This window comes from Amblyomma americanum, chromosome 7 (assembly GCF_052857255.1).
Source record: "Amblyomma americanum isolate KBUSLIRL-KWMA chromosome 7, ASM5285725v1, whole genome shotgun sequence".
In the NCBI taxonomy this organism is placed as follows: Eukaryota; Metazoa; Arthropoda; class Arachnida; order Ixodida; family Ixodidae; genus Amblyomma; species Amblyomma americanum.
The window spans coordinates 94,330,612-94,470,681 of record NC_135503.1 but is presented as its reverse complement, the minus strand read 5'-3'; the positions used below and the strand labels follow the sequence as shown (position 1 = coordinate 94,470,681).

The 140,070-nt window shown below is 46.6% G+C and overlaps 1 protein-coding gene, 1 long non-coding RNA gene and 1 pseudogene across 5 annotated transcripts; all 3 read left to right on the top strand.

The window, feature by feature from the left end:
• Positions 1-19,704: 19,704 nt before the first annotated feature.
• LOC144099415 (uncharacterized) lies at positions 19,705-81,599 on the top strand. 3 transcript variants are annotated; one of them, XM_077632706.1, is made up of 10 exons: positions 19,705-19,746; positions 36,700-36,895; positions 38,791-38,992; positions 39,974-40,077; positions 41,313-41,512; positions 50,307-50,475; positions 57,284-57,559; positions 71,713-71,857; positions 74,349-74,621; positions 81,420-81,599. In XM_077632706.1, exons 2-10 carry the CDS (start codon positions 36,773-36,775, stop codon positions 81,545-81,547), a joined length of 1,620 nt encoding a protein of 539 aa, XP_077488832.1. In that variant the 5' UTR covers positions 19,705-19,746; positions 36,700-36,772; the 3' UTR covers positions 81,548-81,599. The 3 variants fall into 3 exon arrangements, with proteins under 3 accessions (XP_077488832.1, XP_077488831.1, XP_077488830.1); XM_077632705.1 differs by having other exon boundaries at positions 19,720-19,822; XM_077632704.1 differs by lacking the exon at positions 19,705-19,746 and adding an exon at positions 34,731-34,999.
• A 13,476-nt stretch (positions 81,600-95,075) lies between these two features.
• LOC144097952 (uncharacterized) lies at positions 95,076-103,285 on the top strand. Its single transcript, XR_013307118.1, has 3 exons — positions 95,076-95,293; positions 96,238-96,394; positions 103,258-103,285. It is a non-coding gene; the product is annotated as an uncharacterized LOC144097952 (long non-coding RNA).
• Positions 103,286-108,794: 5,509 nt separating this feature from the next.
• LOC144097344 (disintegrin and metalloproteinase domain-containing protein 10-like) lies at positions 108,795-137,213 on the top strand (annotated as a pseudogene). Its single transcript, XR_013306985.1, has 12 exons — positions 108,795-108,912; positions 110,168-110,391; positions 116,792-117,013; positions 121,809-121,961; positions 123,904-124,096; positions 126,563-126,744; positions 127,354-127,531; positions 129,329-129,488; positions 130,596-130,693; positions 132,045-132,198; positions 135,661-135,896; positions 136,423-137,213. The product of XR_013306985.1 is annotated as a disintegrin and metalloproteinase domain-containing protein 10-like (transcript).
• The last annotated feature ends 2,857 nt before the right edge of the window (positions 137,214-140,070 follow it).

The window sequence follows — 140,070 nt, the reverse complement described above, 5'->3', positions numbered from 1 at the left end:
CCCTCCCTCACCCCTTTCGCATCACAGCTTTCGATCTTTTGACCTCTGTTCCCCTCCATGCGTATTTAATGACGCTAGCTGCAGCACCACTCACTCCTGAAGAAGGAACCGGGCCGGCTCCGAAACATCGGGTTTAAAATTAAAGTTTTTGGTTGGAGGTGTGTAGAGTTTATAATAAGTCGCGCAGGGAGAACGAGGCCGAAAACCAGACCCGCTAAACACTGCCAACGCAGCTAAAAAATTGCATCCTGAAATGACCTGTCAGCGTGGCATCCTGTGCTAGGTTCGCATTAACTACGCAGCTGTTATGAAAACGTAGCCAGCTGGAAGTGTCACATAGGTCGCACTGCGAGGGCCCAGAAATCGCAGCCGAGGCAGAGCATCCTGCTCCGAACGCAGCAAATTTACGGCAAGCGAGAGCCACTACAGCGGATGGAACATCGGTGACGGTGCCCGTAAACGCTTTGCACGAAAAGATCCTCCACTTGGCGCCAGAACATTTCTGACACCATACCGCAATCGTCGAGGCCCCCTAAAAATAAAGCGAAGTCCGAACACACTCATGCGTGGCAGCAGAATTTGAAGATAATGCAAAAATTAAAATAGCAAATTGTGGTCCAGCTTCAGCCGTTAATCAGCATTTCTACAGGTGTAACCACCTTTTGGCTTTTTTACACTTGCAAAAGGCCGAAAATTGCGATACAAGAACTGGCCATCGCAAGCTTTTTGCACATGTAGCTGATTGTGAAGGCAAAATCGCGCAAAAATCCCTGAGGTTGGGCAGCGCCGACGTTCGTTTTCAAGTGCTGATAACCAAGACTTTCCGAACTGGAGACCTGCTCAGAGAGCACGGTTCTATGAAGACGCCTGCGCCAACCTTGGTTAGTTCTTTGGCCATTAAGGACGCTCGGATACCCTTTCCGTCTGCTTTGATTATGATCTTGATCGGCTAGTTTGAGCGTGAAATTAAAGTACATTTACTTTGCCTTGTTTGTCCTGCCAGAATCAACAACGAAAATGGCCATGATTAGTTCTTCCGGTGTGAGATAGAAAAAACCCTCTTCATTCTTGACTCCTTTCTTTTCCTCAGCACCACCGTGGTGAGCGTAGATAAGTGGATGATGATTAGGTGACAAATGATAAGAATGTCATATGACACAAATGGTATTGGATGTGATTTCTACTTACAGGCATATATTAGCGCCATACTGCCACTATTGTTTCCACCCTATAGCGGCGAAAGCAATGAACTAAAACATGTGCGCTGCAGCAGTGCTATCTGTGAAACTCTGTACATCAGTCAGTCTTGCTGATAACAGAGACCATTTGTGCTTGGATATGAAGAGTTTATTTTTTGCGAGGAAACATTGACCTGTTTCGCAACGAATTTTTCTCAGCAACACAATGTTGCATGAAGAAGTGTAGTGACACACCTAAGCTCCATCTAAGGTCAATGCAAGAGTGCCCTTTAGGCAAAAGTCAGAGTGCAAAGCATACACATGTCGTAGTCAACGAATCAAAGCTTTTCATTCGCAGCCAGCCGTCTGATTTTTTTTTTCTCTGCGCAGTGTCTGAGCACACAACTAAAACATCGGCGTGACCTGAAAATACCATAAAATCAATTTTTACTGCAAACCAACATTCCCCTCTAACAACCTTAGCAAAGCGCCCGTCGTGGCCGTATGCAAACTACAGCTTTACTGCAGTTTACTACAACACTGTCGCGGTTCACTAGAGGCTACCAGTGACGCATATGCGAGGGTAGCAGAATTAACCCGATAGACATTGCACATCGTGCCCAGAGTAAGAAAACACACACAGTTAGTGATCACCGTCCAGCTGTTCCTGAAATTCCCATTACCACAGGCGTAAATCTCTAGGAATGTGCTTGCAGCAGGACGGACGTAGAGTTCATGGATCCCTTTGACATTACACGACTCAAACCTTATAAGCGAGAGGACCCAAGGTAAACGTTCAGACGAGCTTTCTATGTCTACCATAAAATGACACGTACCCACGAGAATGATATGGCCAAGGTATGATGATAAATTCCAAGCAAAATGGTTCTCGAGATTTTGAGAAAGTAAGGCAATAATTGCAATATGAGAAATAAAAAACGCTTCATAAAACGGTTTTATGGAGGTTTATACAAAGATTATAGCGCTTAAACATGGGAGGAGATACGGAATAATTTAACTGCGCATCTGAATTTCCAGCGAACACTCTTTTATCTCATCTTTATTGTTTCCACCTTGCCGCAGCATCCAGCTCTACGCAACTACTTCTGTTGTTACTCTAGAACACGTAAACAATATGGATACCAATGGCCACTTAATAAGTGACTTAATTCCTTGGACACAGGTACCCTGCCCTCCATCGTCGGCAGTTGCCTAGTGCACCTCTTGCACAACCGATATCGATACAGGCGCAGGATTCCAAGAAAATTAATATAGAACTGATCAACCACATTCAACCACGACAAACCCCGATCAACCACGACGCATGTATCTGCACTGGCCGGGAGACGAACACTATTTCGGAAGGTCCTATTACCTGCAAACCACTTTCCTAGGGTGTGGTGAAATGAAACACCATATGATGATGATAAACCTTTATTTGCCATCAGAATGGAGGCCCCCTACTCCCTATCTCCGGCACGCAGGCCGAGGGGCAGGCGCCGGGACCTCCGCGACTAGAGACAGGCAAGGAGCTTCTGACTCCTCGCGGCAGCTATCGCCAGATGGACCACTTTCTTCTGCACGACGGGGTCCGTGCTTTGCAGAAGGGTTTCCCAGGCCTCTCTACTGTCTATGTTCTCTCGGAACCCTGGAGAATCCGCACATTCCCAAATCACATGGTCGAGGGTCCCCCTCTCCCCACACTTCCTACACTTGTCATCAATATCCTCATCTTTTAAGACTTGTGATGCCCACACTGGGTGTATGAAATTTTTTGCCTGTAGTCTCCTCCAAGCCGTAGCCTCTGTGTTAGTGACCTCTTTGTCCGGGGGAGGAAAGAGTCTCCTGTTTAGTTTGTAATTTTCCACTATTTCTGTGTAATTTATCAGTCTCTCGTCCAGTTCCTTGCTATCGGGCGGTCCTGCCGCGGCTCGGAAGTAGAGATCTCGAGCCAGGGCGTTTGCCGCCTCGTTTCCTGGAACTGCCTCGTGGGCTGATGTCCAAACGAGACTAATATTTCTATTTATTCTGCGTCCCTCTAGGATTCGCAGTGCTTCCTGAGTTATTCTGCCTCGGGCATAATTTTGGATAGCAGTCTTGCTATCGCTAATTATGTATTGTGCCTCCATTCCCACGCAAGCGAGCGCTATTGCAACTTCTTCAGCTGACTCTGGATTTCGACTGCGTATGGTTGCGGAGGAGACAGCTGTACCCCGGCCACTAACGACCGTTGCCACCGCTGCTCCCAGTTTCCCGCTAGCCGCATCCGTGCAGGCCACTGCTTTCTCATTCATTTCGCCGAAGCGTTTGGTGAGCGCCTCAGCCCTCTTTCCCCTCCTTGCTTTGTTAAATGTAGGGTGCATGTTTCTGGGTAAAGGATCTACCCTGATCTTTTCTCTGATGTCCCTTGGGATGTCCCGCTTTACTAGAATACCCCTGTCCGTCTGGAGTCCTACCATGCTTAGAATCGTCCTTCCTGCGTTTGATTGGCTTAATCTGTCGTGCTGCGCCGTTCTCGTGGCTTCAGCAATCTCTCTCCATGTATTGTGAATACCCATGTCTAGGAGTCTTTCAGTGTAGGTGCTTATGGGCAGGCCTAGGGCCCGTTTGTAGCATCCCCTTATGATCGTGTCTAGTTTATCCCGTTCTGAGGCGCGGATCTTCATGTAGGGTGTAGCATAGCTTATCCGGCTGATAACGTATGCTTGCACCAACTTGATCAAGCTTTTCTCTCTGAGCCCTCGTCCTTTGAGTGCTATTCTTCTAAATATCCCTATGGCTTGCGCCGCATATCCCTCGAGCTTCTTCAGGGTTTCCCCGTTGTATCCGTCGCTCTGAATGTGCAGTCCTAATATTCTAATCCTATCCACCATCGGCACGGGTTGTCCTCCGACCGTGATGTTGAAGTTGTTACTCTGTTTGAGTCTCAAGTGCCTAGGATTATACACCAGAAGCGCGGATTTCTCTGGTGAGCACGCTAGCCCTCTATTCGCTGCGTAGTTTACCACTACGTCCGCTGCCTCCTGTAGTTTATGCTCTATTTTGGCATCCCTGCCTTGATTGATCCAGATGTTTACGTCATCAGCATACATACTAAAGTGTATGTCGCCAATCTTTTTGAGCTTTTCAGTGAGACCTCTCATAGCAAGGTTAAAGAGAAGCGGGGATAAGACCGATCCTTGCGGGGTGCCCCTACTCCCTAGCGTAATTACCCCCGACTCTATGTCTTGATATCTGATTTTTTCTGTTCTATTTGTCAGAAAGTCCTTTATATAGTTATACGTTTTTTGTCCTGCTCCTATCGCTTGGAGTTCCTCTAGGATCGCCTCGTGCTTTACATTGTCGAAAGCTTTTTTGAGGTCCAGCCCAAGAATTACTTTTGCATCCCTAGAACTGGAGTCTATGATGTCATGATTCAGTCGTAACATTACATCCTGAGTGCTTAGCTTTGGTCTGAATCCGACCATCTCATCAGGCCATAAGCTTTTATCCTCCATGTAGCGAGTTAATCTCGTTTGAACTACATGTTCCATCAACTTTCCTACGCATGAGGTTAGGGATATTGGCCGGAGGTTCTCCAGCTTGGGTGGCTTGCCCGGATTGAGGATTAAAATTATGCTGGCCTCTTTCCATTGTTTGGGTAACTTTCCTTTTTCCCATACTTGTTGCATGTATTTTGTGAGAGCAATGATGGACTCGTCATCTAAATTTCTAACTATGTTATTTGTTATACCATCCGGCCCTGGGGCGGACTTTGTTTTAAGTCTGATTAACTCCGCTCTAACCTCCGCCTCCGTTATGGGTGCGTCGAGCTCCTCTCTTACTACACCTTTATAAGCCGGCAAGTCAGAGCAAGTTATATTTCCTATATAGGTCTGTTCTATTTCCTTTATGAAATCCTTGTCTTCCCCCTGATAGGCATATCTAGTTTTCTTTAGCTTAATGTTCGTTTGAGTTTTCGATTGAGTTGGGTCTAACAGGTGGCGTAGGATATTCCCCGTTTTGGCTAGACTCATTCCTTTCTTCATATCATCGCATACGCCGCACCAATTATGTTCACATAGCTGCATGGCGTACCTCTCGATTTCTTTATTGTGTCTAGCTATCCTCCTTTTCAGGTTCCGGTTCCACCTTGGTTTTTTAAGCCTGCGTTTTAACCCGCGTTTTGCCTCCCACATGTGGAGTAGCTTGCTGTCGGCTATCGCTGGGGCGTCCAGTCCTTCTAAAGTTACTGTTGCCTTAGCTACATGCTTTTTAAGCTTGCTCGTCCAGCTTTCTATGTCAGTAATGTCTTCCGCCGGGATACCTTCTCGCATCTCCCTAAACCTTTCCCATTTCGTGATCTTCGCTTGCTGAGAGCGATCTTCCGAAAGTCCTGTTTCCAGGGTAGTTGCTATTATGTAATGGTCGCTTCCTAAGTCCGGCTCTGTATTCTCCCACCTAATCGCAGGTGCGTTTTTGGAGAGCGTCAGATCAGGAGATGTGTCTGCCATTACGCTATTTCCTTTCCTTGTCGGGCAGCCAGAGTCTGTGTGCAGCGTGAGGCCTAGCTCTTGGATGTCCTCCCACAGCTGTCTGCCTTTGCTATGCTTTTTCTTGTAGCCCCATTCTTCATGGTGCGCATTAAAATCTCCAACTATAACAAGGGGATTCCTACCTGCAGCCTTCAAAGCTGCACGAAAGAGGGCCCTGAACCTTACTTTTTGTTGTCTTGGCCTCGAGTAGATGTTTAGTAGGAAGAGGCTGGGCTCCTGTTTCCTACCCGTAATCATCTCCACTAAGACTCCTATCGTTTTCGAGTGAATTTCGTGTTCTATTGTCGCAATGTTTCTTTTTACCAACGTTGTTACATGCGATTTTTCCCCCCGATCGCTATGAAAGGTTTGATATCCCGGGAGTGTTATCTTTTTGCCAGTTTCTTGCAACGCTATTGCTAGCGGCTTCTCCTGCAGGGTTTCTATGTACTGTTGCACCAGCGCTCGCTTGCGTTGGAACCCTCGGCAATTCCATTGCCAGATTATGGATTTCTGTTTAGTGCGTCTGGCCATGTTGTAATTGAGTTAATGCTTCCTCACATGCGGCCTGGCGCTCTTCATAGGTCCTCTGTCTTTCCACCAGAGTTGTTATATCGGCTCTCTGGGCCGCAAGTTCTGCCATCATACTCTCGAATCTCTGGTGCATGTTCTGGAATTGCAGCGACACCTGCGTCATGAATTCGCGTAGTTCTGTTCGAATTGCCGCCATCTCGGCTCTATGGGCTTCCCCTTCCTTCTTTAGTACCACCCATATGTCCGTTTCTTCATCCCCCCCTTTACGTTTAAGTGGGGGCCTCCTAGGTGGGTCTGTTACTTCTATAGCCTCACTCGTATCGTTTTGCGCTCTGGGTGCCGATGGGACAACCTGTTGGACCATTTGTTTCGCTTGCTCAGGTTGTGTGAGGGGAGGGGGAGCAACGCTCTGCTTCCCTTTTGTCTCATGCAACATCTGTGTAAGATTGTTTACGAGTTTTTGTAGTTGGTCTATTCTCTTTTTAAGTTGCTCTATCTCCTTATCTTTATCATCTTTGGCCTGGGACTGCCCCCCTGCAAAGCTTACTTGTTTCGAGTCCTTGCTCGGATCTCTGCTCTGGTCTCTCTTCTTGCCCCAGGGGTTATTTGGGTTCCTAGATCTCGATCTCCTGGGTTCCTTCGAGGGAGCCTCTCCGGAATCCGCTTGCCTCTCGCCCAGCCTTTGGAAGCTGTCGTCCCTGCGGCGGTCCTTGCTCTTTGTTGCCTCATGCTCCTGCTGCTGCTTTCGCTGCTCCTTGATTTTCTTCTTTTCCCACGTTCTTTCTTTGACTATGAACGGAGTTCTATATATTTCTTTGCATCTCTTGTCTCCGAGTAGGTGCTCCTTGCCACAGAGCTGACATTTTATCTGGCACTGATGTCCATCCTGAGGGTTTTCTTCCCCGCAGCCTCTACATCTCTTGTTCTCGGGGGCCGGGCAGACGTCTTGCCTGTGTCCCATGCGGCCGCATGCATAGCAGACCTCGTACTTTTTTTTGTAAAGTACGCATCTGGTTGGCGCCGCTGAGAGGAATACCCGCCATGGAACCTCCTTGCTTTTGAACTGTATGAGTACCGCTTTTGAGTCCTTTCCCAATCTTCTCACCCCTAGAACCGGGGGGTTCATATTTCCAAAGAGTTTTAGTCTCCTCATAATCTCCTCTTCCGACCAGAAAGTGGGGGCGTCGTATATAACACCTCTCCCGCAGTCTTCTGGTACTGCCATATATGCGTTGACGCTTATAGCTTCTTTCCCCACGATGATTTCACGCACTGCCATGTAGCGGTTTCTTTTCCCTTCATCTCCCGTTGCGATGAGCACGGACTGTTGTTTTAAGTTGAAGGAGATAATGTCTCCAGCTCCAGCCCTGCTGATTGCATCAGCCAGGTAGGTGCCGCCGAACTTCATCAGACTTTCCAGGCCTCCTTGCGGTCTCATAATAACTTTCTCGTAGTCGCTTGGAATTTTCATTCGTTGCCTCTCCACCGATTTTTCGGCGAGCTCCTTTCCTGCACGCGTCTCCTCCTTGCGTCGCTGTTCCGGCGCTGCCATGTGGCCGCCGGTTTCAGTCTCTTCCGGTATTATCTTTCCGTTTTTCTTGGCTTTGAACCATTGTCCAGGTATCTTCATCTCCTCAGGATCAATTTCAATCCCCTCTATGACCTCCATGTCTGTTGGAGTCGCCCCGGAGGGCCGTCGAGGGGGTCCGGTCTTTGTTCTCGCTCCTAGGCCTCGTTAGGCTTAGCGGCTCCCTCGGCTCTCGGCACTTGTGCGGCTCTTAAGATGGAAAAATTCCGCTCCCACCTTGATAAGTTCGGCCAGGCCGGCGCTCGGTAGACTCTTGTCGATGATTCCAGCTTGTTTTGTGCGCATCCAGGACCCTGGGTGCGGCGCAGCACCCCGTATTCGACGGAGCTCAGCGGACGCACGTCCGCTCACCTCAACAGCCGGCGGAGGAATCACCATAGCCTCGATTATCTACGTAGTGCACAGATAACGAACACGGTCACGCGGACTGGGACAATCATCTCGCGCGAGCCTTTGAAGCAAACACTTGTGTTGCATAAACAAACTTCTGCTGGAACGAGGCCTCAAGGCATTGTGCAGAGTGAACTCCCAACACCGGACCTCGCATGCAAATCGTGCACTCCTCACATAACGCTGGCTCCTCGATGACACCGCCGACAGCTGGCCTCACCATCACCCCCTGAAGGTAGTTAAGGGGCTTCTAGCGGGCGAAACAAAGGTAAGCGCTACTTCGGCCACCTATGTCAGTTAGCATCACGTTACCAAGTCGGAGTGAGGTGTGGTTAGATAGGGGTACCCAGCCTGTGGGTCAGAAAATATTCACAAATTTAAGGGACCGTAAATCAGTCAGGTGTGTGCATGCATGCGTCTTTCAAAGCTGTTCTATACAGGCGAACAAAAAACTATTTCGCTCTAAAGAATCGCGTCCGCCTTCCAGACTGACGATATGGTGCCGAATTCATTTTCCAGATGAGATGTCCCGGCTGAGTGCAGAGTAGCAGAGACGTAGGCGCTGTGGAGAGCCGAAGGCGAGGACGAAATTAAAGGCACCATTCTAAGAAATGGCTGTATGTCGTGGTTCCTCTTTACATAGTTTCTAATACAGGAATGTATTTAAGGGCTACATTTCTCCCATGCTTCCAACCCGAATTTTTTACCTCTGGCTCTCGTCCGCCTGTTGAACGCAATCCCCCAGGGCCTCCATAAGTGCGCAAGGGGCGGCTTAAATGATGTTGGAAAGTTCTTGTCTTTACTTTCGTGTAAATGATAGTTCACAGGATTCACAATTAGATCGGGCACATCTACGCCGAGCTTTAAATTATGCCCTGTGTATAAAAGCGCCAGGTGAACAGCATTTCAGATTGTCTTATTGCTAGCAAGCCACTCGCTCTGCGAAATCTTGCAATGTAATAGTAGAGCCTCGATTAGCTCCGTAGTGCCCAGATAACGAATGCGGCGACATTCCGAAGGCAGATATACAAGCCATCCCAAAAAAAGATTGTTGTAACACCAGGCAGCGGCTGTCCGCAGGAGCTTTTAGGGCGTGCGCGAAGGCAGTGTGCGCTCTAAGGCCCTCCATAAATAGATGTGCCATGAGTACTTCAGGTGGTCCCGCGTGTGAGCGAGGTGGGCGCGTGCCAGTTACGTCGGAACCAAGCATCGCATGCGCATTCACCCGAGTAAAGGCCTAACTGAGAGGGAGGAGCGGCTTCTACTCCGTCTCTATACCAACACTCTGCTGGGCCCGGCAGCACTAAAACATTTTCACCCTTCCTTCACTGGCAGTTGTCCGCACTGTGCGGAGAAGTGTTCGGACATCTACCACGTGGTGTGTGCCTGCCCATCCAACCCAGCTATTCCCCCTCACCCCAACCCCACTCGGGAGGACTGAGAGGCGACCTTGCTCGGCTGCTATCACCTGTAGGCCCAAAAGGTCTTGGTCGAGAGCTCCCGCGCAGCGGCCGACGTTGTGAGTGTCGCGTACTAGGGACCCCACCTAGTATTTGCAAGGGTCCGACTCTTAAGGAGCGTCTCATGCGTACCTCCATAAACTTCTCTTTTGAGAGCAATAAAAGATTTTCACCACCACCACCACTGGCGGGCGCGAAAGTCACTATTACCCGGCGCTCGAGATGGAACGTTCATTTTGACTCGCTTACAAAAATTTCACGCTATGCGTTTCCATTACCTTACACATAGACTTCGACAGCAGCGAAACCTTCCAAAAGTATTGCCACCGATCGCCGACAACAGCATCATCCTCGGAAGATTCATGCTAGATCTTTACCACAAAGATCAGAGAAAGCAAGAACGCCTTCGGGAAGCAGAATCACGGGTCAGCAGGGATGTATTCCTGCAATGGGGTAGCCTAGGCGTAGCACGATGTACACTCCTGCATTTTTTCTTTGGATTGGAATGCCTTCCCACAATGTAATTGAGCATTGCAGGATACGAGGTCAATAACATTTGCATGAAGGAACGGCTTCCAGTTGTTTTACTTACTTTCGTATTATATTTTCAGACAATAAATGTTTACACTTCTCTAGTACTTCTCTATCATCCGTGTTCTGCTCCATTGCTACCTGCTCTTCGTACTTGTCCAACATCGCGAGGCTAAAATAGAGCAAGCTTAGTAGCCTGCACTTGAAGAAGCATTTCATGAAGCAGTTTCTTACAGAACTGGCTGTTTGCATCGACAACAAGAAAATCGGCTGAACCTCCGCAAGACCCTGAAAAAGCCATCACAGGAAGCTGATGAATGTCAACAGTGCACAGAAGAGTATTTTGAGATGGTATTTTAACCGCGGGAACTCGACCTCCACGCTTCGTGCATTCCTAGAAACTTCAAATTATTATCACTGTGCAGCAGATTTCTTTTGAAATCAGAATAAACATCCTGGCTCCAGTCTTTCTTTTTCAGCTCACAACCCATGGCAATCAACTTGACTACGAAGGCTGAAACTACGCTCGAACAGCTTTTTAGCCAATCGAGTGGCGGTTTGCAGCACTTGCGCTGGCGGGAAAATACGCGGAGTGATCTTCGAAAATGTGCATGTTGCTGGCCGGACAATTTTCCTTGGGAGCAGATGGTCGGATGCGGCAGCATACGGGGAGAAAACGTAGTCCACTTTCTTCGTGACCTTTATTTGATTGATATATTTTATGAACCAGAGATACGCGACAGTTTAATTACATTATTGCTTACGTCATGACAAAAACAGTAATCAAATTAACTTTTGGTGTCTTCACCAGTCATAGTATTTTTATTCGCCATCGCATGTTAAGTGTTGTGTCGCGCTAAAGCGAATAGTCACGCGTTGTGTTATTTCTACGGCGCTTAATGTGCGGCCATGTTGTCTGTGAATGCAACTATTTATTCGTGGAAACGCACAAAAGCAAAATAAAAGTGAAAACAATTTTTTCCTGAACGATATTCAGCTTCCTTCAAATAATTTGGACACAGGAAGCGTCAGTGAAATCGCTCCTTTAAAGAAACTGGTGAGATGAGGACCCGAACCTTATATTTTATACAGCAGTATCTGGTTTCTTCTTCATTTAAAGATACAATAAGAGAAATATGAATGTTGTCCACGTTTCATGATGGGGTTTCCGCAGTTTTTCTGTTTCTCGCGTCTAACTGTCGAGTGGATGCATTCACCGTATCAGGCAGACCCCTCCTCTCAATTAGCGGTGCACTGTTTTGAGAAAAGTTCGGAGCATGTCCGGGCGCCGCAGCTGGCGATGAACTGAGCGTCCGGTTGCGACAGGCACCGCTTGCACTGCGTGCGCATGGCTTAGCAGAGCGTCATTCTCTCACTTCTCGCTTCTGTACCATTGGCAATCCGTTGATTTTGCCAGCTTTTTCGTCGACAAGGCCCAGCACGGTTTGGCGCAGCAACGTTCTTACCCATGTGGCATTCTCGGCGAGGAAACCAAAGACAAAACGCAGGTTTCCAGCGGGCGCATCCAGAGTGCTGGTAAGTGCTGGCATCTCTCTCACAGTGAGTCACAGAAAACAAGAACGAATGCATTGGTTTGCAGCAACGGCCGCGAAATTGCGTGCATAAGAACCGCCTTTCTTAAATTCTATTTTTATTACCTGCAGTAAGCCCACTGAAAACAATCTTGCATTGTTGCCGAGCAAGAAGCGCATTTTGCTTTCTATTATTACTCAGGCGTGATGTTGCGAAATTTCTGAAAGCATTGAGAAGGAGCTCTTCTTTAAATTTTTGCACCTAGAAGAGGAAATATTTGGCACATCTCGGTTGCAGTCAGTTAAGGTCGGTTTTGAGCAGCCTTAATCTAACTCGTAGTTTAAGAGGTGGCTGCATTACGGGATTTATAGGATATGTTTTTGAAAAACGTGCACAGTCGTTTGAAAACGTTCACTTGTTTTTTTTTTGTTTTATTTATTAATTATTAGAATTTGTGAGTGCAAGAAAATACCTATTAATTTTGGCGCTGACTTGAACCTGGAAGTGCTCCTGGATAGCAGTGTAAAATTAAAATTTTAAGCACTGTTCTTGTCCCAAAACACTCATTCCTGCCAGAATAATATAACAACAGTGGCACGAGTCACTACACAGTCAGCGACACCTTTAGATGTGTTTTTGAATAACTTTTATTGGGGTTGTGCTTCGATAGAGGTTGTGCGTTAATTCACAGTGTCAGCAGCCACAGTGTCAGAAGCCACAGTGTCAGCAGCCTATAGTTGTGTCAGTGAATCAGCCTATAAATATAACAAAGCCACCACGTTCCGTATTCTCTTACCGAGTTATCCTGCAACGCTGAACATTTACAGGCCGGGTAACCACAGTCAACTGGAAGGATGTGTTCGCAGCAAGTGATGCGATTGCAGCATATGTGAAATTCTTGCGGAAATTTTCTGAATTTTTTGCATGTTTCTCCGGGAAGAAGTATACAACATATAAAAAAAGGTCGCAACCCTGGACAACTTATTAATTGTTATGCTTTATCCAGAAACGAGATCAATTATATGACATTCATGCGTACTAAATCCCCGAAAACCCTCAAAGCACTGAAGACATGATGAAATTTTGTTGCGAAATACTTTCGTGCTGAAAAAAGACAGCATTATATAAACCTGTATAAATAGACACCACTTCAAGCCCCGTGGTAGCCGTGTGCGGGACGCATTCGCGGATGCGCTGTTTGTTTTACTCAACCATCCAGATTCAGCCAACGTGGACTGTGCGCTATGCTCGCAGTCCAACATATGCTCCGGACCTTACGTGGTGGTCAGGACCCGGGACTCGATCGTGGCACCTGGAGCCAGACTGCTGGGGTAGTGAGCACCATTCTGTCATCATCGGTCTCCATCCATCAAGGGCCCGACGATTACGCCGTAGGTGTTCTGTGGTCAATTCGGACACGTTTCGTACCACCGTCGACGATCTCTCTCTCTCTATGCAATCACCTACACTACTTGTGGACAGCATACAAACTGCGCTGAATAAGGCTACTGCTGTCATCTGGACGAACGTGAATCGCCCGGCACCGAATGTGGGTCTGCTTATCCTATGGGCTGCTCGCCGAGAAGCGGAGATGGCAGCTTCCCGAGACCAGACTTCTGCGCAAGCACGGACAAGGTTGAACCACCTTACTGCCAAGGCTAGCAGATATGAACGCGAACTCTTGCGACAGCAGTGGCATGCGTGGTGTTAGCAGTTCTCGACAAAGTCATCGAATGCTGCTCTCTGGCGAACGTTCCGTGCAATGGAACGTGGTTTTCGTCGTCCTGACGCTGCTGCCACAGCATGCTTTGCAGCTAAATTAGCTCCAGATGATTTGGCCAGAGAGGCAGCGCAGAAGTTTTTCCCCAGTTATGATCTGTTGCCGCCAAGGGTCACAGGAGCCCCCTTGGATGCCTTTCCAGCATATGTCGATAAGCTCCCATCTACAGCCAACGCCGAGGGAACTGCAAGCCCATTTTCAATGCCCGAGTTGCTGCATCAAAAGATGAGGCCCGTCAGAAGACTGCGCCCGGTCCGGACTCCATTCCGTACGAGGTTAACAAGAACTTAATTTCGGCTGTACTGGCTCAGCTCCTCTCCACCGTTAACAATGCATGGATATAAGGCGTCGTACAAGAAACTTGAAAACTGGCTATTGTGATCCCCATTCCAAATCCGGGGAAGCCGCCTACAGACCACGGAAATTTCCGGCCTCTATCGCTTAAGCTAACATTGTGCAAGCTTACCGAAAAAATGCTTGCCACTCGACTGTCGTGGTGGCTTGAGCACCATGGTTTCTACCATCCCGAACAAATTAGCTTTCGTACGTCCATAGGTACAGAAGATGCACTGGCTGTCTTGGCGTCGGCAGTTCTGGCCTCAACTCGCAGCCACAATGTACGTACTGTACTGGCCATGGACGTTGAAAAGGTCAACGATAATATCAGTCATTCTGCCATCCTGGAATCGCTTGACATGCTACATTTCCCCGTTCGAGTGCGCAATTTTGTTAAGTCTTTCCTTGAAGAAAGACACTTTGCCATACACCTCAGCGGTGAGGCTGCCAGATCATTTGTGCCTCTCGCGGCGTCTCCAAGGGATCGTTGTGATCGCCAACAATAATTAATACTGCTTTCATTCCCCTTGCTTGGCGCTTACATGATGTCTCTGAGATTAAGTTCTTATTGTTTGCTGATGACATAACGGTGTGGCGCACTCACAACGACCTGATGATTCCAGCAGCAGCCCTAAAATCAGCTATAGATATTACGTCGACTTATGCTTCCTCGATTGCTCTTCAGCTTTCAGCGAGCAAAACCACTTTCATGTCAGTCGCCAACCGCTGGGGGCGCCGCAAACTCGCTGCAACACCCATTCGTCTCCATCTATCCGGAACTCCAGTTCAAGAAAGTTTCACCGTAAAAATCTCTGGCTTCACAATACACAAGTCAGGAACAGGTACTGCTTGGCTTTCTCTGGCTAAAAAGCAAGCAATTCAGGCATTCGGTCTGATTAGACGCATTGCGCCTAAAAGAGGCGGAGCCCGCTCTCATGTTGCACGACAGTTGGTGCGGGCGGTTGTGCAACAGCGCCTCGTTTACCAAGCCCAATTCGAGCATTTGCCGAGGGTTCAACGGCATCGTCTAGAAGCTGTTAATCGAGAGGCAATGAGAGCCATTGCTTGCCTTCCCCGCTTTACCCCGATCGTGGCGCTCCAAGAACATGCGCAGCTGAATACACTAGATGAGCTGATGCAGCAACGACGCGATGCTCGCCGCCTAAAGTCAAACCTTACACACACAACGTGTGCACTCTGGGCATATGCTTCATCGTCCTTCATTCTAGAGCCGCCCCTGCCAGTTCTTCCTTCCTGGCGTTCTGTGCAGCTAAGCGACAACAAACCAATTGATCTACGTCGGCCATCATCTACCCGCGCGGCATCGTCGTTTCGCGACCGAATTACAAAGCAAGACACCAATCTGCCACATGGCTCCATCGTTATGTACGTTGACGCAAGCATCCAGGCCTGCGAAACAACAACGGCAGTTTACTGTCCATGCAAGCCTGCCCTGAACAAAACGTAAAGGTTTCGCCTCTCAGAACCTCCTCCCTCATTCTGTGCGATGCTTGCGGTTCAAGAGGCACTTTACTCTGTGGCCGCCGTTCCCATGCTACCTACGGCCCGCATTGTCATTCGCACCGACGCCCTTCACGTCACACGCCAACTACTACGCGTCAGTTGCACCCCAGAAATCTGCCAAGACATCCATCGTCTAGTGACACGCATCCCGCAGCAAATCCGTACTGAGTGGGTCGCGCGTGACCTCCTGAGCGCACAAAGCCGCGCAGATTCTGCGACCCGCCTTTCGACCCCAACCTCGTCTTTGTCTCGAGTCTTCACTCTGGATGACACCACCCTCCTTTTAACAAGAAAGGAACACCTCCGGCGCCGCACACGCGCTCTAATCCCTCCGTGTGCGGTAACCCTCCCCCGTGGTCTTACCCGTGCAGAGGAGGTTGCGCTTCGGATCATACGGGTCGGGTTGCCCTAAATCCAGCCGTGACAAGCAAGTGGCCGCATTTGAAAGATCTATATCACCGCCCCGAGTGTCCAGTCTGCAAGATCAGAGACTCTGAGGCGGATATCCACCAACTGTTCTGGGTTTGCTCGGCGCTGAAGCCGACGAGAATTCGGCACCTGGCTGCGGTGGGTCTCTCACCGGACAATGCGGATTCCTATATTGCCTGGCCACAAGGTCCATATCATCGTTAACTTCTTGATTTCTTTCGATCAGCCAGCGTTTTTCATTTATTTAAGCATGTTCCTCATCTCTCATGTCATCACCTTTATGCCCTGAGGCAATAAACATCGTTTGGAAAAAAAATATTGAAAGTACTTAACGTTGCAACTATAACTGCAACAGATAGAGTAAGTAAAATAACAGAAGATGGAACAGGGTTACAAGGTATTGAGCTATCCAACGCCTTTAAAAGCATTTTTCTGTCACATGGCACTGTTAACGAACACGGCCCTGGTTTAACGCGTATGAATGACCCAAAGGAACAAACAATATTTTTAGAACCAATCTCATAAAGTTCAGTTTTAATAGATTTTTGGTAATTCATACAGCCAAGCAACTAATGCTGGGTACGTTTAGATAGCGCCTGTAAATCACGTAATAAATGTAATAGCGCCTTGCCTTGCTGTATGTTCAATGGATGCTTGATGACTGGAATCTTCCCGCGCGCCATGCAAGCAACGCAGGTAACAGTTATTTTTAAGAAAGGCGAAAAGAACGATATATCAAATTTGGAAGCGCCTATCCTCATTTACTGACTGTCATAGCCTTATATGTTCCACCCAAATAAGGTTTCGAAAGAACAAGTCGACAGAGCTGGCACCTTTTCGCTCAAAAAAAAAATTTACTCTGGAGAATTTCAAACACAAAAACATGGAGCTTGGACTTTTTCCAAACTTTTCAAAAGCGTATGATCTTATAATTAACAGAATTCCCCTTAAAACCTTGATCATTATGGCATAAGGTGAAAAGCGCAAGAAATAATCACGTCTAAACTGACATATATCCCTGTTTGTATTAATCAGAGGACAAAAGTCTGCAGCGCAATCAGTAAAAACGGGTGTTCCGCAGCTTAGTATTCTGGGTCCGTTTCTGTTTATCCCGTATAAAAATGAAACAGTACGTTTTGATGAAGCTGCCCAATATATGATCTATGCACATGACAATATTTTATTTTTTAGAAAACTCATGAGAAAATTCAGGTAATCAAGCCAGTAGCACGCTTCTAAAATAAATATTTGGGCTCACAATATTAGCTTAGCACTTAACCATCAAAAAACAAAAGCTGTTCTATTTCACCTCCGTCACAGGCCGATCCAATTGCCGCAAATTGTCGTAAACAATACAAGTACTGAAATAGCACAAAAGTTAAATCAGTAGATGCCTACTTTCAGAAAATATGACATGGGATGAACACGTAAAATATATCGTTAATTAACTGTCTAGAACTATTTCCACCATGCGGCGTCACTGTTATCATTTCCCTACTTAAGTTACATACTTTTAGATAACTGTTTATTTTCCTCGACATTAAGCTATGCCTCTTAAGTATGTTCCACAACAACAGCAACCAACGTTAGCAAACTGTTAATATTGCAGAAACGGGTCTTGCCTCTGCTCTCTAATGTTCCTTATCGTTCCCATGCGGCACACCTAGTTAAAAAGAACACTATTGTTCCTATTACATATCTATACCGTTACAAAGTAATCCGCCTTTATAAACATAGAATATCAAAACAAATAATTTTTTCACTAAGCATGCAGATTGAGACCGGAAGTGGGCAGAGTGGGTGAGGGAACAAACACGGCTTAATGACATCCTAGTCGAAATCAAGAGAAAGAAATAGGCTTGGGCAGGGCATGTAATGCGAAGGCAAGATAACCGCTGGTGATTAAGGGTAACGGAGTGGATTCCAAGAGAAAGTAAGCGTAGCAGGGGGCGGGAGAAGGTTAGGTGGGCGGATGAGATTAAGAAGTTTGCAGGCAAAGGGTGAATGCAGCTGGCAAAGGATAGGGTTAATTGGAGAGACATGGGAGAGGCCTTTGCCCTGCAGTGGGTGTAGTAAGGCTGATGATGATGATGATGATGATGGCCCATACCGTACATTATTTGGAACCCTGGAACGTCACTAAATGCGCAACAAACTACCGGAAAGAGATGTTAAAAAATTCATTGCCGACTATTTTAAACCACCCTTTTGAGGCAAGAAATACTGACATATCCACCATTTCATTAGAGAAATTGCGTGTCATGTTTGTATAATATTCTTCTCTGTTTTCTTTCCTTTCCTGGCTTTTTGCTTGCATTGTTGATGCAATCCGAGCCAACGGTTGTACATATAGGCGTATCGCTGTGCTGCTCTGCAAGCTGGAAGGTCAGAACTCCTGCAGCTGTTTTTACAGCTTTTTACCTGCCTTCCTCGCATGATTCCTTTTTGTTGCCGAATAAATTGCAATTTCAAAAATAGACAGTGTCGAGGACGTTACCTTAGTTATAAGGCGCAGGTGATTGGAGAATAGTATATTTACTGAATTATTCTAGAGACAGCATGCTTCTAAGATTGTAACAAAAAGAAAACCACATGCTGCTGGCTGGAGCACGGGAATAGTTACTCTGGAAAACTTTTCCAGCCTTATATTATCTATTTATCAAGCCATGTTACCTTGCCTAAGTATTGAAGTGTTTGCCTGCTCCAAATCCAACCATAGTGGTTATTGTGATAGTTTCCTTCGTGCAGCTTATCTCAAATACGGTCATAATTTAAAGCGGCTACTGCAGAGAGAGCCCGCACTCGCTACTTTTGGAAGCAAGACTGAAAAGGAAAAGGCGCTCTCTGCTGACCTCGGGTACGTTTGCCAAGAAAAGATTTCTTCAATGTAACTGCACGTGAGGTCTTCGTAACCAAAGGGCCAAGAAGCGGCGCGACGATAAGGCTGTCGGAGTGAGGTTTTTTCTGTTTATAGGCGCTACTATATGTACATCGTCAATAGAGTGTTCATGCGGTTAATATTCAGACGAATTAAAGGGCTGCTGATATAACAATGCGAAGCATTCTGCAAAAATATTTGACTGCTGCGTATTGTTTACTTGAATGACATTAAGTTTAAGGTATTAGATAGAATTCCTTCCCTTGATTTAGAGCGCGAAAACACAGTATGCCATATTAAAATAATCTTATTGGAATGAGCCGATTCGGGAGATTCGGCTGCACTGTTTTATTCACCATAAAAATAATTTACTGCAGTGATAATTTTTAAATCTAAACAAGATCGACAAGTTTTACGCTGTACTGCGAAAGGCCCCGCTTTCCTGTTCTTCGGTAATGTCTAAAATCCGCAATAAAGTCTAATACCAAGAGACTACACGTGAGCCTGGACTACCACAGGGATTGCAACCGGTGCACCCTCACATCCGTGGTGCTGGCCACGAGGGTGGAGCTGGCGACATTATGACGCATGACAGTCGGCATCCTCCGAGAAACTCATCCCTAACAGCGTTCGCTCGAATAATAAATGACGTAATCGTAGCAATGCCCTTCAGTATGTGTTTTGGAGTTACGTGTTAGAATACGTCCTGCTGTTCATATAGCAACGCGTTTTTATAGTGCGTGTACGCCAACGGGCGCACTGTACACATCGGGTTGAGCGGCAATTACGAGCTGGGACGCAAGTAAAACTAGCGAATTCGAGCTGTTGTCAGCGCTCAGTGCTGACGTGTCAGTAAATGGGAGTACGATGCTCCCTGTCACTTAACGTTTCCTGCTCACTCGATTTCATCCTGAGTAAAAATTTGTGCTTAGCGTTTTATTTCCGTCCTATGCTGCCGGCCGAGTGCTTCCGCTGCGGCATGCCGATGGAGGCTGACGAAAAATTGTATTGTTCTTTATTGGCACAGGTCACATCACTATGCTATAGCCACTGCAGGGACCTAAAAGAAAGGTTTGTTTTGCTTACCATACCTAGAGTGTTGCGCAGACCAGCACCACCGCACCTCTGAGACGTCCTAGTGCCAAGGGTAAGTAAAACGAGCAGAGAGATTCGGCTCTATACTTTCAGTTAAAAAGGTGACCTTAGGTCTCTTCTAAATTGTGAGGCTAATTATTTTTCCCAAGAGGACTAAGGGGAATGCGCCGATCGCTTCTTAGGCGAAAGAAACACTGGGAGGGCCTGGCCTTGAGAAATATCCTTTCGTAAAAAAACTTTACTTCTTACTCCTTCGAATGGGTGCTCATCAATCAATCAATCAATCAATCAATCAATCAACCAATCAATCAATCAATCAATCAATCAATCAGTCAGTCAGTCAGTCAGTCAGTCAGTCAGTCATGTGTTTTATTTTCATCATAAATGACGGCTGGCGCAAGCAAAAAGTGAAAACTATTTCCACTTGAAACAGCCTGAGCCTCCTGTACACAGAGCTTGAGCGTGAGGGGACACGTGTACAAAAATAAAGAACACGGATATGATTTACCTGCGAAATAAAAGCACAAAACATTCGGCACCAAAGAAGTACATAGTCTTAATCTTCTATGCACAAATGAGCCATCAAGAAACATGTTAATCACGTCAGTCACTAATTCACAAATGTTTGCGAAAAAGAAGGGCGGCTAGTGATAGAATGCTGTCTCAGTCAGAAGCAACACAAATGACGTTGCAGTCGTAAACACACCATCACGAATGTCTTGCAGACTGCAGATGTTAATACAAAGATTAATCCAAAGTAGTTAATTTCATAGTAGTGGAAAGTTAAGGCGCAGCATTTGATGACGATATTTAGTGCGTGAGAACGAGATGCACGAAAACTCATGACTTCGAAGAGCGCATATTGCATCATTTGCTTTTAGAGCGCATGCATATAAAAGGTATCGTGAATATGGTGATTGTACTTTTTATACCTTATGTGTCAATAATATTCGTATAACATGGGATTATTGACGATGTTCAAGCGAGTAAACAAGTCATGTGTGAGCTCGGTACTCTATATTTGCAACAAAACGAATCGCTTTCGTTTTCATTCGAAATCCAATGTGAACATTTTTCTCCATGGCACTACCCCAGACCAAAAAGCAATAACAGAGTTAGGGAAAGAACAGCGCTTTGCAGATTCAGCGTTCTATTGGCGCTGGTAAAAAGAAGCGAAATTTTGCAAGAACATTCTTGCATTTTAAGAGTTTTGATAAAACATTGCCAATTTCAGCGTACCATCTCAAATGTTTCTGAAAAATAAGTCCTAGTGCTTTAACGGAATCTTAAAAAGGCTTATAATAGAATTCCGCATCCATAAACCGAAGTTTTAAGGAATAAATTGTGGCCTAGGGTGAAATATGACTGCTTTCGTCTTTTGTGTATTTGAGATTACAAATTTTCCTCAATCCAAGACTCAGTTTATCTAGTGTCCTAATAAATACAGGAGTTGTTGAACCAGAAGTGTTATCTTTAGTAAACATACTAGTATCGTTAATGTATATTATGATTCCCGTATGTTCTCCATTTTCGAATATCATTTATATACAAAAGAAACAATAGCGGACATAATATGCCACCCAGAGGAACACCGATTTAATATTCAAAAAAGATTAGGCCTATTATTTTATCATTACATATTGAAGACAATGATGCAAATATGACCTTATAACAGACTGAGGTGTGCCACGGGTCCCTACAATTTCTAATTATCCTAATAAGAACTGGTGATTGTGGCAGGCGAAAACCTTAAAATTATCTATAAATTTTTCGTGACATGTCGTTCATCTTCAAAGGCACCTAAAATAATTATTTTTGTACCAACAAAGGAGTTTCTCTGGACTTTCACTCCAAAAGACAGTATTGGTATGAAGGTTGTAAGAGAAATTTAGTGCGCAATTTCTTAAACTTTTTAAAAACTTCAAAAAAAAACTGGTATGATAGAGATGGGCCTATAATTAGACATATTATTTACTGCGCACTTTGTGAAAGCACAATTACTTTGGATATCCGCATTAATTTTGAAAACTTGCCAGAAATTAAGGCAGTGTTATACAGTATGTGTTGGCAAATGCAGGAGCTACGAGGCTATTAACAGTTTCACCGGGCCTATTTGAATGCCATCAATAATGCAAGCATTACTGTTTTTGAAACAGGTAAAAATGCTCCTAATTTTGTGTTCTTCAGTTGGTTAAAAAATACTTTCAGTATTACGTCTCATATCCAGCCCCATAGTATCACATGATGGCACGTTACCGACGATATCCTCCAAAAAGTAATGGAATATTTCTGCCAATTCTGATCTTTGTATGTGGTGCCCTTCATAAATTTGTCGGAGCCAAGGTGAGGAAAAACCAGCTCCGACAGCATTGAGGAAGGAAGGAAGGAAGGCCTCAGACGTTGCTGGCACATACCCACTACGGGGGACCTGCCAAGACACAGGCGGTTAATTACTGGATACAGGAAAGTTTTGACAGGAAAAGGAGTGGTAATGATATGTAGGCTGAGAGATTGGAAGAGGGAAGGAAAGGGGTCTGAGGTTCGAGCTGTTTATTTGCGCTGCTCGCGCTGAGGCGCCAAGCCCAACTTCATCTTTCTTGTCCGGCGCCGCGTGCCATGGCCTGCGAGCAGAGCGCAGCGCGAAGGGCGCTACAGGGCTACTAACGGGAGTGGTCCAAAAATTGCTATGTGAACGTGGGAAAACCGTGCGTCAGGCGGCTGAAAAGGAGAGGCAGGCGTAATGGTATGCCGGTTAACTTTGACGCGCTGGTATTGAAGGCAGGTTCGTGCCCAGTGGCGAACGTCGGCATTGATGCGTGGCCAAAGCAAACGAGATGTGATCAGCTTCTGCGTAGCACGAATACCAGGGTGGCTCAGGCAGTGCAGTTTTTCAAAAATGGTGCGACGGAAAGCCAAAGGTACGTAGGGGCGCGAGACGCCAGTGGACGTCTCGCACTTAATGAACTGGGAGGAAGATGGCAGTGGACATTCGGCGAAGGACAGGGACGTGGACGAGGAGTGAAGACGTTCCATCTCTGGATCACTGCGCTGTGCAGCCGCTAGCTCCTTCATGTCCACTGGCGATTCGGACGCCATGGCACTAACAAGGAAAAGCGCAGCAGCAGCAACATTCTCCAGGCCATGGACGTCACGCAGATCCACTGTAAACTCCGAGATAAAACACAGTTGGCGGATCTCGCGTGCAGTGTAGGTGCTGTGGTTCCTTTGGAAGGCAAAAGTCAAGGGCTTGTGGTCCGTGATGACGAGAAAGTCTCGGCCTTCTAGGAAGTGGCGAAAGTACTTGATGGCGAGGTACACAGCGAGAAATTCTTGACCGAAGGTGCTGTATTTAGTCTCAGGTGGCTTCAGCTTTTGGGAGAAAAAAGCGAGAGGCTGCCAACTAGAGATGTGCTGCTCGGGAACTGGGCCGACGGCAATGCTCGAGGCTTCGGTGACGAGGCGCAGTGGACAATAAGGAACTGGATGTATGAGCCAAGTGGCGTCTGCAAGCGCCTTCTTGGCAGCAGCAAATGCAGCTGCAGCGTCATCAGTACACTCAAGTGGCGCAGCAGAGTATTTTTTGTAGCCAAAAGATCGGTAAAAGTCTTCAGGAAAGAGGCGCACTTCGGAAGAAAGCGGCGATGAATGTTCAGGAGGCTCAAGAATTCTCCGAGCTTTTTGAGTGACGTGGGGGCGGGAAAATCTTGAATGGGTTTGACTTTGCTGTTGAGAGGCCGAATGCTCTGTAGGATGACAAGGTGGCCGAGGAACTCTATTGTAGCTACGCCAAAGAGGTACTTCATCAGGTTGATGAGGAAAAGGGCGCGCAGATGAGCTTCGTGCTCAGTACCAGATGAACTTGCTACGAGGAGATCATCGATGTCAATGAACACGAAGTCGAGGCCAAGCGTAACCTCCTTGTTAGCTCGTTGAAAAGTATGTGTGGCGCTGCGCAAGCCAAAAGGCATCCGCACGGGCTGAAAGAGGCCGAACGGTGTGGTAATGGCCGTCTTCGGAATATCAGCGGGCTCTACAGGAATTTAATGATGTCTTCACTAAGTCATTTTTAGAGAAGATCGTGCACCCAGCTATATTTGATGTGAAGTCCTGTATGTGAGGAAGTGGACAGCGTTCTCAGGCCGCGATAATCTCCGCATGGTCTCCAATCGCCCGGATCTTTCTTTAATTGGCACCATGTGAAGTGGCGATGCCCAGTTGCTGGAGGAAGGGCGTACTATGCCGAGTTCCAGCATGTGTTGGAGCTCGGGGCGAGCTATAGCGAGGCGTTCTCCCGACAAACGCCTAGGGCGAGCAAACAGCGGAGGTCCCGAAGTCACAATGTGGTGAGTGATCGAATGCTTCACCACTGACTCTAAGCTGACTTGTGCTCGCGTGTCGACCAGGAAACGAGTGCCAGTAATCTTGTCCGAGACGCAAAAGAGGCGGCATGCCTGCCCACCAGCACCACTGGCCGCCGTCAGTGGCCTGTCCCAGCGTTTCCCGACCAGGATCACGGGTGTGTGCACTTCGGAATAGGGTGGTACCAGCATACAGCCGAGGGCGAGGTGGCTGGCCGCGCGTCGGATGGTTGGGATTCCGGGGTGCGGCGGCGAGGCCTGAACCTCTGCGGAGAACGGCACGGCAAAGGCGCAAGGACATCGAGACGCCTGGCAAGAGCATCAAGTCGATATTCTATGTAGCTGCAGCGGTCTTGTGTTTAAAGTCAAATACATCTAAGTCTTGCCACCATCGCATAAAGGAAAGTGTCGATTATTAGGTGGAAAGACTGATTAACAGCGGATATCCAGGTGACGTGATCGGAAGAGCCAGCGAGAAAGTTATTCGCCGTGTAAAGGGCCAGGGAAAAACGAAAAAAAGAAGAACACAGCAAACCCGTGGTAGTACTGTATGTGCACTCCCCCGCAGTGGGTATGTGCCAGCATTGTTTGAGGCCAACAACAACAACCGTATGTGCAAAGAATTTCAAACAGGATTAAGAAAGTTGCTGGAAGGTATGGCATTCCTGTCATCTTTTCGTCTCCCAAAAACTGTCAACGTTATGCCCTGCAGTTAAACTAAGGTCGAGCGGGGCGCAAAGAAAAGAAAATGAGTATGTGCTGTCAGACATATATCACCGTACGTTTCCCCACCGTACGTTTCCACCGGCGGTTTCCCCATTGTGCCCTTTTTGTGCCGGACCTGAGACAATAGATCACTTCCTGCTGTTCTGCCGCCGCTTCTCTCATTTGAGGTAGCGTCTGTTGCAAATTCCACTTCATCAACTGGGCTTCCCTGTGTCCTCTGTGGTTGCTCTTTCCATTGGCGCTTCTTTGCTTGGACGAAGCAACAGGAATGTGCGCTCGGCTGTGCAAAATTTCCTTCAAGAAACGCAGCGACTCCCATTCTAATTTCTTTTTGCCGCCCTCAAGCAGTACGACATTGAAACATTATAGGCGTTGTATACTATTATGCACATTAAGCTATTGTCCCGTCTTCGACCTCGAAGTTAACAGGACCTCTGCCCTTGCGTCTTCCAATCTATCAGCCTACATGCTATTACCACTCCTTTTCCCGTCAAAACTTTCCTGTATCCAGCAAATAAAGGCCTGTGTCTTGGCCACTCCACGCAATGGGTATGTGCCAGCATTGTTTCAGGCCTAGCTACCTACCTATCACCGTACGTGACGATCAAAGTGGGCACAGTGTACAAAATCCCCATGTCTTGCGGAAAAGTGCACATAGGTCAGAGTGGTCGATGTTTGAATGTGTGGCTGATGGAGCATGCCGGAGATTTGGAAAAAGGTAACACTTCAAGCAATATGGTTCTTCTTTGTCCTGACTGCAGCAAGCGCTAGAAGAAATGCTCTCCCCTTTTTTCCAAAACTTGTGTTCTTTTTCGTCACCGAGATCTTGTAACGCGGGTGATAGTTGAAGCCTATCATATCGCGGAAACGGGGCATACATGTGTTAGTGGCCCTCCAGTTGGCTTGTCTGGTGGAGAGATGTTTTTTGAAAGCGAGATTGAAAACCGCGTGCTAACCTTTTCCTGCACATCGGTCGGCATGTGGCGTGCGATTCTCTGGGTTCGTTTTGGTTTTTGTTGTATATATAGAAGCCTCTGAATAAAAATTCTTGTAGTTGTGAGTGAGCGCTGCGTCCCTTCTGTGTCGTTTTTTGTTAGTGCATGGATTTTTCATAATAAACGTATACCAACTAGCTCGCTTTTCTGCCCTTTTGCAACTAACCTGTAGAACCGTGAGCCCTTTCCTGTCTTGTAATTTTGACCTATCTAACCCAGCAGTAATTTCGTCGCTAATCGCCGTATGCATGTGCAAGGCTCGCACCCTCTCCTGGTATGCAAGTTACGGCCGGTGCCCTGTGGACGTTGCTGGTGCTTGTGGGTTCGTGGAACCTTCAAGGGGCCACACTAGAAGGTTAACAAAGATGCTGCGTTGCGAGTGATGGCGCCAGGCAAGATTCTTTAAAGATCACTCAAAACTTGTGTGCGGCCTCCAGGGAGATGGTCGCATGTTCCGCGAATGGTCCACGACGACCAACAGGAAGACAGAGTACCTATGGTATTTGGCAAGACCCAGGCTTCCTGAGCATGGACAGGAATACTCCACGAAAGAAGGCAACATCATCGTTTTAGGGGACAAGCCTGTTTCAGCGAAACACTGGAAGGTTTTACAGTTTGGACCGAAGTTTGGTTTTGAGCCGGTTCTTCATCCCGCGGAGAAGCTCGCTCTCTCAAAGCCCCTGTATGGGCGCGTCTCCAGCGGCTTTCGTTCTAGATGCGCGGACGAATGCCTATTGGTGCTGCAGAGGACCGAAGAAAAGCAGCGGAAGCGCGGGAGCACCGAGAAGCTGGTTGAATATATGCTGGAACATGGCCTGCGGCTGCTGGTTGCTGACTAGGATGGAGCGTTCGTCGTCATATCAACCGGCACGTTCAAGGAAAAGGCAAGTGGGGTGGTTGACAACAATTTTGAAGAAGTGCAATTCAGAGCGAACGCAGTGAAGAAGCAGGCAGTGACACTTCTTGAGAGCCACAACCTTCTACGTCTAGCGTCTTCTGGGAAGGAAGCCTCGGCAACTCATCTGGAAGTTTTCTTCAGCGTGAAGACGCATAAGGAAGGCATGCCCTTTCGTTGCATTGTTTCGAAGAAGAACTCGTGGCAGGATATCGCCTCAAAGTATTTACAGAACAATTTAGGATCTCTGAAGATAGATGACCAATACAGTATCAAGAACTCACAAGCCTTGGTCAAGTACCTGACGGATGAAAACCCTGGGCAGTGCCATTTCCTCAGCATAGATGTGGAGGACCTGTACTATTCGATATCGCACAACATGTTAATGATGCATCCATTCATGCATCACTGGTGACAATGATGAATAGGTGTTTATTGAAAGGTGCGGTGTGTCTCTGGAATCCTTCCAAGAACTTCTGTCTTTCTATCTGAAGTGTACAGTAATTGGTTATTGTGACCGTTTGTTCGTGCAGCGCGCGGCGGTGTGCACTGGGCTTAGGGTGGCTCCTGCTCTTAGTAGCATGTTCTTGGGCTTTGTTGACAAGAAGGTAGATATGAATTCAGCTGGCTGTTTTGGAAGGCCTTTCGTTATGTTGATGACTACTTAATCATCGCCGACAACTGTGACTGCTTCGTAAACAGCATAATAGACATAGCGAAATTGTTTAAGGATAGCGGTATGGCCTTAAGTTCACGCTAGAGGTTCCAAATGAAGGAGAGTTGCAGTTTATAGACCTCCGAATGATTAAGAACCAGCACCATCTCTGTTGGAGTAACCGTCCGCGTTCCGCGAAAGGTTTGTTAAATTTGGCGTCAACACACTCGAGGCTCATCAGGGATGAAATCGCGGTCTCGTGTTTAAAGTCAGCTGCATCAAAGTCTTGCCACCATCGCATCAAGTAAAGTGTCGATTATCAGGTGGGAAGACTGATTAACAGAGGATATCCAGGTCACGTGATCGGCAGAGCCAGAAAAATGTTTATTCGCTGGGTAAAGGGATAGGCAAAATACGACAAAAAGAACACAGCAAACCCGTGGTAGTATGGTATGTGCATCGACTCTCACACAGAATTATGAAAGTTGACGGCAGGTATGGCATTCGTGTCATGTTTTCGGCTCCCAAAAAACTGTCAGCGTTATGCCCTGCGGTTCAAGCTAAGGTTGAGTGGGGTGCAAAGAAAAGAAAAGGAGGATGTGTTTTCAGACATATATATCACCGTACGTCGCGTGCAAAGTGGGCACAGTGTACAAAATCACCATGTCGTGCGGAATAGTGTACATATAGCAGAACTTTTTGCTGGGCTAGTTGGTTCATTCTCAGCTCACTCAAAAACAGTTAAACGAGCCATAGCCACATCCGGATTAGTATCTGCACTAACAAAATCATGCGAGCATTGCATGCAAGAGAGCTTCCAACTGCAGACCGCACGGTTACTGCAGGCAGGTTTTCCGCAGACTGTGATTTCGGCAGTGACTGAAACTCTGCTTCAAAAGGTTAAAGGCAAGGAGAAGAACGTTACTCAGGAAAGCAATAGGAGGGTGAGGCCAGCCGTTATCCCGTATTCCCACCAGGTAGCACATAATTTGAAAAAGGTTGCGAATAAATATGAGATTCCCGTAGTCTTTTCTGCCCCTTGCAAGCTAGCTACGTTGTGTCACAGGATAAATAACGAAAAGCCGAGACAGCAAACCTGTGGCGTAAAGCATGCCAATATGTTCGTCAGGTGTAGGGTAGAGGTGATTTACCAGATACCGCTTACATGCGACAAAGTTTATATTGGACAAACTGAAAGGTGTTTGAACGAACGTTTAAGGGAACATGAGCGCTCACTTGAAAAAGGCAATGGCTCTAATCTAGCGCTTCATTGCAAGGAGTGTAAATGCATGCCTCGTTTACGGGAAACTGTAGTTCTTGATAGGAGTAGAGACAGTGTAGCCCGGGAATTGAAGGAAGCTTTCTTTATAAAAAGAAAGGGCTTGGAATGTGTCAGTGACGCGTCTAAATCCTTGTACGGAAGTGAACTTGCCTTTTTGGAACAACATTGCTAAAATTTTTATTGTTAACTACGCGTGTTTCAATCGTTGAGTGTCACTGTTGCATCGCTTTTTTGTTAAGGTCTGTGAATTTTTTTAGCCTTACGTTGCTACATTCTGTCAATTTTTATTCTTTCCACAATTCCATTTCTTCAGTTTTTATCGGGTTTATCCTTATTATCTGCTATGGATGTTTTATCGGTTTTTATGGCTAGATCTTTACACCTTGTGACATTAACTGTTTAAGTCAACATGTAGTTTTTTTTGGTTACCATCCCTTTGAGTTTCTGCGGACTTTTAGCCTTTTCACCCTGTTGTGGTTTTATCGCTTTTATGGCTCTTTACACCATGTGACATTAACTGTGTATAGTCATTGAGTGTAGTTTCCTTTTTGTTACCACCCCTTTTGAGATTCGGTTCACTGTTGGCTTTATCACCTTGTTTTGTTTTTATCGCTTTTTGGCTCTTTGCATCATGTGACGTTGACTGCATCTGACTATCTTTGCCACTGCCTTCCTATATATTGCGCGAGTTTCGCTCAATAAATTCAGTTGTCAGTCAGCGCTCTTTCCTGTCACTTCCTCGTTTCGCCTTCCGGCTTCTTCTTTAGCGCTGTTTTCACTATTGTCAGTGTACATATAGGCCCGAATGGTCAATATTTGAATGTGCGGCTGATGAAGCATGCCGGAGATTTAGAAAAAGGTAACATTTCAAACAATATGGTTCTTCATTGTCGTGACTGCAGAAAGCGCAAGAAGAAATGTTATTCCCTTTTTTCCAAAACGTGTGTTCTTTTTCGTCACCGAGATCGTGTAACGCAGGAGATTGTTGCAGCCTATCATATCGCGGAAACGGAGCATACATGCGTTAGTGACCCTTGAGTTGGCTTGTATGGCGCAGCGACAAGTTTTCTGACAGGGCGTTTATCTTTTCCTGCACATCGGTCGGCATGTGGCGTGAGATTACTATGGATTTGTTTTGGTTTTGTTGTATGTATAGAAGCCTCTGAATAAACAATCTTGTAGTTGCAAGAAAGCGCTGCGTTCCTTCTGTGTCGTTGTCTGTTAGCTATTAGGTTTTTCATAATAAACGGCGAGCGCAGTTCACTTTAAGATCGAAAACAGCTTTGTTTGAGCAGGCGAGCGTTTAACGACATCAGTGATAAAATCTCCGTCAAGAATTGCTTTCAAACTTTTGTTCATGGATTCCAGGATATTGTGGAGGCAGAGCAAGAAATTATTTAATTTAGATTCAGGGTAACGTTAAATTACACAGCGCATGCAATCATAAGATGCCTGTTAATGGCTGCGGACTCGTATGTTGCTAAGAATTCCGAGAATGGTATTCGTTTTCTCAGCACCCATTACTTGTACTAGGAGTAGCGTTTCTTATCCTCAATACTGATGTCTAATATATTATGTAGTTAGGTATGTGCTATATTTGGAGAATTACAAACACAAGTATAAGATTACGTCTTTTATATTAGTAGTTGATTGAAAAGAGCTTCGACTCTTATTTGAATACACAGATGGAGACGAATATCGAGGGGCTATGACTACCCGGGCAGCCATAGACAGCATGGAGTTTCTGTTTCGCTTCCAACCTTTGACGAAGATTAGAGCTGGTGACACACCATCGTCTGGGCTCTGTGTTTCGACCTGCATAGGAATGGAGTTTTTGCGTGGTAGAATTTCGCACAACAAAGTATTTTTACATAACCCAGTAAAATTTCTATGCCTTTTTTTAGGAGTAGAAATATTTAATATATAAATATTATTAAGGTGCCTAATCCCGCATCATTCTTTCTGCGCTTATTGACGTGTTTTGCAATTGTGAAAACATTATGGCGTTATAGGAAACAATAACTGAGCTTCACTATGCGACCACTATAGTCGAACCAATGTTCATTCATAAACCAAGTTACTTTTGCCAACATTGGTATGGGAAGTTATACTTCAAGAAGGGAGAATCAATATATGTACAAAGCGAGGTAGCCGAATGGGCGAAGGGCTGGGCATGCAATGCGAATAAAGAATAATCACTGGTCCTTAAGGGTAAAGGAGTAGATTTCATGATGGGGCGGAAGAAGGTCAGGTGGGCGGATGATATTAAGAAGTTTGCGGGGATATAGTTTCCGCAGCTGGCAAGGGACAGGGCTAATTGCAGAAACATGGGAGAGGCATTTGCCCTGCAGTGGGCGTAGTCAGGCTGATGATGCTGATGGATGTAGGCAAGACGTTTGGAAATTTATAAAAATACGTTTCGTCTAACCAGTGGAGTTTAAGCAAATATAAATGTCATGGCTGAACTCTCCGAGCCTTGTTAACAAGACGAGTCTCAAAAAGATTAATATTGCGTCGAAAGGAAGTTTTTTTTTTTGCAGAGGCCAGCTTAAATACGCATTAAAATACTCATTATAAATAACATTTCTAAGTATTTCGGAAAACATTCTACTCAAATTGATGGGGCTACAGTTGTAAGTTTTCGTTTTACATCACTCACATCAGTGAGACTGACATCGACACTCTCATACGCAAATTTTTTCTCGGAGGCAACATTTTAAGACATTTCTAATAATGTTTAAGGAATGGACACACTTTTAATGTCGAAAAATACCGCACATTAGGCCTTGCTACTACCGACAGCAATGCGTTGGTTTCTATCATATAGGACGCGGCGTCTTTCTTAAAATCTTGCTTACATTTAGCTGCGACATCCCGTATAAGTAGCTAGCAGTGCGAAGTACGGGTTTAAAACCAAACCATTCTTCTTAAGGCATATTAAAGTCTTCCGCAAATATAACGTGTTCTGTCTAGGAGTCTCTTCATGAAGCGATAAAATGGGTGCGCACTAGTAAAACAAGGAGATCTGCAAAAAGAACAAATGGCTAATGATGTGTACGCACACTGCAGTATACGCACACTGCAGCAGGCAGTTTGAGACAGCTGGCAATTTACATTAGGACGTTAGTTCCTAAGAATGAAGCTTTACCTAGACGCCATTGCTGCGTACGTTGCAAGCCGTGCTGCGCGTTGTATGCAAGGCAGAAAATATTTCGCAATCGCCTATGTTGCCTTCCAGCCACGACTTTCTTCCAGTAACCAAACGTGCATTCTTCCTATGCAACTCTAAAAGATACTTGGCAGGTTGGGTTATTAGGCTGCGGTAACCACTCTCTTGTTTCTAAGAAGCTTCGGACTATCTCCTGTGTAGATTAAATACTATGTTCTACGTGTCGCTTTTACAACGGAAAGTTATTGTAAACGCTTTTCGTTATAGTAAACCTCAATATGTTATAAATGTTTATGGCCGCTGTGAAGTTCGCTAGAAGCTTACTTCACTCTCAGTCATGTTTTATGTTAAAACATTTTGGCTATGATTTGGGCCTTCTTTCTGATTCTCACATTACAATATTTTCTTTGCTTGATTTTGCTCGTCTATTGATGAAAATTGGTACCGTGAAAGATTTTAAAAGCGTTATCTCTTATCACGTTTCGAGATTTCGTGGGGTCTGCTAGCACCCTCAGATCACAGCGCCATCTGTGGCAGCAACTACTCATCACGTTTCGAAATTTCGTGGGGTCTTCTACCATCCTGAGATCACATCGCCATTTCTGGCAGTAACTAGAAAGCAGCACATATCGCATTGAGGCTTGCGGTGCCATATACAGTAGCATTGTAGAAAAAACCAGTGTACCAATGACGACGTCACTGTCCAATATGGTGGATAGAGGTGCAACTATGCGAGTATGACGTCAGGAGACAAAATGGCGGCGAAGTTTCGGTTGCTCGAATCGGAAATGGCGGCCATTAAAATTGGTTGTGTCCTCCCATCTCTTTCCCCCGTGACCAAAAAATGTCCTATAATGGGTACGAAAACTGTCTCGTCAGAGGATCGCAAAGTCCGCAGACATTCTTCTTCTTCTGTTGTTGCCAGGAAAAATGAAAAGGAAAGTGCACAGGCCTGCCCACTGGCTCAAGCTGAGTCACAATCGCTACCACGTGCTGAAAGTAGGAGACTTCATTCGATCCGCTATATATATACCCCGACAACAAGAGGCACCCATCTGGGGACAGTTGTGTACTCAATTCGGTAGAGAAATGAAACCCTATGGGTTATAATATAGAAATAAAACCACAATTAAATAATAGGTAAACACTGTATACATGCAATTACTAATTGAAGCGTTACCTTATTGCTCCGCAAGCCGAATTCATGGCCCCCCTACACCCCCGAAACAAAGAAAATTCCGTTTGGGACATAACATGAGGGGGTGTAACTCGACAACGGGTAGTCGTAATTTCTCAGATAGAAGGCGCTAGGTGTCGATCGCTCCGCTAGGCGGCGTGCATGTAAGCGTAGCCGAGCATGGTGGTAATCCACCCCGTTTCAAAGGGTATTACATTCTGTTTCTTCTTCTCCTTCTTATTCTTAAGGCATGGCACATACCCACATGGGGAAATTGGCCAAGGTGTAATGGCATAAACCAGGAAATTTCCATAGTTTCTTCAACGTCTTCCAGACGGTGGCTCCCTTAAAGCTTTTTTAGCTTCGTAATCGTAATAACGCGCATATTCCTGCATTATCTCTTCGACCAACGGAATCTAATTGTACACCCCGACAGTCCACAAGATATTAAGATGCACGAATAAGCGTTTATTACGCATCTTATTACTGTGACGGGATAGCTCCTAGCTTTCTTCGAGACAAAACTAAATATAAACTAAATAAGATTTAGAGATACACAGGTAACTAATTGGTATATGACTAAATATTTTCCATCACCTATAACGTAAAATTTAGGGATTTCAGGATTGCGTTAATGATTTTGCTTTCTACAATGCCTGTCGGGCTCCTTCGCTCCAAGCCCTATGATGCTCTGGCAGGCCGAATATTTGTGCAGTGTTTTATATTTGTTGCTAAACAAAATGTTATTTTTAAAAAAGCGTACAGTGCAAAGAAGTTCATTCTGAACGTTTTTCTGAAACCTATACCCTCTGTCATATTGTTGTGCAAAAAGCTTTTTTTTTTACTCAGTTTGAGCTTAGTAAGCAACAGACTAACATTTACATCATGATTCCCGCAACACTGCATCAGCTTTTTTAATGTTAAATAAATTTATTCGAATATTCTTCGCTTTGAATGCAAACTTAGGCATTTTTGCCTTTCTCGAGGTTTTTATTGTGACTTTGCTTTTCTTTAAAAATAAATAATTCTATGGTTAAAAGTCGCATCTTGTTCCTGGCTTAATGCCCTAGTCAGCGTGCTTTTTCGAAAGCTGCGGCGACAAAAAGCAAGCTATAAACTCTCAGAGCAAAAAGAGTTATCGTTACGTCTGCACTGCTCCTGCGATTCATTTTCTTTGTGTGGGACACCGTAAAAGATCAGAAGTGTTTTTCAAGATCGATCCAGCAAATCACCGTAAGATACCTGTTGTGACGCGCACATGAAAGTTTTGTGAACTCAGCAGCCGCCTTACATCGGTGTTTAACGAGAGCACAGAAGAAACTTTATCCTAGAACACCTTGACGTATGGGCAGGTTTGTACATTTATCTTCATGCTTCTCTTGTTCGCGCCGATTGGAACAAAGTTCGCCTATTATCTCGGGCTCAGCGTTAAAAAAAAGTAGTTTTGAGCTTGTGTTCAGTTTTTATTATATTCGTAGTGAATGAACAGGAAGCCTGCATAAATTCAGTGCAAGCTGAATCAAACTGAGCGCGCCGGCACCTAAGAGCTGATTTTCCTCCTCTGCACAGATGGGCTCTGGGTTTCACTCTTTGTCGTCAGCAGGCAAAAAAAAATTCTGAAAAAAACAAGGGTTTAAGTGTGCTCTGAACAGATCTCGCATACGTCGTACGGATGGCCTAAAAACATTTCAAGTAAGGGATGCAATAACGTTTGGCGGCAGTAACATCACGCGAGCGTAAAGTGGAAATGTCAGAGCCAGGTACAGGTGTTGTGGCTCCAGCAGCTGCTGGCGTAGATCGCACACGCGCCGTGAAACGAAGCGTCGACCCAAAAAGCGAAGGCCGCAGGAAAGGCTTAATGCGTAGAGACGACACCGTCCAGAGGCCGTCTCGCTGGCATTACAGTAGCGTCGAATGAGGCCTTCTCTTGCAGCCCGCGAGGAAGCACGACACGTAAACGCCCAGCAGCGATGTAAGCGACAGATCAGTTTCATACAATTATTAGTTTTAATAATATTTTCGTTACAAACAAAAAAAGCCACTGTACTGAGTCTCATGCATGGTTGATAAAGATCGTGGAAAGAGACACGCACAAACACCCAGCACAAAGAACACGAGACGCCGGCTTTGGGGATTCTTCGTTCGTTTTTTTTTCTTTTTATGCGCTTTTATATTCATGCATTATAACCATCTTGCCATATTTTCTGCCCTTCTTAGTAATTATTCTATTAAGGAGCATATTATCGGGTGTATAATTTGATGCTACTGTTACCTAATGTCCGTAGCCTCATTTGATAGCAGTATGCCATCATATTAGGCCATTGTGTTTCCTTTGTCTGTGAGCAGTGGATATGCTCGCTCTTTGTTTTGTGTGGACAGATGATACGCTATTTAGTCTCTGCCAGCAGCCGTGGTCTCTTTTGACTGCAAGTAGATCGCGGCATCCGACACTTGGTATGCTCGGAAAAAACAATTTGACACTGCTTGCGGTCTTACGTAGACGTACGAGTGGTTTGAGGGATCAGTAAAGCGCCCCTGCTTGTGTGTAGGAGTGACGTATCCGCGACTTCCAACCAGAGGGAAAACATTTTTTTTTTCAATTTTAGTTTATCAAGCTACGGACTGGAGCGGAATGCTCAGGACGTAATTTATGACAGAATAGTGGGCGCAGAGAAGCGAATGCGGAAAGACGGGATAAGAAAAAGTAAAAATACAAACCTGCCTTACAAAAACTCGCCTAAAATTTCTATAATTTTAATAAATAAATTTCCACAATGCGTATGGGTTCCTCAACGAGCCCCTCACCTTGCTGTTGTTCTCTGTTAAAAGTACCGCGTGAGCACCCTTTCTGGCTGTATTCATGGCACAGCTCACCACACAGCTGCTTCGGGACAATGGCGGTGGAACACGGCTTACCACGTCCGCTGCCATGGCTGGGCGTACCGCGGCTGCACACTGTCATAGTTAGGCTTTATGTAGTATGAATAAGTTCGGAGTCAGCCAGGAGGGGACACAGCCTGCGCTTTGGATGTTTGTGAGCTCTCAACAGAAACGAGTAAAGAAGGGAGTAAGCTGTCCTCTAGCGTATACTCTCTTTTATGAAAGGTAGTATAAGCTAGAGGACAGCTTACTTTATTTTTCTGCCACATAGGCGTATTCTTCTTTAAAGTGTAGAGCACTGCAGACACCAAGGGGAGTTTTAAGTGGACTAGCATCGCACAGTAAACGGGCGGTTTATTCCTGCGTTGCTCTCCTTTCGGAACGAGGGTGCGGCTGCCGGGAATTACCTGGCGACCTTAGGCTCATTTTGGTCAATGGCTTCTAATAGTAGAATAGTCGAATACTGATTACTCATTGGTGGCGTTGAAACTTCAGCGCCATTTACACCTCAAACTGGGCTCGTGTGCGCTGCCTCTTCACAAGTGCATGCGCCGGGAGATTTTATCAACGTTTGGTGAAATTTGACGCCTTTTAGACAGAATACTAGGCATAGGCATGAAATGCTTAAGCCAGCATGTCGCACCCACTGACGTGTCTATGCAGCAACTAAGTAACATAATTCCTTGGTATGTTCAAAAAGAGAAGGAATCACTCGTCCATCTCCGCTAAAATTTGTTTTGTCACTTACAAGCTTATTATGTATTTCAAATATGAATTCACCATTTCTGACAGAAAACCAAGCATACAGCCGTAGTTCCCCGAACGAAACTTGGCTGACACTGCACGAAGACGCTCTTCAGCTGAGATGAGGGCCAAGATAAAAGACCGTGTCGTGTACTCACCCTTTCCCACGATCGAAATACCTTGCTGCTCGTTCTACCAAGCTGCCAAGGAGGCGCTCCTCAAGGATCCGGATAAGCCGGCACTGGTGGGTGTTTTCTTGCAGCATTAAAATATAAAACTTGAAAGCACCAAAAATAAACGGGCACTCAGAGAGAAAGGTGTTTCATTTATTCCATACAAAAACGCGTTTTAATGCCAACTATGATACTGTCTTTGACAACGGAGCTATGGCCAGAAAATCTCCAGAAATAAAATACAAACATCGCCTTCGCTTAACTTTCTTTTCAACAGAACCGCGATTAGGTCAACGCCAATTTGCCATCGCGGATGTTTGAGGATAGGCAATGGCGCTTTTCACTTTCTAGCTTTAATTGCAGTCTCGTTTTTGGTCATGCGTTAAAAGCTCAAACTATTACAAGTCAGCAAAAAAATGGCAGTGGCTCAGCTCGGCTATGCCAGGATATACGTAGTGAGAGGTACGTTTCCCTGGCTGAGCTGCTTGTGGTCACTGCATGTTTAGCAATGAGATACATTGGGTATAGACATATTTTATTCATTTTTCTTCACAGAGACGAAGACTGCCGGATGATCAGTGAAATAGCATGCAGCGGTCTCAATTTTGTCGATACAGTATTTCGATTTGGTAGAGCCTCTTTAGTATACAAGCTCTATAATAGTTCCTCATTGTGTAGTCTGGACGTGAGGGTCAGAAGCTAAATTAAAGTCAATTTTTTCTTTCTTACACTGACGAAGAGATGTAGTCGAGGGCTCGACGTCATACCGTCTGGTCGGGAATCATAGCTTGATGAGATTCACTGGTCACCGACCAAGGTCAAACACAAATAATGACGTTTCGGGAGCGCTACGGCTCCCTTGTCCACAAAGACCAACCAGCTGGACGTCCCGGGCTTTTTGTAGCGGTTAGTATCGTTCTTAGACATTTCGCGTAGATAGGAAGCAATGTGCCATCATTCTTATTTATTGTGTTGGACTTAGTGTGGATGTTTAGTGGCTCGAGATTTCGGTGGGCTGATACATTCTTTTCCGCTGTCAATATATCTGTTCCATCCCAGTTAATTTCATGACCACTCTTTTGCGCATGCTCCGCGATTGAGTTCCTTGTCACTTTTCTTTTTCGTACATCGTACTGATGTTCTTTCAGGCGTCTCATGAAATCTCTCGTTTTGCTTATGTAAACTGATGAACAGTCGGCGCAGGCGATTTTGTAAACCACGCCGGGAGACTTGGCACGAGGGAGCTGGTATTTCACGTTTACAAACTCATTTCTTATCTTGCCTGTTGGGACATGCGCAACATGTACGCCGTGCTTTCGGAACGTCCGCGCCAGCGCCTCGCTGATCCCTGATACATACGGGATAAGGTCTCGTTTCAGTTTCGGTCCGTTAGCACTTTCGTTTTCCCTGGCAGTAGGCTTTTTCGATGGAGCCACTCTCTGCGTGTTCCGAATGAAGGAAAGCGGGTAGCCGTTTCTTTTCAAGTCATTTTCCACTGTCTTTATTTCGTGATTTAGGGCGGCGTTGAATAGAGATGCAACCACTGACCACTTATGACTGACAGCGTCCGCTGGATTGAAATCTAGGTACCTTCCAGAATTCGTCGGTTTCCTGTAGACGCGAAAACTAAGACCTGTCCGAGTACGGGTTGCCACGGTGTCGAGGACCGCAAGGCAGCCGTCGGTCTCTTCCACAACAGTAAAGTTGATTGAGGGCTCAATGGCGTTGAGGTGATCAAGGAAAGTTAACGTGTGCTTTCGGTCTATGACGCAGAAGCAGTCGTCCACATACCTCAGAAATACTTTTGGTCGTGGTTGGAAGGTGGCCAAAGCTTTGCTTTCGATCGCTTCCATAGCCTTGTTAGCCGCTGTTACCGAGATGGCTGCCCTCATTGCTGTGTCAAATGTCTGTTGGTAGAAGCTGCCGCTGCAAGCAGTACAGTGCTAGTAGTACAAATCCAATGCAGGCTGATGGCGCCGTCCTGGTAACGCGCAGAGAGCTCCTCGTGCGCATGCAGCGCTACGCAGCGGGATTCCAGAAGCACGGCCTCGGACCTGAACACAGAGTATGCGTCCACGTCGAAAACGGTGTCGATAACTTTGCTGCCATGTGGGGCTGCGTTTTCGCAGGGGCAAGTGTCGTCCTGGCGAGAGCATCGCTCACTGAACGTAAGTAGAGAGCATGAACAAAATAAAGAGCCCACTTTTTTCTTCTCACTTTGTGCGCAATGCCGCACTAGTAATCATGCAGTGAATGTCGAAGTGTAACAATAACCTTTTAACAAGCTAATTACTTACCAAAATACGTACCAAAATCACCTCATTCTTTTGGAGTTTTTGTCAGAAAGTACTGTTGCCAGGCTTAAAACAGAAAAAAAGGTCAACCCGCGTTGCGGGAACGATTACCGCACTCTAGTATTGATAATTGTAGCTAACTCGATTCACGACAAGATAGTGGGAGCGACGCAGCATCTGAACGGATGAGTGTGACTCGTCATATTGGTAGAAAGTTCTCTTGACAGTTTCGGCTCGGGGTTGGCGGTTAATGGGTTAAGAAGTAATCATATCTAGGTTATTTTAAGCCTTCACCTGGCAACTTCTTGCGTTCAGCTGGTTGCAAACACATGCCGACTATATATACCACTTTGTGTCGCGGTGCGTAACATGTAATTTTTGGTGCCGCATTATCGAGAATTAACAAGAATTTCAATTTTAATGCATTGCCAATACAAAACGTATGGGCACTGTGACTGAGAACAAAAAATACTGTGGGACGATAAAAAGACCGAAAAAGAAAATGTCCCTGCCCGTACCACTAAGTATAACAGGCTTTGTGACTGAGAACAGCCCGCGCCTCCCCGTCGACTGGTTTGAATCCAGTGAAAACTGTAGCGAATTTCTGTAACTTAAATTTTACTGAATTAACCGCCAGTCACCTGAATCCTGTAGGCGGCACCTCTTCTTAATGTGAAGAGGCGGAGATGTAAAAATTGACTAAATTCCTCAAGTTAAATCCTGGACAAACTAAGGCACGTAACTTAAAGGCCAGTTCTACTTTCAAGCCGGCGTCGTCGGAAGCGTGTTAGGCACTGCATGAGTACGAGCAACAAGCTAGTCATTACTTCATTCTTGCTGTCTGTCGATGTCAAGGTGAATTGTGCTACCAGCTCCGCGACAGCGAGAGCACCCATGTTCTGACAGAGCCAGCTTTAGTAGTGAAGACTGCTCAGGCGGCGGCGTCCCTACAAATCAAGGTGAGATAGAATTTTCAGCTCACACTCGAGTGTTCTATTAAATAATGACTCTTTAAAATTGTTAATGTATGCCAGCGTAAAATTAACCTGTGTTTTACTCGAAAGAAGCGCTGGTTTCTGCTTGCAGATATCTACAGTAGTCGTGCAAAAAAGCACACGCGTCTCCAATTTTAGCATGTTTCTTATTAGTGACGTGCACAGAAGTGCCGAGATTTGATGAAGAACGGTAATCTGATCAATACTCTGAACTGATCACTGAAAGGCTGTGCATCAAGCAGAAATTATTGGCTCTCATTTGCTTGAGGTTGATGAGAACTATTCATTCCCTCCTTGTTATGTTCCGAGAAGTTCCTCTCTGATTTTTCTATCCTCGTCGCCAGTGTTGTATCGGGAGTTGTGTTGCCGTTGAGCACAAAGAACCCAGGCGCTTGAGCCCATACTTTGTCGTCGTCGCCTGGTGCCAAGGATGCCACCTCGTGGAATATTACAGGCTTCCCAGTAATTCATTAGGGTCATCCGTCCAAAACAGTGCTTCAACACTCTCATCGTTGACGCGGCCAGCAATTACTGCTGCCTTGGAAAGTTTGATTTAGGGACAACGCGTAGGACATTTCTTCCTTTAACAGGAAATATATTTAGAGCGGCAAATTCAAAAGGTTCAGTGAACAAATCTCAAAGGGTTTACTTATTGCCCGTTTCAAATTATGATTTATATGCTTTTCCTGCGCTAGGATATGACGCGCTACTTCGTCGATAACATGACAGTTATCTTTCTGTAAAGTACCGCATTTTTAAAAGACGATCCGTTGCGACCGCGCTTGGAATTTTCTTTCATTGATGCTGTGGAAAGCTGGTGATCGCGCTGTATTCTAGAGACCTGAATCTGAGTGATGTGAGATGGGGGTGAGGCCAAACTTACAGTTTGCTTAAATGACTGTTACATTCCTAGTTTTTCATGACGCTGAACATCCTTTTATTCTTCCCGGAAAGCCAGCCGCATAACTTCACAAGACTAAAGACCTTGCGCAATAGTATTTTGTTGCTTATCAGTATCCAACCATGGCCCGAGATCCACAAGACCAAAACAAGACAAACTGTTCAGAACGAATTCTATGCAGTTTTTTTCTGTCGGTAAGGTTAAGGATCTTGAAGAAGTGCCAGAAGTGTAGTGTGCATTGGCACGACAGAATTTTCGCTGTTTTAGAGCGACCAAGTTTATTTCATTCCATGTGCAGGGGTTCTTCTCTATGGGTCCGGCGGACGGGTTCGTGTCGATGGCTGAGTTCAGGGACCTCGATGCCTCCTTCACTGAGGTTCCCATCCAGGACCCCAGAGAGTGCGTGCTCGCTATATGCTACACATCGGGCACCACGGGCCTTCCCAAGGGTGCCGTCACCACACACCATGGCTTCTTGGCCAACATGGCCACTGCGGGGTGAGTGCGTCATACCTTTGAGTATTGTGGGCTAAAGAACAATGACTACCACAACAAATTGAGCGGCGGTAGAAACCAGCTGAGAAATTACAAAAAAGAGATAACTGGTTGATTGCAAGTCGGTGTAATACACATTCATACATCAAAACGTCTGGCGAAAGCACGCAGAACACTGAATAATGAGGGAGTAAGGGAGGTAGGAGTCACCAGTTTCGACAATCTGAATTGAGATAAAGCATTAAAATATCTGCGTGCGTGTAAAATACAGTTGAGCACAAAGAAAGACACCGCAGCCATGCATTTCAATGTTACTATTAGCAGCATTTGGAAAATAAATATGGTGCTGTGCGATGTCAGTGCACGTTAAAGATGCCCAGGTGGTCGAAATTAGTCCGGAGGCCTCTACAACGGCGTCTATTTCTTCCTTTCTTCTTTCAGTCTCTCCTTTATTCCTTCCCTTGCGGGACAGTTTAGGTGTCTACCAAGATGTAAGACAGGCACTGCGCTATTTCCCCAACAGCCAATTTTCTATTTATATGTTACGGACTACATTGACAAGGTACAAGCTCTACTCGCCGACAGGACACAGATACACGCGTGAAAGTCCGCCCATTTCGTCCAACTTGTCTCGAGCCAGACCACTGAGGATGAAGAGAGCTTGGTCACTTTTAACGTGGTTTTGTCATTCGCCAATGTTCCGCTCTTCCTGGCAGTGTCTATTCGTAGCAGTGTACTACAGAACGGCCCGACCGTGAATGAGCGAACATCAATGAGCATGGAAGATGTATGGCCCCTCTGTGACTTCTGTGTGCACTGTGCCTCTTTCACTTTTCAATGACAGTTTCTGAACACACAGTACGAACTTGTATGTGACAGTGGATGCCAGTCACGAGAAGCTAAAGTAACTCTTTAGTCCATCGAGAGACCGGTGCCTTGCGCCTTCATTCCCTAGGAAAAGTTGTTCCTACGTTACGGAGACGATTGCTTCTGGGTCACAAATGTTCTCAGACTGAAAACTTTCAGTCCCATCTATTTTGTAGTGACCCATTCATGCATTGTATCGCTGAACACGAACAGCAAAGCAGCTCTCCTTTTATCGATGTTCGACTCACTACACACGAAAAAGCTTGCGTTTCTTGGTATGCAAAAACCTACCTCTCACGGGACGTTACCTGTAATTCTTATTCAGTCATCCACAGAAGGCATTTGTCGTATCAGCAGTATTGGAGATAGCACACGCCATCTGTCACTTTCCTAAAGAAAGAAGAAGCGAAAAGAACCGAGTTATCATTGACCTCTAAAGAAATGAGTAGCCCAGCTCTTCCATTCTCACTCTTCATTTGAAAACAGAAAACAAGCAACACAAATATTCAACGTCTGTCCCAAGCACACGCCCTGGATTAAGTACAAAGTGCCAGTGAAAGCTTGTCTCGTATTCTCGGAAAGGACGATATGCAAACAACACAATCCGACCTCAACCACCAGGCACCTCCTTTCTCGAACAAAAGATCATCGTCCTAAAGAAAAGGCTTAAGGCGTGGGAATAAAAATCACCTGATTGGAATGATCAGTGCCGTACGCTGGCAAAAACAAAGAATTCCCCGAAAGAGAGAAGCAGCACCAAGCTGTTGATGCAAAATGAACAGCGGTCAAAGCATGGTGGTCGAAAACAGAGAGGCACGTGAGAGGAGATTCACTCTGACGGATCCACAGTGCTGAAGACTAAGGCGTACACGCGCAGGAGGCTCATTCTTTAATGAACTAACATTCACCTAACGCGGGGGAAAGTTAACTGCTCCCTCGAAACACTTCTACATGAATGGTATGAGCCGGCGGCTAAGCGAGGGCTTAAGATCGAAGCTGCAACACGGCCGCACTCCATACTGATGCAGGAACCTTATAGATTCCGAAATGTGGCGTTAACTCAATTCAGGTCAGCGATCTTTTCACTCTTACATTTGCCTTTCCAACCGCAGAGCCCCCTGGCGAATATTTTTTTTGACCCCATGCTATATGAAATGACCTTAGTAATAATTTTAAAAATAAAGTGTATGTAGATAAATGCGACAGATCTGGTTCATACAAAAAATTTGTTTACTTTGCTACTGCGGTAAAAAGGGACAGCAAAAGGTGATGTGCGCGTCGATGTAAGACCCTCATTAAAGTCACGTTCAAGTTGAGCGCTCCTTGCTGCATACTGTGAGGCCTTCCCCAGAGAGCACAGATCTTGTACACAAATTTTGTGACTCCCTTGGGGCTGCAACCTATCTTGCAACAATGCGGACAAGAGATACCTGTCTATTTTACTGCCAGTGCTGTACCAGTGACCCTTCAACCAAAAAACTGGGGTCGTGTCTCTCGAAAAAGTGGAATTTTTCTTTCTGTGAATCCGAACTGATGAAGCCTCAATCCCCCAGAGCGCCACACTTCTCTACTACCTAGCACTACCCTCCATATGCGACTCTTACCCCAGCCCACCTACCACCGCCACCCGGCAGGCCTTCGTCCATTAGTAGCCCTAGCAGCGGAAGGAAAAAGTGACGGCGAAATTGAATTCAAAGAGGCCGTGAAAAACCCAGCTGCTCTCCAGAAGCTCCACCGACCAGCACCTCTTCACTTTGCCGTCCCCCAATCTCGCCACTCCGGCTCCATCCAGGCTAAATCCAACTGTTGCGGCAGCTTTATCGCATAAGGTTTCATAATTTTGCTGCATACATTTATCAATGATTATGAAATGTTAACAACAAAAAATGTAATAACGATTTCCTGATCTTTGAATAAATATTTACTCTACAACTAAGCGAGTTTCGCTAAACTGATATATTAATTCATCAACAGCATTTATTCGCAAAATCTGCTCGTGCACAACTGCAATCAACACAGACCAAGGCGAAACAAGGGCCCCACATGTGGCCACAAGGCCCACAGCAAAGCCGCAACAAGGGCCCACTGTAGTGCAATACAGCAAACCGACTGCATGCAATTCATGCACATGTGACGGGTACCATAGCTTCAAGCTTATATATCAACTGGAAAAGGCAGTTCCGTGAATATGAATAATATGCCTAGTTTTCGAAGCAGCCATTGGGTGGTTCATGCACTAAGCAGCTGACAGCCTCATATATGCAGGTCCGAAGTTTTGCTAGCTTAAAAATATCATTACTGAACGAACAATGAAAAAAATTCCGAGAGAGTCTTATCAATATATTTCTGATCTTGCTTAGAAGTTATGATCTGAACAAGAAATTAATGGTTAGAGCACACGACTACCACAATGAGCAGCTTCAAATATAAACTTAAATGTACATAAACGAATATTTAGAATAAAATATATACCATTAGTTATACCAGCATGTAACTTAACTAGAACCTACTCAACAATCAAATAAGAATATTTCAGTGCTCGGTGCTACATCCGCTGCTACGACGATAATTGGATGGATACACACGATAATAACGGAGGTGCGCAATAAACAGACATTACTAAACTCACTAATGGCTTTTGAGGCTTCCTGTTCGTCTTGTAAAGCAACGCCGCATACGTCACTGCCATAGCGGTTGATTTTGTTTATGGAGTGTTAACGTCGCAAAGTGGCTCTGGCTATGAGGGACGAAAGAAACTCTTTTGTTCCCGCATCCTCCGGAATTTTCGGTGCCACAATGTCAAAGGACGGTCGTGCCTAAGCTCGTCACTCTGCTAGCTTGTAACTGGGATGCCTTTCTCCCTCGAATTTTGCCCGGTTGCTCATTCTTTGGTTTTTCGTTCCCATATAATTTCTGGTCGAAGTTTCTTTTAGCTTTTGATTTTGTTCTATGTTCGCTGTAAGACACGCAAAGAGTAGATTTCACGGACAGCAAAAAATGCTTTTATGAGTCTTGGAAGGAAGACAACATCCTGTCATTAAAGTTGAGTGTATCACTTCTCAAGACACGCAAACCGCAAGAAAAAAAAATCTTCTTTTCCAGCTGTTTCATTTTTTTCGTTTCAACCCCGAGACATGGCTCACCCCAATTTTTCTATGAAATTCATGTGGCGGGAGAGGGGGGGGGGGGCGGCAGTCATTACTCCGGTAACAGGTCTTGAACTTGACGGCGACTATCAGTAACCATGAGTAGTTCCTACATTTCCTGGAGCTGACAAAGGCTGGAATTTGATCCTCATCGTTGGTCGGAAACAGATTTATTGTGGAAACTAATCTTTTCATTTATTTCGTAACCGACAAGTCGCGTTACTCGAAGGGAAACTTAGAAGCAAATGTTAGCTGCTTGTGGACGATACAGACAAAAGAAGGCAGGTAAATATATTTTAAAAGCGACTGACAGAGAAGTTTCACGAAATGGACTGCTCAGTCAGCCCAGACAGCGTTTAATTGCAATATCCTTCACGTAGCTTGGTAGATTTGATTACGAATTAGCCAAGTGCTATTTGATGCAGTTTAGAAATCAGTCATTATGTTGTACTTGGGAGGAAAACATTTATACTAAACCAAGAATCCTCCTATATTTCTTCGGACCACATCTGAAGTCCCACCCATTTCACATCCTGTGTAGCCACAGCCTCAGACCTTGCAAAAACACTCTCATCTTCCCAAGCGGCCAAAATGCTTGCTGTCTTCACAGGTGCACGATATGATAAGTCAGATTTACCGACAAGCCATTACGAAACCTGCTTCGATACTCCGAGAAGCCTTTTACCGACACGTTATTGTAACAGAAAATTCGTTATTGTAACAGAAAGCATTCCGAGTACGAACAATCAATCTAGTTCACGCTGATACCGAAAAGAGAAACCCGTCACAGCAGCAGCAAGCGTTCAACCCCACGTAAATAAAAAGTGTGCGATTCAGCCCTGAAAGCCATGAAACCAATGCCCCTTGGTTTGAACAACGCCGCAAAAAAATTTTGTGAATGAGCTATACACGGTCCCGAGCACCTTATTACTGCATTCGTAGAAGGCATTCGCCCACGCCGTGTTAAACTAACTAAAGGAGGACGAAGGGCTGTCTTCTATACCTTGCACGGAGTTATCTGTTCCGGTCGCCATTACACACCAACATGCCTTTCAAAAGCATTCCTTTACGACAGTATCACATACGGTCGCGTCTGAAAAACAAATTATCAATCGACACTTTTAATGTGAGGTCCTAGAAGCGCTGCAAAAATCTTTTTATTGTGTATTCCAGATATGAATGACTTGTAAACAGCATGGAAATAATGTGCCAGGCCACATGGCACTTTCGATTGGGCGGTTTTTCAGAGATGAAAATATTCGTATTCTCCCTCAGCCCCCATATTAAATTGACGTGACTCCTTGTGACTACTTTCTCTTCCTCAGACAAAGTACATCTGCAGGGGCATCTCCTTAAAGTGGAATACTTCATGGGGTATCATGAAAGAGGCTCTTACCGACAAGCTTAGGGGTGTTCTGGTATAGGCGTTCCAGCAATGCATTGAAGAAAGGTTAATACGTCTCATGCACTGTACCGCCTACCACGGAGAATTTTTCGAAGAACATAAAGCTGACTGCCAGTTTGTTCATAAAAAACAATGCACAAGAAGAAAGTTTTATTTTTTAGTTACAGACGTCATGCCTCTAGCGTTTTTTGCGCTAACCTGCCATTAGGCGAGCCTTGCTCGTACACGTGATTGGAGAGGCCGCATCTGGTTTCGCAGTTAAAAATGAATATGAACTACCTGGAAATTAGAGAACAGAACTAGCCAATGCGCAGAGTGTTCATCTTTAGGAACAGAAACATTCGGTCATCGTCCAAATATTACGTTGTGTTGGGGAAGTTGGAACTGATTCATATTATGGACCAGCGGAAAACGGACGACAGACCTAGGAAAGAGCCCGTGTCTTCTTGTCTTTCCTACATCCGTTGTACGTTTTGCGCTGGTCCACAATATAGTTGTTACGATGATCCCGGGCGGCGGCACCGCCGCTCTAGTAGTGAACGAGACGGTCGTGCCATGCAGAAGACACCAGGTTTATTCACACTCGTGAATATAAAGGAAAGTCAAGGGGAGAGTTCATGGGTTCCAGCAATAGTCAAAATATTGTAAGAAAAAACTCACTCAAGATCATTGTAATTCATAGGGCAGAGTATGCGGTAGCACTAGCGTTAGTCACTGACAATGACGCACGGAATGACCCAATGCGTAAATCGCTGCGCTACGCGGCGTGCTCTTTTCCACTCGCCTGATACAATCTAGGAATCATGTTGTGCAGTGTGTGTCGTTGATTATCGGTCTCTCTCTCTCTCCTCCCCTGCCCTCTCCCTAAGCCTCTCTCATTTCACCCTTCCTCGTCCTCGTGCCTTTTGTTCTCTAATTTGCTCACTTTTCCCGAGGATTCACAGGCCGGACTGCAACGACACACACACTTCGCTCTAATTAGAATTATATTTCCAGACAATTAAAATAAAATATCACCCATGTTTCTGCTTTGAGATTGATAGCAGGTACTGCGAGGGTAAAGTTCCTAAACTTTTACGTAATGAAGAGTATGTTTTGAGGAAGCCCGAGTATTTAAACGGAAAGAACGATCGCAACCGGCGCGATGGCTTTGTTTGTGTTTCGGTCTTCTGCTTGGCTTAAGTTAGTACGTCGAATACAATTCATTCAATGCGGGCCCTCAAAGGCGTGTCAGTGTGGGCCAGATGCCTCCACGGTCAGATTGAAGGCGTGGCCTTCCATTTTAACAATTATAGATAATAGGATTGCTAATAGATTTCGAAATATAACAAAAAATGGATGTCATTTAGCTCTGGATAAAGCTGGAGAGACGCGATAGCTACATCTGGTGGAGTGGAACTCGCGCAGTCGAATTTTTTTTTTGAAGCTATGTTTATTGCCTCAGGGCTTAAAAAGTATGAAATGATAGATGAGTAAGATGTCTAAATAAATGAAAAAAGGTGGGCTGATCTGATGAAATCAAGAAGTGAACGATGATATGGACCTTGTGGCCAGGCAATATAGGAATCCGGATTGTCCGGTGAGAGACCCACTGCCGCCAGGTGCCGAATTCTCGTCGGCTTCAGCGCCGGGCAGTCCCACAACAGTTGGTGGATATCCGCCTCAAAGTCTCTGATCTGCAGACTGGACACCCGGGGCGGGGATATAAATCTGAAATGAGTTAGGGCAACCCCGACCCGTATCCTCCGAAGCGCAACCTCCTCTGCACGGGTCAGACCACGGGGGAGGGTTGCCGCACACGGAGGGACTAGAGCACGTGTGCTGCGCCGGAGGTGTTTCTTTCTTGTTAAAAGGAGGGTGGTGTCATCCAGAGTGAGGACTCAAGGCAAAGACGAGGTTGGGGTCGAAAGGCGAGTCGCAGAATCTGCGCTGCTTTGTGCGCTCAGGAGGTCACGCGCGACCCACTCAGTACGGATTTGCTGCGGGATGCGTGCCGCTAGACGATGGATGTCTTGGCAGATTTCTGGGGTGCGACTAACTCGTCGTAGTGGGCATGTGACATGAAGGGCGTAATGACAATGCGGGCTGTAGGTAGCATAGGAACGGCGGCCACAGAGCAAAGTGCCTCTTGAACCGCAAGCATCTCCTCACTGAAGGAGAAAGGAGGTTCTGAGAGGCGAAACCTTGACATCTTGTTCAGAGCAGGCTTGCAAGGACAGTAATCTGCCGTTGTTGTTTCGCAGGCCTGAATGCTTGTGTCAACGTACATAACGTTGGAGCCATGCGGCAGATTGGCGTCTTGCTCTGTAATGCGGTAGCGAAACGACGATGCCGCGCGGGTAGGTGATGGCCGACGTAGATCAGTTGGTTTGTTGTCGCTTAGCTGAACAAAACGGCAGGGAGGAGAAACTGGTGGGGGCGGCTGTAGAATGAAGTGCGATGAAGCATATGGCCTGAGTGCACACATTGTGTGTGTAAGGTTTGACTTTAGGCGGCGAGCATCATGTCGTTGCTGCACCAGCTCATCTAGTGTATTCAGCTGCGCATGTTCTTGGAGCGCCACGATCGGGGTAATGCGGGGAAGGCTAGTGATGACCCTCATTGCCTCTCGATTAACAGTTTCTAGACGATCCCATTGAGCCCTCGTCCAATGCTGGAATTAGGCTTGGTAAATGAGGCGCGATTGCAACCGCCCCCACCAACTGTCGTGCAACATGAGAGCGGGCTCCGCCTGTTTTTGGAGCAATGAGTTTAATCAGACCCAACAACTGAATTGCTTGCTTTTAAGCCAGAGAAAGCCAAGCACTACCTGTTCCTGACTCGTGTATTGTCAAGCCCAAGATTTTTACGGTCGAACTTTCTTGAATTGGAGTTCCGGATAGATGGAGATGAATTGGTGTTGCGGCGAGTCGAATTGCAGAGTCAGTCTTTCGCCGCACCGGTTCTCTGGGCGTTCCTTCTTCATCTTCGTGCCACTTGACACGGCGCATGCGCAGAGCTGTTGCTGCTGTGGCGCGCCGCGCCGCCGGCAGCAGCAGCTGCTGTTCCGCACCACGTGACCAACCACGTGACCAACGGCGCCGCCACGGAGCTCAATTGGTGAATGGTCGAAGGGGTGACGTAGTGTAGCTGACGCTACAAAATGAAATTAAACGCATTATTTACTCATTGGTAAATAGCGTTTTAGACAGCCTAAAAACATATCATAAGTGTCTTCATTCCTCGATGCTTAGCGCGCTTATTTCAAGACTTCTATTTCAGAATGTTCCGCATTTGCATTGTACCTCTGTATTGTTAGCCAGCACTCGCTTTTACGACACGTTCTACGCTTCTCCCGCACATCTGCATTTTTCATTAACCCCTTCCTGTTTTTTTGCAGGTATTGCTTTACGTGGGACGAGAGCGACGTGGTGCTCTACGCGACTCCTGTCATGCATGGTTCGGGCTTCTTCTGCGTCACTATTGGCGTTCTTTTGGGGGCTACTGCTGTGGTGACTTCACTCGGCGCCAGACTAGAACGAGTCAGTGACCTCATCACAAAGTATAAGGTACTGTGTCAAACTTGGCGTTTTTTTGTATCATGCGGAACTTGATTTTTTATTTTTTTTTCGTCAAGTGCACTGATGTTACACTGGTGCGTTACTCTAGAATAGTAGCTTATTAGTGCTTCAATATTTGGCATGTATTCAGTTTGCTTTCCTGTGTTCTCTTTTGCCTCAAACTTTGCATTTCAGCTTATATGTCACTTTAATTTTGTAAGACAATCGTCAACTGTAAGGTTAAACAACCGGAAGCGACCCATCGGTTATGAGAAAGACCGTAGCTGAGAGGTCCGGATTAATTTAGACCACCTCAGCTTCCTTAACATACGCTGTCATCGCACAGCAAATTACCATTTTGTGTATTTCGCCTCCATCAAATTAACGCTTCCGTGAGTTGGATCGAATCTCCTAATTGATGATGAGTAGCCCATTGCCGATCCCACTGAGCCATCGCGGTTGGTCGGTTCCATTTTTTTATTTTCAGCAGTCAATGCTGCAACCTGACTACACGCCACTATATCAAATGAAACTTCACAATATCAGAGATAAAGTCAGCAATAAATTGCAATAAGGAAAGCCGTCAGACAGGGAGACGCCATCTCAGCAATGCTATATACCGCCTGTTTAGAGGAGGCAATTGCAGGCCTGGGTTGGGAACTGTTAGGGACAAGATTTAATGCAGAATACATTAGAAATCTGCAATTCCTGATGACATTGCATTGCTATGTCAATCACGAGATGAACTACAAAGCATGATCAATGCCTTAGACAGGCATATTAAATATTAATAAACAGAAAACCAAACTAATGCTCAAAAGTTTGGGAAGGAAGCAGCAGTTTACAATTAGCGGCGAGTTGTTGGAAGTGGTAAATGAATACGCGTACTTAAGCCAGGTAATGACCGCTGATCCGGATTACGAGAGCGAAATAACCAGAAGAATAAGGGGTGGACCACATTTGGCAGTTTTTCCAAGATAAAGAATGGAAATTTGCCAATATCCGTCAAGGTGAAAGTGAGCAATAGCTCTATCTTATCGGTACTGATCTATGGGGCAGATATGTGCAGGCTAAGGAAAAGGGTTCAGCTTAAGTAAAGGACAACGCAGTGAGTTACAGAAAGAAAAAAGGACTGTGGTTTAGCTCTGGTTAAACCTGGAGTGACGCAAGAGCTACATCTGCCTGGCTACGCTCAGGTTCGGCTTGAAAGTGAAGACACAGTGGTTCTGCACAAATAGTAGTCACGTTACGGCTTGAACCACGTCACCAGCCACGGCGCCGCCTTGGAGCATAAGGGGTGCCACAGAGCTCAAGGGGTACGGTGGCCACGCTGAAGGCTCGAAGAGGTGGCGTAGTGTAGCCATCACTACAAATACAATAAATGTAATGTGGACAGACAGGAATAGGGCAGACTGGGTCAGGGAACAAATGTGGGTTCATGCCATTGTAGTCAAAATCAAGAGCAAGAAATGGGCTTGGGCAGGTAATGTGTGGCGAAGGCAAGGTAACGGACTTGGTTCCAAGAGAAGGCAAGCGTAGTAGGAAGCCACAGAAAGTTAGGTGGGCGTATGAGATTAAGTAGTCTGCGGGGATAGGTTGGTCGCGGCTGGTGCAGGACCAGGTAAATTGGAGAAATAGGGGCTAGACCTTTGCCCTGCAAGAGGCGTAGTCAGGCTCACGATGATGACAATGAATTAAATGCAAGGATAATCTTTTCATCAATGCCCCTATAATTATCCTAATTGAAAGCATAGAAAACAAATGACTTTTTATTTTTGGTATTATGCATTAATTACATATCGGTATGATCAAAGACCTCAATTGTTATGCTTCCTTGATGAAGATGGGGAGTGTTCGGCAGCAGGAAATCGGTCTGAGTGGCCCATCTGTAGTGAACAGCGTTGGCGCGTCGGAGCGCTTGGGGCTTGAGATTATTACCTGCGAGCAAAAATACCTCGGCTATGCAAAGTGTTATGCAGTGAGAAGGCAGGCTGCCTTCTTGGGGGGGTAGGAAAGCGAGAGGCTGTGGCAATTCGTAATTTTCTCCGCAATCAATGCCAAAACTTACGAAAGGGGCGCAGTCACCCTCCTGACATGCATCGATGCTTAATTCCTGCGCCATTTTTTTTACCTTTTAGCGCCAATGGACAATGTTTGCAGTGCAGCCGAATATAAATCGCTAAATAACAACTTCAGGGTCGCTTAAGCTCCACCTTAAAGGGGCTCTGAAACATCATCCGAGGAGAGCACATCAACTCGCTCAACCACTACACGGTGTTACCATGAAAACCTGAGCCAAATAAAGCACTTCTACTTGCAGCAGAGGACCCACAATAAAGCGCTAAAGTTGGCGAGCCCTCCCCGGCCACTTTTTCCTGCCCGCACCCTCCTCCGTCACTCGCATCTACGTATACATGTTGAGAGATGGCTATTCGTTAGATTTGTTCATACGTCGGGCAGCTACCGCGGCCGCGGCCAATAATGCGCGAAGCTCCGGCGGGTGAGGAAGCTCCGCTCCCAGAGGTGGGGCCGGCGGAGGACCGGTGACCTCCTAGCGTGCAAAAAGTGACGAGAGGAGAGAGAAAGCCGCGAAGCCGCTGAAATTCAAATTTTGACTACAGATAATTCAGCTTCCAGAGAGCGCATTAAACAAATTCTCGCTGGACATTATTCGTGAAGCGGCGCGCTTCAACATCCCCGGCATACCGCAACTTTATTAGTGCCCCTTTCAGAGATCATTTAAGGATAAAACGGGATAGCATATTGGCTCCCTAAAGACGCGTGCGGTTCTCTTTGTGCATCTATTTGCCTATACATTCTTCCTCTCTTTCTGTCTCTGTGTCTTCCTGCGTTCGTTTCCTTGCGCCATTCAACTTTACTGTGAGACCCAAGTTGCTCTCTCTGAGCAACCTCTCGCGACAAGTCAGTAATTCAACTGCCACCTGCCACGGTAGGCAGGTTGTGATGAAGTCTCAAGATCAAGTCACCTATGCGGTAAGAAAGCTATCAGTCAGATTTTCTGCGGAAAGAGAACCTTAAATCCAGCGCGTCAAAGTACGCTCCTCGGTTTGGGTCACAGAGCGGCTTGTTGCGTATTTATGCTGTGCGGACGCAATAACTGGGTCACGCGGTGGTACAGCTAAGGTCTCGATTTCTATCTGCTGACGGTTCAAAGATGCTGCCTTGGCTTGTGGCTCACTAGTGGGTCACGCCGCACCCAAGTCATTTTAAGGCTGGCCCATCGGTGGGCAGCAATGCACACCGATTATGGCTCCGTTAATCACTGCTGCCATGAGAGTTCTATGAATGTCGTTGTTCCAATAACAGTAATAACAATAATTTATGCCATTATTCTACACATCAGCAGGTAGAACTCTCTCCTGCCTGATACTGTACCAGCATTCTTTGTTAGGCTCCTAAATTAATTGTCATCTTTGTTATTAAAAATATGCATCTCTCCAACAAATTCGTGGCTAAGGCAAGATTTATTCTGATGTTGCGCACCTGGAAGAGAGTTGCCACAAGTATATAATAAATTTTTCGCACCGTTTAATTTGTCGATACTGCTGCTTTTGCTAACGCAAATGACAGTGTGGGATAAACTCAGTGAGATGCAACAAAATGGTAATGCAAAGCATTGTTCTAAATATTTTTTAGCACATTATTAAGGGACGATTTCAATAGAAAATGTTGCCATGAGCCAATTAAAAAGTATCATATATCAGCTTTGAATAACATTAAACATTCTTCATGCAACGTTTTCGAACAGATAAGGTAATTCATATTTTATGGTTTCAGAAGTATACCCACAGTTGAGCACATGAAATCTGCTTCATTACGTGCACAAAATTGCTGCGCATTTCCAGCGCATCTATGTTTTACAAAATACACTACCGCAAGGGCTAAGCGCCAATGGCGGCCGGGTGCAAAGGCTAATGTTATGCGTTTAGAATCCTGACTCCTGCGCTCCCATTTTGGTAGAGCAGAAATGCAGATACGAACACATTTATAATGTGGGTATTTAAAATGCAACAAAAGCTAAAAGACAGGTTATTTGAGATATCCTTAATATAGAAACAGAACAGCAAACACTACAAAAACACTGCTTCCAGGTGCGCTTTTGCATGCAGTGGAATCAACATTAATTTTTACAGATTTAATAAAATTAGTTGTTGCGTTAGATGCTGCGAGGTAGTACGTGAAATAATTCATGCACATAATTCAAGCGGCAATATTATTATTATTATTAAGGACTACCTAAAATGACATGATTACTGTCATTGTCAAGCAGCTAAATGATATCAACATATTAATGAACTTATTAGTCACTGCGGCAAGTCTGAATGCATATATTGGAAACTTCGATATGGTTCAATTTCTAGACTACTCCAGTTGGCAGAAACGTGGAGCACACGTATTTCGAGATAATCACCCCAAATGTTTCTAATGGTATCGGGTAATTACGCTTGATGGTAGCTGCAGTCGACGCGAAACTCCTCTCTAATGTGACGAAGCTGGCGCATCGGGCGGTTCTTTGATTATGGCAGCCGATACTGAAAAGGAAACAGCTTCGAGCTTTGCCGATCGCTCTACGCCGTCGGCAGACGATGCTCCACCCCACGCCGGGAGGAGTTCCGGGCTGATCGCTACCGCCTTGCATGTGCAATTACGCGGATAGAGCTGAAAGGTTGCAAGGGAATATCTCTGAACACAATAGTGCTAGGAGAATTTTATGAAATTGAATGGTAGAGCATTATAATCGTTTCGAATCTTCCATTGTGCACATACCACCCTATTGCACTAGATAAAACGTTCACAATCGATTTTATTTCGCTATGTGCCTGACGATACCAATTATTATTTCATTTATTGTCCGCCTGACCACTAAGGTATGCGCAGATATGAGATTCATTTACCTATCAGCGCCTAATGGTTATCAGTATGTGAAGCGCAATATTAGTCACCCTGTAATGATACTAGTAAACGTCTGGTTGACAGTCCATCCACACTTATAGCGGTTTGTGAGAAGAATTCGTAACAGGTCATAAACAACAGGTTTAAGGTTTAGAGAGAGAGCTTGAGTAGGAACCGCTTACGGGCATTTTTGTTGATACCTCTTCTAAGCCCAACAATATATAGTGTTCCTTCAGGTACGTTACTGCGAATCCTTGATCTGGCATATTTCCTAATGAGAACCAGTAAACCAGAAAATGATAATTTTTACGCATCGCCTAAAAACTGTGGGAAAAGCTTTTGTACTGCAATACCTTCTTGAAGCATAAGTAAATATATGACCCACATATTTACAAATAATGCCAGGTCTGGAAAGAGAGGTCCATTCTTTTATGAGAGTGAATGAACGTTTTGTGCAACGAAATTATTTTGTGGATTATAGTGTGCTTCCCTCAAAACCTGCTATTGAAAGTGATCGCTATCCTGCTAAATAGCGAAGGCTATCGATGAAATAATTTTAGATATTCCTATAAAGGCTTTGAATGTGATCTGTTGCTTTCATTATTTTCCTTGCTGCAGTATACGTACACAGTAACAGTTAAATTAAAATAGCAACCAAAAGAAAACAGCAAAAAATATTCCATAGACGGGCTTGTTTATGCTAGTAAGCTGATTTCACGGCATCTATTCGTACACACTTATAAAAAAAAACTGCCGTTTTGTTAATTTGCGGTCTCGCTTTGAGAAGCAGAGTTTTTATTCAGAAGCTGGGATAATAAGTATGCAATCCTTTATGCACGGTTCAAATTCACACAAATATACCGATATTGCGCGGCTAGAAAAGATATCCTTAATATCGCTAGAGATCGCGTTCGACCATACGTAATTAGATTAACACGAGAGGTGGAAACAGTGTAGCCGCCGTGGTTTCTGCGCGGTCATAATGCTTTGCTGCTGACCGGAAAAACGTTGTTTTGATCCTGAGTTCGGCGGTCGCATTTCTATGGAGGCGAAATCGTAGAGTCTCGAATACTGTGTAAAATCAGTGTACTTAAAGAACTTCATGTGGTCGAAATAATCTCGAGCCCTCCACTACGGCGTGCCTCAGCTTGAAGGGCTTCGGGACGTGAAACCCTGTAAAAGCAAAACAAAGCAACAAGTGGCGTTGACAAACGAAGTTTGTTGCAAAGGGCACCATAACCATCATGGTCTCTGCTGAAGGTTATAGCACTCCTGTCACGTCTTCGCACTGATGCGCACGGTCTGCTCGCGCACTCTACACATGAAAACACGTGTACTGTCTTATCAGGCAGATACAAAGCCTCTTCAGATTAAACGGGGAGACAAGATATCAAGTGCAGGTAGCGGAACGTTCACGGCTTCAGCACTTACAACTCCTCAAAGGAAGATACGAGTGAAAATGGTTGCTTCTTGAAGTGCTGAAGCGTCTCGAATTACGCTTGTGTTTCCCGAGACGATAAAAGTATCACCCCCACGCTCCAACCAAAACTTAGTTTAGTCACTATTTTATCTAGTCACCAAATGCTACCTTCTACTTTTGGTCTAATCTAACGCAAAACAATAATAAAAACAATTACGGCCAATCAAAATATAGTTTTGTTTATTCAGCAGTCTTTATAGACAATCTTCACGGTTCCAACACTAAATTTATCAATTTTCTGTTTTCAGGCAAGCGGCGCGCTCTATATATATCAAAGGAGATGTAGAAAATGCTTAAAAACAACAATAACATTAATAACTTTCTTTTCCAACAACCGAGCATGTATTGTTTAACATGCAATTCATATACCACTTTGTTGCAAACTATGTTTTATTTCAGCTTACACTGCTCCTTCAACTGCAGGTGACAGCCCTGGCGTTTCTGCCCTTTCACTTGAGATCGCTTGCGGCCGAAATGCAGAAGAATGGCAACCGACTCGCAGGCATCCGTCGCATCTGTGTCGGAGGCGGAGAGTTCACGGAGGCTGACCGAAAGGCAGTGCAGGCAGCTTTTGGTGACGTCGAGAGCGTAGCGAATCTGTACGCTATGACCGAGTCCATGGGCATCCTTTGCTCGCCCTCCAACTACGTAGCTTCAGGCAGCGACGTCGGCTTTCCAGCACCTCGTTCCCAAATCAAGGTACAGGAACGAGACAAATGCAAAAGTTTGCGGTCTCTTCTGAATGCGTTTTTGATTTGCCTCTCTTCTCTGCTGAAGGTGAGTGGACGAAGCAACAATATTTTATCGGTATAACTTCTCCCCAAATACATACGCTTTCCTCCGCTCACAATCCCTTGTTAGTGGACGAAAGAATACTTGCGGCTGGAGGTCACAAGTATTCTCTAATCCCGATAATGTATAAAACTATTTGTAAAATATAAAAAACACTCATGGCCTGCAAAAATGACTGTTACTGAGAGTGCCATTGGGGTCATTGCGGGACGCCGAGGTAGGGGTGCGTATTACGACCAGTGCGGAGACCGTCGATGGCGTGGAGTACCGGCGAAGAAGGCCCGGGTCATCTCATCCTCAGCCAGGTTCTTGGCTTGTGGCCCGGTCAGCCCGGCCCTGAACACTCCCTCCTCAGTAGGTGTGGAGCAAGCTAGGGGAGAAAATAAGTGCGCGGTTGATTGGTTGGAAGCACAGGTGGGTCCCCCGGAGGTGTTAGGTCATGGTGCCGACGGCCGGAGGGCCGATAGGCTGACGACCTAAGTCTTTACTGGCCGGATCACACCCCACATACTTCCAATGTCAAAAACCGCGAAAAGCACTCGACGGCAAGTAGCTGGCAGGTCTGAAACCAACCCTCAAAGTCGTGGAGAAGCCCGAGGTAGCTGACCCCGGATTAGGTTTTCCTCTATCCGGCGGTCGGAGTCCGTTGCATTTGTGGGTGGTTGGGCATCCCATTAGCGGGGCAGCACCATTGGGCACTCTTGACGCTCTCCCTGTCCGGGCCAGGCAGGCCAGTAATAGAGTCGAGACAAGTGAAGGATCAGAGCAAAAACTCGCTGTCCCACCCCAATTCCCAAAACCCATTCATCCAACCCCTTCCGCTACGTTCCAGGGGATATCAGAGGAGTCTCCCCGGGCCCACTCCCCCGGCTGTGGTTCGCTGCGTAGCTTTATACCCCCTCCCTCATTTTTTTCTTTTTCCCCATCTATGGGTCGCAAAAGTATACGATTGCCTTCGGGCCTTTTCATTTATTTCAATATTGGATTAAGCCTTTTGTACGTCAGTGATGCAGGCAAGGGCTTATTATTTTTCATTCTTTTTAGGTTGCCCCAACCTAACAAATGTTACTGTGAGTGTCGTTTTGATGCTTTGAATATTCTTAGCAGAGGAAAAGATTACAACTCTTCAAGACAGGCAACTGATACCTTAATTTTCAGGAATATGCCGAGTAACTTATACTGAGAGCCGGTTTTGGCGACTGCAAAACTTACGAAGTTATGCGCGAAGTAATCCAAAGTAATCCACAATGCGGTGACACCGCTGTTATGTAAAAAATAAATTTTTTTTCAATAGAACCACCAGCCTCTAAGGCCATCTGTGAGGCCTGAATTTTTATTTAAACCTTGCAGTTTTTTTTTCGAGATATACTTCAGTTCGACGCGGCGCGCTTCTGTTCCCAGCATTCAGCGCGCAGCTGAGGGAATGGGGAACGAGCCGATCTGTCAGTAGCCGGCTTCCGCTATTTTTGAAATTTTGTGTCTGCCTTGGCCAGTGCTCCTAAAGTAAGGATTCGTTGCTCTGGCATCGCAGCATATCCCGTGCTCCATGTCTTTGCTACCCCCTTGACTCTACTGTGCGCGGCAGGGTGCGTCAAAGGTACAAACGCCACAAGGTCCGCTTTTCAGCAATATATTCTGACACTTACAAAACCTACGAAACTACCAGCGTCATCTGAAGGGAGAATAATACTTCTCGTACACTCTTCTGAGATATTTAAGTTGGCGGTGCCCTTTCCCTCTACACGGCTCAAAAGTAGACCGTGTGACCCGGTAACTTCTCACGTACCACGTACACATATCTTCACGGCTATGATTTAGAAATGTATGATTCGTGTTAATTTTAAGTGTCCATTCTGATCCCAAAGGACTCACGTGAAGGATATACTCGGTCTGCGCTGTCTGCTCAACCTCTGTTGCATGGCAAATATTTTTTACACATTTCGAAGTCAGGCCTGAAGTTTTTCCGTTTTCTAGAAATGGCGTTGCTAACCACACATTCTTTTTGTTTCGGTAATGTCGCCGTTCATGAGTGCTAATTATTGGAGACATTTCCCAAGTGCGCTCGTAAAAGTATTAAATTCCTCCGCTTGTATGATCTCAGAAAAAACCCGTCATCTATCACGGTCTGTTGCCCCTTTTCTTGATGCTAATTTGTTTGCCATCGCAAATTAACTTGCGGAGTTTTTAAGCATGCAAGATGTTACGAAATAAGGATGCGGCTACGTTTCTTTACTGATTTTCTTGTTTTCCCCAAGTCGACCATTCCGACTAGCAAGTGCGCGTGCCTGCCGAGTGCGAAGCGTAAAAGGATTATTATTTCCCGTGTGTAACTAACGTATTTAGTTCGCTGCAAGTAAACCTTAATGTTTTAATTTGATATAACCCATCATCTTCTGTGTATATTGTTAATTTGGCAGCAATCGTCAGTGAAAGCTACGCTTATTTTTAGGAAGTCTTACGTATGCACGGTTGCTTTTGTGTACACATTTTAACAGTGGCTACATCAACTTTTGTTTGTTTGAGATTATTTTTTTTTTCAAAATTTTCGCTTACATATGTAGCCGGAGGCTGATAATTAGGTGCCTCACCCGCACAATTAGTGTATATGAAGTGGAGGCAAAGTAAAACCAACCGGCGGTAAAGTAAATCGGTCCTGTGCCGAAAAGAAAAAATCCAAAATATTAGGTACGAACTTGGTTGGCGTGTAATTGGTTAAAATAGAAAATAAAGACGGCAAAAAAAATAGTTAGTCTCCAGCCCAGAAAGCAGGCTTAACTTCTCATGTGGTTGTATAACACAAATTCGTCTTTTCATGTCCTCTCTGCTACTTTTTAATTGAGGGCTGAAGAGTAGTTTCTGGCGAAGGGAGCATAGAAAATACTCTTCCTGATAGCCAGATCTCCCTGGTATCCGAGTGAATGGTGATATGATACTTATTAGATGAGCCGTTCTTTTCAAGGAAAAATATAGCAGTTGTGTGTAGTATATATGGCCTGTAGGCTTAACGCCTCTGGAGCGTAGGAAACGAGACCACTGCTACGAGCCGACACCAGAACAGAACTGCCAGCCGTGGCTGCACGAGCCACGACCAGGTGCCGTCTTTATTCTCTTCGCAGGGTGGCGCGCGCTAGGCGGGTTGTCGGCGCCGCCCAAGAGAGGGTGCTACAGGGCCCCCTGCCTAGACTGGAAGTCTAAACAGACGGAGGGCCGGCGATGGCACTCGAGCACTAGGTCAGGCGGCGCTGGGAGTCGTTCCAGGGTGGTCTCCATGTAAGCCGGTTTAAGGCGGTCTAGACTGACGGTCTCTTCGCGGCCGTTTTGGAGGATGGTGGCGGTTTTCGGGGTGCGGCGGAGAACGCGGAAAGGTCCGTCGTAAGCCGGTGTGAGTGGAGCTCGGACGTCGTCGCGGCGCACAAAAACGTGGGTCGAAGTGGCCAGGTCGGGGTGTACGAAAATGGTATGGTGGCGGGACGGACGTGGGGGAGTAGGTCGGAGGTCTTTAACGCAGTCCAGCGGGCGTTGGAGGAATTCTTGGGGCTGGGCTGGAAGCTGCTGGGATGTAAGTCGCCTGGAAGACGCAAAGCACTACCATACACGAGTTCTGCAGCTGAGCACTGTAAGTCTTCTCGGATGACGGCCCTTAGACCAAGCATCGCAAGGGGCAAGGAGTCGACCCAGGAGGGGCAATTGAGGCGGGCAGCGAGGGCGGCCTGCAATTGGCGGTGAAGGCGTTCCACCATGCCGTTAGCACACGGGTGATATGCAGTGGTACGGCAATGCCTGGCGCCGAGAATATTATTAAGGGAAGCAAACAGGGAGGACTCAAACAGGCGTCCACGGTCGGTTGTCACAGTGCCAGGACAACAAAATCGAGATACCCACGCAGAAATGAAGGCGCGCGAAACAGTCTCTGCGGTGATGTCAGGAATAGGGACTGCCTCCGGCCAGCGAGTGAAGCGGTCGACTATGGTCAAGATATAGCGGTAGCCTCGAGAGATGGGTAGAGGGCCCACGATGTCGCGATGAACATGGTCGAAACGACGGCCAGGGGGCAGAAAGGCTTGGGAAGGTGTCTTGGTATGTCGACAGATCATGGTCGACTGACAGAGTAGGCACCGGCGCGTCCAAGCACGCACATAGCGTTGATTCCGGGCCAAACATAGCGCTGGGTGAGAAGGCGCTGAGTAGCCCGAATGCCTGGATGGCATATGTCATGGAGAGAATGGAAGATAGGGTGACGTAGTGCAGCCGGAACAAAAGGGCGAGGAAAGTCCGTTGAAACATCGCACCACAAGGGCTCAGGCGAGCAAGGATGGGGCACAAGCCGTAATCGGAGAGAACAAGGCGAGGCGAGAAAAGCGGCGAGCTCATCGTCATTCTGCGGGGCAGAAGAAAATGTGGTCCAGTCGACGGTGGAAGATGGAGCGTCTACCGCGACTATACGAGAGAGGGCGTCAGCGGCGGTGTTGGCGGCACCTTTCACATGTCGGATGTCGGTAGTAAACTCCGAGATATAAGCGAGCTGACGGAGTTCACGTGACACCAGCTTCGATGAGTAGGTCCGGAACACACATGCCAGCGGTTTATGATCGGTTAGCACGTGAAACTTGCATCCTTCTACAAAATGCCGAAAGTGCTGGATAGCGGAGTAGATGGCTAGGAGCTCTCGACCGAAGACGCTGCAGCGGGTCTCAGCAGGAAGTAGCTTCCGAGAGTAAAAAGACAATGGTCTCCACTCGGAGTTAATGTACTGCTGTAAGACGGCTCCGATGGCCACGCTGGAGGCATCCACCATCAATCTCGTAGAGGCGTCGTTGCGCGGATGGACTAGAAGCACGGCGTTAGCGACTGCTTGCTTCGCGGCAGTTAAGGGAGCCTAGGCTTCCGATGACCAAGAGATTGCGGAGAAAGGGCCAGCGGTTGACCGGAGGAGGTCGGTGAGCGGGCGAAGTAGCTCTGCACTGTGCGGGATAAAGCGGCGGGAGAAATTCATCAGCCCCAGGAATTGTCACAGGAGGCGCAGGGTTGTGGGCAGGGGAAAATTCTCGATGGTCTGGACGTGGGACGCGAGAGGGCGGATACCCTCTGAGGATATGTGATGACAAAAAACTCGAGCTCAGAAGCACCGAAAACACACTTGGAGGCATTCACAAACAGGCCGTAGTGCTGTAGACGCTTGAACAAAGCACGTAGGTCTTGCTCATGATCATGAGGTGTAGGGCTGGCGATGAGGACATCGTCAAGGTACGCGAATACACTCGGTAGGCCCCGCGTGACCTCAGCCATGAACCGCTGGAAGGTTTGAGTCGAATTGCGTAGTCCAAAAGGCATCCGGACGTACTCAAACAAACCAAAGGGCGTCGTGATGGCGGTCTTAGGTATGTCGGTGGGTTCAATGGGAATTTGGTGATGCGCCTTAACCAGGTCAACTTTGCTAAAAATGGCGCAGCCGGCGAGGCGCGATGTAAAGTCCTGGATGTGGGGCAGCGGATAGCTGTCGTGGACAGTGTTGGCATTCAACGCCCGTTAGTCGCCGCAGGGACGCCAGTCACCGGGATCACGCTTGGGCACTAGATGCAGCGGAGGCGCCCACGCGCTGGACGACGGGCGTATAATGCCGAGCTCCAGCATGTGGTCAAACTCACGTTTGGCGATAGCTAGACGGTCTCCAAAGAAGCGGCGCGGTCGAGCATCTGCGGGTGGACCACGGGTGACGATGTGGTGTCTCACAGTATGTTTAGGCACCTGAGTGAGGTTGCATGGCTTAGTGAGCTCCGGAAAATCCACCAACACTTTTTCGAACTGAGAGGAAGGTATCAGCGTGCGAATGCCCATGGGAGCAAGGTCGGACGAAACTCCCGAGATGAAGAGATGAGTCAGACCGTCGGGAAGGCGACGATGCCGCACGCTGACGTCTAAGTCGAAGCAGGAGAGGAAGTCTGAGCCGATGATCGGGTGAACCACGTCTGCGATGACGAAGACCCATCGAAAAGTGCGGCGTTGGCTGAAGTCGAGGGTGATAGATCGTAGCCCATACGTGGGTATAGACGAGGCGTTGGCAGCACGGAGCGACAATACTGATGGCTTGGAACGATCTGCCTTAGTCGGTGGAACCACTCTGATTTCCGCGCCCGTGTCGATAAGAAACCGGGTGCGGGAGAACTTGTCAGTGACCATGAACAGGCGGCTCGAATGACTGGGGGAACCACACGCTGCCGTAAATGATCCCGGCGGGCGTTTCCCGGCCACGAACAGGGCGGTGTACACTTTGTGGCCCGGTGGCGAAAACGCCTGTGGTACCAGCAGAGAGATGTAGGGCTGGGACTCTGAGCTTGACGTGAGCGCGAAAGAGGGCGATGATCAAGACGAGATGGACGGGTCTCCAGAGGTCGGCTCCGGAGTGCGGCGACTGAGGCGGCAAGCTCCTCGAGACGGGCCTCACGGCGCGAAATCGCTGGGTCTCTTGGCGGCAAAACAGCAGTGACGGACGGGGAGGTGGCCTTATGAACGTTATCTGCGAGCTCAGCCAGTCGGTCGAGGGTGACGTCACCGGCCGCCGCAAGGATGAGGCGGAGGGGTTGGGGAAGGCGTTGGAGAAAAAGCTCTCGAAGCAACGCTGAGTGGTTGGGGATGTCGCGCTCCCCGAGAAGCTGTTGCATGCGGCGCAGAAGCTGGGAGGGGCGCCGGTCGCCAAGGTCTTCCCCGGTAAGGAGCTGCTGGAGGCGGGTGCGGTCCGACGGCATAAATCTCTCCAGCACCTTGGGTTTCAGGTGCTGATATGGTGTAGCACCCATGGGGGCGGAGAGAACGTCGGAGAGCTCACCGGCAACGTCAGGAGGCAGGCTTGAGGCAACATGGTAGTAGCGCGTCGTCTCCGACGTGATGAGGGCTAGGCAAAATTGCGCCTCAACCTGGTGGAACCAAACTTGCGGGTTCTGGGGCCAGAAAGGTGGAAGGCGAACCTGCAGCGACGAGACGTCCTGCGGACGCGAATCCTGCTGCGTGGATGTTGTGGGATCGGTCATTGCTCGTCCTTGGTCACCAATGTAGGCTTAACACCTCAGGAGCGAAGGAAACGAGACCATTGCTACGAGCCGACACCAGAACAGAACTGCCAGCCGTGGCTGCACGAGCCACGACCAGGTGCCGTCTTTATTCTTTTCGCAGGGTGGCGCGCGCTAGCCGGGCTGTCGGCGCCGCCCAAGAGAGGGTGCTACAGGCCCAAGGGTGTTGGTTGCAAATAGAATTCGGGGCAGATTAATATAGTTGCTCCAGCCCTCTGAGATTCTTGGATTGTTGGTAGTTTGGTCACTTAGTATGCCGCATAAAGAATTTTCGAATTGCCAATATTCTCAGTTATCCTGGCGCGTCGAAGAACAGGTTTGTAGGGAACATATTATTTGTAACAGAACTGGAAGAACCGGCAGTCGAAATGCGAAGAAATGCACGCTTGCATGCAATAACTACATGCTAAACGCCTGTAATGTCCAAATGCGTCTTCCGAAATGCTCACTCGATCATTTATTTCTAAGGCACGGCTGCTTGCTTATGCTAGCAATCAAACCTGTGCTCAAATGACTTCCCGGAACTGAAGAAGCAGTTTTTTCAAAAAGACAAAAGATGTTTGCGGCCACTGAACAAGCCAGCAAAGAGGTCGGTTTTATTCACAGATTTAACAGTATTCTTTTGTTCGTACTGCCAGTCCTGAAGTGTTAATTATTGGTGTCTTTCCTTTTTGTTACTTATATGTATTGGGTTGTGCTGCGCTACCAGCGCGCATTTCTCACATTCATAGTACCGATTTGAGGAGATGAGCTTACGATTTTCTTAATTCTTACCCAAAATATGTGTTGCTTTATTACTGACCTTAACGCTGTAATATTGAAGCAGCAATCCTGAGCGCTGTATAAGTTAGAACCTATTTCAGGGTGCATTTGAAATTAGAGAGATATTGTAGACTTAATTACCCTCTAAAATCGCAAATGTCTAATGAATGTCAAGACGTGACGGAAAGCAATAAAAAATTCGCACAATTCGCCAAAATCAGCCACCAAGCCGTGAGCACTATCTTCTTAAAATGTACCCATTGACCCCTACGTACCCTGCCGTGCCAGTAGAAACTGCGCATCCAAATCAACGAATGTTCCTTCTGTTAACCTCCAGTTGACCCAAGAAGTTTCGCAGCCAAAACAACGTGGCTCGTCTCTGCGGGGAGAGGGAGAGGTTTCAACAGAAGCGCTAGATCAGAACTGCATTAGAAAACACATGACCGTTGGTGGCAACGCATTTGGGCGTTCCAGATATTTGGCTTCATTTTTATAACAGGCCAGATTGCATGTGTGTCTTCATATGGTCCTTGTCTAGTCTTTGTGCCGAATTCGTCCAATTATCCACCATAAACTAGCCCGGTAACATGCTCACTTGAAGAGCTTGGTTTCGCGTCACCTTTGGCCTTATGGTCTTGTGGTTCTCTAACGTAGCCAAACTGGCCTTTCCGCTTAAATTGTGCAGATAAACTCTACCAGAAACGAGCAAAAGTCAATATAATCAGTAAAAATCAATACGCACATTAGAAACAATGATTGCGCAATATTTTTGAAATAAACATCACTTTAATGACGATTCCTATTGAAGAAGCAATAAGCAAAGATGTCGAGCTATTACGACGCTACCGCTGGAAACTGTGCCGCGCAGAGAACTGGAAGCACCTTTTACATACAAGTTGCAATCGGTTGACGCATCCCATGAACCACACACACGCAGATACTGATAACTCGGATCGATGGAATTACTCAAACCAAGAAAGAGCGAAGCCACTTGTGTACGCGTTAATACTGTGCACGCCGCACAAGAGCTCAAGTTAACTCTACAAGCCCGGAAATAAGCCTCATCAGAGGCGGCAGTACGCGATGGCTGTGGGTTTCTCCTGAGACCATATCAGCGTACGGGATGAAAATAAAATTGAGAGGACAATCACGATTTCTGATGCTAGACAGCTGCTCTTGCAGTTGTATTTTTGAAGGCAAAAGCATTTCTTGGCTCATGAGTGGCGTGGACGGGAGTTATAGACAGAGGCTGTCCGCAAAAGTTTCCGCACAAACTCTCAATCATAAATCGCATGGTACTTAAATAAATTGTAACATTTGATCAAGCAACAGTTGATAAGCAACATATATGTAATGATAGTAGTGGTAGTCAGTAAATAGTAAAAATAGTGAAAGATAGTGATAATGATACTGCTGATAGTGATAGTGCTATAGATAGAGAGTGATGGTAGTGATACAGAAGGAAGGAAAAGAACTTTAATGGAATAGGAGATGTGTAGTGATAGGAATAACGATAGCTACTGATAGTGATAGTACAGAGTTAGTGATAGTGATGATGACAGCGATAGCTATAGTTGGTATAGTGATGAAGATGATAGTGGCGACGACAGTTTGCGAAAGTGACAGTTGGTGATATCGATGATCATGATAGCGATGATGATAGCGATAGTTATAGTCAGTCATAGCTATGATGATGACAGTGGTGATGTTAGTGTCGATCATAGTAATGATGTTGGTAGCGAAAGCAAAGAACGTGGTTGGTCATGATAACAATGATGATAGCGACAGCAAATACCACACGTGTGTTAGAAGTTACTTGCTCAATTGAGAGCCTTAGCAGCAAAAAAAATGCGGTTCGAGTTCCATGAACGTCGTGGTTTCGACTCCCACGAAGGTCTGGAATGCGAGCCCGCGAAGGTCGTTTGGACGATGCGATAGCCATGAACGTCGACATAGTTTGCTCGTCTCGGACAAGGACGTGACAATTGCCACGGACGTCGACGTCGACGCCAGAGCAGAGCATCCTTACGCTCCGGGTGCTGCAAAAGTAGACAGAAAAATGTCAAACACGGCGGCAGTCGGCGAGTACCAGACTGGGGCATTCACTGTCTTCTCAGCTGCGTGCTTCGCACTGGAAGCAGACGGTCATTGCCTCTAACGGAGGGGGCCTGCGAGAAAAAATAAAACTTGTCTGTTGTTGGCAATCAGATCGCCGAACCGTGGGTAGTGTCTCGCGTTTTAGGGGTATGGAGTAGGGAATATTGGTTTCCTGTTTAGATAACATAGCAGGTTTTTCTGAATTAACATATAAATCGCCCGTCCTTAAGCATCGTAACGTTTCATACCGGTGAAGAATTAAATAAGATTATAACGGCTGTGGCTGAAATCTTCATTTTAGAGGTAATTACAGCGAAGATTATACAGAAGTTTTTTTACGTGACGCGGATTACAGACCAGTGCGTATCTAAGCTTCCAAATTACGCGTTATAACCAGTCGTCCGTTTTTACAGCTCTTATTCCTCGTGCGCACGAAATGATATTATTAAGTTGCCATATAGCACCCCCCCCCCCCCCGAGGTAGTATAAAATATATAAGAGCTGGGTGATTCCCTTACGCTTACTGTTCCTGCGGTGTTGCTTGCGAAAGCAGGTTTACCATCAGTAACGGTGACGGACGCGGCCTCGTAGACGGGGCGTCGGTCCCGGACACGCATGTATTCGCGAACTGGATTAGTGTTCCGGTTTCATGAGACTGACTGAAATTCCGGATGCAAATTGGGAACTTAGAATCAGAAAGGAAAAATTCAAACTTGAAGGTGGAAATTATTTCTCCTCAGTTTTCTCTGTGTTGATACTTTCAAGAGTGCACAATGACGATTGTCTTGAAATGCCTAAGAGGTTCGGTAGTGTTCGTGGTCGCGTAAAAGCTATGTCAAGGTTTCTTCAAGTGATTTAAAAGAGCCAGCCTTTAAGACACTTTGATATTAGACGTGTGCCACTGCCATCGTGTCTGCTCTCTCTTTGTCCTCGATCTGCTGTCTCCGTGACGCCTTGTTTCTGAGCCGCTCTCTTCAAATACTTTGTGCGCGATGACTTGTGCTATACACCACGAAATGCGTGAACCAATCGAACTCTGAGCTTCCCTGTGCCCATTTTACAGAAGCATGTAGAATATGCGCGCCTATTTCTGTAGGCTCAAATAAAATAGTGCACCCATCTGTCTTCTTGCTCACATGCTGGGTGTTCGTCCCATTCCTTTCTATTTCTCAGTAATGCTATCTGTAGCAAGGAGGTAATAAAGTAACAATTAGTATATTGTGATCACTACATGTTTTCCCCGGTAATCGTAGTGTTGAGAAGTGATTGTTCTGCTTATATTTCTTCAACACTTTTTAAACTGCAGTAAACAGGAGACCCGAAGAACTGCTACAAGCGTGTTCCCATCGTTATGTCGATTCATTCCGGCATAATATGTCCTCCAAAGCAATTCACTCCCTCTTTACAGGAGGAATTCCGAGTTCGGGATTGGGAATAGTTGGGGATAAAAGTTAAATGGAGAATACCTGAACAATCTGCGATTCGCTGATGACATTGCCTTGCTGAGTCACTCAGGAGGTGAACTGCAAATGATCAGTGAGTTAGACATGCAGAGACAAACAGTGGGTCTAAAAATTAATAAGCAGCGAACCAAAAGTCATTCTCAGCAGTCTAGCAAGGAAACAGCAGTTCACATTTGGCTGCGAGGTGTTGGAAATGGTTAAGGAACACGTCTACTTAGGGCAGGTAGTGACAGCTGATCCAGATCGTGAGAGGAAAATAACTAGAAGCATAAGAATGGGGTGGAGCGTATATGGAAGGTTGTCTGAGATCATGGGTAGCAGTTTACGAATATCCTTCAAGTGAACAGTGTACTACAGCTGTATATTACAGGTACTCACCTACTGGACAGAAACGTGGAGGCTGACAAAAAGGGTTCAGCTTAAGTTAAGGACAACGTAGTGAGCTACGAAAAAAAAATGATAGGTGTAGCTTTAAGGGACCGGAAACGGGCAGAGTGGGTGAGAGAACAAACGCGGGTTAATAACATCCCAGTCGAAATCAAGAGAAAAATAGGCTTGGGCATGGCATGCAAAGCCATGGCAAGATAACGCTGGTCCTTGAGGGTAATGGAGTGGATTCCAAGAGAAGGCAAGCGTAGCAGGGAGTGGCAGAAGGTTAGGTGGGCGGATGAGATTAAGAAGTTTGTGGGAATGCGGTTGCCGCCGCTGGCAAAGAAAAGGGTTAACTAGAGATATATGAGATAAGCCTTTGCTCTGCAGTGGGTGTAGTCAGGCTGATAATGATAATGAATGTGCCCGGAAAGTTTAGTTATCTCAACTGACTATGAACTTGCAGTTCCGCTGAATATTTTATGCACACACTTGTTAAAGTAGTAAAATTAATTATGTAGTTTTGTGAAACCCAAACAAACGTCCGCGGCGCATTAGGTTATGCCCGAAAGGGTAGTGGATAGAGCCAGGTGGTGTTTAAATGTCATTTCGGAAGCGCTCAAATTAGGATTGAACTCAGAGGGGCTGATATAGGCTAGGGCTGTATATAGAACCAAATAATAGATTCTCCCTTAAACATTTGTCTTGTCACTGTAACTAGGCGGATAAAGAAATTATTGGGGCACTTTAGCAATTCTCATAACACGTAAATGCTAGAGCATTACTTGTTGCTGAGTTAAGTTTTGGCGAAATGCTGCTGAGTTAAGTGCTGCTGTGTTTTGTTTCCGAGAGAATGCTGCTGCTTATGAGGTCGCCGCAACGCAAAGCGACAAACTGGCCATATTGTGATGTTTCAGCTTAATTTTATTTGCGGAGTTTTCATCAAAGTAGTGCTTCAATAACATTGAAATGAGTGTTCTGTTTTGATGACACCACTCTTCAGCACAATGATACCACTTAGCCGAGCGGTGACTAGTTTTCTGAGCGGGGTCGTAGGTAAACGCCACCTCACACTCTGAGCGGATGCCGTGGTCGTCGTCTGACGGGTACCTGAAGCGCGTTGAATCTTAGTCGTGCTCGTTCGTCGTCTCCGACGACGGCGTCTACGCGTCCAAGTTGATAGAGATTGTCAACAGTAGCATGGTCTCGTGACCGATGTATTATGTCGATGCGGACCTTACTTCGTTGACTGTGCTTGGCCTGTTTTCCAACGCCAAGTGGATTCCGGTGCATTGCGAACTGGTGACTGCATCTGTTCGAGAGGCGAGTCATAAGGTGAGATCAGCACGCATCGTGTTAATAAATGTTGACGTTGAACGTCCTGATTGAGGTCATCGACCAAGAGCATGGACAAGCCGCAGCGTAGAGCCGAATGCAGATTCCTGTTCACGACAGCTGCCACGTCCATTTGAAGCAGATTTGGCGCCACGTATACGTACACAACCAGTCCCGTCCCGACGAATTCCTCTGCGTACATTTCTCCGTCTGCAACGAAGCAATCGCGGAGCTCGGCGAGTCGTGGTTTAGACCCTGGTTTGGCGTACATGCTGACGCTGGCGGCAACATGGCCAACGCCAATGCCAAAGGCCTCAGTGAACGCCGGCGGCATATTGCTCGATGACAGGCGACGACGTCATTCGCGTGCCGCGTTTTCACCTGTCGTGCCTGCCACAAATTTCTGACGACGGTGGAGCTTTTGAGCAATGAGCCAAGTAATGCCAGAGATGTTCTCGCTTTAGAAACAGGGAAGTTAGAAGCTGCAGCAAAGTTATATCACCTGGTGGTACTTTAGTTTGAAACGGCGCCAGGAAATAATTTAGAACTACAAATATCACGTCTTCGGTTTGTTTCCCGCAAGGCTGTCACATCGGTAATTTTTCTGAGATGCTTGTTTCATCGCCAATGCGGGCACATTGTTGTAGCGCTGGGTTTAAAGAAACAAAAAGAAACCGGACCTCTTTAAGTTAAAAAACAATCTGCTTTCTTCATGTTACTTCTTTGTAGTTGCCTATTGTAGCTTTTCTCTCCTCTTTGTCAAAATATTTTATCAAATGTTCATGGACGAAGCATTAGGCTACAGAAGGCAAGAATAGCTTCACATTTGATTCAAAACGAATGAAAGCAGTCCTTAAAAATTGTACGCATAGATGAAAAGTTATTTTTACTGCTTGCCAACAAAACTATTCGTGCTAGTAGTACTACACAGGTTACCTTGCAATCCCACTCTTAATTGACTTTTTCGCAGGTTGTTGACATGGTGACACGACAAAAACTGGGCCCGTACGAGACAGGCGAGGTATGCTTTCGCACACCAACCGTGATCAAGGAATACTACAAGAGACCGAAGGAGACTGCCGAGTTCTTTGAGGAGGACGGCTGGTGCAAGTCAGGTGCGGTCCGAATCTTTGCGGGAAGGTGATTCATGCCTGCATCTTGGCGGATAGGGAATCATGGCCATGGAGATCAGTTGGAACGATGCATAGGAAATGAGTTTGCATTTCTCTTTCTCTCGCTAATCTTTTTCAGTTCTCTTTCTGATTCATTTCTGATTCTTTCCCCGCTGTGGTTCCCTTCCATTTCTCATTCTATTATTTTTCTACCATTATTCCATTTCACTTCTCCTATTCATTTCGCTGAGTTATTCTTAGTCCGCCGTCTCCCTCGTCTTCATTACAAATGGAGTGTAGGGAGAGGGGAACCACTGGCAAGAACAAAGAAACCACCTTGAAGAACATCTCCCACCTACCAACCGTGGTAGGTGGAGAGAGCACACAGACGCTGACGCCGCCGCCAGCGCCGGAAACTTTTCGCCTTCGTTGCTCACTTAATGCTGTCGAATTAACCGAAGTGCAAAACTGCGTCATCTTGGTCGGCGTAGCGAGAAGTTAAGTTCTGGTTCCGAAAGACTTCATGCGCTTCGCTAAGAACTCAATCGACTTTACAAATGAAGAAAGCGCAGTGTTTGCAGCATATACGAGGCCTATTATTACCAAGCATAGGAATCTACAGGGTACTTCACTTTAACCTCATAAAACGCAACAAAATATGGACCGAAAAAACAAATAAAATTACTTAAAAGGTGAGTGTCATTTGTGGTAGATGTCAGTAATTTCGAGAGCTCTGTTAATCAGTCAGCGCTAGTCAGAAAAAACCGAAGGACGAAGCAAAAAAAATGGCCCTCTAATTAAGCCTTCAAACCAATGGCACCGGAATGCTATCACTAAATAACACCCGACCCTATTACACCGACGACTAGCACTGGACGCTCGAAGTGCATCCGCTCCCTCGAATAGTTGCCAAAGAGGCTGCTATTTGCAGGCAGAATAGAAATTCTCACTTCCCAATTTTGTAGCGAAAGCTACATTGGCGACGAACTTGCGATTTCGCTGTGGCACTCCTGAGGAGGAGGCACAGAGCCGTTGCCTAGCAACGGCTGCAGCTGGCGGACGCCGCGCGCCCTCTAGCATGCCGTCAAACCGCGCGCCTCGCCGCGGAGCCGCCCTTGCCCGCCCTATCCCGCCCTTACGCGCTTAACCGCTAACCAACGTATTCGGTGGCGCTATCTATGGAAGCCACTGAAGGCCACGCACACTCACTGAATGAAAAAAAAAAGCCTGTGTCGAGGCTGGGAATCGAACCAGGGCCTTTGGGGTTTGAGGCGAAGACGCTTCCACTCCGCCATCACGGCTCTTTTTTTTTCTTTACTGTATGGAAATTGTGCCGAAAATAAAAGTACCACGCTTACGCCACAATACACCAGGCCACCCTACACCTACTCTACCCAAAACTCTATCCAAAAGTCTGGGACGCACACACACGCATCCAAATAGGGGTGCCATCTAGCCGGATCTGACGGGGCAGCATATCTCCGCCATCACCGCTCAGGGTTTCATAATGAATAAAGGCGCATCTAGTGAATGCACGGGTTTCATTAACTCTTCCGATCCAGAAGTCGCCGCGCTTTCGCTACGTATATCCTGGCATAACAGAGCTAGGCCATCAGCAGTTTTTTTTTTGTTGCCGACCAGACCTAACGAGCAAATCGTCGTATTTTTCAGCATGAATAGTGTGCTAACAAGAAAAATTAATGGATGTAGAATGATGGCAGGGCGTTTGCGGCAGTTAAATAAAAAGCAAACGCCACGGGCTTTGTCTGGGTAAACATTGCTGTGTAGATGTTGACTTCCATCTATCAGAGCAGCGTTCCATAGGACCTGAGATCGCAAAGAGGGTGCCAAAGGCTGAATACGGTAGTCATTACTCTCTGCCCCACACCCTGCTTATAAGAGACTTCATTCCGCTTGCGGTATTTCGCAGTTACCGCGCCCGGTAGCATTTTTTAATTTATGTTTTGATTTGAAATTTATTTGAATAAATAACAACTACATTTAAAGTGACACTTCTGCCTTCGTCGTCAACTGCTGAGATGGGTTCGTTCAGAAATTAGAGCCGCATTTATCGCCTATTTCAGTTTTTATGCATTACCGGAGCCTTTACAGTGTCGGGCTCTGCGAGCCAAAACGAAATGAAACGTTTTATGATTTGGTAAATGTTTTCAGAGAATATAGAAAATAGGGCTATAGAGAAGAGAGCCGCTCTATTTTGAAACATGAACCAGAAGCTTTGGCAATCAAAACAACATTTAAACGTACTAGGATAATAATACATTTTATCCTTGAAAAACAACATGCTTCGGTACGAGAACTTGCGATACGAAAAATGAGGTTTACATTCCCATGACCAGGCCACTGTTCTTTTTATGAGCTGGACATTGTTTTTCGACTTGTTCTTGATAGCTCCCTTGTTTCGACCCCGGCCATTATACTTGATCTGCCTGTATTCAATGCTCGTTTCTGAGGTTTACGCAGTTATTCAACGCAGGAGATGCTGGATACTACGATGAAGATGGCCGACTTTACGTCGTCCAGCGGCTGAAGGAAATGATCAAGTGCATGGACAAAGTGGTTGTTCCCGCAGAGCTTGAAGAATTGATCGTCCAGGAACACTCAGAGCACGTATCCGAAGTGGCTGTGGTCGGTCTGCTGGATCCAAAGTACGGTGAGGCCCCAGCTGCTGCTGTCGTACTTAAGGACGTCAGTGGCAGCGAATGCGAACCTGCACGTGTTGCCAGCAAGATCAAGGCCACCATCAAAGGTAGGCAAGTAGCAGCGTGTTCTTAGACGTCTACATTATGAAACACAATCGTCTCACTGAACGATCAGAAAAACTAAAAGTTCAAATTTTGGCAAGAATCCGCCTCACAAGTGCTCTAGATTTCTTTTATTAATGCAGATGCAATAGGATTCTCATTCAACTCTCTTTCAATGTTATGAGCGGTGGCACTGACTCAATAGGCGCCTTTTTAGCTTAAGCGCTTTCTTTGCAAGTAAAGAATGGCGAGAATTAAAAACGAAGAATTATTATAAGCTGATTACGCTTCCCAACCCTGATGGCTCGACAGGTCTGCATGTGTTGTAATACGCCTAAATACCTATTACTTGGGGTATCGCTGCGCATATATTTCACTACGTTTTTGTCAAGCTTGTTTGTAAACTGTCATGGCGCCATCTGTGAGGCCTAAATGCTGTTAGATGGATATTTTCGGGAGATATTCAATCTTTTTCAGTTTCATGAATGACCGACTAGTTTCTCACTCTTGGTCATGCGACAACCCTAGACGTGCTACGGACGGTCATGCTGCTCTGTCACGTAAACATTTTTTAACTAGGGTTTGCAGCTTGACAAAATTCCTGCATTGATAATGCGCTGTAATAGGGCTTCCTGTGCTCATTTGAGCGAACGTGTTTGAAACGTAAGCGTGGTGCAATATGATATGGCTGCGCTCCTTCTCCATGCAATTTTTTGTATGGTGCAATTTCAACAGTTCCCGAACTTTCTCTTCGACAAGATTTTCTGGGAGCGCATTTCTTCTGGCTTGAAGGGTCTCTTCCTCATCGGCTATTGGCGCAATTTGGATAAATGGGCAACCTAGGTAGCTTTAATTTTAAAGCTATGGGACAAACTTTAAAAATTTAAACAATTTTCTAAAATCCTCAAGTGGCTCCTGCAGTTATTGCCTTCTGAGCCTCTTCACTGGCTTTAAACACTTCTGCTGATTGCACACAGTTCTAAGCAAGCGATGCTTCAAATACTATCGAAACTTAATAAACTACCCGTTCATTATATGAACTAAGCCAAACAGCTGTAACTGAAACCAAGTAGCATAGAGCAGTGTTCTCGCCTATTTTAAACTTTATAGGCTTAATTATTTAGACAATAAAAGTGCAATTATTTTATCCTTGAAAGATAACTAGTTAGATAGCGAAATAAAAACAACCACATGCTGCGAATGAAACCCGAACCCACGACCTGTGAATATTGCGGCCGGCGCACTATGAACTGAGCTACGGCGGCGTATGTCCAATATTCTGCTTTGAGAGTGGCGTTAGTGTTGCTTGTTGCCTAACATTGAGTATTCACCACAACCACCCAAGCTTATTGGGGCGGACGTAGTATGCCTTGTATTAGTGGAGCGTCAAGTGGAACGTGATCGAACGGATAGGTCGGAAGCTGTGCGAGTACCCTCTTATGCTTCCTATGGCGTCAAGACTGACAGAACTGATGATAATAACCAAAATTCTATTGTCTTTATTTCATTTCGTGATACCGGTTACGCATAAAATGTGCACCTACACCATAATTACGAATCATATTTCAGCACGACATTTTTCTGTGAGCCATACGAGAACAAAGCTGTCGCTGGTGCTTCGAGGCGGAGCCGACGAGATCTCAAGGAAAGTGGCTATTTGTGAGAGCTGGGGACCTGCGCAATATGAAGTCCGCTTGTGATTGGTGACCACACAGTTCCACATCTTTGATTGGACGCCTGTCTTCAGATGATCGCGATGGACTGCTAAATGAGTTTTTGGGAGATGTAAAGGTCTTTCTTAGGTCTGTTAATTTCAGCCTTCGCATTTGTCGTACATGTATCAGGTGTGTTTTTAGTCCTACAGTGGGTTTCAAATGTTCAGGATCTGAAAGCTGCCGTTTTTGCTACGGTCCCGCTTTTTATGACTGTCCTATAGAGCGTGTTGTTAGCCTCACATTGTCATTATTATTTAGTGCACAGAGATCCAGTGCAGTCCCGCTGAGCTGCTTCCCCCTCTCACTCTTCTTTGTGTATTTTTCTCGCTGGTTCATCGTCATCGTCATCATCACCAGCCTGACTACACCCACTGCAGGGCAAAGCCCCTCTCCCATGTCTCTCATATTAACCCTGTTCTTTGCCAGCTGCGCCCAACCTATGCCTGCAAAATTCCTAATCGCATCCGCCCACCTAACCTTCTGCAGCCCCTCTGCTACGCTCGCCTTCTCTTTGAATCGACTACGGTACCGATAAGGACCAGCGGTTATCTTGCCTTCGCATTACATGCCCTGTCCAAGCCCATTTCTTCCTCTTGATTTCGACAAGGATGTCATTTACACGCGTTTGTTCCTTCACCCACTTTGCCCGCTTCCGGTCTCTTAACGTTACACCTATCATTTTCCTTTCCATGGCTCACTGTGTTGCCGTTAACTTAAGCTGAGCCCTTCTCGTTAGCATCCACGTTTCTGCCCCGTAGGTGAGTAGCTATACGCGTAGGTGGTTAGCTATACGCGAATTCAAAAGTAGACTTTGTGTTTCTTGGGAAAGCTGCAGGAGATCTTTTGTCAAACATGAACTTAACTGAACTTGCGTTTCGGCTTTTGCAAACCTTCTGCGGTTGCCTTGGAATTACTAGAATGGGTCATAGACTTTCTCCAGGCCTTCATCAGCAGCAGCTTTCCTGTCTAGACTAGCCACTCAATGTTTAACCTTGCACACCCAGTATTTATTATGTCATGCCGAAACTGCTGCTTAGCAACAAACGCAGTAAATTCGTAGCATGCGAACGCAGAACCGTCCTCACTGATCAGTTTGCTAGGATAGAATAATGTATCAAACGTCGTCCTTGTTTCCAAGTAGCTGTTGAAACAATGGTCGAATTGAGTTCATCAACATCTATGAGATTGCGGAAGTAATAGAAAGGCACGCATACTTTTTTGCCATTGTCATCTTTTTATTGCCAAACCACGCATTAGGATCATCGAGGCAGATGCTAGCTTTAGCAGAAGTCAATTTTCTTTATTACACCTCGTCATTCCATGACACCGTCAGTGTACTATGGGGCGATTATGAATCATATTGCACTACCGTCTTTTCTTTCAGTTATGCAAGGACAAAGTTGTCACTACTTCAGCATGTTGCTAGCCAGCTGTCGCAGTGAATGGTTCTTTCCGCGACGGAAGCTAAGGGCTTGCCCGCGCGCACTTCTCGAGTTAGCCGAAAACTGTCCTGCTGCGCCTCGTTATGCTTCAGCACACTTAACAAAAATGACGAGGTCTTTGATTGCATGGTTCAGTGCGAAGAGTAGTTTAAAGGTGTTTGAGAAGGGAAAGAGCATTCTTCTGCCCTTTGCAAGCACCTTTAAACTGGTGCGAAATGCATAACGACAGTATGCCATCTCCACTCGCATATTTTACGGTACGTTTCACACTCATTTCTAGGCCCAGCCTTAATCGACTGAAATTAGCTGTAGAAAAAGTGCATACCCACTCGTTCTTGAAGACTGCATCTGTGTTTCGGCTACTGTTCAGAAACCAATGGCATCATTCTGCGTATTGCAACATTAGTTCGTCTTCAATGATTTCCACAAGAACGTCGCGCTTGATGCGCCGCGACACATAGTGCATACTGGTTAAACTGGTCGGACACACATTGTGTGCTTTAGTGCACTCTGTACAATGCAAACACGCACCGTTTCAAAACAGTTTTTTTTCTTTAAGGCATACGTTGCTAACAGGTTCAAATTGCAAATATACATGTCATTCTTTGCAATTCTGCCGGAATATCCCCTTTCTCAGCAACACGGTGCCGATTTGTGAACTTTAGCACCGTATAATAATTTGTTGTCGTTTTTTAGTTCTGCAGTGATTATGCGAGGCTACCTTTCCTATTTATTGTTCGGAGGCTTGCCTATTGCATACTGAATTACAGGAGGAGAATATGACTAATGTGTGCATGTAAAATCTCTTAGAAGTTTCATTTCATATTATTTCCGCTTCAAAGAGCAGTGGGTCTCAAGAAGAAAAGCCGCAGCTTGATAAGCTTGTCTGATGCACTTGGTCGTCTTCATTAATTATTTTATTTGTGTTTCTAAAATTAAGTTCCTGAATAGAATACCAGAGAAGCTAAATATACAAAAAATGGCACTTCAATTTTGGTACTAGTTTAAATACATCAACATAAAATTTCTCACGGTGTTAGTGGCAAGAACTAGACCCGACCCCTTGGCAGTTCGTCCTTCAGGAGGTGAACAGGCGAGCTTCAGCGCTCAGTCCGAGCGCTCAGTCCGCTCAGTCCGAGCGTACACCAGCGTCAACGTCTTTGAGCTTGCACGCGATGTACGCAGACGACATCACGGTCTGGGTGAACTATAGATCCCAGGGGGAAAAGCAAGAACTGCTACAACGAGCAGCAAAATGCTTTGAAAGATAAGTGAAGAAAAAAAGAGGACTAGCCTGCTCTACAGAAAAGTCCGAACTATTGAGGGTAGGAAGACATCCCGCCGACGCGCCGGTCGAAGTGAAACTAGGGGGGCAAAACATCCCGGAGAAAAACATGACAAGAGTCCTAGGGATGTGGCTGCAAGCAAGCAGAAAATGCAGCCACACACTTTGTCTGCTCGGCATGTCGGCCGAAGAGGTAGGCAGAATGAAAACCAGAGTCTCCAACCGAAGGCATGGAATAAAAGAAGAAGACACGCTAAAACAAGTAAGAAGCCTCATAGTCAGTAGGGCCATCTACTCGCTGCCATACCACCCCTTGATCAAAAGCGAAACAGAACAGGCAGAGACAGTCCTAAGGAAGGCATACAAGACGGCACTCCACCTACCAAGAAACACATCGAATGAGAAGCTGCTACAGCTAGGAATCAGCAACACGTTTGTGGAGCTGGCAGAAGCCCAGCACGAAGCACAGCTGCAACGACTCAGAAACACGGCTGCAGGAAGAGCGCTGCTGACAAGGTTGGGTCGCGACCCAAGGGGGCATCTCGATCGATCCGCCGATATGCCCGACGTGATCCGTAGATCCCTGCAGGTCAATCCCATTCCGAAAAGCATGGACCCAAATCTCCACGCGGCCAGGAGACAGGTACTTAGCCAAATTAGAAAACAGTCTTCACGGATGCAACCATGTATCCATGGAATAGACGCGAAAGCTTCTACAACCCAGCTTCGGTGGTAGTTGATAACGCAGGCAATTAATCACCTGCGCAACTACACGTAGCGTCAGGGCAGCGGAAGCGGAGGAAGTCGCTGTTGCGCTGGCAGCGGCTGAGCGCTATCGAAAATACGAATCATTGGTCATCCTAACGGACTCAAAAGAGACATGCAGAAACTATACGAAAGGTAGAATCTGCAGGGCTGCCTTAGCTATCCTCCGCGAAGCAGTACACCTCCGAAAAACAGCAACCCACAAACTAATCTGGATTCCGGCACACACGGGGATAGAAGGAAACAAAGGGGCAGACAGCTTGGCTCGAGAGATCACGTACCGAGCCGAGCGGCCATACGCCCAAGGACAGCACTTCACCGTGGAGATCGGATTTTCAGAATACCTAAACTATCAAAGAGGCAGGAGAATTAGGTACTCCCCGCCACATAAGGGCCTCACACAACAAGAAGCAGCTGGTTGGCGGAGGCTGCAAACGGGAACATTCTTTACCCTACTCATATTTAGCAAGATGTATCCTACACAGTATAGGAACACATGCCCGTGGTGCGGGGCAAACCTCACGCTTTACCATATAACCTGGGAGTGTAAGCGAAACTACACGTTCCACTAACAGAAAACCCCGAGTGCGGAGCAGTGGCAGAGCCGGCTCACCAGCTGCGAGCTCGCCGCCCAAAGGGCAATGGTGCAGCACGCAAGCGAAGCAGCGCGACTCAGTGGAGCTCTGGACTAGGGACCCAACCCTGCTTTGAAGGTCAAGAGTCTGCAGCGATGAAGACGAAGACCAAACGCTAAACCCTTAATGGACCAAATAAAGTTTTTCTCTCTCTCTCTCAGCCTGATCACCACATGGCATCCGTCCCTTCTTAAAAAATGCGCGCCCACAAGCATACATAAGCGCACAAGAAAGGTTCAAACAAGCTGGGGGGGGGGGGGGGGGTTCATAGAGCAAAATACAGCTTCATGGGTAAAACATGGACGATCTCTGGATGGGGTAGTGGACGTCTTCTCTGCTCCGGAAGTGCCTTCTGCTGGAGTATATCGTTGTTGAAGTCGCTGACACGCCGCAAGACTTTCTGAGGACCGAAATAGTGACAAAGGTGTTTTTCGGACAAGCCTCTGTGTCTTTGTCATGGTGTTGGTGACAAGAAACAGACCCGACAGCTCGGCAGCACGTCCTTTAGGAGGGGAGCTGGTGAACTTCAACGTCCTTCAATCTGAGCGCCACCAGCGTCAACGTCTTTCAGGCTGAGCAACACGTGGAAATATACGATAGAGCCCTTTTTGCAGCGTATAATAAGTTTCCAGCAGAACATTCCGGCTTCTCAGTGCTACTCCTAAGCGCTCGCCGAAATCCACGCGTTTCTAGAAATTGTCATTTAGTGGAGTTGCCTTTAACTTCACTGCAAAGAACAGCTGGAGTTGATCGTAATTTGAATTTCATTGTTAGCATAGCTTACCCGGACAAGAAAAATACTTGCCATATGTTAACACAAAGTAGCAGTATGTCAACTGAATTTTCTGTGTTTCTCTGCAAAACTCCGAGTATTTTTTCGCCGCCCGGGAATTTCAATTACCACCTGTTTATAAGTTTAGGCATAACATTTTCGTATAATTCGTTTCTTCTTTCTTTGCAGATAATCTGGCTGTGCATAAAAACCTCTACGGCGGTGTCTTTTTCTTCAATTCGCTGCCAAAGACACAGACGGGAAAGGTCAGCCGAACCACACTCGCACGGGCATGCGTGGGTAGAAAGCCTTTGTGAAAATTATTAGGACCCTGTTCTCGGTAATAAATGATATCAGCATATTTTTCATTACGGCACTATTGTTACTTTCGGTTTTGTTGGTACAACCGGAGTACAGAACACAAACGAACTCCAAAATTACTTGTGCACTTATTGCATAAAGACTTCGACAAAAGTAACCAGGATGCACGGTTTGCTTCTCACTCGAATAGTGGAGCCCTTACTTGTTCCCTAAATATCAAAAAGTTCTCGGGAAGTGAGGACAACAGTTCTCATTACAATACACAGATTAAGTGCTTGAGAGCTGGCATAACAGCTTCAATATACGACTCAAAAGCAAATCACGCAGCCTGGTTACTTTCGTCAACGACTGTAGATCTTGTAGAGGAACAAAAGAGTTGTCTGCGCATACCAAATTTTTTATTGCTGACTCGCGTCAGGTGACCGAGAGCCCGCTCACCTTTCAAGACAATACTTTTGATATGAAGTGGCCAGTTTAAAGGGGGTCGTATATTACACCTACGTATTTTATGGACTCGACATGTATTTGTGCGCCACGATGCAGTGGAGATATATAAAGAGGGGACGCTGGTGGGAAAACAAGAACGGAAGACTTTTTCAAGTTGAGAAATAAATCTACCTTAGACAGCCAAACTTCCAGGGCATTGAGGTATCCTTGCAATAGCTGGTACAGTGATTGAATATCTCTAGCAGATCAAAAAAAGGCTATCTCGTCCGCACACACATGCACTTTGATATTACCCTAAATAGGTATATCCCGCATGACTATGTTAAAACGTAAAAGTGACAGGACCGGTCCCTGAGGCACACCTCTAGTCTCAAAGGAGGTTTAGGAAGTAAAGGGACTGTAGGAACAGAAGAAATGTCTATCTTTTAGGAATTCCTGTACACATGCAAGATTGCAAAAAGGCGGCAGAATTTCGTCAAGCTTTCTCAAGAGTATTGTATGCTCTACGCTGTCATGTACTTTATCGATTTCTAAAGTGACCAAAGCCACGACCTCCTTCTTCTTCATTGCAAACCTAACTCTGCTTTCCAACTCTAAATGAGCCGTCCAGATCGACCACCCTCTACGAAAGCCTATCTGAGAAGCACCGAAGGCTTGTAATGCCATAACGTGATCTGTAAAGTGGCTGCGATGAATGCATTCAATACCTTTTACTAAATTAGACAAGAGGAAAATCGGCCGAACATTGCCGGTTACAAAATCTTTCCTAGGGTATTTGAAAAGTCAGATTATTTTCGCGATTTTTCATTCGCGAGGGAGCAAAGCTGTCTCAAGGGACACGTAACAATATTTAAAACATCAGAGGTAAAGTCTTGCACAAGAGTCTTCCACATACCGGGAGTGACCCCGTCGCATCCAGGAGCTGTAGGTTTGAGGCCAGAAAAAATGAAAATTAAATCGGAGGGTTGAACCGCATTGAGGTTTGCGCGTGGTGTGGGTAGGAGCAACCGTGCAAGAAAGCGCAGAGCAGTACCTTGAGCTATCTGGTCATGTTGATTTTTTTCATCCTGCGGCGGTGAGACCACTGACTCTGTAACATGAGAGGACGTCGAATTATGGTTGCGCCCCGTGAACCGGTGCAAAGCTTTGCGATTATTTGGGCTGGATAGATGACTGTTCTAATTCCCATTCTACTCCTCCTTCGCCTTAACAATGGTCCTTTTAAATGAAGCTTCGAAAAATGTGTAAGTTATAAAATTCCTGGAGGAGTGGTTATTAGAGAGGTTCTTCCAGGTAGCTTTTCTAAGTCGATATGCTCTCTCGCACTCATCATTTCGCCACCAGGAGGGCTGTTTGTTTTTGACCATAGAGTGTACCATGAACACGGAATACTCAGTGGCAGCTAACAGAGAACACAGAACTTGTTGAGCGCGATCCATGTTATCAGCAGATACAACACAGGAGAAAGAGGAGTGCGCAAGTTTTTTAAAAGTACGCAGGTGACGAATTTCGTTGGAGAAGTCGTCGGCCTAAGGGGACAAGATACTATATTGAAAGTTATAGCCAAGTGATCACTTGTAGTACCACAACCCACTGCAGGCCATGAAAAGACCTAAACCCCGTTCGCTGCCAATGTTAAGTCAATGGCCTACCGAGAATGCCGATCCTAAACTATTGCAGCAGCGCACGTTCCTTGCCGACATTCAGGTCCAAAGATGCTGCCCACATGCATCGGTACGGAAAGTAGGCATTAGAAACGGTAAGGGAAGCACACTGTGGAGTTGCGTTATCAGCAGCCAACAGTTGGCAATTAGGCATTAGAATTTGGTGAGACACATGCGCCGCATGAAATATGTTTGAAGAAATTAATGTTAACAACTTTCCACCCCGACCGCAATTGCGATGGACTCGGAATACCTGAACATTTTTCAGAGAGATTGACCTAATTGGAGTAACCCAAGTTTCTTGAAGTAAAATTAAGTCTGGGTAGAATTGTGAGACAAGGTTCTGGAAATCTTGAAAAGATGATGCGACTTAACGGCAATTCCACTGTAGTACTTTTAAACCCGCCATGGGTATAGTAAAAGCAGAGAGGCTATGAAACATCGGTTTTGTGCAGAGTGCTGGGGGAACCTTTCTTTTGTAGTCTGGGTGGGCAGACTTAAGCGAGACGAAGAAGCTCGAGGCTTTTGGGCAGGAATCGCCATCTCTGCGTTCGAAATAGAAATGGTCGAAAAGCATCTACGTCCGAAGTGCAAATGGTTGAAAGGCCGGTATCCGCGGCGCCAAGTATCGGCGCAAACGAGGACACAGCAGGAATAAGGATCTGGGGTAAGTCACCAGAGACGCTATGGGAAGGAATAGGTGGTGGAGAGGGAAGAACAACAGCTGAAGGAGGATATTGACTAGAAATGACCTGGGACAGACCTTCCATAAAGGTAGTCGACACGCTATCCACCACGCCTGCGAACACCTTCTCAGCAGCTGAAGACCACTGACAGCGCCGTATCTACATCAGACCCGGATGTCGTAGCAAGGCCTACAGAAGAATGCCCTATCCTTTCTAATAGTGCATAAGCAACAGCTCTGGAGCACTATCTCTGGTGGCTGATGTTCATTACACTCTGCTTATCAGAACGCTTAGGACAGCCAGCAACATCAACCGGACGAACGCCGCAATAGCGACTGCCACTGGGTACGTAAGATGCGAAAAGATGTGGAATCGTTATCCCGCAAAGTGGGCAACGCCTCGCAGATTTGCAAGCTTCTTTGCTATGACCAAAGCGCCGGCAATTTTTGCATTGCAAAGATCGAGGTTCCAGCGGAGGAGGAGGAGAGAGACTGTAATGGAACAGGAGAGATCTGTCTGGTTGTTGGCCTCGCATGCTACTCCATCAGGTTGAAGGGGGTCAAACACACGATGGGGCAAACTTTAAGCTCACACGGGCACGAAGATCCTGAAAAAGTAGCGATCACGGACTCTGTCGGCACTCGAGAGCCACCAGCAACTCTGGTACAGCGGAATACTGATATTACGCAAACACCCGCGTCCTAAAAAGTCATCAAGCATTTCCTGAGGAGACGCCGATGGGTCTATGCCGCAGGTAATGCCTTTGGTACAAGCGAGTGGCTCCGGTTTGAAAGGCTTAACTTGAAAAAGTCGCGAAGGATGTGCAGGGCTGCAAATACGACACGCAATACTCATCCGAGGATCGGCACAAAATTTCCCTCCTGCCGAAAGGACGCAGGTAAAAAAATTTCAAGCGGCGGCTTGTAACAGACTTCAGCTGCTCCTTGATCATTTTAAAGTTTTTGAGTTTTAGGACTCCGTCTCCAGAAGGTACAAGTGCCACAGGAATCTCGCGCCATTCTGTGCGACTAAATCCAAGGGCAAACTTCGGGCCGGAAAACAGGCGAAACAGGGTGCCCGATACCTACCCGGGGAAGCTAACAACATAACTCGGAGCATAAGGGGGTATTATATCCAACTACCACTTAAATAACAAAAAACAACACCTGACCAAAACAGCTACACGAGCAGCGGCCTTACCGCAGAAGAGTGAAGAGGGAGTCTATATAGGAGGCAACAAGATCGAAGACAGGAGCAGCGGCAGGAAGAGCCGACCAGCCAAGCACAGGTGGGCGCTGCTGTTGTCCTCTTTTGGAGTAGCACATACCCACAGTGGGGGCTGTCCAGGGTGCGCCGTACAAACAGTTGTGAAACATTGATTACTTAAGGTAGTCGAGGTTGAATTTTGTGCTGACAAAATTGTGAATTGTGACTAACAAAGGAGTGTCTAGTTGAGCGTTGTATCTTTTGTCTTCCTCTTCGCTTTTTTTCCCAGCGTGTCTTTTTTCTTTTCGCGTATCAGAGCCGCTGGTAATGCAGGGAGCGCTAGTTCTTCACAGTCGTCCACCTCGACTGTGGTAACTGGCAAGTTCGAAACCCACCATCTGATACACACCGGTTGGGTACAAGCGCTCCCCGCCCTGGCGACCGGTTTGTTCATGGGGGGGCTGTCCTGGGCCAGGCCCCGCAGGTCCGGCTATGCCCTTCGGGAACGTACCCTGTTTCGAACAGCCGCCTCAAAATATGGCGCGATATGTGTTTATGTGCTGTTTTCGTGATTGTCTCAGTGGCGTTTAAGTGTCATATGTTAACCCCTCTCAAGGGAATGCCCAGGCCATAAATGGCGGGCAGCACCACATTGATCCCGTTTAATAAGTAGCTTGACATTTGGGGCCATCGCGCAGCCTCTTATTGTTGCCGTTTTTTTCATCGAAAGCTCTTCAATTGACACTGCGAAGAGCTCCAACTAATTTTTGTGCGTAGTTAAAATCCATACTGCGCCTCTTTCTGGTTATGCTGTGAACATGGCATCTACATTTTGCTGCGCAGGACATGGCTCCACGATAACTCTTCTGAAGTCAACGACGGTGTATCCTTACGTATGGGATCCGAGCATAGAAAACCGTTCCTCCTAACCAGAGCTTGCTTCGAAAATAACCCGGTGATGTCGCCACTCTCGTTACATATTTTGTTCTTGCATACATAGCGCTAGACAGATGAGCACGACACAGACTACATAGGACAGTCGCTGTCTTGTTCATTTTGTGTCATCTTCGTCTGTCTGGCGCTATGTATACAAAAACTTCAAACCGCATGGGAACCGGATAATGAGTAGCTGGACGATCTGTCACCGTCGCGGAGCCTCTTTTACAGCGTGATCTACACTGGGCTACCAGTTGAGCTTTTCGCTGTGGCTGGGAAAGGCCAGTTGTGCGCATGCGTCGTTACCATGCCAACCAGAGAGGAGCAGCGGGTGCGGCGTGCGCTTCGCCGTCGCCGCGACCGCGCGCCCGTTCCACCGTCGGAACGGAGCCCGCCGCGCGCTTCATCGCCGCCTCGACGCACGCTACTCAATCACCCGTACCGCACGTCACATCCGTAGCATTGCGTATAAAAGGCGGAGGTGTAATGAGCAGCTGTATCACAACGTTTGACATGGATGCACAGAAGGAGAGTCCAGCCTCTGCTAAACGGCAGTATAGACAAGAGAAGATTACTCTTCTGATCCTGAGGTTGTCGCCTGGCACCTGGCTGCTCAACAAAGAGAGAATGAGCGTAAGAAGGCGAGGACAGCAGCGGAGACACCCGAACAGAAAGAGAAACGGCTTGCCAAACGGAAATGCCAGACTGAAGAACGTAATAGACGGCGCATACACTCCGAGATGGAGCCCAATATCTCTCATTGCTAAACATACAGTGACCACAACAAGCTCAGCCAGGGAGACGTACCTGTCCCTCTACTTATATCCTAGCCTAGCCGAGTTAAGCCACTGGAAATTTTTCGTTGCCTTTTTTTATCGAAAGCTATAAAAACAGTGCCGAACGCTACATTCACTTTTTGTGCACAGGTAAAATTCATCCTGTGCCTCTTTCTGGCTATGCTCTCCAATATAGCCTCCACAAGTTCTTGCAAAACGACTCAAATTCGTGACATTTGCGCAGAAAATGGCTGCATCAGAACCTTTGTGAAGTCAACAGTGTTGTAGCCTTACGTCCGGGAGGCGAGCATACAAGACCGTAGCGACTAACCACAGGTTCCTTGCAAAATAACCCGATGATGGCGTCACTTGCGCTACAAACTTTCTCCTTTTCGCGTTTTTGTAGAACCAATCACGATGCTTGTTCACGCGAATAAAGCGACGCACAGATCACTTAGCAACGGAATTCTGCGGAGCTGATGGGCACTGTTGCGCCTCTGCGCATCGACTGCCTTTGCGTCCTCCTCATGCGCACTCTTTCCGTCTGCCGCCGTCTACACCGTCTATTCCATGGTGTAGAGGCCGCGTACATATGCCCTATGATAGGTGCATGCGCATATGATGTTCCTGAATGGGCAGATTTAGGATTGACTGATTCACCTCAATGCTGCTAAAAGCGCCTTGCTTGTGCCGTCGGCATTGCCAACATTACTAATTCGCTTCCAGACTTGTGTTGCCAGTAGCGACTGCAGGCAGATGACAGAAATCGTATAATGCAGGCGAAATTTCGGCCCCGCCGGCAAAGGCGAAAAAGGAGCGATTATAAAATAATAAAATTATATATAACTTCTAGCTATAGCAGAGAGCGCGCAGGTACCTCTTTTATAATGTGCACTTAGTCGGCTAGCGCCACGTAGGTTGGCAACGAGTGCAGCTGTACAGGCAAAGCGGCAGGTACCACTCTACAAACAAATTAGCGCTGCGTGCTACACACGCTTCAGATGTTCGCCACTTCATATTATAGCCCTCGTACATGGTACAGATAGAGACTTTTGCGGCCACGCTAGAGCGGCACGCGATCGATGCACAGGAATGCTTTGGTCTTGCAGCCTTTTTTGAGTATAACGCAACCAAATTACGAGCACAGAGTTAGCCCGGAAGCCTGGAATGTGGCTAGCGCAAAAAGATTTTTGTGCCCTTGATGTGGTAAATACGCTGATAGCGTTATATACGAGGGCACGAAAAAAAAAGGCCAGCAAACGCAGAAGGATAGCAGCGGCATCGCTTCACCGTATTAACCGTTCTAGTCCTGCGGCCGTGGCATAAAATTCCAATTTCAAGCTTCAGACATTCATTGCAGCGCATTGACTTTGCGCAAAAGATGCTTCAGCAAAATCTGCCCATGCTAAGAAGCAGCGCTGCTTCTTTGAAATCGTTTCAGCTGAAACCAATGAAGCGGTAGTTCGGAGCCAGTCCTCCCTCTTCGGGTGGTGGCTATACAATACCTCCTCAGTCGGATAACAAAGCAGACTGCACTAAAATGCGAGCGGATCACACTCTGGTCGATATCAACCGAAACAAATTTTAACGTTTCGTGACAACGCGGTCATGTGATCGCCGCTTCGCGAATGAAGGAAGTTTTTATCATTTATCTTCCCCCGCAATTTTCTCTCTGCCCTTGCGCGTCGAGGCTACAGCTACATAGAAACGGCTAGGCTACTTCATCCGGCGCCTCGGTCTAAAGCCGTTTGTTGTGCTAGCGGGCGCTGAAAGTGCTTGTCACGCGCTTGAGCAATGGCGCCAAATCTGCGGGTTCCCATAGCGTTGCAAATTTTCACCGTTAACAGCTTTGCGACTCACCGTGGTTGGAGACATGTGAATTGCATCTCGAGAAGAAATGCCATCATGAAAAATGTTCAATTTGAACAAGCAAGGAAACATGTAGACACTATATGCATCATCTCAATTGCAACAGGCGTATGTAAACCTTCAACGGCACCTGACCTCCATTAAGATGACCTCCCGAAATGACCGCTCGAATAGTGTAAACTATTCGTTCTTCAGAATTATCACAGATGCATTTTTCTTGGCACTGTGCTTGCTCATGAAGTCTCTGTAGTCCTGTTCCAGTCTTTGAAACTTGGGAGGCACTCAAAGTGGTCTACTCAGTCTTGGCGTATTGTCCGATAAATCCCCATGTAAGGCTTGGAGTCCACGTATTCTGCAGGGTCACGTAGAAGGCAGGAAGAGAAAGGACGCTGTCTGTTCTGGCTGGGCTGTGCGCCGCCCTTCTCGAGGGAGGAGTCGAAATTTCGGGGATAAGCCGCGGAGTCTCAGCCCGGCGCGATGAAGACGGGTGCTGAAGAGGGGTTTTCCAACCTGACTTGTATTCCAGGTGTCCTAACGGATAAGGAGCATTGCCCGATAATACCAAAACGACCTCCACCAATTGTCAAGGACCTGAAGGATGGCAGACATAGATGTAGAAGGGGACCTCAGTGGGGCCAAGTTTTGTAATATAAAATGAGAGGTTATGTCATGAAAGAGCGAGGTTTGAATGCCCTAACGAGCCGTTCACCATACTTCGGGCTGCTTGGCCATTTTTAAAACCACAAAATTCACATATAGTTGCCCATTGCAAGCAGCTCCTTTCTTTAAGCCTTAAAGGTTCACTAAACAGGAATCTGAACTCGTATTTTTACTGCGAGAAATTGATTAACACGTTCTGAGCATTCTTAGAAACTTCGAATCATCGTCCTGTGCGGCCGATTTTCCTAATTTAGATTGAAGGAAACGTTCTAGCTCGCCTATTTTTATTTTAACTCAAAGCTAAAGGTAGGAGGATTCAACCAACGCGTGGAGTGCCTTTCAGCCAGTCCCGTAGCGGCTTGCTTTCCTGCCATCGGCGGAGTGATACTCAAACCAGAGTACACGCGTATTTTTACTTCAGTGGGCCTAATTCGCGAATATGTTGTCTGCGAGTGAAACGGTTTATTCACAGAAACCTAAAACAAACAAAATAAAAGCGAAAGCGAGGCTGCCACGGCACTTGCTGAGAGGCACTCCACGCTTTTGTTGACTCCTCCTACCTTTAGCGATGAGCTCAAAAAAAAAAAAAAAATTCAGGGAGCCGGGACGTTTAATCCGATTTAAATTAGAGAAATCAGCCGCACAAGACAATAATTTCATATTTTTAAAAATGCTCCGCATGTGTAGATCTAGTTCCCGCGGAGAAAGACGAGTTCAGATAAGGTGATTTTATCAGTAAACTCTGGTATGTAAAGCAAGTATTGCTTATAGTTAATGTGTAAACGCTGAGAGGCTACATAAGACTTTCGGTGTGTTTGTACGGGCTTCTGAATTGGAGCAGTTGCGGTAGACGAATTTGTTGAAACGGGTAAAAGACAGGGCGGTGTCAAGGGCACCAGTTCTACGGCAATTGGTTGATTGGTTTTTGTTCGCAAACAGTTTGCCAATTGATGACACGGCCGCCTGCTGCCACATTTTGTTGTGCCCACCGAAGATGTTTAACTGTGTATCTTCGGTTACCACGAAGAATATGTAGGGTCTTCTTTTATGGGCAGAGCGTTTCTCCAACAAATATTTTTGTCAAGTAGACAGGAAAGAACTGTACCGAGACTTAAGCGGTGTTGTTTTTCCGTAGTCGTTGTACACGGCCTGATGCAATAAAGGCCAGAGCAGGCACGATTTAAAAAGAGTCAAGCAAATAGAGGCACCGCCAGGAGCAAATATCTTTTTTTTTCAAGCTACACACGTGAACGTTACCGGTTAAGAAGTTTTTAGAAGAAAGAATTTTTTTTATACCGCAGGGATCGCATAGATTTATTTATTTATGTATTTATTTTACCCTCAATGCCTTGGGCACTAAAGAGGGGAGTGAATGAATGGAATAAGTACAATACAGAAAAGTTAGCGTGAAGCAGACAAGCTAATGATCGACGTATACAATGCTGCCCAATGCGGTTATAAAATTAGGAATGTCGGCAATGTTAGCGTCCTTGGGTGTTCGAGGAATGAAGGAGCTGCTGCATGTTTTCGTCCTGTATGTCGGAATTCCAACCTTTTGTGCTTGGTCCAGACGAGATGATATGTACGAAGGCGAAGGGATGATTGCGCTACGAATCTTAGGAAAAATATGAAAAATTTTATGGAATAAGCAAATGCGAGAAAACTTCCGGCGAGAAGCTAATGAAGGTTGATTTAACATGCGTTTCATTGATGATATGCTAGCAGCACTAGGGTAGTTATGTACAATGCACCGAACGGAGTTATCCTGGACAAGCACCAGGCCGTAGGTTAGGTTAGCAAAGCTAGCACAATCTTTTTTTTTTTTCACGCTATACACATGAGCGTTTTAGAGGGAAGGGTTTTTTTTTCTACTACAGGGATCGCATAGTTTGGTCTAAAAGTAGGCATAAATTATAGACAATGCTTTTCTTATTTTAGTTAAGGGCATAATTTTAGGTGAATTACAGCGAACAATAAAAAAGAAAATTCCATTTGACTCACGCGGAATTCGCTAGTTATGCCCAAAAAGTGAGGATGACGTACCGTTTGATTTAATTATACTGATGGGCTTCCACTGTACATAGCGCTCCAGAATAGCGGGTTACGACTCACATCCGGTTTAGAGACCTGCTCGAAATTTATTTCGTGAAAGTATTCACTGAACTGTCGCAATGCTAAAGGAGGCGGCGGAAACATTCCAGTAGCCCCGAAGAGTGACGCCCTTGTTACGTCTACACGAATTTTAATAAGAGGAAGGCAACCTGGGTCTGGCTCATCGCAAATTGGGCAGATGAAGTTAGTGTATATATACAATGTGTTCTTCGTGCTCTTCTGGTTTTTGTTTGTTGTTACGTAGTGTATGTTGTTTTTGCGAAATATCTTGCTGTGCCAAAGTCCGGTAATGAACAAAAAAAATGCTCGCCCTGGTTATCAGGTTTCGCACTAGCTTCTCACGAAAACTTCCTGGCTTCAAAATCCACCCGCAGAACTTTTCCCTCGTTTCAAATATTCTTACACAGAAGGTCCACACCAATATAGCTAAAATCGCTACAAGCGACAGGTAATCCTAGGGCTAAAATAACTAGCCAAGCCCGAGCGCGCCTGATGCGGCTGTCTCCGATTCGTTGCCTTCGCGGCTCCGTGTGCAGGTTGCGCGGGACCGGCCGGAGGCAATGTATTTATATGTTCTCGGACCCGGCACCAAGCCGGAGGCACCAATGCCGCTAACCAACTCCCAACAGTTGTCCAGCGTTTAAGCAGCGCCGGTTAAGCAGTGCGACACTGCTTTGCGATGGCAGCTCATGCTACATGTGGGGCTTGTGGAACCCAAGTTGCACCTCCCGATCAACCTCTCGCGGCTAATCATTAACTGAACTGCCACCTGCCACGGTGAGCATTTCGCTCAAAATCCGTTGGGTAGGCTAAAATGACGTCACAACGTCACGCAATTAGGTGAGCCACGAGCAACCCAAACGGATAGAATCCAACCACCCAGCCATTGAAGATCGCAGAGAAACCGAAAAAAAAACAACTGACAAATCGGCAATTATGGGCTCCTGTGCTAGCAAAGTAAAATCTGCAGAGAAGCAACCTAGGTGACCGATAGGCTATCTGGGGCACGTCACCTTGTGACGTCATCAAAACCTGCCCACATAGAGAAACCGCACAGGCAAAGGTTAAGCGGCTCAGTGGAAGCTCTAGTGCTAACGCACAAAACAAACATTGACTCACGCAGCTAAAATAGATTTCACAGGAAGCATGGCAAATTATTTTACCATAATTTTTTAGAATGGGCGCGTAGATGATTTTTGCAGAAATTATGGTTTGCGACTAATAATCTACAAGCCCTTATGCTTCCTATATGATCCTGTCTAGGGACATACTGTTGCAGTTGTGCAATCGACCAATAAGAATAACAGTTTTCTCTTCATTGTCGTCTGGCATATGTTAATAAAGTTGTTTGTTCAGCGGGCTTATATTTATTGTGATAGTGCTTAAGAATGTTTACATGATTACTCGTGCGTTAAATGCACAAATTATGCTCATTTTATACCCTCCCGCTCAAACACGCAGCTAAGACCATAATCGTGCCAGTAGCGAAGAACATGCACCTCGAGCTTCAGCCGGCAGTGGGACAGTCAAAGTCAAGGCGCTCCTGCGCCAATACGGCTCTACAAAAAAAACGCCCTATATGTCGACGCGGCGAGATACCCGTCCAGCTGAGAGGCTATGGGACTAGCGGGTACAAACGCCACTGGCTCAGTAGAGATTACGTGTTCCGTTTGGGGCCTAAACTCGAGCACGACGACTGAGAAGACCGCCAAAGCGGTATCTTTCACTTCCATATATCAGGTGGCAACACATCACAAACACCACGCCAATACAACATGAACAATATTTACAGACTCACAGCCTGTGTGCCGCGCCTTCGCGAAGGGTACTTTATCTTTGCAGCCTGTGCGCGCGCTCGCACCAATCAACCCCGATATGTTCTCTACCTTTTGTATAATTTGGACAGATCTTCCCACGCCTCTCTTCCCGGTAACAAGAGCGCATTAGCCCGAGCAGCAACCTTCCCGGTGCTGTCGACGGAAGCGGAGGAGGAAGCAGACACCGAGGGCGCCTGCGCTCGTCTGTACTCTTACACCCACATCGAAAAATATTACCGTCGCACACAAAGAAATACGCCGCCACAGCACGCAACACTGAGCAAGGCCGAAGCCGTCTGTTGCATGGCGTCAACGTCAGACTCGCATGTATAATAGAGAGAGACGTTATAGTTGGTGCCTATTAGTAGAGTGCATCTTGAACCCGCGCAAAAAAAGAAAAGGGACGAGGAAGAAACCAACAGGATAGAGCGCGGATGCATGTATCCTAACCTGCATCACAAACACCTGTTCTCCCTCAGCCTCTACCCGGACAAAAGCCGGAGCTACCAAGAACACCGACCTACACTCTACCATTCCGTTGGGCCTGCACAACCCTACCGGCGGCGTCCCACCCACTATCTTCCCCGTCCGATCCTGTGGGAAAGATGTCCTGTCGATCACGGGGCTTATCGACAAGCGCTAGCACATCTTGCGTGCCGGTAAGATAACGGTGGTCAACGGGGCCATGGACTGAGAGCCCTTCTTGAGACCGCTCTGACCAGCGCGAACCCGGAAGACCAGCGGCAGCTGCTCCTGAAGGCCTGCAGGATCGTGGTGGCACATGAAGCCGTGAACTGAGGGCGCCACCGAGGAAGACACGCACACTATACCTAAGAAAAATTTCCTACCCCCTCCTCTTCTTGTTCCTATACCCTACTACAGTCATCCCCTGGAACCATGATGCTTGTAAACCTACCCGTAAGCATCTTTTCCCGCTTTCGTTTTCTCACAATCGTGCACAACGTTGTTGTGCCAATAATAAACTAATTTAAAGGCTACCTAATTAACTTCGTGATACAAGAAATTTCATTGTTAGCTTGTCGTTGTTGTTGGCTGGAAACTGTAGCCTGTAGTTAACCTCAGACGGAACGCGCTTCTTCTTCTTCTTCTTTGCCTCAGTAAATATGGCAGATACCCTCGCGGGGGGGGGGGGGGGGGGGGATATGTCAAGGACTTTTTTTTTTTCCTGGGCCTTGATCTTTACCGTCGTTTACGCTAGTTTTCTACATTTTTTGCCAGCTGAATGTAAACTAAGCCCCCACTTCAATTTTTACAATCAAGTCCGTAAGCTTCACCCAATTTAGCTCTGGTGATCACAACATAGTGAACAAAATGACAGGCGCCATCAGCAACTACGTTACGCAAGCGTTATCAAGAAATTGCAGCGCGTGGCCGAAAATCCACCTTTTGTGATTAAGCACGTGCTCTCAAGCAGAATGGCCGAAGAAGACGTGAATCTTTCCAGAGGTTAGGGTCGTACGATGAAACTGCAGCTTAGGTGGAAACCAAAAAGCCGAGCTGCCTCCCTCGTCGCCGTCGTGGTCCTTCTCAGCCAAGAGATACGTGCGGGTAAGTGCCGAAAGCCACATATTGGGAGGATGCGCTTTAACTCGCAGTGCTCTAACGGAGAAAGCATCGATCCACAGCGGCCTTTACAGGATAAGCATGTCTTCGGCGTCGTGACTGCTGTACGCACGCTAATACAAAAAAAAAACCGCCTCGCCTTTAATCAGCATAGACTTTTCTTTTCTGCACAGAGACCGCGGAAACATAAAGCATGGAGGTTCGTTTAATATAAGGAAGCACATGAAGCTTCAGTTACCAGAAATGGTTGGATTAATAGGTGAGACTCGAGGTGGCAACTTCTCCAAGCAATATAGCAATTTAATATCTTTGTTTCATGGAAACAAGTTGGTTGAAAAGCCTAAAAAACATGCACTATATGCAGATTTTTATGGCCTTTACATTTTTTACTTTTGCGGTTCATTTCTAATACTGAATTTTTAACGAGAGCATGTAATCAGAGTAATCGAAATATTAATCGAGGTCTTGGCTGCTATTTACTAAAAGCGAGGCTGTTGTCAGCGCTACACATCGCTTACCATACTTTGTGCATGCTAGGTACCAAGCGCGAATCCGAGTTGGTATTTTATCATTTAAGGCCACCTCTTGGTATTCTCCCATTACTGCGTGTTTATTGCGTGTAATTTTTAACAAGTAAAAGTAGTTTTTGATGTCATTATGCAGTGTCTTGAGTTTAGCACAAGAAGCTGGGATGTGACAGTAAGCCGTTTTTAATACTGGCTGCGTATTGATATTTTGATCAGTTGTGCAGGCTCTTAAGAGACAGCTGCTCAGACCCTCCCCGGGCATCGAATGCTGGGTGGGCTCGAACGGTATCGTATTTCTCAGTGCTTAAAGCACTATGACACATGAAGGCAGCGCTAAGGGCGTTTTCAAATTTTCCTTTCATTTTCACTGAGGAGCTCTTATTTACCGATGGCGTTGCGCAGCGCGTGTGCTGAACCGGTTCGTGCGCCACTACGAGCCGCTGTCGTACGAGCCCGTGTCTACGCACACTCCTGGACGCTGGAGGCGCTCGGCCACCATGGACCGTCACCACAGCAGCGCACCAGGCACCGTCCAGGTCGCCTTCAGGGCCCACGGAAGGCGAGTGCGCTCTTTTGTTTTCTTGCATCCATTAGGACAATGGCGACTTCTCAAATATCGCATGAGTTGGCATCGCAGATGATGACGCGATAGCGCTAAGTCCTTTCAGGGGTCTGGAGTGCTCTTTGCATATCACTACGGAGACACGAACACTGTCGGACAAGACACACAACGCCTCCCTTTAACCAAATCTAACGAACGTTCTTCGGTGTCCTGGCTGTAGCGTGTCTGACTCGGGATAAAAGGGCGCGGTTACGATTCTCATCTAACCTAATTTTCTTTTAAGTGCAATTAATTTGCTGCACACACATATCATAATGGCGTTTGACTCATGTTGCTACCTTATATTCACAACTTATACGATACTTCATTCAATTTCCAAAGCCATCACGCCGCGTGTGACGTCACTACCTTTCCAGCCAATACGCATTTTCCCGCACGGATGGCGAGCGCGCTGCTGGGTTTTCCACTGAACGAGTCTTAACGCCAACACTTTAAAAAATGATACTGTAACTCGTCATCGACAGCACTTGCAGGCATTAAATGCATTGCACGAATGCTGTAGCCTGTTCTAAGGCGGCCTATAGATGACGGCATGCGCACTCGGATACACGTCGCGACTTTTTGCTGCTCAAAGTGCCCCACCGCCCTTTTTTTTTTTCACCGTTTTTTTCTCCGAGCTGGGCATGGCCAATGGTCCTCCTGGCTGCTGTGAAGGCTAGAAGGCGCCATTTGCTTCCTTCGCAGCCTTTCGTGCTTTATGTGCGACAGCTTTAAGCTGCTTCTTTTTCTAGTGATGGCCAGCGCGTTCAAGGTCTGCCGTTGCTTTCGCTATCTAAAGCCCCATAGAGCTCTCCAGTCTTTCAGCCACCTACGCATATACTGACGGTGCATAACGAACGCATGAACAATAGCTGACACAGCGAATTCCACCCCGTACAGTTATAGAGGCAACCAGTCAGGAAACGCGCCCGGGAGCTGTGGCAGCGGCCGCGTGATCTAATACTTCGCGAAGCGAAGCTGCCTTGTTTGCGCCGCCAATATGGACCTTTGGTAAAAACTTTCTAGAAAACCTCGGATATTTGGGCTATATGAATACAAATTTAGAGACCCAAAGCACTGATGTAATGGAAATACCGCATTTAACCCAAAATTGTAAACTGCAATCATTGGCTCAGTATTAGGTGTTCGCCTCTTCGGTTTAATCCAAAGAACAGTGATAAATGTATACGCCGAATTCATTTTTTGTATCTGTTTTTAAGAAAAAAGGTCAGTATTTGTGGAATTTCTGTCATATCTAACTGGCGATTAAGCGCAAGTTACAGTAGGCTTTTACTAGGCAAATTACACCGCAAGCTAGACTGGGCAGGTTACACCGACCTGGGGCCATCACTTCGTTAAGTATGCTTTTCCACCGCATGTTACGGGATTGAAAAGTTTTGCAACCGTAACAGGCAGCCGTCAATTCGAAACTATGCATAACCGGCACGAAGGTGCCATGTTCTGGCTTCCGCATGCCTCAGTCCGCGGAGCAGAGGGTGTCCGGCCCTCTCGTTTAGAACTCAATGCAACAAGAATGGGACAATAAAACTTTGGAAACTAAACTTCCACTTACGTTTTTGTCTTTTGCGGCATTTTTGCTGTCTGTTACGGCTGTGACTTTCTTTTAATAATAATAATAATTGGTTTTTGGTGGAAAGGAAATGGCGCAGTATCTGTCTCATATATCGTTGGACACCTGAACCGCGCCGTAAGGGAAGGGATAAGAGACAACTTTTGAGACAGGCATTAATGCGGTATATAGTACTACATGCGAGGCTAGTTTAAAACAAAACAGGTAAATAAACACTGTACGTCACTTCTGACCGGACAGGGATATCAAATGTTTCACCAATAAAAAAAACTAAAATTCTTAATTAAAAATAATATTCGCCCCAAGAAACCAAAAGTGGCTTTTTGAACACGGAAAAAGTCCGCCCTATTTTCGAAAAATCAAATTCGAAAAGTGGAACCCTTACTCCGAATTTACCATATATAAACTAAAGAAAATAACAACAAAAAGTTGATTTTAGTCCAAAGGAGCTGAGGACTCATTAGGCGCAAATGAAACCTGTGCTCATTGTCGTGCAATTGTATCCGTACTTCTGTGATTCGCTTTGTTATGTGGTCTTGTTATATCGCGTTCCATCATGAAGATGATGTTAGCGATGGAACTTCTAAGCGTTGCTGTCTATGCGTTATTTCGTTCTCTTCACTGTAGTGAGAAACCGATTGTATTATATATCTGTTAGGTTTTTCGTACAAAGAGGAAAGGAGAACTTTTTTTCTTCTTTTCTGTGTGCAGAAGCAAGGGTAATCTATCTTTTTTGCTGGGTTTCTGTGAAGGTTTTAGCATAATTTCTTAATATCTACTACTTTCATGTTATGGTTCCTTGGGCCTTTGTCAAGTTGTGTGCCCAGCTTTTAGCATGGAGGGGCCACCTAGGTTTCCCAGCTAAATAGAAAAAGTGATTTGTTGAGTGTATGCAAGATGTGCGCCGCTTATCTTGACAAGGACAGTTAAAGTCAACTTGGACGGTTAAGTGATTGATTGATTGACTGACTGACTGACTGACTGACTGATTGATTGATTGATTGATTGATTGATTGATTGATTGATTGATTGATTGATTGATCGATTAAGTGAGTGAGTGAGTGAGTGAGCGAGTGAGTGAGTGAGTGAGTGAGTGAGTGAGTGAGTGCTTTTTCCACTGCACACCATTCGGACGGAAGCTTTTTCAATGGTTTCGGCAAGTTCGACATCATGTTCGGCTCAATGTCCACCTTCAGGTTCGCCGCGGTTTCTGGATGGCGTTTGTCTTAATTTCCCGATAAAGTTTTTCATGCCTATTTTGACACAATGTATGTAGCACGCATGCTTGAAACGACCACATTCGCGGATTCGGTGTGATATATTGGTAAGATCATTTACTTATTAGGACACTGCAGTTGTATAAAAATTAAGTAGGCAGTGAAAAACGTATTTCAAAGAGACCAGTACCATGGAACACACCCGCTGTAATGACCGCGCTTTCGCAGGCTTTTCACGCGTTGCTTAATTACGGCTAGCAGGCTCAAAAACAATTGTTTATTCGTGAAAATTGCAGGTGTTTTGTTAAATGATTGCAAAAAAAATTAGGTATAGCTCACGTAGGAAGGCTCCCAGGTGAACTTTTCTCAATATTCTCGTTGCACAAATACTGCTAGTAAGCGATAGACCACTCTACGGGCTCAATCTTATTCATAGTCCCAGGCACAGCCCAACCCGCAGGCTTGATCGGGTAGAAGATTCTGGTGTTACATCGCGCCTTTGCTTAGCCTGGGCTTTCAACTGTGTGGCTTACGCTCGGCTTCGGCTTCAAGCCTCTGGCAATGCAGGCGTCAGGCTCGTGCATACACGTGCCTGTGTCGGGCTCTGGATCGCTCAACGTCGGTTCATGAGCCCGACACAAGCCCTTGTATGCACGGGCCTGAGGCCTGCGTTGCCAGCTGCTTTAAGAAGAAGCAGAGCGCAATCCACACACTTACAACTCAATAATCCGACAAGAGTGAGACAGGGTCAATCGTCACGGCGAACAACTAGGTAGCCAGTGTTTTTTTGTTTTTTAAATTTGGTTTATGCTGCTTGTCTTGCTCCATCGCGGAAAAAAAAACACAACGCAGTCTATGGCTTTCCTGGCATGCCCCGAAAAAACTTCTGAGAAATACTCTCGACGTCAAAACTAGACATCAACAAAGCTTAACTACGGGGAGCTTTGAGTCGATATTTTTAAACTCACTTCAGATTTAGTTATGTGCCGAGAATATAGTTTTAAACAGCCTAGATTGCACGCACTGATCCTCTTGGCTCAACGAACGGAAGCAATTAACTTACGCTTTCTGCTGGTTTAAAAGCGGAAGCGAAAATCCAAGTTCGGAAACTGAGTACAGAGCCAAGCTGTCCATCTAACACTGCTAAAAGTATGGGCGAATTGCACCGGATAATAAATTTTTAGGATGATATTTAGGACTTCTTGAAGCCCCGCCTGGAAACTAAGCTGCCGCATGCTTCCCCTGCCGTAGCATGTTTCATATAACATTTCCGTGCCGTCGGCAGCTTTTAGCTTCATATGCTTTGGTTACTCTCGTCAAAAACTGTTACTCGCCTGTCATGCATGGCGCGATATTCGCACGCTTCCATCAGGTTCGTCTATAATTTCATCGAAACTTCTTGCCTTACAGATTACCTAGCGCATACGCAAGCTGGTATATGATTGTGCGCGATTTGCGCGGAGCCCAAAGAGTGCGGGATCGAATTCTGGCCGCGGTGGCCTAGTTTCGATACAGGCGAGGTGCACAAGTGCATGTGTGCTGCGCGATGTCATAACACTTCATAATACCCTACGTAGTCGAAATTAATACGTAGCTGCCCTCCAGTGTGGCGTCCATCATAGCCCAATCTGCATATTTCGCAGGATAACAAGGGTACTTGTGACGTGCGAGGATTACATGTACAAAATCAAAAATGAGCGTATGAATCAAAGGAAACACAAGCCTTTAGTGCTGCTACAATAAAATAAACCTGATGCACCAGAAATCCTTCGAAACCACAGCGCGTTGCACGGGAATGAGAATTGCGGCCAGGAAGCTTAATTGGCCCTGGTCAACTTTTAATGGGATAACATTTGAAGCCTCATCGGGAAGCAAATGTGTCCTCAGAAGCAAAATTTCTTGATTGGCTGCAAGGCATTCGCATTGGCTAGAGGGGAGTGACATCACCACACAAGAGCATTTTCATTGGCTGCAGTGATTTGACGTTTCCAGACTAGAAGGTACGTCACCATATCTGAAGTGACGCCTTTTCCGGCAAAGGAACCGACAGCATTTAATACTATCGCAATGGCAGCACATATTGGAATTAGATGTCCCTGTAAATTTTCCTCCCTTTCTCGCCCGCCGAAGATCGCGCTGGCTGTTTGCTTTAGAGCGCTATTTTTTTTTCGTCGCAGTGTATTGAAAGTAGGCTTAGAATGTTTGTAGTCATGGCAGCGTTATATGTTCTCCCGCAAAACTGCAGTAACCCTTGCGTTGACATCACGCATATCTGAGATGCGTCGCACAGTTTGACTCGTCTCTCCTTTACCGGATTTCACCGCAAGAGAAAAGCGCTTCAGTTTTCCTCTCTCAGTTTTAGTGAAGTTTCTCACGATGGAAACCTCTCAGCTAAAAAAGACATGACGTCGTTTTTCAACCATTTTGGCGTGCGGTGTGCTTGACAACCTCCGCCATATGTTTTCCTTGTACACTATGCGGATGCAAAATATCTTGAAGTAGATTTTTTATTTCATAAGGCAACTTCTAGGCCATGAACAACAGCAGAGTGCATACTAGTATAGATTATAAAAATATGAAACATCATTTCGCAGTCGACGCATTTTAAGACACCAAGTTAAGTATACGGTCAGTGAAAAGTTCCCAGGCTACGGGGTCTGCTTTTGAGCAGTACAGTCTGGCTGTTAAGGCAACCGCGACGCTAAAGTTATCTGTGGAGGGCAACAGAAGTATTGTTATAACCTTTTACAACCTTGGTAGCTTTATTTCAATCAGAAGTGCCAGGAAATACCAAAGAAAAGCCGACCAAGGGGCCTTGGAACTTTTGACAAGCCCTGTATGTATCTTTGACGTTTATACGCAGACGTCAATAAACGTTTTCGAGAAGGTTTTCTCGTTTTACAGAGCACATCAAAAAGCTGTGGTTCATTACCATCTCGTTTGTACTTTTAGGAAGAGCACGGAAAAGTTTTTAACAACAATTCAAAGCTGACATATTTTTAAAACTACACGATAAACGCCTCTTGCGATGCCGAACATGCCCCAAACAACACCTAGGTGCTCAATCAGCTTGGTGTTTCTCCGAACCGAATAATTTCTTATGTTGTCCAAAGTGCTGCCATGTGCACTACCTTTCCTCGCAGAGAGAATCATAGAATTTATAAACTGCCTAGAGAAGTCTGCATAGATTGCATTTTTCAAACAGCATGACATGCGAACCACTCACCTCCCAAGACGACGGCTCCGCCGATACGCACGGCACCCTCCGCCGTCCGCAAGCGCTCCTTATGTTGGCAAACACGGCTCGTCGATATGCATACGCAGTCAGCAATTTGTCACATCGAGCTTTGTTGGCCATGCCGCTGAGAGCAGAGATAATTTAGCAGCCCCGGTCCAACATCGCGCTTTGAGCTTCAAGACCAGGCTAGACCCGGGCATCTGAGAGGCCTGTGTAGAGCTCTAATAACTTACTCTAGTTTCAGAATCACTTGGTCTGCCTCGTGTCGTGCAGGAACGCATGGATTGAGCTTCAGAATAATCGACAACCAGTCATGCCCACTTTTTTTCGCACACACCAAAACAGCTGTCAGGTATTAGGATGCCTAGCGTCGCTCAACATTATTACGGGGTTAGTTCAGCAGCCGGAACGATAGGCCGCGCACAGAAGACACACCAAAAACCAGGTCTCTCAAGCACTAGCTGCAGCGTCCTCGTCGTCGCCAACTGCCCAGCGACAGAACAACGTCCTCTGCGCTTCGCGACTGTGTATTGTAAAACTGCCCCCACTTCCACCCCGCGGTGGTAGGCATTGTCCCTGGGTGCCCTAGGGGGTAGTTGCGAGTGGTAGCGTTTAAGACGGGAGACATGCACAAGCTGTGTGGAGGGGGCCACGGAAGGAGAGTTGGGGTGTAGTGGCATGTGTTCTTGGGTAACATTGCTCAGTTGCATCAAGATGCGCTAAGGACCGACGTAGCGAGGCAGTGGCTTCTCACACAGCCCCACACGGCGTGCAGGAAGCCAGGGCAGTACCAGGGAGCCTAGAGGGTAGTGGACGTGACGATAATGAAGGTCGTAATGACGTTTCTGAGCGGTCTGAGAAGCGTGGAGACGATCCCTAGCAATTTGGCGGGCGCAGTCAGCGCGGGAAGTAGCGTCAATAGTGTAACTGCTTGTAGAAGGGTCAGAAGGCAGCAAGCGGTCAAAGGGTATCAACGGGTCACGGCCAAAGAGCAGGTAGAAGGGAGAGTATCCGGTGGTATCATGACGTGAGGAATTGTAGGCGAAAGTCACGAAGGGTAAGCTGACGTCCCAGAAACGATGGGTGTCGGAAGGCCATTTGCTTGGGGATGATGGTAGGCCGTTTTCAACTTGTGATGGGTGGAGCAGGAGCGGAGAAAGTCGTGGACCACATTAGAAAGAAAGCAGGGGCCTCAATCTGTAAGTAGATGACGAGGAGCGCCATGAAGCAGGACGACGTCATGGAGGATTCAGTCGGCGAAATCGGAGGCACAGCTGGTCGGGATAGCGCGCGTAATAGCATGCCGATTAGTGTAATTGGTCGCAACGGCAATCGACTTGTTCCCGGAAGTTGATGTGGGAACAAGCCCGAGCAGATCGAGACCAACACAGGAAAATGGGTCAGTCGGAATGTCGATGGGGTGAAGCTGGCCACTGGGCAGGAGCAGGGGCATTTTCCGGCGCTGACATGGATCGCAGGAAGCAACATAACCGCGGACAGAGTGATAAATACCAGGACAGAAGAACTGCGGGCGCACGCTGTCGTACGTGCTTGACACGGCGAGGTGCCCTGCAGTACGAGCGTCATGAAGCTGGGCAAGTACTGTGGAGCGGAGGTGCGTCGGGACGACGAGCAAGACGTCGGCGCCATCCGCGTGCATATTGCGACAGTACAGAGTATCGTGATGCAGCACGAACAGGCCCAGAGCAGGATCGGACGAGGCGCTACGGAGGCAGTCAATTATGGAGCGCAGAGATGGATCTCGACACTGCTCGTCGCCGATGTGTAAAATGTCCAAGGCGGACAAAACACAATCGTCGGTATCATGGCTGTGGGAATCAGGAGGGTTGACAGGATTCTGGGCCAAGCAGTCAGAGTCTTGGTGCAACTTGCCGGACTTGTAGACAACAGTGAATGTGTATTCCTGCAAGCGCAAGTCCCAGCGACTCAGTCGGCCTGTTGGGTCTTTAAGTGAGGAGAGCCAAGACAAGGCATGGTGGTCTGTTACTACGCAGAAAGGCCTCCCACACAAATAAGGGCGGAATTTTGTTAACGCCCCAACAAGTGCAAAGCACTCCTCGTCAGTAATGGTATAATACGTTCAAAGGGAGATAGCAGGCGGCTGGTGTAAGCAATGACAAGATAGTGGTCGTGCTGGCGCTACGCAAGTATGGCGCCTTACTATGGCCACTGGCGTCGGAGCGAAGTTCCGTAGGCGCCGAAGGGTCAAAATGGGCCTGCACATGTGGAGCAGTGAGGGCCGCAACAATTGCGGTGAAGGCGTGAGCTTGGTCAAGGCCCCAGGAGAAAGGCACATCTTTCTTCAGGAGCGTGATAAGGGGATGGGTCGTGTCGGAGAAGTTCGGGATAAACCGGCGGAAATACGAGCAGAGCCCGAGGAAACTGCGCACATCGCTTGAGAAACGGGGAGTGGGAAATTCGAGAACGGCACGAAATTTATCAGGGTCAGGCTTGACACCAGAAGCATCAACCAAGTGGCCGAGGACCCTAATTTGGCGCTTGCCGAAGCTGCACGTTGGAGACCGATGCGGCGGAAAACGGCAAGGATAGTAGAAAAACGATGTAGGTGGCTTTCCAAAGTTGGCGGGAAAACGACAACGTCATCCAGGTTGCACAAGCACGTCGTCCATTTGAACCCACGCAGGAGCGAGTCCATCATGCTCTCGAATGTGGCGGGAGAGTTGCATAGGCCGAAAGGCCTGACTTTGAATTTGTACAGGCTATCGGCGGCTAAAAAAGGTAGTCTTCTCACGATCCCGTTCGTCAACAACAATTTGCCAGTAGCCTGAACAGATATCAATAAAACAAATATAGCTGGCAACGGGTAGGCAGCCGAGGGCGTCATTAATTCTTCGAAGAGCATAGACGTCTTTCATTGTTATTTGATTAAGATGGTGGTTGTCGACACAGCAGCGCCAACCGCCATCTCTCTTTTTGACCAACACCACAGGGGACGCCCTCGGACTTCCAGAAGGCTGCATAATGTTACTCGGCAGCATCTTGTCTACCTCCGTCTGGATAAAATGGCGCTCAGTAAGGGAGACACGATAGGGCCTTCTGTGTATGAGGCTCTCATCGCCTGTATTTATGCGGTGGGTCACGACAGTAGTTTGGCCGAGAGGATGATTCCAATAATCGAAGACGTCACTGTAGGAAACTAACAGGATGGAGAGCGCGCTGGCGTGGTCAGGTGCGAAATCAGCTGTGATCATTGCAGAAATGAGGTCCGGACGTGAAGCGGACGAGCTGGGTTCATGGAGACCAGAATGAGGCTCAACTGGGAGAGCAGAAAAAATGCATTCGGCCAAACGAAATAGTTCAGCGAGTGCGATGCCACAGGGTAAAACTTGAGTAGAGAGGATGTAGTTTAGAATGAGAAAGCAGGTGTGGTTACCGGTGACTGTGAGGCCGCTGTGTGGATGGATGGCGTTTCGCTAAAGAATAACGTCCTTGATTGGGTAGGTGACGTAGGAACCATCAGGAACGGGAGGAACCTGGGATATTGGTACAGCGACTGCAGCATCGCGCGGCAGGCGAGTAAATTCAGCGGCACGTAAGCGGAGCGGCTTGGAATCGGCGCATTCAGAGCAGAGCGGGAGGTCCGAATGAAGACCAGTGGAGCAATCAATTAGCGCCGCGTGGGTTGTTAAAAAGCCGATGGCCAGGATCACATCGTGGGGGCAGTGGTCGAGCACAGTGAACGGGACGCCTGTAGTACGACCGGCAATGCAAACACGCGCAGTGTACATTCCAACGACGGCAGCAGCACTGCAGTCGGCGACACGAACCGCTGAAAAAACGGCGAGTGTCGCAACCTTCTTGAGACGACGGCGAAAGGAGAAGCTCAAGACAGAAAGTTTGAGCGCCACAATCAGAGCTGTAACTGGTGCACCGTCCACGCAGATATCGAGAAGATTGTGGCGCACCCCGCAACTCCACTAAATATTACGTGGCTAGTTAAGCAGCAGGAATGGTAGGCCGCAGACAGAAGACTCACCAAAAACCAGGTCGCTCAAGCACTAGCTACAGCGTCCTCGTCGTCGTCATGCAACTACTCAGCGACAGAACAACGCCCTCTGCGTTTCGCGACTGTGTACCGTAACAATATGAGGTTTCTTGTGAAATCTACAACCAACATAGACGGAAATTCTAGTGAAAATAGTTAACTTGGTGATCTAAGTTCGCTTGTATGGAAGAGCAATAGCGGACACAGGCGGAGTCGAAGAAACTAAACACCATCACGGACTGAAGAATGAATTCAGTAACGGGAATTCAGGCATGGTCCAAAAAAATGAATTAACTTTAGATGGTGATAACAAAAATTGAGAAGACCTATTCATGCCTATTTGGAACACCTGGATATGTCCTTAAGCCTGTGCTTGATTGCGCACAAGGCAATAAGGCAAAGTTCTGAACTTGCAGCACGCCTTGGCCATATCTCGCGTCCGCAGATCGCGGGGCCTAAAATAACTGCCGCGATGGGAACACTTCGAAGCCTTCTTGCAATCTATCGACAAGATTTATATTGACGAGTGTTTCATGCAGACATGAGTACCACATTTCGCCGCATTCTACCCATCACTGCACAAATCCCGCTACCCTAATTTGGACTCGCTCGAAAGAAAAACACATCCCCTAATGATAGACGGCTGCGCAGTTTCGCCCCTGTGCAAACGGGGATAGTCTTGTTGCCGAAAGTACTTATATCCAGAAGAAAGAGGCAGTGCTCATGTTACGAATGTATTGTTCGCCCTGTTGCCTTCAAAGAATTCGTCACCGCTGCCAGCGATGTTATCTTCCGATACAACCAAGCTGTTGCTAATTAGGCACTTACTGAAGCTTTTTCTCCAAAAGCACCGTATCTCCTGGGATGGCCTACAAGTCATTTATCATCCTTTGTCAAGACACTGCTATGCGCACCGTCCCGTCGCTGTAACGATGTGATGTCTGTCAGCCATCATTTGATACCAAGAAATTCTGGGTAAAAACATTTTTGAAGGAGAAACCATTTATGAACGCGATTTTTCATGAAATGTTAGATTTCACTACAACGCTCAACATATCTGCACATCACCCATTGGTTTTCTATGGGAGTCTTATTTGTTCTATGCGACCAATGGAAACACTTTAAAAGAAAGATTTTTCTGCATATCAGAAGAGTGGAGCATTACCTTATATATCACCGTAAAAGTATCTCACAATTTTCTAAATTTTGAATTTTTTTCCGAAATTGCTCTACATGACATCTTTGCACCACATGTGTCGATGACGATAAGGGATAGGGACCCTGTATCCGACGGTGCACATTACCATAAAGCCGCTCTCCCCCCTACCGAAATCCGCATGATACATGCACGTCCACATTCTGATCGCGTTTTCCAAATTTGTGTATCGGTAATATACCAAAAAATAAAGGACGACTCGTCGCCTCTATTGCCTCGCTTTTATGATTTTTCTTCGTTTTTTCGGTAACCAAGATTGGAATGTTGGTTCAAGCAAGACTTTTGTTTGAGCGAGTTGGCTGTATGGAGACATAATATGCATAAAAGTTAAGTGGCGGGAGATAATGACGACAACTCATACAATACGGTTTCGGAGAACGACACTTTTTACCACTCATGGTAAACACACAAGCAAATGGAGTAAGGGGTGACTAGAGCATAAGATACACCTGCCAAAGAAACAAACAAGCAGAGATTAGACTATGTCGCCGCGGTGGCTGGGCTGCTAACCGGAAAGACCCGGGTTCCATTCCGCGGCGGTCGCATTTCGACCGTGGCGAAATGCTACAGGTCTTTGTATTGTGCGATGTCAGGGCATGTTTAAGAACTTCTTGTCGTCTAAATTATCTGGAGCCCTCATAGTCTTAGCCGTTTTGGGACTTTAAACTTCTTAAACCAAAACCAAGCAAAGCGATACCAAACCATAGAATAAAATGTGGACATCGACCTCTTCAGAAACCTAATCTCGTCTTCTAACTGTGTGTTAAGAAGTGCTATTTTCCCACACAGTAAACTAAATCGGTAGTGGACTGCTGTATTGCCCTTGTTTTTTCGCGCCAGTTCACTTATGCACATTATGCCTAGCATGTTTGCGTTCTTTCCAAATCATTTCTGAAATAGCTCTTGTTGAATACTTCTTTCGTACAGTCTGCGCGCGTTATTCTGTCTCAAGGAACGCTGCTGTCGACTTTTTTTTTACACCAAGGAGCAGAGCTCGCGTAGGGTTCGTGATATTGTGCCTCATTCTTTTTTTAACTTTTATGGCAACTTCCTCGTTGCGGCGCCCAGGGAATTCCGGCTGCAGTTGGTGCAGGACCGATCCGCTTTCTCCGAGGATTTCTCCATGGTGACGAGCCGAGGGCGTATCCGGCCCACCCTCGACCACATCTACTCAGGCCATGTGGCAGGTGTGTTCTACACCAATCGAGATTTATGTAGTGCTCGTTGCAGCAGGTATGCGGCAACCATTTCTAAGCAGCTCTTACTAGACCAGGAGTCGAATCAAGAGTGGAAATTTCGTAAGTCTTCAACCAATTAAGCAATGAACTTTTGTTGCAAACTGCTCATTGCACTCCTCAATGCGTGAAAATATGAAATGAGGAATGATTAGCAATGATAACAGCTCACAGACCGATGATACAAAACCAACATAGCCTATAAGACGTCACGAAACAGAAAGGAAACAATGTATATTACAGAGCACAAGCGAAATGAAAGTGCTGTACTTAATTGAATGATAGAAAATTAACAACAGCTGGTCAGTTCATGCGCAAAAAGTAGAACTGATGTTATGTTAGAACAACCACGGGTGCAAAATGAAAGAAAATATTGCCGGAGGAGAGCGCCCGAGAGCGGCATATGTTCACGGGCTTAATATTTTTCAAACGAAAACGCCGTTTCGTGGGGGGGCAGGGCTGGAATAATTGTAGCTAATTACGAGAGAAGAAAATTGATTTGACCTAGTCCGCCGTTCTAGACATGTTTCCACTGCTCTTCTCAGAGCATGTCATGGACGTGCTATGTTAGGAACTGTAGAACTAACTGTCGCAGTTGCTGCGCTTTAACTGTGCACGCCGTTGGACAATGCTCGAATTTTGGAGCGTTGGTCAAAGATAAAGTGGGTAAATTAGGTAAAGTTGAGAATGAATTGCAAAACTTTAGGAAGCATTTCGCAAAAAAATATCTTCAGTAGCCTTCATTCTCGCTTCAAACATGTGGCAAACCACTGGCTCTGTATTTTATTCATGTTTTGTGCGGCATAAGCACAGGCAATACTATGAGGGACTATGACAGGCGGAAAGATTTTTTCCACCGTAGTTGTGCAGATAAATATACTGTAAGCAAACAGCAGGTCATGTGAGCTGGTCTTCCATGGAGAGGGCAGTGCGCCACCGCAGCAGCTGCTCTAATACTTGAGGATACTTTACCAATTCGCGGAAAGAAGCTGCGGTGGTGCACAGCGCATAAAAATATAAACATCTCGCGGCAGCCTGATCTAAGCATATGCTCAAGACTTTCTTTCTGTTGAGAGAGTGTGACAAGTCGTAATATTCTGGCAGTAGCGCTTATAGTAGTATACCAATGTACTTGTATAATAGCTTACTTTTATCCACACTTTGCCTATCTGGGCCGGCAGTGTGAATGCCACCGTCTTCTAATCAGGATCTCCAGGCAGCCGCGTGGTGGGTGCCGTGCTGGACGGCGTGTTCACCGGCCGCATTTCGCTGTCCCCTGACGGCGACCAAGACTTTTACGTGGAGCGCGCCGCCAGCTACCTGTTGGCGCCCTTCCACTCGGTCATCTACGCAGCGCAAGACGTGAGCTTCGACGGCGCTGGATGCGGCCTCGAACAGATGCGCCGACGACGCGTGCGGACACCGGCCACAGTATGGTCTGCCCTTCCCTTCCGCATTGCTCTCGGTTACCTCGTGATTTGTGCGACCCTCGTGTACTCCCAACAGCGAGAAGAGACGCTTTTGGAGGATGCATAGAAGAACAGCTACCTTCTCTAGGCAGAACTACGGCTATAGCTGACGCCTTCCCTTAACAGACTATGTCTATTCACTGCAAATTACTTCCATATAAAACTCCCTCGCACAGGGAGCGCAAGTGTGAGGGTACTCACGTACGCGAGAAATTTTTGTATTTTGCTTTATATACGAGTATCGAGTGCATGTGGTCATTGTACATAGGTGTAAATTTACTCCCCAGTACCTCGTCTTGCCCTTACTTCTGTCTTTTTTCTCTTTCCTATCTCTAAACATTCGCCTTTTTGTGTCCGCCGGCAACCAATTAGCTGTCCGAAGGCGTCTGTCGTTTTACATTTATTTTTATTATTTGATTTAAAATCAGTATGAATACTAATTCGCAACGAAGAAAACATATGAGCTTGATATAGCGACACTACTTTTGTGGCCGCTGCTGCTGCTGCTCGCCTAGCAACCTCTGGACGTGTATGAAAACCGGCTTGCTGTCGAGGAAAAAAATAGTTAGTGACAAATTACTTCTTGCGTTATTGCCAGCAATCCTTCGCGCTGTACTTTGCCGCGATAAGCGACAACCGGTCATACGTGGCTGCCGCCACTATTCCGCTTGAAACTCAATCCCAAGTCACTGCTCGGACCCTTTGCCGTACGCCGGTACATGACGCTAAATGCGCGTATGAACATGTGCTTTTGAGTGCCGGCTACTAAACTAACTCATTCTCACCCAAGCAAACTGCTGATTTTAGACAAGAATAACACTTCGTATCCTTCGATTCACTATGAGGGATTTTGTCCTGAAAGAGAAATGCTTGATGAAACATCAAGGGATCGGCTCCAAATAGTACAAAATTAGAGGTTTCGCTTCTGTAGCACAGTGCCTTCTTGGCATAACCACTGCGGCGTCTATTGCAGCATATGCTGAGAATTTTATTGATAATTTATACGTCGCAGTATAATTAAGCGCAACAGAAAAAAGAGACTATCTTCATTTTCGAGTGAACGATGAAAAGATGATCTGTGCTTAGTAGACATATCAACTTGGTCGTATTGCCGTAGTCACCCCTAAAAGAAACAGTGACAGATTTTGCCACGACACAAAGGTTTCAGATCCACCCCAGAATAGAGCTCAGCTTTAGTTTGTGACTCGAAACCAAGACACTTCTTGAACCTTCTTTGGCGGAGTTCTTTGTTCTCCTAGTTTACCAGTTTTGGATATCTGGTTAACAGTTATAATCCTCTTCAACATAGTATTTTTATAAATTGTCTCGGCAGCAGATACAGTATTCTGTTCGTTCGTCCTCTATCCTGCTGCGGGGCCTCAGCTGTCTAGTAAACAACTGCATAAACAGCACCGGCAGGGCCTATGACATGTTACATCGTGTCCATGCCCCTGGACGATGTGCTCTGGAGGCGGAAAATCTCGATATGAAAGAATGTTTTGTTTGCAAGAACAGCGTTTTCTATTGCGGATTACGTTCGGGATGACAGGAATAAACACTTTGGTCTGTTTCGGGGTTATTGTATTTAAATCTGTGTAGGCTAAGGCGTTCTCTGTCAAGGATATGATACAGGAGACCGGAAAAAAAGTGGTTCGATAGTTCTTGTGCCTCCATCATTCCATGCACATTGCCTTGGAGTCATTGATGACTAATGGTGTCATTTAAGCAGTGAATATTCCGGCTGACTGCAGGCAATGGCGATGTGTGAAAATCGGTACTCCTACTAAAGGTGCAAGATTCTTGTGGGTGGCGTTTCGAATATTTATAGCTAAAATTTCGTTGCGCACCGTATAGGACAAGGCATACGCTGCTTTGAACACCCTTTCATAGGAGTGGGTGGGGCGGTGGACGCGTTCTTCTTTGGAATCTCCAGTATTTGAGAATGTTAGTGGCTTTGCCGGTAGTGCGTCGTTGAGGTGTCACCGCCCGTCGCCTGATGGCTGGCCTTTAAGTTTTCAGACGAGCGCTTGAGCACGCTCGGTGCCAGGAAAACACGGGTGTCCTGGAGCCCAGGCAATGCGTACAATGGGGAGTTAACTGGGATCACGGATATTCTGCAGTGTATGATGTGCATTGGGATTGGACAGTCAGGATGCTTACGCCCAATTGGCTGCCCCTGACTCGGCAACGACGTGTATTGTGCTCGCATCTTCTTGTGGGCATGATGTGGCTTTTAGTATAGAAAAGGCCGTGGCTTCCTCTTCGGCTGACCGGTTAAGTCAAGCGATGGATGCGGCTGCTTGTGCGTGACCATCCGTGTTCGTCACCATCGTGCACATGGCCGGTTTGTCGGAGTATCTGGCAAGCATCAGTACACTTGTAAAGCGTGGGCGGGTCGCTTCCGAGACAGCGCGTCAGCGCTTGCACTCTGTCCCATCTTCCGCCTCTGTGATGATCGGGGTGCATGTTCCGCGGAATTGGTGCCACCTGTATCTTCGCACGGACCGTGGCGGTCATAGGCACTGGGTCGGGTGGCGGAGGGTAGTGGAATGCTGGACACACAAGGTGGTTGAGGAGGGCTGCGCTTGTGTGCGTTTTTCGCAGCCAGACAAGCTGGCCGGCGCGCTGTGCTTCGGTTAGTTATTCGACTGAATTGTGAATGCCTAGCTGGAGCGGGCGCAGCGTTTAGATATGTGCGCGAGCTCATATCGCCGTTTTCATCAGCTATTCGAAGAGAGCGTTTAAGCGTTGCATTTCATTACGGCTGAATGGGTTGAAGTTGGAGTTTATTTGTGATCCCAAAAGGACCGTAGCGGTGGCCTAGTGGTTGAGCATCCGCCTCGCACACGGGAGGTGCGGGGCTCGATCCCCAGTGCCGCCGGGTACCCACCGGCGATACAATGGATACAAACTTCCACTGACCTCGTGCTCGGCTTTAACAGGGTGACATGCTTGGGAAGTGGGTCTTTGAACGCACCTTGAGCACACGAAAATACCTTGTTCGATGGCGCTCTTTCGCGGCAGATTGCCTTGCGCCATAAAAAATTACTATAATCATCATGTGATTCCAAAAGAAGCTACCAGAATATAATAGGCGTGTGGCACGTGTGGCGCTGTTTCAGCTTGCGGTTTTGTTTCTGGCTTGTCAAGTGTTTTACCAGGCTGCGCCGCGCCTCCCAGAGGTGAAGCAGGTGATTGCCTGTTTCTGGTGCTTTCGCCGTTGCAAGAACAATGCCGGAGGTCTCCTTGTAGCTTATGCAACCATTCTGACAGACAGATTCCACTGCATTAGAGTTATAGTGGGCCCCGGATAAATTTTGACTAAGGGTGATTCCTTAACGTGTGCTAAAGAGTATAATTTATTTATTTGCGTAATAGACAGTTAGCCGTACTACTGTCGGCCTTGCTTTTCGCGTCGGCTGATGTGGTAGCAGCGGTTGACTGTCGCATTGCTCCTGGTCCCGTCTGCGGCCGAATAAGTCCCAGTTTATGAGCCGGAACTTGTGCTCGGGTGATCTGGCCCCGGCAAGCTTGAGATCGAAAGCGCAAGTGTAAAGTCCGCGAGAATCCTGAGTTTCGCATTTCCCACGCGGCTAGTGTGCGAGGGCATGCTACAGAAGCTGAGTACGCTATTAGGCACCAAGTCGACGCCGAACTCTGGCCTATGCCAGAGGCGGACGCAAGAGCGTAAAGTCCGATGCTGTTGTCACGAACATTCTCAGTTGTTTTTTTCACATGCAGTTTTATGTGCCCTAATAGATTAGAAGATTGTTTTGTTTAGATATAGCGGTGCTGTCAGAGTAGTTGGCTTACAGCGGACAACTCGTGGTCGAAATTAATCCGCAGCCCTCCACTGCAGCTGAGATCCTAGCCCTTGGGCAGTCTTCGGACATTAAACCCAGAAGAGTGACGATTCGGGCTAGTGGTTAGTGGGGATCGAAATGTCTGTTTTCACACTGCAAAGATCTTAACCCTTCATGTGGTGCCCTGTGCCACTTGGTTTGTACCTTTATAAATAATGGGAGCAAAAATAAAGCGTTCAGTGAAAGTTTAGCGCTTGTCTCTTCTTCCTTATTTTCGTTCTATGGAACCTTACGGTAAACCTCAAGTACGATGTTTTACCGCACCGTACCACCGCCACCGCTATACAAACACCACAAATTGCGGTAGAACGCGGAGGCCCGCAGAAACAGTACGCGCTCGCATGCGCACCGTTGCTTCGACTGCTGCAATGAAGGACGCAGGGGACCCTCTCCCAAGCAGCACGCCGATAATGGCCCGGAACTGGTCGAATACCGGAAAAAATTGGCTCAGTTAAAATCAGTTAACCCAGAGTACGGCGATCAAGAGAGACATAATGGAAGATTTGGTTTTGCGGATGGTGGTGCGCCCGCCTCCGGCACCGATGACGCAAAACTGAGCGTCTTAGGAACGAAGTGCGCACGCGCTAAAAAAGTTCCTAATCAAGCACCCCAGTACATACGCATAACGCGACCGGTTAGCACACACATGCCAAAGCGCTCGGCCGCGCTCGGCGCTCGCACTGCGCATATGGCTCTCACCGCTATATCGACCAAACTCAAAAGTGCATTTTCAGCTCTTTTTTTTTGGGAACTGCGGCCTGAGCAAAACCTTGTTTGCACGGATTATGAAGTAGACTATTACAATACTTGGCTCGTGCGATATCACACGTAGAGGCTAAGGAATGCCATGATCAATGTCGACGAGCCATCAAAATTGCATGGTGGGAGAATATTAACCAAGATATACGGGGATGTATGCAATTTTGGCGGCCGATCGCAACAGACAGGACAATGTTGAACAACATATGCCAGGATACACACATTTCTTATAAGCGATCGTTACTGGTGGGACAATATTGACCAACGAATCCTACGATGTGTGCTACGCTGGCTACACATCGCAACCAGCAGGTCAATATTGGGAAGCGAAGCACTGTTTGTATACATAGTTGATTCTTGATTATGAATTTTTTATGGCACAAGGTCATAAGGGCAAAGAGCCCCATGGCACAAGGCATTTTTCAATTACTCAAGGTGAGGCCAAAAACCCATTTCTCAAGCATTTCACCCTAAATGACCCGAGCACCAGACCAGGGGAAAGCTTGTGCCCATTGTATCACCGGTGGGTACCCGGCGGCACTGGGGATCGAACCCCGCACCTCCCGCATGCGAGGTGGATGCCAGGACCACTCGGCCACCACTGCGGTACGTATACATAGTTGAGAAGCCATCCCAACTTCCTGGGCAATATTGAACAACTCATACCAAGATATGTGTGATGTTCACTGGCCATAAAAATAGGCATGACATCAACTAACTTATGCCGTGATGTATGCCACTCTGGCTAGCCATCGCAACTGTCCGGACAACATTCGCCATGAAGCGCCAAGTTGTACGCGATGTTGGCAGAGCGTTGCTTCTGGTTGGCCGTCGTTGATCGTTGTTCACCAGGGTACGCCATTCTTGGCGAATAAAGAGCATAGCCGGGCCATTAATGCACGTGTTCTCGGATCGCATCGCAATTATTGGCCACTCATTGGCAAGAAGGGGCCACCGTATGACCACTGATCACCAACGCGTTTACAATATCGGGCCGATCTGCCTGGGCTTCGTGAATGAACTGCTGCTGCTGGAGCATTGCTCTATCTTCTAAAAATCCCAGCCACTGATCTTCATGACGAATACATCGCCAATGACAATCTTGGGGAATTATATCCGTGCGTTACACTTTGTTACACTGTCGGACTCTAGGAGCGCGAATGCCAGCATGGCACGAATGCAGCTGCCACTGTCCAGCTTTGCGTGTATGTGTGCCTCACGTGTCGCAGCTAAAACAAAAAGGCATTTCAAAAAACAGCATTATCAATCTTTATTTACAAATATTCTCCTTAAACTATGAGTGCCTCCGTGGCCCGGAGCCGCTTTGCTGGTCACGTGGAGAGTAGTCGCTCTTAGTGCAGGTGTCTGTCTCGAAGCGGTTCTGCAAAGTACCGCTGACCACACGGCTGAAGCTGTTAGCGTCTTGGAAGGTTTTGTACCGATGTTCAGTAAGAATAAAAAAAGCTCGGGCTCCATTTGTGCGGAATTTGATTCCCTTTGTGCCATCTCTTTCAGTGTGGCAAAGAGTGGTGACATTTGCCAATTAGCCGAAGTTTAGGTGGCGAAGTAAACAGTGGGTAATTTAACTCCAAGATTCTGAACCTCCAGAGAGAAGGCCTCGGATAAGCGCCACTGTCGTGGGCTGCGGTTAAATTTCGTCTGAGCGGTATTATTTAACGTGTGACAAAAAGAATAACTTACTTATTTGCGCTTAACCATCCCGTACCGAAACTCATTCAGCCCAGGACGCGCACGCGCCAGCGGCGCTCCCTGATGGATGCCGAGGCGCTGGAGGCAGGCATTACCAACGCCAGCGACCCTGCGCATTCGAGTGCGACACCCTCTCCCGGCCAGCTGCCACATCGTCGTGCCGGTGCCGGAGACCCAGGAGAAGATGTGCAGCCGAAGAACGTGCAGCGAGTGTGCAATATGGAGATCGATATCGACCACACTTTCTACGAGGTGAGGGATTCCAAAATTCCGCTCAAGTCTTATTATACAAAGCTGTTGGAAAGAATGTCGAAGGTAAAATAACGTTATAACATAATACGCCCAGACAAAACTAGCATCGATTGGCTAAAGGTTAATCGTCATAAAGCACTCTGACTGTTCCGCGTTGCAGAAGTAGAGGCGAAAATGGCACAAGTCACTGTATTATCAAAGTTACAACCAATTTTCTCAAAAAAAGGTGCATTTTGCAGCTATTTATTTACTAAAGATAAGTGACTCTTGGATCTCAAACGATAAGAAAACTAGATAAAAACAATACAGTGCATGTCTGTCGCAAACAAAATGGAGTAATAACTTGAATGCTCAAACTTGTTTCCTTTCATATCGGAGGGTTCAATACATAGTACAAGCATTCTCCTTGCGCAGCAAAAATGTTTCAGCGCGCAGTCTCTTATTATGTATTCCGCCCGCTGCATCTCCGGCCACTTGCATCCTGCGCATCTTGCATCCTGCGCATCCTGCGCATCAAGCTCTCTTTTTCCCTTTCTGTACACTAGCTGGCTACCAAAAAGCTAGTTTGCTTTTCTTCGCGAAGAACGCATGACAGCGTCGATCATCGAACGACGACGAAAAGTACCAGCCCGGACAGGTGATCAGCTCCAAACATGGTGTCAGCATGGCTGTGCCAGGATATGTTTCTGTTTGTCTCCAATTCGGAACAGGCATTGTTGGCCGCCTTCTCGCCTTGAAACGATTCGGCATCGTCTGTATGCTTCAGCGTAGTACGACTATCTGAACGAAAGGTATAATGCAGTTTGACGAAGGGTACCGCGACCTTGGTGTGTTCAAAAAGGGATTACCGGGGACAAGACAAAGAGCGCTATGGGCTTCCACAGCATCGTGCGAGCGAGAAACTGCAATTCTGTCGGCACAGTGCGTCGCGAGTCTAATTTTAACGCGATATCATTAAGGAACCCGTGCCGAAGAAAAGCCGGTGTGGCGTCATCACATGCAAACCGGATTGTGTGCGTACTGGGCATGCTGGCACGTGGCGGTTAAATTAAAAAATTATTGCTCGCGTCAGGTTTCTTGGGAAGAGGAACATCGTTCCCATAAGTCCCACCGCTGGCAGCACCAGGCATGCGCCATGACAGTGGCGCATCCCATAACCGGAAAACCACTGCACCAGAAGTGGTATTAGGGCTGCCAGTGATCTACGAATGTTAAACAGAGAAAGGCCCGTACTGCATACTGTCAACAACCAGATAGCCATCGCGTCACACCATTAAATCGAAGCTTAGGTGTCCTCTCCAATTTTTTTTTTGGTAAGTTTTTTGCCATTTCTGTCGCCTGCCACCTGACGCCCGCGGGAATCAGCGACTAGAGGCAAGGTTAAAACAAAGAAACTCGTAATGAAAGGAAACAATTTGCGGCCCCCAGATTTCCGTCTTTTAAGCTTCTGAAGTTTCACGGTAGGGTCCTGAAGGAATAACTACCCGCCCTGACTATCCATCTGAAAATTTTTTGTTCATCCTTCTTGCTTTTGTGTAGAGCACCAAATGTAGTCGACATATTGATATCATTGGTGTCAAAACAATACCTGCTACTAAACAAAGAAGCTATGTTGAACCAATGAAGCTGTTTTATAAAAAACTTAAGCTGTATTTGACACTATCGCGAGTGGGCTCTAAATACGAGTCGTAGGAGGCACCACCCAGGCTAATACCAGGTGTTTTGGAGAAGTCTACTAGGTTTTTTTTTTCAGAAGTAGGCTTTTTGAGATGAAAATATGGCTTTGGGGCATAGTTTTGCCAGTGCTGGTGGACACTAGAAAACAGATTGATAAAGTAAGCTGGTTAACTAATTTTCAATAGGTAACTTTTTAACTACTAGGGTTAGGCGCCTAGTTGCAATGAGAGATTTGTGGCCGGCCGTTAGTTATAGCCATATCAGTTTTTATAATTTAGAAAACGCGATTAACCTTGGCGCTGCAGCTCGACAAAATATGGCTTTTTCGACTAGTTACGTGTACTCGAGAGATTGCACTGCCTGCATGCTTTTCGAAAGCGCATGTATTTTGGCACAATGTAGCCATATTTTGTCCAACCACTGAACCGAGGATAATCTCGTTTGGAAATTCGAAAAGCTGATATGGCTATCACTAAAGATCGGCTACAAAGCCCTGGTTCCAACTAGGCGCATAAATCTAATAGCTAAAAAGATAATTATTTAAAATTAGGTAACTAGTTTACTACCTAAAAAGCCTCACTCATTTTCTTGTGTTCGCCAATACTGGTAATCCTATTCCGCAAAAGCCATGTTTTACCATAAAATGCCTATTTTTGAAAAACTTCCCAGAAACAAATGGTAATTTTTGAGGTGCTGTCAGAACGAACACATGGCGGAAACAGAAGCTAAACAACCTACAGCTTGAAATTCGAGCTTGGTCAACGTGGCCATCAATGCCACAGCTCAATAAATTCGCCAGTAGATATTGTTGATAACAATGAACAGCGTAAAATTTCCCTTTTGCCTTAGCCAAGTATATTTTTTCGCACAGCATGCATTAATAGACACGTGCGCTGTATTCGCACCACGCAAAAGTGGAGGCGCAAAGATGCATGATCCAAACTGTATTCGAAAATACAATACAAAGCTCTGCGCGCCTCCTGCTAAGCCTATTCCGCGCTTACAAAGGACGCTTGTGCAGTCATCAACGTTTGTGCGCTGAACGCTGCTGCAACGCACCGCGAAGAACGATTCCGAGACTAAAGTTCATACGAACGTCGTTCCCTTCAAGCTAGGGCGCAGCTTAAGTACAACAATGTCAAAATACTGCCACAAAGTTGAGTCGGCACTTTGCCGCCCGCAATCTGGCAGCAGCGCAATTGCGCATCGCCTGCATGCAGTTATCTCGCCCGTTCGTTCTGAGTGATCCACGCTTGAGGCACACGCTCCAGAAGAACCCGCCGTATATACAAGGTGCTTTAGAGGAACGTGCCACCAATTTTTTTCTAAATAGGGTTTTTCAGGTAAAGAACATCTTTCTGCGGTAAAGTTATACCGGGGTTGGCTGGCGTCAAAAACAATCGACTTATTTTAAGTATTTCCGATTGGCGCCTGATTGCGATGAGCGACCTGTAGTTGCCCATTAGTAATAGCCATAGCAGTTCTCAGAATTTTGAAAACGCGATCACCCTCGCCGCCGTGACCCAACTAATTTGGGCCATTTTTCGCGCCATTCGAACGGTGCGCCTGCAGGAGGGCGCAGTGTGATGTCAGTCAAGCGCGTTTCTCCAAGACGCACATCCCACGCGACGATCTCTGCCACACCCTTGCTTTGGTGCCCTCCGCTCCTCGCCACTTCTCTGCTCCAGACCCGGAGGGGCGGAGAATGTCACGTGGAGCTTGGGTCAAGGAGCGTCGCGATTTCATGGATGTCTCTTTGTGCTTCCAGCCAGCTCACGGTTTTCGAATGGTGGGAGAAATGGCTCGAAAAGCGGCGAGAGTAATCACGTATTCGAAAATTGAAAAACTCATACGGCTAATACTAACGCCCGTTTATAAGTCGCTAATTGCACTCAGGTGCCTATCAGTCAAGGAACGTCAAAACACAGGCGAATATTGTTAACTACTAAAGAGTTTCACTAAATTCTAACCGTTTTTTGACGTCCGCCAACAATAGTATTAGTATGCCGCAGAAAGCTGCTTCTTACTTGACAAACCCTTTAAAACTTAGGGGCCGGCTTCCCATAAACACCTGGTGTATAAAAATGTCTGAGTATTGACCAGCTGAACGCGTAGCACCTGTTCTGAGCGCTCAAGAGCGCTCGAAAGCGGCCAGTCGAAGACGCCAGTAGTGATTTGTCATATAAGGTGCAATAACTGCGATCTGAGCACAAGTCCTTGCACATAGTGACCCGCTCCACTAACCGCTATGTGGCGAATGCTGGATGGCTGAAGTTTCGTCCGTCGATAATGACTTTTTGTAGTCCGTATATTAGCGACTTTCTGAGGTTTTGCTTGTACCCAAGTAGAAGGTGAGACAGTTTCTCGGTTTGTGTGTGTGTGAGGGTATGGACATCCAGATCTACAATTTGTTTCGAGACCACTGTTCTCTATCATGAAGTGAGGTGTACCGAGTAGGGTCCACTTGCTGCGGCACCCTTGTAAGTAGCGGGCAAGTTGCCAGAGTTCTTTAACGCAGGGAAGTAACTATATGGCGCGCCAAATTTGTCGCCCCTAACCTTCGCCAACATGGCATCTCACGTCGGAGCTGTTTCGCGGCCATGCCAACCAAACAAGTAAACGAACTTGCTTCTATGCTCTCTTTGAACTCGTGTTTAGCCAAAAAAATATCACACGCGGCAAAACTTCGTCCCAAATATTGCGTTTCACGCCAACGTTTCCTAATAGACATCGGCTAAAGTCTTTCTTGCACGCAAGTAATGGCTTCTGAACCGATGACTGCGCCTGTATGTTCGGACGCCCTGCTTGATTTGAGGTGTGAATGCTGTGCTCACCACGTTTACTTCAACACTGCGCCCTGCGCGAAAGTATTTTTATGTAAGAATTTACTTGCCTTCTTACGCGGCAGGAGTAAGGGAGCGAGCTTTGTTACGGCGTGGCGAATCAAATAAGTGTACGACAAAGAAAAGGAAGCCATAAAGACGACATTGCGATATATTGGAAAATATTAACTCGAACTGGTGAGGATTGGATAAAATTATTGAAGTAGAGTCGCAAACAGCTGGGCGAAACATTATAATCGTGTCCATCGCGAACATTACTGTCTACGCCACTGCAGATGGTGGCGTCAGACATGGGCGGCGAGATGACGAAAGTGCAGGCGGCCATCACGAACATGGTGGCCACACATGTCGCCTCCGTCTCGGACATCTTCGGTGGCACAAACTTCAACGGCATCACTGACATCTCCTTCATCGTGCAGCGTCTTCAGGTACAGACGCAGAAACTGACACAGCTTAAGGAACCAAGGGCCTTGAGTATGCAGCAACTGCTATAAAATAATGGATCCTTTAGTGCCTCGCAATTTCAGCTAGGCTGAATAAAATAGTTTAAATAAGGTACGCGTTATGCTCTCTTCCTGATGGTACAGACATTTCTTGTGCCAAACAAGACAAATTGTTTGTGAGGTGTGCTGTATGCGAAGGCCCATTATGAATGGCCAATAGTCACTTCGCCCATGCGCACAGCTGGCGGAGCGGTGGTGCCACGGCTCAGCGCGCAGCCACGCTGACATCGTGAAGCATCTGGTGTAATGAAGCTCTCGCTACAAAATCGCCGGAGAAGCAACCTAGGAACCATGTGTGCCACCTAGGTCGCGTACCTTCTTGGCTTCATCACAACTTGCCCACCGGATTATGAGGAAACTGTGCACCGCGGCAGGTCGCGAGGGTTACACGGGAAGAGCAGCCTGGGTCACACAAGCGCCACTGGTGGAAGTACCTGTCATCACCTGCAGTACCTGCTGTGAATGCAGGGGTCTATGAATGCTTATATAGGCAGTGACCAATTCTGCATATATGGGCATTAACCCTTTAAGGCTATCGCCCAATACTCTTAAGACAGACCTTAAGTGTCTCCTCGAATTTTATCGACGGGCACTGCTTTGTTTCCCTGCGGCCTCACAGCAGTTCTCAGACGCACCTCCCTAGAAGCTCGGCACAGTTTTTCTTCCCGTGCGGTTCTTTTTTTGCTCGTGCTTGAACTTTCTTCATTGACACTCTAGTGGCATTTCTGAATAATCGTGTGGCACTGTCAAAAGCGAAAATGGAAATTAGCGGCGTATCCCACAGAGCCACATTTCACGGGAAGGAGAAAACCAATAGCAATAACTCTATGAAAGAAGCCGCGAACTGAAATTGTCTGTGTCAGTGCTGCGAAACGTAGTGTGCTAAATATAATGAAATAGTAAAATAGAGCTAACGACAGAGTTCCTAACAAGCTTAGGTTTCTTAACTAAAAAGAAACATTTTTTTTTCGTTCAGATTTATGGTCGCTCAAAGGAACTGGCAATTTTACCGCCGTTTTTTTTCGCAATTTAAATCCGACAGCTTGGTCCTCCTTCACTTTGGTGAAGATTTTCATCCGCGAAAGCTGGTTTCCTTGCAGACCGGCAAAATTAAATTAAATACTTAGTGTCAGCATAATTTTTCTCGGCACTGCAATCAAAACTCATTGCGTTAATTGTGACGCGGAGTGGCGTGTATTTGCTTCTTGGCATTTCCCTGGTTTGTTTTTACTGCTATAGCATCATCTGTAGGCAGTATCTGGAACAAAATGTGTAGTCGGAGATTAATTCGCTAATTAGGTGGAGTGAAGTGACATCACCAGATTGAAACATTCGCATTGGCTGATTGGCGGAAGAGAAGTGACGTCACAACACACGACATGGCGTCACTGGACCGGAAGTGACGCCAGTTCAAGGTAAGGCATCAACAGGCGCTGATACTCTCGTACTGCCGACACATAACAAGATTTTCTGTCCTTGTAAATTATCGATTTTCCTTCCTGGTGGTACGAAAGTGCCTTGTGGAGAAGTATACCAAGTCACCCTGACTTTCGAGCACGCAATTGCTCCTCCTGTTATATTTGCAGCCCCAGATCTCCCTCGACGTCATCATAGCGTAATTCCTGAAAAAGTCGGTCATGGCAATCCCTGGTTTCCATTTTTATCTCCATTAGACTGCCCATATACGCCGGCTTCTTCAATATCTTTTTTTTTTAATTTCAACCTTTCACTTGGCATAGCCGGTCAAAGAATGGTAGGAGTGCAATGATGCGAAAGATCTTTTGAACCGTTTTGTACCGCCACACATGTTTGAACCAAAGCGTGGCGTGGCTGCATGCAATGATGCCCCTCGCGCTCCTCTTGACAGATCAACGACTCGAGCTCGTGCGAGGGGGCGAAGCGCCATTCGAACCCATACTGCAGCGACACGCTGGACGCGTCACACACGCTAGTCGAGCACTCCAAGCGCAACCATGACAACTTCTGCGTCTCGTACCTGTGGACGAATCGGCTTTTTCCCGGTGGCATACTGGGCCTTGCGTACGTCGCCGAGCTCAATGGTACGTGACGTCACCACACGAGCGGCTTATGACTGTAGAAGACGAGAGGAATGACACATCGCTTATAAGTGGCAGCTGTGCCTCGTGTAACCTCATGAGCACGCACTTAGTATAAATGTATAAGAATTCAGTGCCTGCTTAACTGCGTGCCTCACGATAAAGCACATTTCCAGGATCTGACTATACGTATGCAGGTTAGTGTGACATTAAAAATGTACTAAAAGGAAGCGAATGATGGTGTGCCCAATATTCGCGGGGTCACTTTTTCTTTCTACCATTTGTGACCTGAACGACGGATCCTTATATTTCATGTTCAAGCACGGCGCAGGTATGCAGGTAATTTTCTTATAGACTTAAGACAAATTTTTCCTAATATTTTGTTGACTAAAGTAGACGTTTAGTTCAGGTGTACATTGAGAACGAATCTACAAAATGTGTTCAAGAGTACCAAACTGGTGCTGTAAAATTACGGTTGCACTATTCAATGTATCACAATTTGGTACCAGTGATGTGAAAAAAACATTCATATCTGTGTATTTGGAATAGAGAGAGAGAGAAGGGATGAGAAGGAAGGGTAGGGGGTTAGCTTTTAACAAGGAGGAGATGTCAGTCTTATTCGAAATGTATATATTCGTCTAGAATATTGCGCTTCTTGCAGTCGAGTGTTCATGCGTGCTGTCATGAAATCTGCACGATTATTCATCTTCCTTACGTAGATAAACCGGTCTTTCGCTCTCTTCGCCTGTTACATAACAGTGACAAGCTTATATCCACGCTTCTAAAATTGACTAACCTGTCTGATTTTAGAGTGCAGAGCACCTGGAAACTCTACTGTCACTTCCTTTGTTGGCGGCAGGAGAGCATTACGCGTGATATGAGAGGGTGTCATATATATATATATATATATATATATTTTTTCAATGAGCCAAATCCACCTAAAGAGCAACCCCATTGCTCAGGAGCAGGTTATGCTTTTCATGTAAGTTACAGCAACTCATCCCCGCCGTGCACTGAAAAACTATGCAAGTAATTTGAACAACTGCTGCAAACATTGGATATAGCTAGTTTTGTTGTCATTCTCTAGCGCTGGCTTAATTTTATTTGAAAACTTTCCCTCTAGAGTATTCTTTCGAGCTCTGTTTCCGAAAATACAGCATAAAATAATTACGCCCATTTTAGCAGAAATAGACAACGAACATTCATTGTGTGCAATTAAAGGAACTGCGGTGCTTCATCAACACAGGCAAGCAAATGTGAACAGAAAGCATATGTCACAAGCGCAGGCTTGACCGCATTTTTTTTCTTATGTTCCCCCTTCAGCAGCAGAAAAGTCAACTGGTAATAATGTATGAAGTATAAAATTCAATATACTCCTCTAAACTGTACTCAATTCATTATTTTTAGCAAAATTGTAGAAGCAGACAGGACACAAAACGACTCAATAATTACTACTCCAGTAATGTTCTGTCTGTGTTAAAATTGGGCCAGTAATATGGAATTTGAGAGGCGAATACCAAGGAGCTGAGCTATAAGGTTCAATGCTGCAGAGATGCATCCTTGCTTCCTCGACCACGAAGCTAATGATCCCTTCTTCACTGTCGTCTTCTGAGTTCAGATCTTTCGCCGATATCTTCATACGCGACGTAGTGAATCGTAAAGTAGCTCTGAAAGGAAACAAATTAAACCACGCAGTAAACATTCAGAGCAATGAGGCTCAAGCTGATAAAAAAGGGCTCAGCTGTGGATATGGCGTTTTTTATCTGTAAATATGTTTGATCTGGGTCATTTTTTGCTTGAAATTCGATTTACGTGTAGGCTCTCAAAGCGTTGCGGGCCCGCGTGCGTTATTAGTGTTTTTTCCGAAGGAAATATTTTTGTGTTTGCTTGCTATTACATTTTAATTCGACTTACTTTATGGTTCTGGATTTGGCTCATTAAAAAATAACTCCTCAGGTATAGATATATTATTGTTTTCGTGTTCTGCACGCATCAACAAGAAATATAAGTCTAGTGCACAAAATGTTTGCTGGTAGCATTTCGACTTCGAGCACCGAGTACTACGCTCGAAAAGAAGACCTAACTGCCTTATTCGTGATAGCGGCAATAAGGAATTCTGGGTATATCAAATCTGTATGCGATAAGAAGAAAATGAAAATTCTGATGCCCTTCGTGTATTTTTTTATTGGTTTCCATATTCTTTCCACTCAGATTTCACATGATTTCCATACGATCTGAAATTATTCACAGAGTGTCCGGTCGGAATTATTTTGGATGCATTGCCAGCGCAGTCCATAGATACTCCGTATGGTCTGTATGCGTTCCGTATCGGCCATAGAGAAAGCATGCAGTTATGGGAATAGTCAACGAAACGTTTCGGAAGCGCAGGCAACAGGGCTGCGCCGTTTAGCGCTCGACGCACATTTAGCCCCCCCCCCCCCCTCCCCCTCCCCCCTTTTTCGGTTCCAGGCCACGCGGGCGGAATCTGCGAGAAGTTTCAGTCGGACGTGGGCCTTCAGGTGTCCGAGTACGCGGGCCGTGTCAGCCTCAACACCGGAGTCGTCACCTTCAATAACAAGAACTCGCGCGTGCCCCTACCCGTATCCGAGGTGACCTTTGCCCACGAGCTGGGACACAACTTTGGGTCCCAGGCACGTAGCCGCAGTGTAACTCTCTGATTATGCTTGTAGTGTCGTGTGTTAACATTTGTTCTTGTTACGTGGTGTTTTGGGTGATTCAAATTGTGCACACTCTGTCTCGACCACACTAAGTCTTATAATTCAACAAATAGCGGTAGCACTGATGCTAACACTTCATGTCACCGTGAAATATAACTTACCGTTACCTTTATGGTGGCACCGGTTTAAATGTTGATATTATGAACTGTGTTTTACTTTCTGTGGTGGCTCAGAGCTGCGGGGTTCTGCGGTTAAGCCCAAGGTCGCGAGATCGAATCCAGGCCATGTCGGCAGCATTTACATTTAGGCAAAATGCAGAAACAGCCGAGAGTTGTGCCACGTCCGTGCACGTTAAGGGACTCCAGGTAGGCGAAATATTAGAGAGCACTCCACAACAGCATCTCCCAAAGCCCACGTAAAGCTAAGGGATGTTAAATCCCACACACCATGTGCCACTTAGCTAAACAAAGCTTTCACATTGTTGTTCATACTTACTACTAAACTAACTGTTAAATGCGACGAACTCTAATTTTGGTGCTACATTTCTGTTTTCTTGACGTCATTATCTTCTCCCTCTCCCAGCACGACCCGCCCGAGTGCGTGCCGGCAGACAGCGCAGGCAACTTCTTAATGTTCGCCAGCGCTTCGCACGGCACGATGCCCAACAACCGTCGCTTTTCCATCTGCAGCGTCCGCGCAATTTCAGCAATCCTAGCGCAGATGTTTACCAACCAGGGAAGCCGCGTCAACTGCTTGCAGGGTGAGCTCTCCGTTTCATAATCCGTCGGTCGGCGTAAGCCTTACCACGTAGCAAACAAGCTTGTGATAACGTCGGGAACCTACTAACCGTAAAAGGAAACAAAAGATCAAGATTACCCGCGGTACAATAGTGGAGTGGGGAGTCCTTCCTTCGGACTCACCTACTTTATGTGTAATAAGAGATTTGAGCAAATAGGTGTACAATGCTGAATATTTTTGTTCCTTCATTATTATTTGCATTCTTCTCTAGTACAGCCTGCGTCATGTCACTGTGCTGTCGCTCGTGACGCCGCAGAGTTCGGATAAAGCAGGGTGGCGCCTTCCAGTGACTTCATACGCCACGTCAGCGCACTCTGACTACACAGCTTAGCAATGTCCGCCTGCTTCTGTTATAGTACCCTATGCTCCAAGCCATCTTTCGTGTTGCAACAGCGCTGTCCACATCTTGTGAAGCGTGCCGTTCGCTTCACCTGCATTATGTTTCTTATATCCTTCGTTTTTCTCACTGCGGCTTGCGAGCTCTCCTTGAACGGCGGGTACCGCAAGTGCGTTTTACAAGACGCTGTAAACAAGCTTGTGAATGACGTGTTTATTTCGAGATGACTGCATCTGGTGAAATCCTCGGGAACAAGTACTCCACTCCACTTCTAGGCAGCGTTTGGCTAAGGGCACACACGGTGGTGTAAATAAATCCGGGCTATGCAATTACTACCTGCCTCAAAGCCCATGGCACATTGCTGCCTCGCCAGACAAAAATCCGTGGATCAAATACAGGGTATTAAAGAAAAAATTAGGTGGTCTGATCCTTTGCGAAGTTTGTTATTTTTTTATCAAAAAAGAAAAGCTGCAGTTCCAGGAGCAGCCTTGAAATCACCCGCAGAAACAGTTTGGAGCGCTCCCCCCGCCCCCAAAGTTTTAGCCAGTTGCTCGAGGACTCCGCGTATTTTCTAGTCGCACACATCTGCCACCTCAGCTCGGGCTTCGATGCCCTGATTCGGTGTGCCATTTGTTGCGAAGGCCGGATATTGTGTCCCTGCTTTTATCGTATTCGGCTCTTCGGAACAGGAATGAGCAAATACACCAGCTTTGCTATCTGCAAGTGACTTCGTTGGTAAATAGAAACCGCTCTAGTTAATGCACCGACACTACCGTTCGATCAGCCCCGATCTCTCTCATACACTGAGGCAAGCGGAGAGCCCAATTTTTTCCTAAATAGAGTTATATAGCTCCTATAAATTGCTTGCACAGCAACTACAGAGACCGAAGTTAGTACAGAATTCAAAAGCCACAATAGTAGGGATTAAAGGTGGCTCGCGCGCTGTCAAGCTCCGATAAAGGCAGGTTTTTTCTCCAGTCACCTCTTGTCGCTCTTACGGCAAAGTCCTGGAAATAAACATCGAATTATTATTATTGTCAGAGTATACATTCCTTTCAGTCTCTCTATCTCTCTTGCTGCTCATCACCAGTTGATTAAGAAAATAAGAATGTCAAGGTATTTCATCAACAATTCTGATCCTGTGTCATTTAGACTGCTGCACCACTAAATGCATGCTCACGCTCCCACATTGCGAACGAGGTGATGCAAAGACCTTTAAGGAATACTGTTCAAGGCACTAGACAGCAGTAGACCACTTGGCAAAAACTCACCATTAGTTATATGAATTTCCTTGTCGGTGTCATGCGCAATGCTTCTTCAAATTAGGAAGTCAAGATTTGCTGACGTGATAAGGACGTGATACTCGCGTGGGTTCCTGCGTGAGTTTCTGGAACCGTTGCGCATCGCTCGGTGTCTGTGCAGAGATGCGCGGTCCCTTCTGCGGCAACTCTATCCGAGAGGAGAACGAGGAGTACGACTGCGGCTACGACTGGCACGAGTGCCGCGACACCTGCTGCTATCCACGTGAACACGGCAAGCTCAACCGCAAAGGGTGCACTCTGCGACCGAACGCCAAGTGCAGGTGCATACACACGAAGAAAGCTTGAGGCCACCACGGGGCTACCACGTGCAAACTGTTTCTTAATGCATATATGGGTCTAGGACTGGTGCACCAGATATTCGCGAACCTAATTGTCCGTCGCCTATCCCACTTCATGGCAATACTTTCTCCATCATTCTAGATGATTATCTGAAAATCTTAAAATCGCAAGTTTAACAAACGCAAATGCCGCGCGAGGCCGCGCATCCAGTGTTTTCGCTGCGCAGTAGGAATTTCATCAGTTCTTATGCTGTTGCGCTATGCGTGACCAATATTTAGTGGTGCCTCAGTAACTGACATCTTGTTGTGAGGCGCTCCGGAGTGTTCTGGGTGGCGTCATGAAATGATAGGCACATGATACAAATAGTACCAGTAGGATTCAACCAGTGTAGGTCGGGAAATCACAGTTCCTTGATGACGGGATCACCACCACTGTAAGAAGTAATGTCAAATGTGATTGAATACATGATTGTAGATTACACAGAAGATATATTACCTTATAAATATTCCTTTTTCTGCCATTAAACCTATTACACCGGGTTTGAAGCGCGCCGCGAGTATTGTTGCCCATGTGGTATAGATGAAGATTATGGGTTTTTATGGCGCAAGGGCACCTATGGCCAAAGAGCGCCATGCCAAAGGTATTTTCGACTTCTCAAGGTGGGGTCAAAGACCACTTTCCCAAGCATTTCACCATAAATTGGCCGAGCACAACCAGGGAAAAGCTTGTACCCATTGTATCACCGGTGGGTACCCGGCGGCACTGGGGATCAAGCCACGCACCTCCCGCATGCGAAGCGGATGCTCAACCACTTGGCCACCGCTGCGGTCCCATGTGGTATATCTAGGATTTCTGTAAACATTTATGGGTGGCATAACTGTGGCAGATAAAGGGCAAAGCGCAGCATTAGGATTACTGGAAAACCTTGTTCGGTCCCATAAACTCACTCAAGACGTACTGTTGTGAACAGAACACGCTCATTTACTCGCGTTTTGTCAGCCCTGGAGCTCTTCTTTTGCGTTTGTAGCAATATTTGCTGCTGAGAATTGGCGCGTTTTCCATTTTGACGGTTTCGCGCTGTTTCACAGCCCTTCCAACAGCGCCTGTTGCACCGAGACCTGCCAGTTCCACAATACATCCGATCTGCCGGCCGGACGACGACTGCCGGTTTGAAAGCGTATTGCACGTATCCTTGCAACAGCGAAACTGTGTATTACGTAGTACTTCTGTCTACCTTTTCGGTCTGTCATGGAGGGACAACGGGGGAAAAACTAATGCCACAAGATAACTTTACTCCCTCTCTAATGAGCTGATAACTTTAGCTGCCAACACAAGGAAAAACTGCTGCTGACGGAAAGCGGACAAACGATGCTTCCACGTTCTCCGGAGCTATAAAGTTGAGTGTTTCGGCTAGGCGCAGTCACTTAAGCCTACCTTGTACGCCACATAAAGAACATAAGCTTTTCTCGGGCTCCAGCTTCTTCCGGGTTTGAACGTTCCCACGAACTACAGCTGTGGAGTCCCTGTTGGCCGTTGTGTGTCACCGTCATGACAGTATAAACTAGGAACACGCTGTCCATTGCGCGTTGCAATTCGAAGCTGCGCGCTGTAAGCGGCTTCGGAATACGGTTCTATGTACTTCTCCACGCGCTCGCGTCTGAGCTGACTTGTGGCTCCTTGTGACTTGTGACTCGTTTAAAGCTGCTCAAGCGCCCCGATCACTTTTTTTCCTGGGCTCACGTGTCCAAGATCGAGCGTGCCATTACCCGTGCGCCCCTCAGTACGGAACACCTTGTTAAGAATTGTAAAGCCTAAAAGGGTAGCTGAGGGAAAAGACGAGGCATGCATTATGAACTTTAACACACTTGTGCCCCCTTAGTACGAAGTGGAAACATGCTGCTGTGTACGCGATAGAGGACAGATAGAGTTTTTGAATGCTTGGATTTGGGTTATTTTGTATGGCAGAGTGGCAACAATGAAGAATTATCAGAAATCTTTATAGGTGTTTGCAAAGAACTTAATACAGTATTCGTTACCGTTTCATTTTCTTGTAAACTATTCTCTCCCCTCTTTTTCAAGTGATTAGAAAACGTTTTGTTTTCATGACTGCTCGAATCAGCTGTGGCGTGGCTCTAGGTCTGCTAATAGTGCCTCGCCATTCGCAAAAAGCGCTGCTCTTTCATTCAATCATTTGAGACCGTTCACAAGGAAATGGAGGGCTGCCGAGACCACAGCCGCTATTCCGCAGCTTCAGTGATCCCCGGCTCCCTTTACGTACTGCCGGAACGATGGAATGCGAACCTTTTCAGAAACATCAATACATTGTTACCCTATACAAGGCGGATTTAAATATTATTTCTCACAGGAGACACCAGCTCCCGATGGTGTCAAGGTTTTCAAATATTAATTTCAGTATTTAAATGGAGTTTAAGACCTCGATATCTTCTTCACTGTAAAACTAGGGAAATACGTTGGGCGGGTTCTTGCGCGACTCGTGTGCTTGTCCTTGACGTGATGGCCGTGGCGCCGCCGTTAAGCGGACTGAACGGCGTGTGCCCCGCGTCGGCCGTAAAGCAGGACGGCGTGCTCTGCAACCGCGGCAGCCAGGCGTGCGAGGCCGGGGAGTGCGTGCTCTCGGTTGCCGCCTGTACGACCTCGTCGAGTGCCACCTCACGGGGACTTACCCGCACGGCCGACGAGATGTGCCTCATCGCCTGCAAGGGAAGACGGTGCGCCACTCTCCTCTCCACTGCTCTCTCTCTACTGCAGCTCTGGCACAAAAGCAGTCCACATCGAAGTGGCGGGTATAGCAAAGACGGTGCGATGTCAGCTGAAACGTGAGATATAATTTGGAGGGAATATCACCGCTCGTTAACTATTTTGCCAAGGGGCACTGGCGCCGTAATACTTAGGGCGAGGAAGATGAGATAACACGACGGACCGTTTGTCGGTCGTCTTGGCTCTTGAAGCTGCACTTCACCATCGCCAGTACGAAGTCCGCATTGTATGCGGCGATGGTGGACTGAAAAATTACTTTTTGTTGCGTGACGCATAACTGCAGCGCAAGAACCATGTTTATAATGGGAAAACGCACATTATCTTAATAAAGCTTTAGTCACAATTCGTTTCCTCCAAGAAGGTATGCGGACTATAATTCCTGCGTTGTGCAGAGAAGCCAGACACAATGGACACGTAATATGGCCAAACTAAGCACACCGTAAAGCACCTTCATTTGTGAGGGACAAATCTTTATTTCGATTTATACGCTGCAATACAAGCGTCGCTGAGGCAGTTCTTGCTGTTTTTTTAGAAGACACGGAATGTGCCACTTCCGCTTGGCACGCACACTAACCCTTGAAGTCTTCTGCGGGCCCTCATGTGCCTCTCGGATATTACTTTTTCTTCCGCTATCCGTGCATACCACTCGTACTGCGTATTTCTGCCCTTCTCCGAACTTAAGTAACCTATTTGATAAGTTCAGTTGTGCTACTTTATATTTGGTAGAATGACTAAGGATACTGCGAGATTGAAGAAGAACTCCGTAATGAGATTAGAAGATTACGAAATAATTGAAAGAGAACTGAAGGACGCTACTTTAATTTAGCGAACGCAGATTGGGGTGTGAAATCTGGCAGGTAAAAAGGAGATAACGGAGATGACAAAGAACACTGAGTGTACATAGAAAGACATGGGGGAATTAAATACCAAATTTTGAGTTTAAAATAACTGAACACTCAAAGCTAACAAGCGCAGAAAAGGATCACAGTTCCAGATGTACTGCGTTGGAACAAAGATCTCAGGACCTTGAGATGCGACTTGTTCAAACTCAGCAACATCCTCAAAACATGAATATTGAAATTCAAGGTGGTCCAGAAAACCAGGAAGAAAATGTCACTCCTACCCTGTCAAAACTTGGGGATGCATCTAAGGAATCCTTCGCATTCCTCAGATCTCTGACTGGAGGGTAAAGGTCGGAGAACGATGTCCAATCAAGTGAGTAGTTCTAGACACTGGTGTTACCTCCCACGCCAGGAGGCGGTGCTGATGCTCTGTCGCAGCTTGGTCAATGGAATGGGGAAAGACAGTCCTCCAACACAGTCGCGTCGAAGTCACCACTGCGGTGAGGTACGCGCCTTCGTGAGAAAAGAATGGCACTCAGATTCCCAGCCGGTGGGAAGGAGAAAAGCCAGACCGAACATTGGCGTGTCGACTTCACCATTCTGACGGGTTCGGTGCCACTCTGGGAAAGGAATGTAGAGCCGTCTCCCAGCAGGTGAATGAACGACCTTGTCTCCCCCGCCTGTTTTCCGAAGCGTGGAACCTCTGTCGAGGTTGCAGCCGTCTTCCAATTAACATCCCCCGTGTGACCTGTCAATAGCACCACTCAGTCCGGCAACTCGATAGCAGATTCGACCATTTCACGATTCCGCAGTCACCGCCGCTTCTGCCGCGAACGCCAGTCCTCGCCGCAGCGTTTCATCCCGATGACTCATCCGCCTTCACGATGGTCTTCTAGGAATTCTTCCCAGGCCCGAATTCAACGATCTCAACAATGTCCTTAAAAATGTTTAAACTACCACTCCTCTCCCTGCTAATGACCGCGCTGCAAGGGTTTATATCAATTTCGACTAGAAGGACATCTTTCATAATAATGCCTATTCTTTCAATAAAAAGCCACTTGTTTAGGGGCTATTCATTTCAACTGCGTAATTCAGGAAGCACGTCCTGAACGCGACAACAAATCAAATTATTTTTCAGACTCCTGGTGCATTTTTGTTCTCATTTAGGTGACAGAAGCTTTCTGAAACTTTTCGCAAAAGTTTCCCTGTTTAGCCCTACTCGGCGGATCCCGGGTACATTCGAAAACATTTTTTTGCGACATTTTAAAGAAACGAATTATATCTTCGGCCTAAGTGCAATTAAAGATAAGGGTGTGCTCACTGTACTCCTACTTAGCTTCTCAAGTACTCTGTAACAACGAGGGCGCTCATAGGTACCTTATATTTGGGTTGATTTGTCTGAACGAGATTTCTTATCCCAACGGCCACGTCGCGCTAAAGTTTCTCGCGCTTTACCATTTGATTATTTGCAATACCTGTTATTACAATACAATGCATTGTATTGCAATTGTGGGAGCGATAGGAGCAGATTTCTGCTCCTATCGCCCAAATACCACTCAAGTTCCTTCTGCTTTACCGTGAGAATATTTGCGATATTTGTAATTACAACACAATACAATACATTGTTTTCATGAGAGCGATGGGAGAGGATTTCTGCTCCCACCAGCCACATACTGCTCAAGTTTGTCATTTTTACCAAGAACTTACTTGCAATATTTGTAATTTGGATCCAAATAAGCGTTATGTCGTGTATGTATTTCATTCCATACGAGTCATGAAATGTTGCTGCACATTTCTGTGCTTCTAGAGGCCCGAAGCAGAGAGCAGGGAGAAAAGCCCTGAAGGAAGAACTATTACGCCAACAGGGGCAAGTGCCTTTTGTGCATTTCTGCCAACGCTGAGCCGTGAGAAGTGGTTTTGGAATCACGCTCACAATCCAAACTTTGGTTCAGGTCTGAGAAGAATATCTAACGCGTTAAACATTTCAAACGTGTACAAGCAAAGCCCCAATATATTCCTGATCAGAAAGCAGGCATATTGTCTACGTCTTCAGAGAATGAGGGAAGTACCAGCAGGCCCGGCACACAGAAAAACTTCGCACTTCAATCCAAGAGTTGCTTTATTATATGTTCGAGTAAAACAGTTGAGAACGCAGCGAAAGAAGACTTCACCATCGGCCACCATGACTGTCCAGAATTACCCGCGCAATGTCAGAGATCTATGTTCAAAGGGGCTATACTATGTTAAAAGCTAAGTTAGGGGCTATGTTAAAAGGGCTCCATCAGATAACATAATTAAAACGCACGCGAACATCTGAGAAAAGCATAATTAATTTTATCGCAACGAAGAATATTCCGTAGAACTGATGAAAGACGAGTTGCACTGATGGCTGCACTGAATGCAGAAAACTTAATTTAAACTAGAAAAACAGTGGAAGGCATGCACAAGTCTTTTCTACTGGACAGACCAATCAGTTGAATCCATGGCTAGAGTTCCTCGCGCTTTATTGCTGTCTGTGCGTTGTGCCATGTAGGCCACAACCTTTGTATTTCTCGGTGCGCAGCTCCGGGCAGCCAGTGCATGGAAGCCTGCCACTTCGAGCGCATGAAGGACTTCTGCAACAAGAAGATGGAGCCCGGGGCGCCGTGCGACGACATGCGTGGATACTGCGACGCTTTCCAGCGCTGCCGCCTGGTCGATGCCGAGGGACCGCTGGCACGCCTACACTGGCTCGTCTTCGGCGGAAGGGGACTGCGAAACGCGCTCGTGGTGAGCATCGCCTTAGCTGTAGTTGAGCGGTCGGTGTGCGCACGCGGTACTTAAGATCTGCCATTGTACGGCCGCCTTCTTCACTAGCTCTTCATTACCAATATAATATTTGCTAAAAACACTGTAGCCATGATATTCCATATTAACAGTCTCTATAGGATCCAACCTTTAAAAAGTGTTGTGTGGTGCTCTGAAAGCATAATAAGAGTTCTCGCTCCGGTTATGTGTATACTTAATCGCTCTTTTTACTTACTCGTCAATTTTTTTTACTGTTCCTTAGGTCTGGGTACCAAACTGCAGTCCTCATTTGCATGGGGTTCCCACCATCGGCCTTTTTATTATCGCTAATTACAATGCATCTTTTGTGTAGAGGGCACAGAAAATCTCACTGACGTTAAGAGCCGCATAACCATGCTTTTGCTGTGTAGTAGATGGAGGAAGAGTTTATGATGTTCATGGTAGGCCCCCAGTGTAGTCGGAGGCGGGCAAAGCCGGGCACCTAACTATATGCATTCGCAATGTGCAGTGCTACTGGTACGTGACCCTGACTGCGGTGGCCGCGTGGAGTGCTGTGACGGCGCTATTCATCCGCCTGTGCGCCGTCCACACGCCCAGCAGCAACCCTCACATGCGACCGCCGCACAGGATCGCCGACACCATCTGCTCGTCCAGGCGGCTGCTGCGCATATGACGCCGCCGCCCATCTGCCAACTCTGCACTGGACCCCGGTTGTGGCACACAGAAGACCGGTTAAAGCTGCAGGGTGTAACGCAAGGACAGCGTAGAGGAGCCAGTGGGATTTTCAGACCTGGTGTAGAATGCACCAACACAATCAATATTCCCTCCGTTTTTTACCAAGAAACAATATATTTAATGCGTAAAGTAAATCTGTAAAAGGTATTCTAGATACAAAATAGCTAGAGTGGCGGCTAACTGGGGCTCATACACTCAGCCTAATCATACATTAGTATAACTGCTGAAAGTACCTGTCTGTATTAGTTATGTAGGGGTAGTATAGTTAAAATGCTTGATAGTTTTTCGGGCGGAACAATTGCCATGATTAAAACGCGCAACTGTCTCTCTTGCTTACCAGCCACCGATTTTGAGCCATGACTGTTCCCGCCTCACTGCACGTGGTTAAACGCTTGCTCATGCCAGTAACGGAAATTTGCAGTGCACGCTGCCTACCTTCAGCCTTGTCTGGATCCTTCATTACATATGAAACGGATTTGACAGCTAAACACCACCCCTTTCATACTACTATCTGTACCGCTATGGGTTGTTCATCAACCCGTCATTTGCGCAGTAAAGCCGTGTATTCCTTCCTAGAAATGCATGAAGGCATCTCATTTCAATCCATACTGGGAACTCGCGTCCGGCATTGCGCAACGTTCTTCAGGATTCACGCACGCTCTAGTAAGGACAGACAGAGAATAAAATCAAATATGCAGAGAAAAAGTTTGGCAAGCATAAAGAAACATATCCTATTTTTCCCTCCGCGTAAATAAAGAGATGCGATAAACCAAAAAGATCTATCGTCCATAATACTAGTCCTAAATGTGTGTGCTTACACAGGAGAAAAAAGTAATGTCGACAGTGGTGATTCCTATGAATATCAATGCGTTGGCATTAGAAGGTTCTGCGCAGGCGGAAATGGCGGCCGCAGAAACACGCCACACATGACTCTGTGTAAACCTAGTTAAAAGTCACCCCAACCTGCGAACCGTGGGAAGTGGCTGTTAAATTATAAATTGGTGGCGAAGGGTTTCTAGCGAATAGCGACCTGGATCTGTAGAGCAACTTGGCGGGTAAAGATTGCATTGCTTAACCGCTGCACCATTGCATCAGGAGTGGTATGAGATCTTTGAACTTAAAGATGGGAATGACCAGTTTCGCAGATATGGGCATTAACCGATGAACGCTATCGCGTCACACCTGAACACGGAGTTACAACTGAATCAACAGTAAAAGGAAACTCATTCAAACAATATCCGCAAAGCAGCGCCGAAGACATTTTTCCTATGGATTTTGAACATGAATCTTTCGGGGGAGCTCAGAGGACAAAATATGGGTGCCACAATAACGGAACGCGACATGGCTAAGAAAACATCACGCAAGGAGCCTAACTGTTATGCAAAATTGGGGAAATAATAAAACACTGCAGTCCCAAGGAATAATAACAAAGTATTCGACAACTAATTATAAAAGTTGAGTCATTGAATCCTAATCTCTATTTTTTGGCAATATTGCTGCTAGCTTTAGTTCAAGGTCATTAAGTACATCGTTTTGAATATATAACCTGGGTCCTTGCCTTTGCCCCGCCGCGGTGGCTCAGTGGTTAGGGCGCTCGACTACTGATCCGGAGTTCCCGGGTTCGAACCCGACCGCGGCGGCTGCGTTTTTATGGAGGAAAAACGCCAAGGCGCCCGTGTGCTGTGCGATGTCAGTGCACGTTAAAGATCCCCAGGTGGTCGAAATTATTCCGGAGCCCTCCACTACGGCACCTCTCTCTTCCTTTCTTCTTTCACTCCCTCCTTTACCCTTCCCTTACGGCGCGGTTCAGGTGTCCAACGGTATATGAGACAGATACTGCGCCATTTCCTTTCCCTCCCAAAACCAATTATTATAAGTTCCTTGCCTTTATTATTGGTTCAATTGGTATTCAGTTGCTTAAAAACTGATGTCGCTTTGCTGTATTGTTCTTTAATAAACCTTTTTTGCGCTTCTTTCTCCTGTGGTTTACTGATGTATACATTTTTAAACTTTAGATATTTACTGTTATCATTCACCAGTTCTGTTATTTGTTTTGTGCGCTGCTTCCATGCAATGCAGTTGTTTTCTGGCGCTCGTCAAGCTCTTTGAATAGCGTTCACCTCAGATGACAGGCCACTTTCTGGAAAATAAAATTTCAATTTAATTGTTATGAAGTTAAGTGCCACATTCAAATGTTCTCATTAGGCTTTATGCGCAGCAATCATGGCAACATTTTGGTCAATAACATGTCTCTTGTAGTTTTGCAGAAACAAGAAAATTGTAACCCTTGGAATTGGTTCTTGGTATTCTCCTTTATCGTTAAATACCTTTTCAATTTCACCTGACACGAGGTAGTCATGTGAAAATTTCCGATGTGTTTACAGGATCGTAGATTGTAATTTCTGTTTCTGCGACTGCCTAAATGAAAACAGAAGCAATGGAAACAATTTTAAACTGAATTTAATTGGAATTCTCGCCGCGAGATCATAAACATGTCTATGGTAATGTTTACTCCTTAGATTGGAAGGGTTCTTGAACCCTGTAGACCTCTATAGTAAGCGCTCCCTTGGTGCCGCCAACTTGCTCACTGCCCTTTTGGCGCATCTTGCGCAAACACAATAGAACCGGGACCATGAGCTCTCTACACTTGTTCCCAGGAGTACGAGGAGCAGGTGCTTTGAATGCGCGCGTAACCAAAGAAAGGGTCCCAACTACTCCATGGAGTTCCCCGCTGGAGCTCGCTGAAAAGGCGTGCAGCACCTTTTCTCTCTCTCTGGTTCTTATCCCCACATGACACTCGGTTCTGCGACGGCGTACATTGCAGAGAGGCTGCGTGAGAGCTTCGTATCTGACCCCTTCGCTGTTCTGTGAGCAGGTGCCGGCAGTTGTCTTCCGCAGCGGTATATCTGACATGGCGCAGCCCTTCTGTCACGACGCAGCTGGTGTACGTCGTGGTAAGGCGTGAGGAGGGCCGCTGAAGGGGAGCAGGGGAACGCGCCGACAAAAGGGAGAGGCTCTCAAGGCGGCGTCGCGCGCGAGTGTCGGGAGCCTCGGCCTAAGCGAGGGGGAATGGTCCGGTCAGACGCATGTGTCCTAAAGGGTTTCTCTCCCCTCGTTGTGGCATTTTTCTAGTTATCCACGGCAGCTTGCAGCGAGCCGTGTGTTCGATATTTTGTGCTTTTCTTTTGTGTTGCAAGGCGTGTGTTTTATATTGTGTGCTTTTCTTTTGTGTTGTGATATGTTGCGTCCGAAATGTGGCGGGAAAGTCACCTATTGGCTGAGGGTGTAGTTTCGGCGGGAGGACAAGGAGATGGGTGCGCGCTAAGGAGAGCGCGGGAGGTTGGTTGGTGGCAGCCGGACATATCGTCGTGTGCGGCCGGTGGTGGCCCCGGGGTCGCAGAGTTGGAGAAGCGAGTTGCTT

Coding starts and splice junctions, on each gene's coding strand:
- LOC144099415 (XM_077632706.1), top strand. CDS start 36,773: ATGAGGGCCAAGATAAAAGACCGTGTCGTGTACTCACCCTTTCCCACG. Junction 50,476..57,283: donor ACCTCATCACAAAGTATAAG/GTACTGTGTCAA, acceptor CTTCAACTGCAG/GTGACAGCCCTGGCGTTTCT. Junction 57,560..71,712: donor CACCTCGTTCCCAAATCAAG/GTACAGGAACGA, acceptor ACTTTTTCGCAG/GTTGTTGACATGGTGACACG.